We start from the raw sequence: 140,238 nt of genomic DNA, 5'->3' as shown, positions 1-140,238 counted from the left end.
ATAATTATCATGAGACTCATGACAAAATCATGAGTTGGCAATTTGTTTGGTCCAGGCAGACATGATGATGTGCATAGAAACAGGGATATAGATCTACATACAAATGGTGAAGAATAACTCAGCTCAAGCCCTTTAATGGGTTTAGTTCTTAATTGTGTACATTATCGGGTTTTTTTGGAAAGAACATCATGGACAGACTCATTTACTGGGTGGATGAATGTCCTTTCCTGTGCAGCTTCTGCCATCTGGAGTGACCTGCCTGAAGACTTCCTTGTCAGCTCATCAGCTTGTTTCAGATCTTAACACAAGCCATTGTTTTAATTTGTCTCTCTTTCTTTTTTATTTTAGTTCTCTAGCCATACTATTTAACTCTGTAGAGCAATCAGGAGCTAGGACAGGGATGGGCAAACTACAGCCCGCGGGCCCGTCCTGCCCGGCCCCTGAGCTCCTGGCCCGGGAGGCTCGCCCTTGGCCGCAGCCTTAGCTCACTCGCTCCGCCGCCAGCGCAATGCTCTGGCGGCGGGGCTGTGAGCTCCTGGGGCAGCGCAGCTGCAGAGCCTGGCCTGACCCGGTGCTCTGTGGTGTGTGGTGGCGGCGGCAGCGTTGCACGGCTGTAACGCCGCCAGCCACTGGTAACGGGACAGGGAGCAGGGGGGGTTGGATAGAGGACAGGAGTTTGGGGTGGTGGTCAGGGGGCAGGGGTGTGGATTGTGGTCAGGGGGGAAATGGGGTTGAATGGGGGCAGGGATCCTGGGGGGCGTAATCAGGAAGGGGGGGGTTGGATGGGGTGGCAGGGTCAGTCAGGGGACAGGGAGAAGGGATGGTTGGATGGGGCAGGGATCCCGGGGGGGCTATCCGGAATGAGAGGAGGGGTTGGATGGGGTGGCAGGAGTCCGGGGGCAGTCAGGGAGCAGGGGTGTGTGGATGGGGCAGGGGTCCGGGGGGGGGGGCATCAGGGAACAGGGGCAGATAGGAGGTGGGGACCGGGCCACGACCTCCTTCCCTAACTGGCCCTCCATACAATTTCCGAAACCCGATGCAGCCCTCAGGCCAAAAAGTTTGCCCGCCCCTGCTCTATGTGTGCAAACTTATTCCCTGAGGTTTGACTTTACAGGTAACTTAAATAATATAGTATCTAAACATAAACTCAACTTCAATTTGGCTGTTAGAGTTTTCTCTGTGACACCTCCTCTGCCCCAGTCCCTTGTTTCCTGAGCCTCAAAGAAATATTGAATGGAGTGACAAACTCCACCTGTCAGCATCTTTATGTACAGTATTTCTGCTGGTAGGATATAACTGCCATCCCTAGCTGCTTCCATGCCCGAGGTTGGGAAGATACGGGATGGAGTGATGGAAGGAGAGTGCTAACCCTGACAAATTATGACCCTTTCCCTAACCCAGCAGAAGCCCCTCTTCAGGTATACCAGGAAATGGATTGGCAGAGGAGGACCAGAGCCCCAGCTCTGAGGGGACAGATCATTCTTCACCGTCAGCACCCTTCAAATTGCAATGTAGACATAGCCTAATGGACATCGACACTGCAATAAAAAGCCTGTAGCAGTGAGTCTCAGAGCCTGGGTCAGTTGTCTCAGGCTGTGGAGTTAAAAACAACAGTGTAGACATACAGGCTCAGGCTGGAGCCCAGGCTCCGAGACCCTCCCCCTTCACATGCCTGAGTCAATTGACTTGGGCCAGCTAAAGGCTGTGCTGCCATCTTTTATTAGCTTCAGGCTACATCTACATAGCAAACAGAACCCCCCAGTGGTGAGTCTGGGGCTACAGCCTGGCACTCAGACTACAGTGCAGAAAGAGCTGAGTTAATGTTAGGGCTCAGGGAGGGGCTTGTATGTGAAACCGCTTTGTATTGACTGCTGTAGAAGAGCCAGACCCTGCTCCCACCTGCACCAGTTTAACTCTGTGGTAACTGACTTTAGTTGTCTGAATCCAGAGACACTGCTCTACAGCCAAAATGCTTCTGAAATAAATGTAGTCAAACTTTACTAATTCTGGGTCACCGAGAACGAAAATGATGCTTAAAATTGTTGATTGGCTCTAGTTTTCAAGATATGCTATTGGGTCAGTATATACGACCCTTGACTTGGGAATGGCAGAGGATAAGTGAGTTATAAAGGGAAGGGATCTCAATTTAAACCAGAAATGACTAAAATACATCTTTGACTGGATCTATGAATAAATCTATGACTGGGTTTGGACAGTACTTGCTTTTTAGGCAAAACAATGAATGATGCAATCTGAAGCTGGTATTGTGTCATACATGATATGGATTGCATCATGTTATTCCTAGAAGTCATGGATGATGCAATCATAATGAAGCTTACATCACTCTGCTGAACAAATTGCTCTATATCAGCTCTAGAAATCATACAGTGTCGTGCTCTCTTATTTGTCAGTGTTTGATTTTGCAAAGGGACACATTTCTGTTTAGCCAAAGTGAGCAGAGATGCCTCGTACTTGTGTGAACAGTGCAGATAACTTCTGCTATGTTTGTGGTGAAGTGACTTTTGCATCACAAAAGCGCAGTATAACCACTATGGTTAAGAAAGCCTATCACCTTTATTTTGGCTGCAAAATTGGAGATCAGGACAAGAGGTGGGCCCCACACATATGCTGCAACACTTGTGCAACAAATCTTCGCCAGTGGTTGAACAGGAAAAGGAAATCTATGCCTTTTGCAGTGCCAATGATTTGGAGAGAGCCAACAGATCATACCAGCAATTGTTACTTCTGCATGGTGCCTCCAGTTGGGAAAGGTGTGTCAAAGAAGAAAAAGTGGACTGTGAATTATCCAAACATTCCATCAGCTATACGCCCAGTACCCCACAGAGAAGGACTGCCGGTTCCTGATGCACCAGAATCATTCTCACTTGAGTCAGACGAGGAAGAGGATGAAACTTCTGGTCCTGAACCATCAATGTCACAGGACCCACATTTTCTCTCATCCTCCTCCTCTGAACCACACCTCATAACACAAGGTGAACTGAATGACCTTGTCAGGGATTTGGAACTACCCAAGAGTAAGGCAGAGCTGTTGGGCTCCAGACTACAGCAGTGGAATCTCCTGGCAGGTGATGTTAGGGTTTCCATGTTCCGTGACCGTCAAAAGGATCTTGTCCCATTCTTCTTCATGGAAGGTGATCTTGTAGCCTGCAACAACATCGATAGTGTGATGGCAGCCCTCAACATCGTTCACGATCCAGATGAGTGGAGACTGTTCATTGATTCATCGAAGACGAGTCTTAAAGCTGTTTTACTGCATAATGGCAATGTTTTGCCATCAATTCCAGTTGGTCATGCAGTCCATATGAAGGAAACCTATGACAACATGAAACAACTTTTGAGGTGCATAAACTATGACCAACATCAGTGGCAGCTTTGTGGCGATTTGAAGGTTGTTGCTCTCTTGCTTGGTCTGCAGACTGGATACACAAAGTACTGCTGTTTTCTCTGCGAATGGGATAGTCGTGCAAGAGATTCCCACTACATCAAGAAAGATTGGCCACTCCGACAGTCATTGGAGCCTGGGAGGAAAAGTGTTCAGCATCCACCACTTGTTGAATCAAGGAAGATTTTGTTACCACCCTTACACATCAAGCTGGGTCTGATGAAGAACTTTGTCAAGGTCATTGACAAAACACAAGCAGCTTTCAAGTACCTCCGTGGAAAATTTCCGAGGTTAAGTGAAGCTAAGATAAAGGAAGGTGTCTTTGTTGGTCCTCATATTCGTGAACTTCTTCGAGATGATGCATTTGATCATGCACTGCGTGGCAAGGAAAAGACGGCATGGAAAGCCTTCCAGTTAGTGGCAATAAATTTTCTCGGAAACAACAAGGCAGACAACTACAGGTTGTTGGTGGAAAACCTCCTCAAGGCATACAAAAGCCTTGGTTGCAACATGTCACTAAAGATACATTTTTTTGCACTCTCATCTAGATTTTTTTCCACCGAACTGCAGAGCAGTGAGCGACGAGCACGGCGAGCGATTTCACCAGGACATTGCAACAATGGAGAAACGCTATCAGGGCAAATGGAGCCCATCAATGCTTGCAGACTATTGCTGGACAGTGACAAGAGATGCTCCATTTAATGAATACAAGAGACAAGCCAAGAAGCGCCGAGTAGACACTGACTAGGACTAAACTATGTAGAGAATAGTTTTTTGCCTTTTGTTTCATAATAAATTGTATTTCTATAACCCTTTTGCTGATTTTTAAAGTGTTACATAAACAGGACAGGTGAAATATTATCATGTAAAGCAACCATAAACACATGAAAAGACCTAGGTTTACAATTTATGATTAAAACTCTACTATCTACACAATATACATAGACATAAAATGTAAAAACTTAAATATCTTAGAAACAGTAACCAATCAGTTGTTTTAATTGTCATATTTGAATTCAGCACATTAAAATACATAATAAATAGCACATTTTATCTCTGAAGCAGACGACTTCTCAAAAATTGTAGACCAGTGAGATCAGGATTAGAATCTTACTTTCCAGAACAATGGCTGACACATTATGGTGTGGCATGTGATACTGTGTAAGGCTGACACTCCTGTTCAGGGAGACCCGCTTCCCAGCATTGGCAACGCTACCTTGCTATTAAAGATGACCAAATATGAACCAGCACACTGTAGCCAGGGACTGATCTGCAGGGAAGGGGTGTATCAGGACTGTAACCTGACAAGCTTTGTTTCAAGGCAAATTACTCCTGCCACACGGCCCAAAGGCTCCAATTCTGCCTTCAAGCTACATTTGCTGTAGAAATTATTGAGAATCATGGCTATTGCCAACTTCAATCCCACAGACAGGGAAGGATATCTGACTCCCAGCTGTCACTGGATGCCAACATGGATGACTGGAAAAGGAAGGTCACGTTGGTAAAGCTTGTGAGTTAGGTGCTTTTGATTCCCCCCCCCCCAACCTTCTCCCAAACTGACAAGAATATACTTCTCTAAGCAAGTTTCTGAAAAACACTTGAGTGGTCAGTCTGCTGCAGGCCTAGGGACGGTTTCGCAGGAAATGTGCATGCACTCTAGCTTGTGCACACACATTTTAACCTTCAGTCTGTGTGGAACATTAATGTGGGGAATCCTAGCATCTGCAGCTAGAGAACCAAATTCAGCCCCCAAGGACACCAGAGCAATGAGATTGATCTGGGCCCAAGTAAGCAAGTGCCATTAAATCTGAGACAAATCTCTCTCTCTAGTAGAGTGCTAGCCTAGTTCTTCTGAGCATGTGCAACATGATGAGATAATGAAAACTCAACTAGGGGCAGCGTTCTCAAAACTGACTGGAAGATATTTGACTTGCTTGTCATCAACCATTTATGCCCAGAACATCAGACTCTGGTTACATACAAAACTCCCCAGTTCAATGTCTTGTTCTCCTAAGAAGGCCCTTATTCCACTGCTATCATGCTATGAATTTCTCTTTGGCAGATGAGGTGAAAACCTTTGTTTATTCTCCATGACAAACATATTTTAGTTAGGGAAATGGGAGAGACATTGAATCATTCCCATATTTCCTTAAAGCTTTTGCTACAGCACATGTGCCCTACCACAGGTGGATTTGCTGTCACTGCATAGAACAGTTGGTCTTGTAAGTCATTACCCTCAGGAATTTACTGGTGGCCAAATTCTGCTCGCTGTGCAAAGTTTGGCGCAGTGAGGTTCTGCAGTATGCAGGGGGGACAGGTTCTTCCTCTCAGCTTGCAGTGCACGATGGTCAAAACCACCTTGGAGCTTCCATTCTGTTTCCTTCCATCACTCCTATGCAAAGGGGGTTGGGTGGTGGATTTGTAGATACTCTCTGGCGCCATTTCTGCTCTTCAGACAACTACTCCTATCCTCTCATTCAGCCAGCTCTGCAGTGTTAAGGACTTCCCAGTCTATTCCCCCTCTCCCTGAAGGGATAAGAGGGCAAAATTGACCCTGGGCTATATGACAAGGAAGTCACAAAAAAGAAGCTATAAACCATGAGAGGTGAAGTGCCACCACACCTACATTGTATTTTCTTTTGGCTGAATAAAGCAGGCCACACTTCTATCAAACTGCATTTTGTGGTGTTACCTCAATTCCTTTCTTGATACCAATCCTTATCACCCTGCAGTACTGAACCTAACAGAGCCTATTAAAAAAATACTCCATTCAAAATGGATCAAAGGTCTTACTCTTGGAAGGCACGCTTATGGTAATCAGAAATTGCCCTTGAAGCCCAGGTGCTCCAGTACATGCACATCTCTATGAAACACAGGCCTTGGCTACACTTGCGAGTTGCAGCGCTGTAAAGCCGCCCCCAGCGCTGTAACTCACTCCCCGTCCACACTGGCAAGGCATTTGCAGCGCTGTATCTCCGTGGTTGCAGCGCTGCATGTACTCCACATCCCCGAGAGGAATAGCGAGTATTGCGCTGCCGCTGCGGCGCCAGTGTGGCTGCACAATGCGCTGTGACTGGCCTCCAGAAGTATTCGGCAGTATCCCACAATGCCTGTTCTAGCCACTCTGGTCATCAGTTCAAACTCTACTGCCCTGGCCTCAGGTAACCAACCATGTGACCCACCCTTTACATTTCCCGGGAATTTTAAAAATCCCCTTCCTGTTTGCTCAGCCCGGCGTGGTGTGGAGTGTTATCAGCAAATCTTTCCAGGTGACCATGCCTCCACGTGCCAAGCGAGCCCCAGCATGGAGCAATGGTGAGTTGCTGGACCTCATCAGTGTTTGGGGGGAGGAAGCTGTCCAGTCCCAGCTGCGCTCCAGCCGTAGGAATTACGATACCTTCGGGAAGGTATCAAAGGACATGATGGAAAGGGGCCATGACCGGGACACCCTGCAGTGCAGGATTAAAGTGAAGGAGCTGCGGAGTGCCTACCGCAAAGCCCGCGACGCAAATGGACGCTCGGGTGCTTCCCCCGCGACCTGCTGATTCTACAAAGAGCTGGATGCGATACTTGGGGTTAACCCCACCTCCACTCCGAGCACCACCATGGACACTTCAGAGCCGGCGTGGGGGGGGGAGGAGGAGGAGGAAAACGGGAGTGAGGGTGGTGGGCTGGATGGAGATACCCCGGAATCCCTGGAGCCATGCAGCCAGGAGCTCTTCTCGAGCCAGGAGGAAGGCAGCCAGTCGCAGTGGTCGGTACTTGGTGGAGGACAAACAGAAGAGCAAGTTCCCGGTAAGCGGGTTTTTTTCGGGAAGGAATTTTTTCGGTGCAGGCTCTTTGGGAGAGGAGGGTTAGGCATGCATGCCTAGATGCGGAATAGTGCATTGATGTGGTTTATCACATCGCGGTAATCGGCCTCGGTAATCTCCTCGAATGTCTCATCCAGAACGTGTGCAATGCGCTTGCGCAGGTTTGTCGGGAGAGCCACCGTGGTCCTTGTCCCAGCCAGGCTAACGTGTCCACGCCACTGTGCCGCGAGGGGCGGGGGGACCATTGCTGCACACAGGCAAGCTGCATTATGGACCAGGGCGGAAGCCGCATTGCAATAGAAGACCCTCCCTTGCTTCCCAGGTCACCCTCAGCAGCGAGATATCGTCCAGGACGAACTCCTGTGGAAAATGTTGGGACAGTGTTCAGTGTAGGTGCCCCCTGAAGCTGTTGGCTCTCCCCAAGGCACAGAAACCCAGAGGACAGCGCAGCCCTGAAACAATCAGTCCCCCTTACTCACCATTTTGAGGCTCCCGTGGGATGTGTGTGCTCTGTTTCGGATGGGAAAATTATGCAATTGTGTAGACCCTGTGTGTTTTCTACTCCTTAAGTGTGGGGGGAATCATTACTCTGTCTTGTATAAACAATGCTGCCTCTGTTAAATGTTGCATTTTGCCTATACAGCAGCATCAACCTTGAGACCTCAGCCGTCCCTTTTATCGCCTGCTCAGAGACTGCAAAGACTCAGGAAGAGACCGCGAAAAAGCAAAGAAAACATGCTGCAAGAAGTGATGCGGCAATCTATTAAAGAGAATGAGAAAGCACAGAACTGGAGGGAGAGAGAAAGCGGGATCCGCCAGGAAAATGCAGCGCACCGGCGGCAAAGTACGGAGCACCGGCAGCAAAGCACGGATTGGCTCATAAGCATCCTGGAGCGCCAAGCAGACGCAATCCAGGAGCTCGTAGCCATGGAGAAAGAGGAGCAATACCGCAAACGCCAACCCCGCCCACAGCCCTTGTCCCAAAACTCTTTCCGTTGTGCCCCACTGTCACCTCCAACCCACTTTCCCCAACTTCCGTGTTCTTCACGCCACCTGCTGCCTCCAACACCAGTATCTTCACCACCCAGCTCTGAAAACTACAACCCTTACCATCTGCACTCAACCCCCATCACCATGCAGTATAGCTATCCTGAAGTGCAGCACTCACTGCACAGCACACCAGACAGGAGATACGCAAATCTGTGATTGCACTGTTCCCCACTCCACCCCCTTGTTTCTTTTCAATAAATAATTTTTTTTTCTTTTCAATAAATGGATTTTTTGGCTTTGAAAACATTCTTTATTACTGCATAAAGTAAAAGACTCCTTAGCCCAGGAAATAAACAGGCACTGCAAGTCTGCTTGTCTGCTTAGCAAACACTGATTCCTAAAGATTGGAACTACTGCACTTCACTCCCGTGCAGGGCACCAGATATCACTGCTGGTTTTCAGCCGCAAATTGCTCCCTCAAGGCAGCCCTAATCCTTGCAGCCCCGGGCTGGGCCCCTGTAATAGCCCTGCTCTCTGGCTGTGCAAATTCAGCCTCCAGGTGTTCAACCTCAGAGGTCCATGCCTGAGTGAAGCTTTCACCCTTCCCTTCACAAATATTATGGAGGGCACAGCACGCGGATATAACCGCGGGGATGCTGTTTTCGGCCAAGTCCAGTTTCCCATACAGAGATTGTCAGCGGCCCTTTAAACGGCCAAAGGCACACGCCACAGTCATTCGGCACCGGCTCAGCCTGTAGTTGAACCGTTCCTTGCTGCTGTCAAGGCTCCCTGTGTAGGGTTTCGTGAGCCACGGCATTAACGGGCAAGCGGGATCTCCAAAGATCACAATGGGCATTTCAACTTCCCCTACCGTGATCTTCCGCTCTGGGAAAAAAGTCCCGGCCTGCATCTTCCTGAACGGGCAAGTTCCGGGCCAGCCTGTGTTAATGTCAATGAAACGCCCACGGTGATCCACAAGTGCCTGAAGAACCACAGAGAAATACCCCTTCCGATTAACGTACTCGGATCCTAGGTGGGGTGGTGCCAGAATAGGCATGTGCGTCCCATCTATCGCCCCTCCACAGTTAGGGAACCCCATTTGTGCAAAGCCATCCACTATGTCCTGCACGTTACCCAGAGTCACGGTTCTTCTGAGTAGGATGCGATTAATGGCCCTGCAAGCTTGCATCAACACGATTCCAACAGTCGACTTTCCCACTCCAAACTGGTTTGCGATCGACCGGTAGTTGTCTGGAGTTGCCAGCTTCCAGATTGCAATAGCCACCCGCTTCTCCACTGGCAGGGCAGCTCTCAATCTCGTGTCCTTGCGCCGCAGGGTGGGGGCGAGCTCCTCACACAGTCCCATGGAAGTGGCTTTTCTCATCCGAAAGTTCTGCAGCCACTGCTCGTCATCCCAGACTTCCATGATGATGTGATCCCACCAGTCGGTGCTTGTTTCCCGAGCCCAAAAGCGGCGTTCCATAGTGCTGAGCATGTCCATGAATGCCACAAGCAATTTCGTGTTGTACGCGTTACGCGGCTCGATAGCATCGTCGGACTCCTCACCCTCACTCTCACTGTCACTTTGGATCTTAAGGAATAGTTCGACAGCCAAACGTGACGTGCTGGTGAGATAAGTCAGCATACGCCTCAGCAGTTCGGACTCCATTTCCCACAGACAGATCGCGCTGCACAGAAACCGTTGAAAGATGGTGCCAAAGGTGGACGGAAACAAAGGGATTTCTGGGATGCGAAGCGATGCATCACGGGGCGTTGGGACAGGACCCAGAATGCCCCGCACCCACACCCCCTTCCCACAACCCACGTGGCCAGAATGGGAAGAGGTGCTCTGTGGGACAGCTGCCCATAATGCACCGCTCCCAATAGCGCTGCAATTGCCGCAAATGTGGCCACGACTGTCCACACTGACAGCTGCCCAGTGCACTGACTGCAGCGCTTTCCCTACTTAGCTGCACAAGTCAGGTTTAACTCACAGCGCTGTACATCTGCAAGTGTAGCCGAGGCCACAGTGAGTGATGCTAATCATTTACAAGTGAACAGCTTGGGGCAAAGTTAAGTGATTAATGACCTAACAATTATGACTTTGACACTAGACAATTGCTTCCAAGGTGCTCATAATTGATTGGTGCTACAGCTGTTGGGGGTGTGGTGGGGATAATTTGTCCCATTGATGACTATATCTTCCCACAGCAAAATCGAGGGCACAGTTTTACTGCTTGATAATTATTATTAAAAAGGTAGGTGCTGATTCTGCTCTGAGCTGCAGATGGATGCAGGCACCTGCCTGAGTGCATTGGCTGCTTTCCCCAAGCAGAAGGTTCTAGCTAGAGATCAACATTACCATGAATAAGCTGTGTAAACAAAACAAAAAACACTGATTCCAGATATACAAATTAAACAGTTTATTAACTATTTCTCTTCCTTCAAGCAAGAATCAACTCTTTCTTCTTCTAATCAAGCTTAATTAGCACTTACAGTGTAAAGCGTTTAGTTTTTCCCAAGGAAAGTGATTTAATAGTTACCCTAAGTAAGGCTTTATCATTTCAATAACAGCAGGAATATTTAACCATCCGACTTAAAGGACAACGTGTATCTTGCTGCAATACAGGAAGCTGTAGGCTGCTATAAATAGCCTTGATGCTACAAACAATAAGCCTTATCCAAAGCCCATTAAAACCAATGGAAAGATTCCCAGTGGCTGTAGAGGGCTTTGGATCATGAGCTGTATCCTTCCAAAATAGAGAAATGGGGCTAAATTCTGTTCTTAGTTACCAACATAAATGCAATAGAATTTGCCAAACTATTAGCAGTCAGCAATTTTACAAATTTAGTGCCTTTTTCCACTCATGAATTATCTGCAAACAACAGACTGACTCATGAATTTGTACATTATTCAAAATGACAAATATTTGATGCCAGTGTATTTCAGCTCATGGATTGCTCACGAACTGTTCACTGTGCTTTGAGTATTTGCTGTTGCTAATTCACTATTTGTGCTCTGTGACTGAGGTCACCAAAAGCCCAGGATAGTGTTTCAGTTCCCTGACTAAATGACTGACACCCAAGCCCACATAGAGTTTTCAAGATGGCAGCACAAAACACTTTCACCAAGGCTACTTGTGAAAGTACATACTGTTCTGCAGTATTTGCACAGCTCTAATATGGAGTAAAGCCATAGGGCCGCTGCGGGTATAAATTTGCATCGCTCAGCTGAACTCAACTGAGGAGCTGTTCCATTGACTTCAGTGGTTTCATTTCAGATTTATACAGACATGAGAGAAGAATTTGGACCATACTCCCCAATAAGACAAAAATTAATGAATTTATGCATAACCATGCCTATCTCAAAAGTCAAGGTATAGTCATTCAACTTTAGCCACTGTACAACATGTGGTTTAGTAACAAGAATTAATAAATTCCAAGAACTGAAAAACTACAACAGTGCACCAAAACAATGATCCAGGAATATACTAATTGCACATGGATATCCTTGTTTTAAAGCCACCTGGGAACCAGAACAAAAAAGAGAAAAGTTTTCTAGAATTAACTTTCTCAAAGAGTCTCCAGTGGGGAGTTCCAAAAGCATGAAAAAATGTATTTGTGATATTCCCATCAACCTGCTTGTCAGAGATGATTTTCCAGCCCTGTTGGTTTGTCTCACCCAGGAACTCCTCAGATAAGCAACAAGACCAAGTCAGAGCACAGTTTCCCGTACAACTCCAATGAGACTATGGGGCCGTTCGTGCTCTAGTCTCTGGGTTTTCCTCTCTGCTACCTGGTTTTCTGATGTAGTGAAAGTACTCAGATCGCCACAGCTCTCCAGGTGCAGCAGCCCTGGGTGTCTTCTAAACGGGAGTGTATGTGTCCTTGATGTAGATGGCTGAGCTGGAGTCATAACCTTCAAAGAAATGGAAAAGAGTTAAACTTCATTTCTTTTGGCTTCTCAGTTATTGCTTTTAAAAATATATTCTACTGAAGTCACCCCTGGCCCAACTTCCTGGGGGTAGGAAGCTGCAAGCTGTAGCTTTCTCTAATATTTCTCGGATAACCACATGTACTTTTCAAGTACATAAAAGGTTGTTACAAGGAGGATGGAGAAAAATTGTTCTTCTTAATCTCTGAGGATAGGACAAGAAGCAATGGGGTTAAATTGAAGGAAGGGCGGTTTAGGTTGGACATTAGGAAAAATTTCCTAACTGTCAGGGTGTTAAGCACTTGCCTACGGAGGTTGTGGAATCTCTATCATTGAGGATATTTAAGAGCAGGTTGGACAAACACCTGTCAGGGATGGTCTAGATAACACTTGGTCCTGCCTTGACTGCAGGAGGCTGGACTAGATGACCTCTTGAGGTCCCTTCCAGTTCTGATTCTATGCCAGACTTGCTGACAGTTCATTAATGTATATCATGATGTGGCAGGGACTACATTGAAAAGCGTACATCGGCCCAATCACTGATGGGGCTTGGGCCATGGGGGGTGGGAACATCTTCTGCCCCACTTCCCATAGCATGTGTGCAGGATTAGTGCATTTTCACACCTGGTCTCCCCAAAACATTTTTTCAAAACATGGGTGTCCCGATATTAACTCACCCAAAGTGCAAAATAATGTTCAGTAATGGTCCAAGAGTGATTATTTCCCACTTTTCCTAATTTCTAGCCTTCCCTTCTTACAAAAGCTATCACTTCTACCACCAGCTATCTTTCAGACCAGCTCTGAGAAGGATGATCTGGTCTGAAAGACCCATTCTTATATAAAGACTAAAGCTGCACGAAACCTTTGTAAAGAAAACTGCCTAGTTTCACAATTTTGGCTACTTCTGCTGAGTTTCTCAAACCTTTCCTTGAACTTGGGCCAAGTTATGGCTCTGGATGAAACCATCAGCCATGTATCAGCTTCAACGTGAAGCTAGGGAAATTTCTAAAACAAAGCAAAATGCTTAGGGAAAGAACCCAGGCAAACCAAAGAGCTGTATAAACCCCATGTGAACTATAACCATTGACTTTCCCACCATTTTAATAAAGAATCACTTGTGCTGTAGATCCACCAACCTTAACATTCTGTGTCGCCAGGGTACCCAAAACATTTCATGAGAAAGTCTCTGGCCTATATGTGGATTGTATCAAATTATACAAAATTTTTCTGGGTGCTCATCCTGTTACTATAAAGTTGTGTTCCGCACTGTCTGCTTTTCCGCTAAGTTACTTTGTATTTAGTTCAAGATTCCCTGAATAAATAACAGAGAGAGGTCACTTCTGGTAGGGTTTTTAATATCATGTATTTCTTGACTAATTCTCTACCTGATTGCTAGAGTTACAACACACAGCTGCTCCCCTGAGAATAAAGGATAGAGGGAAAGAAAGATAGTCTTGAGGCAGAAGCCAGGGAGTCAGGAGATTGTTTTATGCCTTTCTTGGCCCTAGACATTTTGTTATGACTCCATGTGCCTTGTCAGCACGTCTTTTGAAACTAAAGTGTGCTGATTGTTGATATTGGACTAATACAGATTCATGTGCACAATTTCAGGGGTGGGGGGAGGAGGAGGAAGGTGATTTGATAGCTACCCCATTATGTTTCTCACAGGCTCTGTTTCACAGACCAGCAGCATCCCTCTTCTCTCACTGACTGGGGGGGAGTTAGCCTTCTATGCTGTGGATCAGTGAGGCTGAACTATACGCTCAGCAGCGGTCTTTGCTGTTTCTGACAGCCCTGGAACTCAGAAAGGAGTGCCACATATACCTGGCCTTGTAAGGGCTGTGACTGGTAGGGAGGAACCAGGCCAAACCACCTTGGGGTATTCACCAGAGGGGCAGACTACTACCCTATATTATCTAAAACTGGGACAGCAGGGCAATGACTGCTTTGGAAAGTAAGGGGGTTTGCTTACAAGTCTCCCGCTCTAGGAGTCTGTTTTGGTCCTGTGATAAAGGCTGAGTAGTAGAGTCCACACCCTCCTTAAAACTCTCCTTTTCTGTGATGCTTATAAAAAAAACTTGACAGTGGTAAAGTTGTTGTTCAGAAAGCACTGCTTACCATACTGCCCAATCCTGGCTCATTGTTCTTTGTACTCCCCACCTGTCGGTATCCACCTGTTGTCTCTTGCCTTACACTTAGATTGGAAGCTCTTTGGGGCAGGGACTGTCTTTGTGTTCTGCGTGTGTACGGCCCCTAGCACAGTGGGGTCCTGGGCCATGACTCGGACTCCTAGGGGCTATGGTAATACAGATAAATACAAATAATTTTGGAAAGCTGCTGACAGTTCCAGCCCTGGTTGAGGACTTGTGGAAATAAGGATGAGTCTGGGCCTCTTTTTATAATGCAGACGTATTTTTGCATAATGTGATTTGCAGCCGAGTTGTAAAATACAAATAAAGTCAGTGTGATCAAGACTGAATTAGCCCATTGGCTTTAAAAATGGCACTGGAGTTTTAGGAAGGTGTAGCAGAAAGCTCGCACTGGAAACAACTGATTATAGAGAATCCAAGAGGCGTAGCTATTTTACAGTAACTTGTAAAACGTGAAGGTAACAGATATTTTAGTTATGTTCTTAGATGGTGGCAGTAATTAACATTTTTATGCCTTCACTAAATTCAATTAGCTCTGGACACATACCACACTGGATTTTTTTATTTTTATTTTTTGCGATGGGGTAATAAATTATAATTTCAATTTACTCTGCTTTATAATCTTCTACAACCTTTTTTCTGTGTGAAGTATAATATTCTCATGTCTCTTTGTAGTCCGTGTTTCTGCCACAAGGGATTTTGCCCTGTTTTTGGGGGTGGGGAGGAGGTTAATATTCATCTGCCTCTTAATTTTATGTATGCATGGTGTTCACACTATTTTGAGAAATGTTTTCTTGTTCCACTTCCCCTCCCCTCAATCTTGGTTAGCTCTGTGTTTTGCAAATGTACTTTAGATACATCACTGCTTGGCTTCTCATTCTTTCCCAGAACCAACGTGACATACGAGCAAACCCTGCTAGAGGCCAAACTCTGACTCTTGCTGCTATCCGGAGAGTGCAGCTGTAAACTGTACCAGTGTTTTGTATGCTAGAGAAGCCAATTAACAAAGTGAGGAAATATTTAGGTCTCCGGTTCATCCCAACTACAATAATAAGCTACCTGCTCCAGGAAGCTGGCACTGGTGATGGCTTCCTCCATATGTTCTTCGTCCGACTTTAAAACAGATTTGATATTTTCCACCAGTTCATGTATGTCAGGGGTCATACTGCAGGAGGACTGCTCTAGGAACCTTGCCACAAGCAGCTTAGTGTCTATGTATGACTTGTAGTCTACCAAAGACCGGGGTCTTGCTCTCAAAGCTCTTGCTCTCAAACCTTTTCGCAAAATGACAGTGGCCAGTTTTGGTTTTAATTCAGTCTGAGTTGCAGCTTCACAGCTTAGTACCGGACCTGAAGGCAAAAACAAAATAATCAAAGCCCATTTACTTTATCTGGGCAGTTGAAAAAACAATGTCAAAATGAGATGTCAGCACTGACAGTAATTCAACACTGATACATTGCACAATGTGACATCATGGTAACCAGTGAAATTTAATTATTACCATGCTAGCACCAGTGGTAACATGCATCAATTCCCCCCTCCACCCCAGATAAATATTTGTGCTTTGTGTCAAATTTACTCCAGGTAGAGAATGCACATTAGAGAGAGAGAAAAAAAATTATACATGCATAGGGAAGAAAAAGAAATATCTCTGGGCCTGCAACCAGGTGACGGGGATCAGGGCTGCATTGTAGCTGCTCCAAGCCCGTACTCCAGCCTGTGGGTCATGTCCTTCTGTCATCTTCTTAGGGCTACAGACCCCTTTTTTCTCTCCTAGTTACCACTCTTTTGCATGTTACTCCTGGGGAAATTCTGTGCCACTGTGCAATGCAGAATTTTGCAGAAATTAATGGTGTGCACACAGAATTTCCTTTCCCTCACAGAAATGGGCTGCAGTGCTGCTGGCCGCCACTGGACTTGGCAGAGCCCAGCTTGCACAAAGAAGACTCTGTTGGGGGGAGCTAGACGGTTCCTGGCAGCTACAGTTCCCATGCCCTGAGAGGAGAAGGTGGCGTGCAGGAAACTCTATGCAACCTGGGACTGATCATCAGGCTGTTTCTCCCTCTGGATCCTTGGGCTCTGGAGAGTGGAGGGGGACAGGTGGCTGGGCAAGGGGGGGCTCTGCAGCTGAGCTCTGGGGGGGGAACGAGGTGTGGGTATCTGGGCTGGGGGGGGCCCTCATGGTTGGACTCTGGGAAGGAGGGGGGTTTGGGTGTATTAGCTGGGGGGGGGCCCTGCAGGTGGGCTCTGGGGGAGGAGGTGCGGGTGTCTAGCCCCACAGGTGGTCTCTGGGGGTGGAGGGGAAGGGAGCAGAGAAATAGGAACAGGGTTGTCACAGGGGTTTCCTTTAACTCTCTACTCCTGGGAGAAATTTTGTGTCTGTCTGTATTGTTACAGACATACTTCCTGACAGGTATTTTGAAATAAATTAATTGAAACTGGGTGATTATGTATTGTTATTTTGACAAATAAAATTTGCAGAATTTTTGAGAATTTTAAAATATTCTGAGCAGAATTTTTAATTTTGGGCGGCAGAATGCCCCCAAGAGTACCATGTTAATGGGCTGTGCCTGTCAACATGAAACAAGCTCTGACTGTTTTTAAAGAAAGAGGGTTTCTATAATCCTTATAACATTAATTCTACTCTGTACTACATAGGACTCATGGGACAAGGCTTGTCTGCACAGCGCGTAGATGCATGGCAAGCCAAGGTGTGAATCTTCAGTGCACCAGTTTGCCACGCAGTAACTCACCAGCATGGACCCTGCTACAGCAGTGTGAAAGTTGTAATATACTGAGCCACAGTCTGGCACTTTCACTGTGCTGTAGCAGGGTCCACATGGTGGGTTACTGCACAGCAAGCTGGTGCATTTGCCATGCAGTAATTTACCAGGTAGACAAATCCACAGATTAAACTAAGCTGTTGCATTCTCTACACCAAAGGTCCTTCATGGGGTCTAAGTACTGTTCAGGGCCTGTATGATCCCTTCTAAACTACAGTGATTTTCACAATTTGTGAATAGTAGTTCCCCTTAAGTACCACTGATTTTTCCCCCACTCACACTGTATTCTGTTAATTTTGACAAATGTATGGAAAAGAAAGCAACCTGAGGCCAGGCATAACCAGACAGACAACTAATGCCAATACATTCATAGCTCCTTTGTTTATTTTGCGTACTCCTGCAAGCTATATTGTACCTTTCATGTTCTAATGCATTCTTTGGTTTCTTCTGTGGGTAATAATAATCATTGATCAAGAAGATTGCTTATGAACTATCCAGATTTTTGGTCCAAAAACTAAAAATAACCATACATCCTGTTGTTGTTTTTTTAATTTACTGAAGATTCCATTCCCACTGATTTTGGGAGAACTTAACAGGAAAAACAAAATCTATTCCAAGGCATGTTGTGTAAATAAAAATTACTACTGTGTTTTGATTATGAGAAAAGCACCAACGGGTTAATAAAGCAGCTCTGTAATGCGAGCATTATGCCAGGGATAACAATAATTCCAGGAGGAACTCCGGTGCCTCTCATCAAGGGAGCTCAAACTAAATGGAAGTGACTTCCCTAGTTAGTGTGGCAGCTGACTTCTATCTCTGCAGCAGCTGAGTATTTCACTTTCAGGTGGTTCAAGGCCACACTGTATAGAAACAATTATAAACTGGGTTCCTGATGGCGTGGTTTTAAGTGCCTAAAAGCTGCTTTTATGTGCAGCACAGAGCATCCCCTGCTTCCACCATATCTAATCTGCTATTAATAGATGACTGTTTCATGCCATTTAACCATTGCTTCAGGAGCACTGTGAAAGAAGGGGAGGAGGAAAAAAGATGGAATGGAAAAAATGCATGCAGGAGAAAAACATGAACCTGGGGGGGAAGAAGTGGAAGAAGAAGAAGTGGGTTGTAGCCCACGAAAGCTTATGCTCTAATAAATTTGTTAGTCTCTAAGGTGCCACAAGTACTCCTGTTATTTTTTCTGGGGGGGAAAGATGATCAGATGAGAATATGCTGAATGCTATATAGACTGGTAAGTACAACACAGTGACAGGTTCCTTAAACGCTAGAGACAGACAGAAATTGCAGTTATTTTATTATCCTAACCAAGCATCAGTTATTAAAACCCACACCATTTATTTTGTGAGAATTTAATATGCATCAGCAGCTCCTGGTAGAATTCCAGCAACCCAGACTGAAAGGTGGGAGGCTGTAGTTAGTGGGGATTTTTAGAACTGCAAAGGGGAATGAGCTGTAGCCAGCACATCCCAGAGCACCCAATCCTGCATCAGATGTCCTTGGAAACAGTAGTGTCTCCTTAGGTTCGGGCAGGGCTGGATTTACACCTTACACGCCCCTAGGCACAGCATCATCAGCACGTGCCTACTGCGCCTAAGTGGAAATCCGGACTTGGGCTTGAGACCAGTGAGAATGTAGATGCTGTTAATGAAAGGGTACTGAGGTTACAAGGTGGGGAAGAGTGAGTGGGCAGGAGACGGTGGCTCAGAAATTGCTGACATCCCTGTGAAACAAAGTGCGCAAGATAGAACATGCTCATTAGATGCAAATATCACTTAAGTGAAAAATAAATACACTGAAAGGGGAAAAAACACCCAGTATTTTTCCCTTTTTTTTACTAGTAAATACAAATACCAAAAAAAAAAAAAAAAAAAAAAACCAGATGTAGAAGCTAAAAGTGCTAATACATGTCTTTGGAAGGGTGTGTACATCTTTGCTCTTAACTCATATACTTGTTTTCTTGTGGTCTCCCCAAAGCCTCTATATCAGGGGTAGGCAACCTATGGCACGCATGCCAAAGGCAGCACACGAGCTGATTTTCAGTGGCACTCACACTGCCTGGGTCCTGGCCACCGGTCCGGGGGACTCTGCATTTTAATTTAATTTTGAGTGAAGCTTCTTAAACATTTTAAAAACCTTATTTACTTTACATACAACAATAGTTTAGTTATATATTACAAACTTATAGAAAGAGACCTTCTAAAAACGTTAAAATGTATGACTGGCACACGAAACCTTAAATGAGAGTGAATAAATGAAGACTCGGCACACCACTTCTGAAAGGTTGCCGACCCCTGCTCTATATGATACATTCAACATCTGCCAGATTGCTATATCAAATTCAAGGCACTGGCATAGTCTGACAAATACAGCCTTAAGAAAATGAGTGCAATGCATGATAGTGTTGATATAGAAAATTAATCACCTCTAGGTGGCAAGCCGTGTAGCACAGGGTCGCTTTTTGATCTCTTCCTCAGAGGGCTGAAGGCTCTCTTGCATGCAGGCTTTTGTTCTGCAGGCACTGAGCTCGGATTTGAAGTTGAAAGGCTCTCTCTACTGGAAGAGTCAGGAATATCCCCACCTACTGCATAACAGGTAAAGATGAAGGAAAACAAACCAGAATAAACCAGTTATGAAATATCCTCCAGCAAATAACAGATTAAACTTGCACTTAAGGGACACATTAATGATTGCCATTGATCTCAATGGAAGTTGCAAGGCCTGAAGGAAAAAAAATCCAAAGCCTGTACAACTCTAAAAATCTTCCTCATAGGCCTTGTCAAAAAATGACCCACTTCTTACAACCAGTGTCAAACTCACCAGTGGGCACAGCTGAACTGCGGCCAAATCGTTTAACTGAAAGTTTAGACCAGAACAAACTGGTCAGCACCCCTGGAAGATACCAAGATTCAAACCTTCTTAGAGAAAGAAAAAAATACTTAGCTGAAGTCCTGCATTTCAGTGGCTATATCTGAGTATGATGGCATTTGATGTATTGTGGGAAACCAGAGAACCCAATACTTGTGTTTACAGATTTGTATTAACAAGCCAGCCATTTGCACACCAGTTTGCTATGTTTTAAAATCTAGTTTCATCTTCTCCTTAGTTAAGATACAGAGAGCCCAGGAACACAGTAACAAACTATAGCAGACAAGGAATCAGGAAATGGGTCGAATAGAATCAAAGAGCCAAGCCCCTCCCTGGTGTAACTGAACTGAAGCCAGTGGAGTTACACTAACCTTTGAGTATTACAGTACAGTAATGATCCTACAATTTGCAAGAGTGTTACTGCGGTGAAATGTGTTTTAAATAAAGGCAGGGATTAATTTGGTCTAGTGACTCTCTGATGTCTAGTTATCTGTAATCTTAATTTCAACCTTCTAAAGTCCCAAGGTAAAAAGATTACAGTAACTAGAAGCTGGGATGACAACAGAAGTATACTTGCTTCTAGGATTACATGGTGATGAAGGGTAACTGCCACATGTCATCAGCTGTCAATAAAGGGCTTGAGCCTGCTTGCGCAGCTATCAGTTGGAAAACTCCCATTTATATCAGAAGGAGAAATCTCAGGCCCTGTGGGCCAAATACACACTAGCTGGCCTATGGATCTCTGCTACACCATCTGGCGATGCTTCACTGCTGCCTCCCTCAGAGGATCTGCTGGGGGTGGGTAACTATTTCCAACAGGGACTCCATAGTTGAAAGGGGAAGGGAGAAATCAGTCTCGCTGGTGACTGCCGCCAAAGGAATGCACTGAATCAGCACATGCCCCAGCTGCCTTAACCATGCCCTCTTCCCTGCCAGTACCACCCACTTTTCTGACTGTGCTGAGTTTATACTGGAGGAAGCAGCTACAGTAAACCAGGCATAAATGCAGCATTATGTCTATTTGTTCTCCTCCGACAACTGAGAGATCACACGAAATCATTCCACTCAGATTCTTTCATGAAACTAGCAAACCTCCTCATTAGATTACATTTTCCTCTATCTGCACAACAATAAAGAGAAGAAACGTTACCCTAAAAGCACAGGCCCCCGCCCGTGGAATTGACCCCTTTCTTTATCAAGACAGGCAGGCACAGATCCTCAGTGGTATTTAGGCAGCGTTATGGGAGTTACGTGCCTAAATACCTTTGATCTGGGCCTCAGTTTCCTGTAGTATCAGAACTTACAGATATTCTGAGGTTTAAATGGCGAAGACACTTTAATAATCACGGAACCGTGCAGATTAGAACATGTGCATGTGACTACAGCTGTACTGGGTCTTACAAAGTGGATTTGAAATATTAGCAAGAAGTTGATTACAGCTTCTTTTCTGGAGACATTGCAGGCAACACACAGAATGTTCTTTCATGTAATGTATGCCAATTGCCTATATTTAAGGCTATGATTTTGTCATGAGTATTTTTAGTAAAAGTCATGGCTGGATCACGGGCAATAAACAAAAAACAAACAAACAAAAAATCACGGAAGCCGTGACCTGTCCCTGACTTTTACTAAAAACATCCCTGACAAAATGGGGAGGGAGGAGGGTCCAGCATCCTGTCCCCCCCCTGCAGCAGCTGGGAGTGGCAGGGACCCTATTGCCCAGTGGCTGGGAGGGGTCCCCCACTGCCTGCGATGGCAGTGGAGCTGCAGGGAGCCCCCTTCCCTGGCCACTGAGCAGTTCCAGGGTCCCTCTGCTGCAGCTGCTGGTAGCTGGGAACTGCGGGGGGTTGGGGGGGCAGCTGCTCGCAGCAGCTGAGCAGCTGCAGGGGGGGCACTGCCAGTGGCTGCTGGGGAGATGCGGGGGGCCCCCCACAGCCGCTGAAAAGCTCTGGGGTCCCCTCTGTTGCTGCCGCCGGCTGGGAGCCGTGGGGAGGGGCTGGCTGCTCGCGGCCGCTGAGCAGCTGCAGGGGGGCCCCCTGCCAGTGGCGGCGGCAGCTGGGGAGCTGGGGGGGGCACCGCGGCTACTGAGCAGTTCTGGGGTCCCTCTGCTGCCGCTGGCTGGGAGCTGCGGGGGGGTCCTGGCTGCCAGCGGCGGCTGAGCCACTGCAGGTGGGACCCCTGCCAGCAGTGGCGGCTAGGCAGCTCAGGGATCGACAGTGGAGACGGCAGTCAGTCAGTTGCGGGGGTCCTGCCATCTGCAGCTGGAGAGTCCCCCGCCACTCACGGATGCTGGGCTGCTGCAGGGTCCCCAGCTGCCAGCAGCAGCTGGTCAGCTGTGGGGCCCCCCAGTGTCACAAAGTCGCTGGAAGTCACGGATTCCGTGACGTCCATGACCTCCATGACATAATCTTGGCCTTACCTATACTATAGTCTTCTTGTGCTCTGTTCTCAGAGCTTGGTTGCTCATTATGCAATGAAGTTCCAAGGTCCTCACTCAGTTCTTACTCAGGCAACATGCCATTGGGAAGCAATAGGTGTTTGCCTATGTAAGTACCTCAGGATTTAGCCTCATGCATTCACTACCAGTCTTTTGTATTTCCCTCTGTTTGTCTCACTGCTACACGGCATGTCTTAGAAGAGCAGAAGTGCTTGTTTTCAGAGGTTCCAGACCGACTGGTACATTTATGTCTAGATAATACTTAGTCCTGCCTTGAGTGCAGGGGACTGGACTAGAAGACCTCTCGAGGTCCCTTCCAGTCCTCTAATTCCCACTGCTGAATGGATGTCAGCAAGGGGTGTAGATGAACTGGTACTGAATGTGGTTTAACTGCAAGTTAGACCAAGACAAACCACATCCAGAGTTGATTTAGTAAAACAAGGTTAAAACCTACTTAGAACAACTCTCAACCCTGGTTTTCTAAAACAATGTTAAATAGAGCTTGTCCTGGCCTATACTGGTGGTCCAGCCATGTTCAACTGCACCCCTTGCTCATGCTCATTGTCAGCAATGGGTAATTTTTTCAGTGCAGACCAAGCCAAAGAGGAAGTCCCAGTTTAGAGACACTGCACTGTAATGAGCCACAATGGGCTATACATACCACAGCAGTATCCGGACACCACCCATGCCATGGCACAGACGGGGGAACACCGAGGCTAGATATTTATAAAAAAGGAAAATGCTTTTCCACCACATTGCTCTCTAATTCAATTGCTAATCCTGGCTCACCCTCTAGTGTGTGGATAACAGCTAACTTGCCTGCATTTTAAAGAATATTAATTTTTTATGTGCCATTCTATATCTTTAGGCTTGTAAATCTGTGCCCATCCTCAAAGCAATAAGCACATAGCAAGATATTGCTGTGGCTGTGTTCAATTAGTTTTGATGTGAAACTCTGGGCTGGATAGTTTGGATTACTTAAAAAGGTTCTATCAGTCTAAGTTACCTTGAGAGACTTGTGTATCGTTTGGTTGTGGTGGCCCAACGACAGCTTCTGCCACATCTGGAATTTGGAATGCACCTCCCTGGCATACAAAATTAGCAATAGTAAAAATTATTAATCTCTTTCCTTTGAAAAGTTCCCTTTGCACTTTACAAACATTTACCATGTAGAGACAGCAGCATCTACCACAATGAAACCACAACAGCTTAACAGTGCACAGCAATGCTTTATAAAAATAATCACATACTGTATGTACGTATTCCTCTGCAACAACCAGACTGATACATTTCTACAAATGACATCCATTGTCCAGTTCAGACAATATTATTATTCAGCTGTTTTAGGACTAGATTATACCTTGCAGAGCTTCCTTGAAACATTTTCATGTGAGAAGAATTTAGGGCAGCAGTGAGTCATAGAACTATCAATCTGTCAATCCTTTCCGTGTCCGGGCCAGGTGAGGTTTCCCATGTTGGCTGTGGGGTGAGGACTCCCAGCCCCACAGATCTCCAGGGAAAAGACTACCCGTTCCCACTGAGGAGCTGTCCCACCATGCTGCCCTTTAGGCTCCTTTCCTCTGGGTATACTGCCATGCTTGTGCATACAATTCCTTAGAGAGAAGGTTGCTGGTATGGAACCTGAGTTACTACTGTTTCAAGCAGTGGCAACCATTAGTATCCCCTAATTAGTGAGAGGGAATGTTGTGGAGAGCAGCTCCTCCCCACTCCACCCGCCAGAAACCCCATGGTGCTACAACACTGCGGAAGGGCCTCCAAAGGCTCTGTTGGAAGTGGGATCACGCAGCAGAGCTTGAACTCCCACCTCCACTTCTGCCCCTCTCCAGCCATGACTTCACTGTTTCTGCTGTACTCTGCATGTACAAGCAGAGGACCAGTAGTTCTGTTTGCCAATCACTATTTACACAAGTAGTGGTACAAGTGTCAGGAACAATCACATTCAATTACTACTGCTCAACACTCCAAGATCAGTTTAATTCACTCCTCCACAAGGCAAATCCTTTCCTTAGCCTGGTGCTCACATTACAGAAGACCGCCACGAATGGCTGCAGAGTTATATTGACCTAAAAAGGAGCTACAAGAAGATGTGGACTTTGTTTCATTATAAGATGAGGAGGGCTGTGAGCAGCATACCCTGCTTTACATGAAAACAGCTGCTGTCGCTAGCAAATATGCTAACAGCAATGAGGAGAAATATGTGAAAGGCCAATGGGTTTATGTTTAGGAATGATCCATTTGAAAGTTGTATCCAGTTTTACTTGCTTTTAAAAAATGCCCCCCACAAATGCTTAAGAATCCAAATGAGGGAAATGTCTCTGCTGGATTTCCCACTATCTGCAAAAGTGAGTCTGGTAGACTTTACCTACTGATGTTTGCAGTGATACAAGATTATGTAACCCAAAGTTATTATCCTGCTGTTCTCAGATAGAGAACTACTAGATGTACAAATTCAGTTCGTCTAGCTCCCAGTTCAATCTTATCTCTGTAGTAAAGAAAGTTAGGTTGCTAGAATCCCATGGACTATACCTGCTCACGACTGATCTGGCTCACCACAGCTTCATATGGAGGAGGGGGATCCAAAGGACAGAACACTTCAACTCCTTTAATTCTCGCTCCATAAATATGTGGTAATGGAATAGCATCCGATCCAAGCATCCTAGGAAAAATAATTTTGTATTATTCTCCTCCTTCATGCAGCTTTATACCTGCAAAAAGATATGATTAGCTAGAGAATTTCATTGGTTCTGCTGTGCAGGCTCACAGTAAAAGTTAATGAACTCAGAGACCAGCAAGAGATTTTTCCAGAATGCCATGGGAAACTAATGTCTCAGAATCTTCACAAGGACTTTGAAACAGCCAAAGAAGAGACTGCCCCAAGAGAATCCCTCTCAGTTTAATACTGAATCCAGTTCATGCAGATATGAGAGTTTGGGGTCCAAACATTCAAAAATAATCCTCTCAGGTTGGACATCCAAAAATGGGGGCAGCCAAAATTAGATATCTGTGATCTGAATTTAATTCTAACTGAAGTCAATGGGAGTTCAGCAACTCTTAAGGTGCTCATGACCACATGCCTTAGATGTATAAATACAGGCACACAAAAACTGGCACCAAGCTTAGAGTCTACTTTTGAAAAGTTAGGCCCTGACACTTTAGTCAGTGAGTAGACACAGATATGATTGATGAATCCTATTAGTTCACTGTTGAGTCTTTGATGCAAGGAGATCCCAGTAACCCAAAAGTACAACAGAAATCTCGATCAGCCCTTCCCTCCTACATTTCCCTTAGAGATATCTAAGCCAGGATAAGGGAGTGGAGCTCTGTTTTCTATGTCTGCTGAGTCTGTTGTTGTAAATGTTACTTTTGATTGCATGTTATTATCCTGCCATATTTAACATCTGAATAAACAAAAACTAGTGATTGACATCTCAACGGCTCGTTTCTTCACAAGGACTGACTTTGAGAGTCACTGGGTTTTGAAATCTCCACTAAAACCCGCATTTTCACTGACCTCCAACTGCTGTTCACATTTTCTATTTCCAGATTGTGGGAACATAATTTTATATCGCATGCAATAGCTCACCAAAAAAAAAAAAAAAAAAAAAGAATTCAACAAGCATCCCCTATATGGTGTGTGGACAATAGAGTTTGTGCCTAAAACAAAACCAGAGCCCCCAAGTCCAGATCCAGTCCAAACTTTGTGGCTTGAGCTGTTTAGCTGTCCATGGCAGAGAAATATTCTGTATGTTTGACACATTTCGCCCTAAATTTTGGGAGCCTGTTGGGAGGGGGGCGGCAGTGGGTTGTGGAACAGGTGGGGGATGAGAAATGTCTGTGAAAGTGTTATTGAGGAAATCCAGACGAACTGGAGCAGGAATGGAAATGCTTAAAAAGAATTGCAGAGGGGAAAAGAGGAACATAGTCAGCTGCTTGCAACATGGGATGAGAAAGAAATTTAGGAATCAGTTGGTGAAGGTTCATGGTCAAGGAGATGGAGTGGGAAGCAGGGAAAGAAAAGCAAGGTGACTCCTTCACCAAACCTTTATAAAACTAAAAAAGTTTGGGATCAGTTCACTTTGGGGAAAAGCATGAAGTTCAAGCTGGTTCTCATTTTAACCAAACTACTGCAGCCATCCCTAAAAATAATGAGTTGTCATTAGGCTCATTTTACATGATCTCTGGGTAATTCTCAGGTATTCCATATGTACACTGAATCTGGGTACGTTTGTTTTAATATCACCCATGATAATGGAACATGTGTCCCCCCTGTACATTTACTTTGTGTAAAGAAAGGTCTTACTGAACCTTTCAGTTTTATTCTGAAACTAATCTAATCTTACCTAGCGAAGGTGCTCCTATTGTGTTTGTTAATATAGAGTCTTGGATTCAACATTATGTAAAATTTTACTTGGAGACATAGGATTAAAAAAGCATTTTAAAAAAGAGTTCCTCTGTTTAATACTAAGCAGTTCCCATGAATGCTGGGGGGGCAGGTTCTGTGTGTTTGTTTTTTAGTTTGTTCATGATTTTTTATTTCCATGCTCTATTTTTATGGTGGTGAGAGGAATTCAGGTAGTAGTGACTCATGGAATTTGTATCAGTTTAAGTGAGGAACTAGGATCACTATTCATCTAACCTTCTATTCTAGGCAATATTTCCCTGTCCATCAAGAGAGATTCCTTCTATTCTCCTTTACCAGCATCTGCATCACAGTACAAATGCCTATCGTCACAGGACTTGCCCCAAGATTTTAGTGAGGTGGAGAAGCCATCAGACTATCTCAGTGAGAGCATCAAAGGTGGAAGACATTTACAGATTAAGATGTTCATTTGCAGTAAAATCTTATGCTAAAAATCACAAGGCAGGGGTTGGGGTAACTTTCTGAGTAGGGACTACACGAGGGTAGAAAAATAATAGTGTACTGGCCCCAGCACTTTTTTAATATGGGAACCCCATGGTCATTAGGGCTGGTACACTGCTCCCAGACTATGACATAGTTCTCTATTGGTTGTGGCTTTAGAGCAAAAAGGTTTGGAACCTTTGTCATCTCCTTCCTCTAAAACAGTGGCTCTCAGCCAGGGGTACGTGTACCCCTGGGGGTATTCAGAGGTCTTCCAGGGGGTACTCAACTCATCTAGATCAGTGTTTCTCAACCTGGGGGTTGCAGTCTCCAGTGAGGAATCACGGGCTAGGTTTATGGGGGTTGCAAGTGCAGTGCTGGCAGTAGCACTGCAATTGCTCAGGGCCCCATGCCACAGGGGGCCATGCGAAGCTAAATTACATGTGGGCAAAGGCATTTCATTTGAACAGGAAGTGTCCTCAGTCTTTCCTGTTGGAGCTGTTCCACTTTATTTAACTATGATTTTGGGGCAGCACAAATGTCAGGATAACACCTAAGTCCCTTAGTGCTAAGACAGAGGGGAGTTGAGACCGAGTCAACTTGTTCCATATTACAGGCAAACAAGGGGGCTGAGAATGAGCATGACTCAGGCAAACAAGCCTGAGACCAAAGAGGGGCTGTTCGGTTCAGATACCACAGACACATTGGTAAGTCCCCGAGAACGGCCATGCTTTGTGAATGCCACAAGCATGGAGATCAGGGTGAGGAATGCAGAATAGACACCATCAGTGCATGCCAGAGCCTAACACCCAAAACCAGGGTGGGGAATTCAGAACAAGCAGTCTCAATTCATGCCCTAGACACAGAGCTCAGAGATTGAGGGTTGGGGTGTCCAAATAGGTGTGTGAGAGGCATTCTGGAGCTCCCCTTTTTCCTGTGCTCCTGCGGGGAGAGGAGCAGAGTGAGAAGAGCTCTAAACAAGCTCTAGCAAATAATGATGGAGTGACTGGGTGCTGCCAGACCATTCTGTGCTTCCATTCTCTTTTCTGTGTGCCTTCTCCACATCTTCAACTGCTTCACTGAATGTTTGAGCTTTCTCCAAGATGAGTCTCATCTCATTTTCTGGGAGAACATCATTGTTCATGCAGTGGCCAAGTGCCATCCATTTCAAGCAATTCTTTGCCTCATTTATAAGTTTGTGGATTCTACTGCCATGGTTATATGCTTTCCTCTTAGAGCATGGCTGTTGACTAAAGCACCATAGGTCAGAGGTTCTCAACCAGGGGTAATCAGAGGTCTTCCAGGGAGTACTCAACTTATCTAGATCAGTGTTGCTTAACCTGGGGATGCAGCTCTCAGGAGGGGTCATGGGATGGGTTTAGGGGGGGCATCACAAGTGCAGGGCTGTCATTAGGGAGTGGCAAACAGGGCAACTGCCTGGGCCCCCACACCACAGGAGGCCACGTGAAGCTAAGTGACATGCTTTAGCCCCAGGTAGCAGGGCTTGGGCTTCAGACAAGGCTCACAAGTGAAAAACAGGTTCAAGTATCACACTGAAATGTAAGTACAGTATTTATATTCCAATCAATGTATTTTATAATTATATAGTAAAAATGAGAAAGTAAGCAATTTTTCAGTCATAGTGTGCTGTGACACTTTTGTATTTTTATGTCTGATTTTGTAAGCAAGTAGTTTTTAAGTGAGGTAAAACTTGGGGTATGCAAGACAAATCAGACTCCTGAAAGGTATACAGTAATCTGGAAAGGTTGAGAACCACTGCTCTAAAAAGCCAGGGACTGTCATCTCTGTAGTGACCTTTAACTCATGCTGGCTGGAGGTTCAAGAGCTGCAAAACCAAACTTGAGGGTGGCGTTGTCATACTCTCAGTTCAACCATGTCACTGGGACATTGACTTCCCAGAATCTCTTTAGATTTGATGATGGTGGCAAGTCCAGTGACCATAAAAACATCAGACACCAGGACGTGGACTAAGGTTTGAAAATGCATGACGGGTTTTTAATATCATGAGGGTTGTTTTTTTGTTTTTTTTAATAACTTGATCTTCATTGTGGGGAATCCCTCCAACCCCCAAATAAAATTTAAAGCCAAACATCAATGGAGTTAATGGCCTCATGAGCAAGAACTCCCTCCAGCCCCTAAGTGCGCACCCAGAAAAATATCATCTGGGTGTTTCCTTTCTACCATATTCTTCCTGTGGAAGGTCCCATCTAATCTAGAACAGTTACTGCTATTATGCTAATCTTGAAAAATTACTTAATTACTATGTCTGCTTCCTTGTAAGACAACAAGATTACAGGTAGGAGTAAAACATACCGCATCTGTAATGCTAGTTTGTTGTCTGTGTCTGGCATTAAATAAGAAATTTAAAAGGTTTCAGGGAGAGCACATCGCATGGATGTACAAACAAACAAAAATCCACTGGCTTCGAAAACAATGGATTTGGCTCTGCAATTTGAAGGGTGGAGGAGGATGTGTGCTCATTCCAAATGTGTTCTTGGCATGCATTTTGGTCTCTGCAATGTTTCCTTTATACTAGAGGTATCTCTGTTTTGGAAGTTCCCCAAATGTGCTTCACTGATGGCATTTCCATCGCCTGGAGGTAGCTCCTGATCTATTCACTTCTGAACAATGCTGATCTGATTTTGGAAGCTGAACCCACTGTAGTTCCAGGATAGAAAAGCAGGTCACTGAGCCTGCTTGGCATTCAATACACAAGCAGGGGGAGGGACAGGGTAATGGAGGAGAAAAGGTCAGGTCAAATCTAAATCACACATTGCTGGACACTGTGGATCTGATCTAGGGTGAGTCATGTTTCCCAGTCTCCCAAGAGAGGAAATTAAATCTGTCTGTTGCTTTCTACTTCTGAGCTCACTACACCATCAAAAATGCACCATAACTGAACACAGCCCTCGTAACACCACAGAATCACCCTTTTCATCAGCAAGTCATGAAATTACATTTCCATTTTCTGCTAGACTGAAGCCCATCTCTAGAACAGATTAATAGCAATAAGAATATTTTATTTACCTAATGAAAGTCCTTACTGTAGAATTACAAACAATAAAACCTCACAATTCTGGGACTGAAGGATCTGAAGCTCTGCCTGGAAGTGTTCAACTGAATACAGGTGCCAGAAACTGCTATTTTAGGGCCTGCCCTAATTTCCTCTCAGAATGTAATTAACCTAGTTTGCTTTTGCCTAAGACACAAGAGTTAATATACACACACTTGTGAAAAGTACACGGGATCATCCCATAGGATCTTTAATAGCTACAAGGGTCACGGCCTTGGTTATATCTATCATCTCACAGACAACATCTCCAGCAGTTCTCTATCCTTTAGTGCCATACTGTGACCAAACTGATGTAATTTGGTGAGGAATTTCTTCCATATTCTAAATCTGTGACTATTACAAATATTCACGGGTGGGTTTTTTTGAAACATCTATGATATCTATTACAGTAACTTCTCACTTAAAGTCGTCCCGGTTAACGTTGTTTTGTTGTTACGTTGCTGATCAATTGGGGAACATGCTCGTTTAAAGTTGTGCAATGCTCCCTTCTAACGTCGTTTGGCAGCCGCCTGCTTTGTCCACTGCTCGCAGGAAGAGTAGCCCGGTGGAGCTAGCTGGTGGGGGCTTGAAACCAAGGTGGATCGGCAGCCCCCCTATCAGCTCCCCCTATCAGCTCCCTGCTCCCCTAAGTTCCCTGTGCTGCAGCCGCCCAGCAGGCTAGCAATTGCCAGGCAGTTCAGCTGTCCCTCCCCCCACTGCCATGTGCTGCGCCTGCCCTCTGCCTGGGAGCTGCTCCCAGAGACTCCTGCTTGCTGTGCAGGGGGGGAAAGGGGGGGGTAATGTCAGGGTGTCCCCCTCCCCCCTGCTCCTGCACCCCGCTTACCCCTTCTCCATATAGAGCAGGGAGGGGACACAGACGGAGAGAGACAGAGAGAGCCTGTGGCAGCAGCTGCTGTCTCAACTTCCTGATCCACTTAAAAAGACAATGCACTTCAGAGTGGGTCAGCCAGAGGTGAAAGTAAGCTGGTCTGATCTGGTACAGCGTACCGACAAGAGCCAGTATGCCGTGCCAGACTGGACCGGCTTCTGCGGCGGTGATTTAAAGGGCCCAGGGCTCCAGCCGCTGCGGGGAGCCCCGGGCCCTTTAAAGCGCCGCCGGAGCTCCGGCAGCCGGGTTCGGGCGGGGATTTAAAGGGCCCGGTTCTCCTGCCACTGTGGGGAGCCCTGGGCCCTTTAAATCCCCGCCAGAGCTCCGGCAGCCGGGCTCCCACGGTGATTTAAAGGGCCCGGAGCTCTGGGCCCTTTAATTCACCCCTCTCTGCAGCTGGTAGCTCTGGGGTGATTTAAAGGCCCTGGTGCTCCCGGCCACAGCTGGAGCCCCAGGGCCTTTAAATCTTGAAATGCCCCGCCTCTTCCGGTTGAGGCCACACACCCGCTCAGGACTCCAGCGTACTGGTAAGTCCTTTAAGTTACTTTCACCCCTGGGGTCAGCTTACTTAAAGGGGCAGTGTGCATCTCTCTCTCTCTCCCACACACAAGGTGTGTGTCTGTCTCTGTCTGCTATGCTGTCTCCCCTCCCTCGTGTTCGTGCTGCCTTGTGTGAGAGGCCACATTAACAACAATGTGTTAACCCTTGAGGGCTCAGCCGAGTGCTGGTTCATCATTTAGCAGCAAGACATTCCCTGGGAAATATCCCTCCCTCTTCCACCCTCTAACTTCACCACCTCAACCAAGCTTCACAATCATCATAGCTGTGAACAGTATTAAATTGTTTGTTTAAAACGTATACTGTGTGTATATCTATATAATATATAGTTTTTTGTCTGGTGAAAAAAATTTCCCTGGAACCAACCTCCCCCCCGCCCCCCCGCCCCCCATTTACATTAATTCTTATGGGGAAATTGGATTCGCTTAACATCGTTTCACTTAAAGTTGCATTTTTCAGGAACATAACTACAACCTTAAGTGAGGAGTTACTGTATTCGTATTACAGTAATGGCTACAGGCCTCAAATAACATTGTGCCCCATTGTAGTAGGTGCTGTATGTACAGAGAGACAGCTCTTGCCCTGAAGAGCTTACTATCTAAGACGACAAAGGGTGGGAGAATGGAAGTATTATTGTCCCCATTTTACAGAAAGGGAACTGAGGCACAGCGAGATTATGACCCCAATCCTACAACAAGAAGCATAAACTGGCCTCTAGGGTGGAAACCTACAAACAAAACTGAAACTTGCTGGATTTACTACATGATTTTTAACACACTTTTTTGAAAAAGACAACTTATATTGTTATGGGTCTGAAGCTAACATACTTCCTATTTTCTCTTTCCGACCTTTACCCATTGGAAAACTCCCTGGTAAAAGCCACACAGCTATTACTTTATCCTCCTTAAGACTCACTTCTGCTGTAATGCCTTCTATACCCTGCCTAATGAACATGGGTAGGCAGTGATGAGGTACGACTGTTCATCTCCCCCTTCCTTCCTTCTCCTACTCCCTGATACTAACTCCTCCATGTCTGCTATTTCCCCTCACCCTACCTCTACCCCCAATAAATAATTAAACCAACAAAAAAGTGCAACAACAATAAAATATGTATCTAACACAAGGTTGTGCCTGTTCCACATCATGTTCTTTTGACTGTATGTTAGATCTGTGTCCCCTTTGTCTGTTTGGGTCTTTTATATTATAAACCCTCCAGGGCAGAGATTGTCTCTTTATCTAAGTTTGGCAGCCCTGGAAACTGAAATCCTCTCTTCGTGCTTGGGAAAGGTGCTTTGCAGGCAATAAAATGCAAAGCCCTCCACTGAACTGAAATGACTAATCTCTATCTCTATGGCCTACAGTAGGCCTCAGGCCATGCTGTCCTCACAGATCCCCAGGATTGTCCATTTGGTGCCTGGCACATCTTGGGAAAGGGGCAACATTGGTACCTTTGCAACTCTCTGATCCTCACGCTGCCAGGCTCTGGTCCAGTCAATTTAGGGTAAGTCTTCATAGCAGAGTTAAGCTAGGCTTTTACGCAGGATTTGCCCCTAACCCCGTCCTATCCACACAAAAAACCCTTTCTCCCAAGTTTGGTGGTGCTTTTATTCTGGGCTAGCTGGCTCATCTGAAGCTATAGGCTAAAGCCCAAATGCTGCTTTCACTGGGGCTGGTAACCGCCCACTGTGCTGTGAGGATGCAGTCTAAACCACTCTTGTGCTGATAGCCCTCCTAAGCCTTCACACAATTCCATCCATGGGCCCAGAAGGACAGACACGTTCTCCCACAATTCATTAGCGAGAATGGAGTGATTCCTCTTACTGCAGCACTGAAAGCTATGAGCTATCACCCCAGAAGTCCTAGAGACAAACAAGTGAATGCAGAACCAGTGTGGGCCCAGTAACGTAGGTAGGGCTTTGCAGTGTAGCTCACACCCAGGCTAGGCTAACCCAGGTACTCAGGCCTGGGTGTCAATCATGCTAGTTAATTCTGCAGTGAAGCGGTCTTAGGGCTACTTTAGGATATACCAGCTGCAGTGACCCCCCAACGGGTACAGTTCTGGCAGCCAGAGATCTCCAGAACACAAGGGCACTTTTCCCTAGTCACATTCCCTGCACAAGATGAGGGTGGATATCAATGCTGACTAGCTGAGCTGTCTTTAAGGCTACTCTGTGCGTCAGGAGTGGTGCAAAGCAGTTGGATCTAGCCCTCAATCTGGCCTGGCTCAATTAAGAGTCCTTACATCATCACAGATGTTCTCAATAATGTCAAGTTACAGTATTTCTCTTACTTTGAGACAAGCTCCTGCAGGCGCTTAGGTGAAAACTGCAAATTTATACCCTCAGGCCAAGCTGGAATTACAATAGCTATATTGCCCTACATCATCCATCCTTTCAAAAGCATGGCAGTACTGTACAGTGAGTTACAGCAAGAAATGTCTTTGAGAAGATGAGGTTAAGCAGTGTTCCATAAGACAGTGTTTCTCAACCAAGGGTCTGCAGGCCCCCAGCCAGTTTGAGGGGACTGCAGGGCCCCATGGCTGAAGCCAGTGCCCCAGTGTCCCCGTGGGGCTGAAACCATGAGCGGAGCCGCGGGAAGCCCCGAGCCTCAGCGCTCCCCCTGGCGCTAGAGTCCCGAGCACGGCGCCCCGAATGGGGCTGAAGCCAGAGCCACGGGACTGAAGCCTCAAGCCCCAGCACTCCCCGTGGGGCTGAAGCTAGGAGAGGAGCCATAGGGTTGAAGTCCAGCACTCCAAGCCCCAGTGCGTCTAAAGCCCCGGTGCCCCCATGGGGCTGAAACTGGGAGCAGAGCCGTGGGAAGGCCCGAGCCTCAGCATTCCCCGCGGGGCTAAAACCCCGCACCCCCTGGTGCCCCAGCAAAACTGAAGCCAGGAGAGGAGGCATGGTGCTGAAGACCAGTGCCCCAAGCCCTGTTGCTCATGTGGGGCTGAAATAAGGAGTGGAGCTGTGGGGCTGAAGCCCAGAGCCCCCAACCCCAGTGCTCTCCATGGGACTGAAGCCAGAGCCATGGGGCTCCCTGCAGGGCTAAAGTTGGGAGTGGAGCCATGGGGCTGAAGCCCGGAGCCCAGAGATGCACCCTCCCCCATGGCCTGCAGTCTGGCACCCTGAGCCACCAACTCTGTGGCTGAAGCCAGGAGCCCTGAGCCCCCCTCGCCCTCCGTTGGGCCCTGGAGTTTTTATAGCATGTTTGGGCGGGGGGAGGGGGGGTGCGGCTCAGAAAGAAAAAGGTTGAGAACCCCTGCTGTAAGAGACACGTAGAAAAGACGATGGTTTCGTGCTTTTTACCTGCGATTCATTCTGGGTGTGCAAGAGTAGAATGTAGCAAAATATGATGGAGGTGGCACAGGTGGTACAAAGTCCTCAGGATCAGAAATGCGGCCTTGTTCTTCAATTTCCTCTACAGACACCTGAGATTCATCCTAATCAAACACAATCTCTGTTAACCAACAAACTTCTCTACGCTGGTATAATGTACAAATAAACATGACTAGATTATACAGAAGTTCTGGCTACTGGTTCTGCAGCTCTATGATCATTACTGCTGTATTTTATTAGATAGTGCCTTGCACTCACTTACTATGCAGGATCTTCTTGTTGCAAATATCTGCAAGTAACGCAGGGCAGCTGCTACCAAGCATACTGTGGTTGTCAGAGCGTTGAGGGCACACAGAGCAAAGAGAACTTTCTGAAGAGCAAAAAGATTATGAAAGTAATACATCAAACATCTGCGAAAGGCAAGGGAGAAGGAGGAGGATAACAGTAATAATCTTTACAATCTATATTTTGACTCAATCTTCCAGATGATCTGTGGGATCTGGCTAATTTCTAAGGGTTTATTTGAATCATAGAATCATAGAATATCAAGGTTGGAAGGGACCTAGTCCAACCCCTTGCTCAAAGCAGGACCAATCCCCAACTAAATCATCCCAGCCCGGGCTTTGTCAAGCCTGACCTTAAAAACCTCTAAGGAAGGAGATTCCACCACCTCCCTAGGCAACCCATTCCAGTGCTTCACCACCCTCCTAGTGAAAAAGTTTTTCCTAATATCCAACCTAAACCTCCCCCACTGCAACTTGAGACCATTACTCCTTGTTCTGTCATCTGCTACTACTGAGAACAGTCTAGATCCATCCTCTTTGGAACCCCCTTTCCGGTAGTTGAAAGCAGCCCTAGGATCCACTAGGGGGCCCAGAATGAAGGAGAGGAGGAAATCAGAGGAGTTTCAGGTTGCTGAAAAGAGGGTCAAATCTTCTCCAAGCAGGAGTTCTGACCCTCCTCACCAACTTGCTGTGGGAAACCTTCCCTCGTTCCTTGGGCCAGGAACTCACATGCTTTCCTAACTAGGCCAAGAACCAGGAAAGAGGAGGAGGTACTTGTCAGCAGCATAGTCTGCAGATCAAGAACAAACTACACTGGAGCCAGAAGCAGTTTCTGGGCATGGAAATGGGCTAGAAGTCAATGGGAATTGCTGCATGGCAAAGAGCAACACACTTTAATACTGTATTTTCTCCCTGTGATGTAAAGATTCTCAAAGCATTAGTTCTTTGGTGTTGCTTTCACAGTACCTTGAGTAGAAGGTGAACAGCGCTACATGACTGGACTGGGTACAGCTTCAATGCATTCTCTTTCTCTGTGCATTTGGCTGGGTGAAATTCTTCACAGCAGAAACAAATCTTGCTTTCACCTAGGTCCACCTTTAACAGGAAAAAAAATAATGTGAATTATGATTTAATTTACAGAGCAATTTCACACAACAGATCTTGATGTCTAATACACAGCTGGATATGCTCCACAATATATCTGACTGACCTAATCATATGTATACAAAATCAAATTTGCATAGTTCAGTATGCCAGTGATTTATCTGTTCCATTACCGTCACATTAGATATATTTGTTTCTCTCTTATCTAAACGAATCTTTGAATTTATCAATGAAGTCTTTTGAATTGACTTTATATTTAATCACAGTCTTATTCTTCACAATGACATCAATATCTGAATGATCTCCTTTGATTCTACACTAGCAGGTTTACTTTTGGAGCAGCTAGCCTTTTTTTTACCTAACATGTAACATGTACCATATTTTGTATCTGTAGTATATGCTCCCATTGGGCGGTCATTAGCACAATACTACACCAATAATAAATGTTTCTGCCACCCAGAACAATATTTCTTTCCTTGACAACCCGGTAAGACTATACCTATATAGGCTCCATAATTGTGTTTGGAACTTTCAGGTTCATGTTGTCACCTCAATTTCCAAGTAGAAGAGGCAGGTCTCTTCAATGCTTTTAATTAACTGATTAACTCTCCCCAGTCACAACTTTGGAGGTATTTCCCCATGTGTACCAGATCATATAGTTATCATATGTCCAGGACTTTTCTGAGCTGCAGCCTATGGTTTCTTGAAGAGATGAGCACTGAGATTCTCAATAAAGCATTTAAAATTTCTTGTCTGAATTATTATTCTCCTCTGCAATGTATCTCTCAATAGGTTGGGGCTTGTGCAGACTTTGACCGCCAAACTGCTTGTAAGCATCAGAATCTGATACCATTACTCCAACTGATATGTTCTGGAAGCTGCATTGGCTTCCTGTGAAGCAAAGGATTATATGTTAATAATAAAATCTAGGGGATGGGGAATCAAAGACTTTATAAGCCCCAACATATCAACACCTATCAAATCTGTGGGATCTCCACTATCCCATACACTTCAGTTTAGTTTAAATCATTTTGCTGTTTCTTTACATTACTGAGAGCTCTTTTGCCTTCTCCCCCTCTTTCTACAGAATGCTCCCCCCTTTTATAGTCATTGTTCTGAATATCTGGTAAAACAAGTCAATTATTAATATGTAGTTAATTTGGTCGCACCTTTTAATATTTTATTTTCATGAGTTCTACTAAGTGTAATGGACTGAAAAAAGAACGCTGTCTTGTACGTCATCTTAATTAAATAGGATTTTCCTAGTTTATAAGAATTAGGCCTGATTGCTCTTTCATGCTTCTCAGACTGCTTATCCTCTCCAGATAATAAAACAAACCCTTTATCACAATCATGCTGTTATCCACTATATGAAATCAGTATATCAGCCTGTCAGGATTCTGTTCACCAACATTTCGGAGGCAGAGGTATCTCTGGGATTCCGCCCCACATTCTCTTCTAAATGTGACTGACCAGCTCCATGTTGAATCAACTTGTACTTCAGGCTGTGAAAGGCAGGACATGGCTCCTACTGTGTCCAAGAAAGCCACTTCTGGGCCAGCCACAGAGGTTTGCTAAAGAGCAAGGGGCATCCTATTGCCTAAGGACTGAGCACAGTGCCTCCTCAGCACAACCAGCAGGGACCAACAGCCTGAACTTGGATCATATGCATACAGGGCCGGCTCTAACTTTTTTGCTGCCCCAAGCAAAAAAAAAAAAGCCCCGCCGTAAGACCCCCCCCCCCCCCAGCGCCGCCCCGCTGAACCAAAAACAACCCCCCCGAGCGCCACCCCACCGAAACAAAACAAAACAAAAACCAACCCCAGTGCCACCCCGCCGAACCAAAAACAAAACCCAGCGCCACCCCGCTGAACCAAAAACAAACAAAAAAGACCCCAGCGCCGCCCCACCAAACCAAAAACAAACAAAAAAGACCCCAGCGCTGCCCCGCCAAACCAAAAACAAACAAAAAAGACCCCCAGCGCCGCCCCGCCGAACCAAAAACAACCCCCCCAGCGCCACCCTGCTGAACCAAAAACAACAACAAAAAACCCCGAGTGCCGCGCCGCCGAAACAAAAAAAAACACCCCAAATACCCCAAGCGCCGCCCCACCGAAACAAAACAAACAAACAAACAAACAAAAAACCGCGAGCGCCACCCCGCCACCCCAAGATTGGCCATCCCTTACAAGGTGCCGCCCCAAGCATGTGCTTGGTCGGGTGGTGCCTGGAGCCAGCCCTGTATGCATGCATGGAAGCTCCTGATGTGGCCAATGCAATGACTGTTTCAATAACACACTTTAAAATAATATTTCCCCTAGTCCTATAGTTATTAAGATTTGTGTCCGACACTTTTCAATAGCCAATTTTATTTATTTTAAACTAGTTTTAAAGAGCTCTACCCAGTGATATTGTGACACTGGTAAACCAAGTGCCAGCTCTGGCCGAGGCCATAGGTGCTGGCTAAGAACTGACAAACTCGCAGCTGGAAACCAAACCAGCTCACCTGTATGTTAGTTTTCATCAAAATAGGTATGTTTTATAAGAACGTATTTAGTGTTTAGACTCTGTGAAATGCTTGTAAGTTGCTGCATGCATTAATCTCACTTGTAATGGCTTTATTCCATGCTATAAGGAAATATGTCACATGCTTAAATTTAAGCACATGCTTAAGTGTTTTGCTGAATCAAAGCCTAAATCAATATGTATTATTTTTATTTTTGCTATTCTGTGGTTGCACTTCACAACATCTTGATTTGCTGCATAGATTAATCACACTTAGGAACCCAGCAATGCCAGTTGCAGTACTTGACATGTAGTCAAGAAGAACACGGAGTTACCAAGTCTGCTCACCAGGTCACATCTTGGTACACTGGACACAAACTGAGCACCTTGACATCCTAGGATAAATCCAGCCAGGTTCAAGAGAACACAGACGACAGACAGCAAAACAAACAGGTTAACCTGAAACAGAAAAACATAGTTAACAGCAATGGAAAAAAGATAATGAAGTGAACTATAGTGAACTAATAAGTGAACTAATTAAGTGAATTAATCCTGGCTATATTGAAGTCAAGGGCAAAACTCCCATTGACATCAATGGGGCTAGGATTTCATCCCTGGTATCTCATCAAAAAGGACTGACCTTGTCAATTATTTTGGACATGAACTTTGTGCAAAACTTGTTGTCTACCCCTTTTTCCTCAGAGTCTGTACAGCAGCAGACTATATGCCCTGCAGGTCAAGTACAGAGACCTATAGGTACAGTAATATTCTCTTATTAGCACTGCAAGAAATAGTTGGTTACTTTGGTGTTTAGTTAGGGTTACCATCCGTCCGTATTTCCCCGGACATGTCCGACTTTTGCGTCTCTAAATAGCCGTCCGGGAGGAATTGGTAACAAGGTTAAAATGTCCGGGGTTTTTTCTCCCTCGCCTCCCTCCCTCCCTTCCATGCAGAGTGCGGCTGCTGATTGGGCGGCTGGGCTGATTGAGTCGCTCCCATTGGCCTCCAGCAGCCAGAGCCCTCCCCTGCTCCCCCCTCCCTCTGTCTGCAGCCCTGTGTAACACACAAACCGACCCACCGGGCAGCGTGTTTTGCCTACGCGTGGAGCCAGAATGGTAAGAGGAGTCCGGGGGGGCAGTCAGGGAGTGGGGGAGGGTTGGATGGGTCCCCGGCCTCCACCTGCCACCCCCCCTCCGCTCGTGTCCCCCCCGTAGGCCCCCCCTCCCTGCCTGCCTCTCCCTTGCCTGCTTGTACTGCCAGAGCCAGCAGCAACTGCTGTCTGCTGCCCCCGGGTCCTAGCGTCCCCCATCCACTAATGGGAAGACAGGCTGCCCTTACCCTGCCCTTCCGACCTAGCCCCGAGCCTCTCCAATGCCCCAAACCCCTCATCCCCAGCCCTCATCCCCCGCACCCTAATCCTCTGCCCCAGCCCTGAGCCTCCTCCTGCATCATGAACCCCTCATCCCCAGCCCCAGCCAGAGCCCTCCACACCCTAATCCTCTGCTCCATTCCTGAGCCCCCTTCTGCATCATGAACCCCTCATCCTCAGACCCACAGCCCTCACCCCTGCATCCCCTCCTATCCCCAAACTCCCTCCCCCTTCCCACACACCCCCTCCTGCCCTCAAACTCCCTCCCAAAGCCTGCACCCCCTCCCTTTGCACCGCCTCCCATCCCCAAACTCCATCCCAGAGCCTGCACCCCTCACCCCTCCTGCACACCCACCCCCTGCCCCAGCCCGGAGCCTGCACCCAGCACCCAAACTCTATCCCAGAGCCTTCACCCTGCACCCCTTCTACTGGTGGGAGAGAGAGATTTTCAGTAGATTCCTGCAAATTGTCTAAAAGCCCTAGAAGGCCAGCATCCGGACTAGTTGAAAGATGATCCTGCAGGTGCAAAGAGTGATTTGTAGAGTTCCCGACTTCCATTTTAGATTAGCCTCTCAACACAACTGGCTCATTAGGAAATTTGAGGCGGAAACATCTTGCAGCACCATTTACTCAACACGGGCAATTTTCAAAACTGTTTTGCAGGGCAAATACTTCAAAGTATCTGACGTAATACAACTAGGAAACAGACATATTAAAAGAATTTCAATTCTAATATTTTATTTCCCTTCTACTACCAAAAATAGAATCCCTCCATTCACGTAACAGACAATGCTTCTGATCTGCAAAACCATCATAAGAACATAAGAAAAAATCATCTATTTGTTTTCCACCCCAATACTGAATTGATTTAAACATTTCTTGTAACTAATTCATGCTAACAGCTGCGTTGAATCAATGCCCACTTCCTATACATTCATCAAGGTTACCTGAATTACCTCAACTCAAAACTGAATCAGAGAACATAAAAGAACACATAGACATCTTATATAAAATATGCTTTTAAACTCCATTTGCTACAGGAACACTGGAAACCTAGCCAATTTAATAAATGAGTTAAAAGTAGTTCCATGTAATATACCTGCCCTTGAGACCTCCTGCCAATTTTTATAGTATTATATTTGAATTTTCCTATTTTCACTCCACTGTTGCCATGTGAAACACACACAGACACCAAGCAAAACTGACTCACTACACTGAGAAAACAAAGTGACTCTACAAAAAATGCCTTGTTCCAAAAAAGAATGTAGGTACCTAATGCCATTTTAGGTGCCTAAATCCAATATTTAGACCCTCAAAATCCCTGCTTTGCTGCCACCTAACCCTGTAAGCTCCTAAAGTCCCTAAGCTCTTAAGTTTATAGGAATAAAGTCCCTTAAGCACCTAAAAATTCGACCCTGGGACATAAGCACAGCCACTTCAGTCCAGGCACCTCGCTCCCACCTAAGCCCCTATGGGATCCTCAAACTAGGCATTGCCTCACCTACCTCACCTGCAAGGCCTGATACAGTAGACCTGCTCAGAAGCTGCCTAACAAATCAGGCCCCTAACAAAACAACCAGAGGAGGTGGTGGTGGTGCTGCTGCCACTCCACTTATAACCTTTAACCCAGTGGTTAGAGCATTTACCCAGGATGTGGGAGACACGTATTTGGTTTCCCCCTCTGCCTGATGTGGAATAGGGATTTAAACACAGGTCTCCCACTTCTCAGGTGAATGCCCTAACCACAGGGCTATAGGGTGTTCTGGGGCAGGTCTGTCTGGGTCTTGCACATCGTGGGTCAGTACCCTGACCATTGGGCTAAAAGTTACAAGGGGGAGGGCACCACCCCCCATTGTTTTTAGCAAGAAAGGGTTTAGGCACCTTACTCCAGGAGAGGCTTCATGGCTGTGAATCTCAAGCGGAGATAGGTGTCTCACTCCAGCCTGGATTTAGGTACCTCAGGCCCTTAGGGGCTTAGGGACACTCCTCTCTTCAGCTTTCAGAGTATCAGCCGTGTTAGTCTGTATCCGCAAAAAGAACAGGAGTACTTGTGGCACCTTAGAGACTAACAAATTTATTAGAGCATTTCCTATTGGCTACCTTAGGCGAACCCACGCCCAGCTCATCGGCTTCTTTGAATCCCATTCTTAGGCAGCTAACTCTCCCCATGCATTCTCTAGGCAGCCTGGGCACCTCACTCAGGACTGCAGATTCCACTAGGCAGCAGGGCACCTAAAAGTTAAGCATTACAACACTGAGTCTAAGTCCCCTTTGTGCATCTAACCCAGAGTGCTGCCAAATACACACACACACATACACACACACACAAAAAGGGGGGGGGAATGCCAAATAAAACTATCCCTTAAAATGGGGTTATCTATAGCAAGTTAAAAAAAGTGGAAGTCTTTTTTTTTTTAAGCTGTGTCACTTAAGACCCTTTTTGTGAAATGTGTCCATCTAAAGTGAGGTCATTCAGATTCTATTGCCTTTATTAAAATAAAAAGAAACAAATGGAAAAGTCTAAAAATAAATAAATCAAGAATTAAGGTTTCTTAAAGAAATAATAATAGTTAGCTCTTAAGTAGCACTTTTCAGTCATAAATCTCAAGACACTTTACAAAGGGAGGCAAGTATCATTATTCCCTTTTAATAGATGGGGAAACTGAGGCACTGAGGGGTGCCGTTACTTGTCCATGGTGACAAGCCATGAAAGACCTCAGAACGAGGTCAAAAGGAGAAAAGAGAAGGTGAAACAGTATTCCTCTCCCCCTTCAAGCTCAGACACAGAAGATATTCCACCCCACAAACAAAAACATTCCCAGTGATCTACAGCCCTCAGATGAAAACCATGCCAATTTCCTGGAGCAACTAATGGACCAACTGTTCAGCATGGTACTGGAATCCGCCAGGATTCATTGTCTTCAGTGACCTTAACTTCGACACAGACAATGCCAAGGATACATTAGTACTCAATTGCTTATTCTGCATGGAATCCAACTGAGCCATCATATCTTAGTCAGTAAAAGCTTAACCCTTTCCTCCTAGTTTCAAATGCAGGTTTCCAGTTTCAGAAGGAGTAATGAAATTCAGAAGTTAAAAACCAATAATTAAGGATCAGTCAAAGGGAGAAATCTTACTCTGTCACATGTACAAAAAAAGTATACCAGCAAGTACTTTGGAAAGTCTTCTCAATAAATCCTAGTTTACATGGAGACAGCTCTGGTCTGGGTTTTGTTACATGCATAGAATCTTCTTATGACTATAGAAATTAGCTACTATATCCAATCTGTGACAGTGAGGCGTTCTGTTTACAATGGCTGGAAGTTCAACTATGATGTTCACTAACAATCACCTGCATATAGAAATAAGCGTTTATCAAAGGTGGTCCAGAGAAGAAGCAAATCCATTCACTTCCTCCTGCTCCCTGCACAGCTTGGTGTATACTACCCACTGCAATCCTCCATCCATTTTGCAAGCATTAAAACACCACAACAAAAAGTGTGCACTCCAAAAACCAGTGTCCAAGATTTTTTTTTTGGAGATGAATGAGCATTTCTTGGTGAGAAGAAGCATCAGGAAGCAGTTTAATCTTGAAGATAGTGAAGTTTGATTGATAAGTTCCAGAAAGACATTTGAAATACCCTCACTTCTTAGTATTTCTTGGCTTAGTACATGACCATAACTTGACTTGGGTTAAAGGTGGGTTGGAGCAAATTTTTGAAAGTGCCAAGACACTTAGCTAATTGATTACAATTTTCAAGCAAATTATTCTATGACTGTTTACTGCTAAATTTAACTTGGACTATGCAGATACCCAAGTTAAAAAGAAGCCCTTTATATGGGCTAATTGGACCCTGGATCTCAGTACACAAGGATAAGTAGGGCTATCCATCAAACCCAGGTAGCACCACTTTCTCTGCAGTCAGATAAGGCAAATTTATTTGAATAAAGGAGAGTTAACATATGGAAGACACTAGTGAAGATAAACAAGCTATTTTAAAAGTCAAAATACATGGGACCAAGTTTGAACTGCAGTGATAAAAATAGAAGCAGGCCAAATTCTGGCATCAGCTGCATGCCCAGTTTGGCCTACTGCCCTTAATCCTTTTAGTACTAGATATGTATGGATTGTACAAAGCTGTGAAAAGTGTTGTGGTACTTTTGTATGAATTAGACTATATGAAAATAAAATGCATTATATTAAAGCCTTGGTTGAATGATTTTTCCAGCAAAAAAGAACTTATACACACAGGATGGATCTAAATGCGCTCAGTCAATGAGGCCGGTCCTGCTCTCACTGAAGTCAATGAGAGTTTGGCCACTGACTTCAACAAGAGCAGGAACAGGCCAAGTGACAGAAATAACTTACAAGATAAGGCCATAACCCGGCAATTCACCATGCACAGGTAGCCTGCTGTACCGGCATAGAGCTGCACTGACTTTCACACACACAACATATTGCTGGATCAGGGCCCAAACAAGCACTTTGATAGTAAATGAAATAAAAATGCTTCTTTCATAATCATTAAATATTATACCAGTGTAAACAATAAGTCAATGTATTCATTTTCTTTCAGATACACAGCTGCAACAGCAAACACTAATATTATAATCTTGCTAATTTTCCTATTAGCCATGGGAACTATGAGAGATTATATAGAGATTTGTGATAAAGCTCAAGACAAAAAATACTAATTTAGAAGTATCAAATAAATAATTTCTTTCAAAAGCAATATTATGCCATATTTTAGATGCAGTAGCCAGACTCCTAAAATCCATTGGTGAAGGGTATTTTTTTTTTAGTGTGGAATAATTTGAGTATATAAAAATGAGTTCAAACTACATGTAAAATACTTTAGTGTGTCATACATCTAAATTATATTTATTATTGCATATAGGAATCAGTCCTGCAGCTTTTATATGAACCCAACTCCCTTTGATATCAATAGGCATTCTGGATGGCAGAGGAGGAAGGAGTCAGATTTATACTTAACTAATTTAGTAATATTTTCAGTTATTTACTTCCTAAATCCAGATGAGCACAGAGCACAAAAACACTTCACCCTGTCCCGCAATACTACAAATATTTACACATATGCTTAAGTCTGAGCTCCTACTTATGTGCTTAAAAGTTAAGTGCTTGCACAGGCATTTGCAGGATTGGGGCCTATGTCCATAGCTTCCATTTTCACTGCTTCTCCCTCCAGTTAGCACAGCGCCTACATAGATAAGAGTAAGAAAGGTGGAGTCTATATCAAATAAACAGAATTGTTTATTTAATTCCACTCTGTTCCTCTGGTTCAAATCTCTTCAAGGCAATGAAGATACACAGATGTCACTAAGAACATTGTTTGCCCTGCAGAATCTTTATTATTAAAGCTAGTCAGGAAATAATGTTTGTTCCTGTGAAATATTTCAAACACATTTCATCAAAGCTTTTCTTCAAAAATTTTCAGGTTTTCATAAAAATACCCAAACCCCAAAGTGTTTCAGTTCTGTTTTTTTTCAAACACAAACTTGGAAAATGTAATCAAAAGCAAAAACTTCTTGCAGAGATTTCTATTTTGATGGGGAAAAAAAACATTTTTAACTGAAAATGTTTTGAACAAAAAATTTCAAACTGTTCCAAATTATTAGTTACACTGCAAAAGTTGGAAAGAACCCAGGTTGACTTTCAGAACCCAGACTGAGTTTGCAGGGTAAATAGTTAGAAAAATATCTTTTTTTACTTGTATGCTGACTAGAGTTGGCCAAAACTTGAGATTTCCAGTTCATAAGACGTTTTGATATTTTGAAATTTTGTTGCATTCCAAATTGGACTGAGACCAAATGTTTCTAAAACTGTAATTCCCTCCAAAAACACTGACATGCTGTTTCCAAAATGAAATATGTTAACTGGGACTGGCAGCTGTTGAGTGAAACTGACATTGACAAGAAGAATGTCAAATTCAGTCAGAAGCTGCCAAGGTCTGCAGCTCCAGGACAGCTCTGCCATATATACGATCTCAGGGCTTTCAGACTCCCAGCCAGCTGGCTCCCAAGGCTACCCAACTCCCAAGCTCACTGGAATCCAAGGTCCCCAGCCCCAGGACAGTCCACATGGCAGGGCTGTTCCAGAGTAGTGAACCAGAGCAGTCCCCAGGGAGGGGCTGTCCTACAGCCCCAGACCCTGGGAACCCTAGGTCTCCAGCAGCCCCTGCCCCAGCAGGTGAGCGAGTAGGGAATCAAGGACCTCTAAAGCTGAGCACATTTGAAATGGAAATCACTGACTGGCACTGCATACAGAAGCATGCAATGCCATTTTTACAGTCACTTTTTAGAAGAACCGTAATGTGTTTGGTGGAGTTGCCTGGAGCAGTTATAGCCACCCAGTTTGCATCTATAGTGTTAATTTCTTCTCCCGGGGCATAGGACTTTTTATTTATTTTTACTGAATCTCCCTCCATTGCCTTCAGCTTTAATCTTTCCAGGTCACATAGCAGTTTGTTTCTGTCCTCTCATGTGTCTGCAATTCCTCCAATTGCAGCGTCATCCATATATTTGAAGACAGGCTTGTTTTTTCCTTGAGAGAAAATTTAAACAATAAGAGTTACAAAGCAGCCACAGAGTATGCAGAGATGTGTGTGATTTTAGCCGTTTATTGTAGTTGCTCGACAAGCCAAGGAAAAGTCTTAGAAAGCATCCTGAACAGGACTGCAACTAACATTATGCATCACTGCTTGAAAATGGATAGATGCTTTCACCAATAGGACACAGACAGCTACAGGGATCATTTGAAAGTGCTGCATGAAGCCCCAGTGATGTATGGGCCATAGATGAAAAACCACTGGCTAAACACAAGCAGGAAAGAGAGAGCAAGAGAGAGCACACGTAAGGACTGAGGATCTTGTTGCTGCGACCAATGTGACGCGTTAGAGATGGGTGTTGACCACATTGCTTGTCTGTTACCCAACCAGTTGAGCCACTGATGTGATTTTAGAAAGGAACACTTCAGTTAAAGGTCAAATGTAAGAGCTCATGGCAGGAAGGAGCTCATGACAGGAAGGAATAGTTTCCATAAAAAGGTGAGCGATGCCTAACTCAGTACTGTGGAAGCCAACATCTCCAGCCAACTTTGGGGGAAATACCCCCCCCCCACACACACACACCCCAAAAAACAGGAAAACTACTCGTCAAATGCTAAAAACTGAATTGCAAAGATGTTTGGTGACTGAGCCTAAGAACTGAAAGACTCAAAGCTAAAATCACAGTATGTTTCAGACTGCCAAAGCATCCACACTGATACACCATGGAAGGCCTTGCCTACTCTACAAATAGGCCCATCTCCAGGAACGCAGTTACAACATAGGTGTAGTGTGTATAGGAGCTACCTTTTTATTTATTTTTTTACTATGTTCCCCATCTGTGCTAAAGCCTGGGTTGCATCACGATCTCCATGATTCAGGATCACAAGCAGCTCCCATCTAAACAGAGGAATGTGGGACGGGGACGGGACAACTGTGGTGCAAATTTGTAACTGAGTGTAAATCAGTTCACTCAGCACTAGGCATTCCCTCATGGCCAGGCATGGCATAGCATCTCTCTCCCTAGGTCAGCACCCCCTGCCAATGGTCACTCCAGCACAGTGGCAGTTTCTCTGTCAGTAACTCGGCCCTCCAGCCAGGTTACCATCTTAAGTCTACCCATTCTGGGGTCACCATTGTCCAAACTTAAAAGTCTAAAAATGTCTTTAACAGAAACAAAATCCTTCCACCCAATCTGAGCAATTCCTCAGCCTGTCTTTGGCTTAGCCTTTAGCTCCCTTGATGGGCTCCATATCCTTTGCAGGGGGCTTGTACACCTCCTTCCTTGGGGCTGGTAGGCAAACACAGTACCACCTTCTATGCTGGATTCTAGCCCAGGGCCCTGTACTGACCAGGTAGGTGTGCTCCTTTACCTGTGCTGCAGTTTTAACCTGGGCTACTTCCTACCCAGCCTCTTAAGATCTCTTCCAGGTCTCGCAGTCACTTCTCTGGTTAGTCAGGGTCTCTTCCCAGGCCTCCCTTCCTGGAAAGCTTTCCTTCCTGCTCCAAGTTTCCTACCTGGCTCTCACTCCAGCTCTTTATCATCATTTAAGCCAGGCTCTCCTTCCCATTACTGTATTCACCTTCTGCTCTTTGTGGCAAGTTGCCTGATTTCCCTCAGGTGGGACTCATTCTGTGATCAAGTTGGCTTAGCACCAGGCTTTCCAGCCCCTAGGACAAGCCACCCTGTCACACTGGGTCCCCCTCACAGTTCTGTTTATAGTATAGATGGGGCCTAAAAAACCTGTGTCAAATTTATCCTCATTTGGTCACATACAAATAAAACACTGAGGCAGTGACATTTACCTAAACATGTGAATAGAAAGGAGAGTTAAGAAAAATGTGTGCTCCTTTATAAGATTGCCTAAATATTGCTAGGTGATAACTAACTTCAGAAGCAGAATAATTCAAGCAGTCAGTAGGAAATAAAGATTTATTTTATTAATATGAAAAGAATAAGCCCAAATAGCTCTTTGGACAATTTTTAATTACTATATTTGAGAGCTTCTAATCTACATCAAATTAAACAATTTCATCACCTTTAACATTTGGTTTGGAAGCTTCAAGACAACTGCAGCACTTGTTTTTCAGGAACCAGAGAGAATTTTAAAAGCACTTAAAATAGTAGAGTATTATCTGAAGAAACAGCAGCTCAAAGCATAGTTATGCATAAAAAGAAAGATGATAATAAGTTTTTATCTTATGAGCATGAGAGAGGGTTTTCATGTTGTCACAACTATAGAAGAAAGAATAATGATCATCATTAACCCAACAACAACTAATGTTATAACTATTCCACACTGTCCCAAATCTCTTCACATAGATGGTGCAAATGCTAACATAAACTGTGATGCAATACAACCCCTGGCAATTCAAAGCATATACCTGATACCGTCCTGATTTCTCAGATTTCTGGAATGGCACTGGTATCCAATTAAAAAAATATCTAAATTCTACAGAAGTCTTGAAAACTGAAAATGTATGAAATCAATCCATCTGCACTAAAGAACCCATGTGGTATGAATGTTGATGCTTTTTGAACCATTAACTTTCTGTCCTGGATCTGGGTGGGGTGGGGGTGTTAATCACACTTCAATAAAACATACACACATACAAAAATGAAAAATACTGAAAAGCCATACTTGTTATTCCTTCATCAAGTAGTTGCTGAACCGACGAGGGGGGATGCCATTTTAGATTTGGTTTTGGTGAGAAGTGAGGACCTCGTTGAGGAAATGGTTGTAGGGGACAACCTTGGCTCGAGTGATCATGAGCTAATTCAGTTTAAACTAAATGGAAGGATTACCAAAATTAAATCGGAGACTAAGGTTTACGATTTCAAAAGGGCTAACTTTAATAAATTAAGGCGACTAGTTAGGGAAGTAGATTGGACTAACATATTTATGAATCTAAAGGCGGAAGGCGCCTGGGATTATTTCAAGTTGAAGTTGCAGGAGCTGTCGGAGGCCTGTATCCCGAGAAAGGGAAAACGGTTCGTAGGCAGGAGATTTAGACCGAGCTGGATGAGCGAGCGTCTCAGAAGGGTGATTAAGAAAAAACAGAAAGCATACAAGGGGTGGAAGTTGGGAGGGATCAGCAAAGAAAACTACCTTATTGAGGTCAGAGCATGTAGAGATGGAGTGAGAAAGGCCAAAAGCCGTGTAGAGTTGGACCTTGCGAGGGGAATTAAAACCAATAGTAAGAGGTTGTATAGCCATATAAATAGGAAGAAAACAAAGAAAGAAGAAGTGGGACCGCTTAAGACTGTAGATGGAGTGGAGATTAAGGATAATCTAGGCATGGCACAATATCTAAACGAATATTTTGCATCGGTCTTTAATGAGGCTAATGAAGGATTTAGGAATAGTGGCAGCGTGACGGATGGGAATAAAGAAGGGGGGGGTTGACATTACCATATCCGAGGTAGAAGCCAAACTCGAACAGCTTAACGGGACTAAATCGGGCGGACCGGATGATCTTCATCCGAGAATATTAAAGGAACTGGCGCGAGAAATTGCAAGCCCGTTAGCGATAATTTGTAATGAATCTGTAAACTCGGGGGTGGTACCGTTTGACTGGAGAATAGCTAATGTGGTTCCTATTTTCAAGAAGGGGAAAAAAAGTGACCCGGGTAACTACAGGCCTGTTAGTTTAACATCTGTAATATGCAAGGTCTTGGAAAAAATTTTGAAGGAGAAAGTAGTTAAGGACCTTGAGGTCAATGGCAATTGGGACAAATTACAACACGGTTTTACGAAAGGTAGATCGTGCCAAACCAACCTGATCTCCTTCTTTGAGAAAGTAACAGATTTTTTAGATAAAGGAAATGCGGTGGATCTAATATACCTCGATTTCAGTAAAGCGTTTGATACGGTACCGCATGAGGAATTATTGGTTAAATTGGAAAAGATGGGGATCAATATGAAAATCCAGAGGTGGATAAAGAACTGGTTAAAGGGGAGACTGCAGCGGGTTGTACTGAAAGGTGAACTGTCAGGTTGGAGGGAGGTTACCAGTGGAGTTCCTCAAGGTTCGGTTTTGGGTCCGATTTTATTTAATCTATTTATTACTGACCTCGGAACCGAATGTAGGAGTAGGCTGATAAAGTTTGCGGATGATACAAAATTGGGAGGTATTGCCAATTCGGAGAAGGATTGGGATATCCTGCAGGAGATTTGGATGACCTTGTAAACTGGAGTAATAGTAATAGGATGAAATTTAATAGTGAGAAGTGTGAGGTTATGCATTTAGGGATGACTAACAAGAATTTTAGTTATAAGCTGGGGACGCATCGGTTGGAAGTAACGGAAGAGGAGAAGGACCTCGGAGTCCTGGTTGATCGCAGGATGACTATGAGTCGGCAATGTGACGTGGCCATGAAAAAAGCTAATGCGGTCTTGGGATGCATTAGGCGAGGTATTTCTAGTAGGGATAAGGAGGTGCTGGTTCCGTTATACAAGGCACTGGTGAGACCTCATTTGGAGTACTGTGTGCAGTTCTGGTCTCCCATGTTTAAAAAGGATGAATACAAACTGGAACGGGTACAGAGAAGGGCCACTAGGATGATCCGAGGAATGGAAAACCTGTCGTATGAAAGGAGACTCGAGGAGCTCGGTTTGTTTACCTTAACCAAAAGAAGGCTGAGGGGGGATATGATTGCTCTCTTCAAATATATCAGAGGGATAAATACCAGGGAGGGAGAGGAATTATTTCAGCTCAGTACTAATGTGGACACGAGAACAAATGGATATAAACTGGCCGTCGGGAAGTTTAGGCTTGAAATTAGACGAAGGTTTCTAACCATCAGAGGGGTGAAGTTCTGGAACAGCCTTCCGAGGGAAACAGTGGGGGCGAAAGACCTCTCTGGCTTTAAGATTAAGCTTGATAAGTTTAGGGGATGGTTTGATGGGATAACGTGATTTTAGTCAATAGGTCAATAACGTGCCATCGCTGGTAATTAGTAACAATGGTCAATGATGGGATATTAAAAGTTACTACAGAGAACTTTTTTCCGGAGGGTCTGGCTGGAGAATCTTGCCCGCATGCTCGGGGTTCAGCTGATCGCCATATTTGGGGTCGGGAAGGAATTTTCCTCCAGGGTAGATTGGCAGAGGCCCTGGAGGTTTTTCGCCTTCCTCCGCAGCATGGGGCAGGGGTCGCTTGCTGGAGGATTCTCTGTGACTTGAAGTCTTTAAATCATGATTTGGGGACTTCAACAGCTGAGTCAAGGGAGAGAATTATTCCAGGAGTGGGTGGGTCAGCTTTTGTGGCCTGCATCATGCGGGAGGTCAGACTAGATGATCATAATGGTCCCTTCTGACCTTAAAGTCTATGAGTCTATGAGTTATGAATGTAAATAAAAGGGTAAATGTGCTGATTCAGTGCTCAGGTACAACAAGAAATGATCCATGTAAGCTATAGAAAGGAGGATATGAAAGAAGGATTAGACAGTAGAAGAGAAGGAGATAATAAGGAGCTGTAGTAGACAGCAATTGAGGTAATCATTTTTTTCAGATACAGAAAGACCAAGCTCCTTACAGGGTTGAAATTCTTAAAGACAGATGGCATTTATATTTATTTTTAAATAAATTTAGTGCTTGTGTAAACTGCCAGATTGAGAGCCCTGGATACTGAACTTCTCTATTTATTCACAGAACTGGAACGACATAGACAGCAGCAGAGCAAGTTACACACTGTCCCACCAATGTGAGAAAGTAACTCGCTCTACATACCTATTCAGTCCTTGGCCTGTCTTCCTAGACAACCAATGGAGCTGGATTGAGACCACCCCAGATTACACAGCCCGCCAAAAAAGTGTCATATGGCACTTTTGGTTACTCTTGTCCTGGAACAGAGCTGAAACAGCGATCTAGTGATGAAAGGCTTCATATCCTATTTCCAGTCCCCTGAGACGTCAAGACCCATAGACACAAAGAGCTCTTGAGTTAGTTTATATCTAGATACAGTTTACATACCCTGTACATTTATTTACTTCTGTCTAAGGAGTGTGATATCTTAATTTCTTAAATATCTGTGGCAGAACAAAGTCAAATTATATAAGACAGTCATATTTAGGGTGACCTCTCCGCTGTAGTAGTAGGCACCGGTATATTACAGCTGAGTGATCAGTCCTGAAACCACTCCCTTTATGGAAACTTCAATAGCATTATCCCCAAATGACAAATTATATACTCTGCTGGCGTACTGACAAAGCAGAATGGAAAAAATGTAGGGCCAGGAAACAACACAGGATACAAAGATTTGAATGGTTATTCTAAACCTATAATTTCTTATTAGGAAATACCTACATGAATGTGAAAAGCTCTGTGAAAATTACAATAGTATTGCTTCCTCTCAGTATAGTCCCGTAACTCCTATTACTGCTAACAAGAGCTGTGTGCACAGAGAGAAGAATATACCCCTTTGTGTGCATTGATAGAGCATTCAATAATTCCAGCATTTTTTAAAGGGGAAGGAAATTAACCTCTTTACCAGTATCTCTGTTATATCAAGAGCATCTTGGGACATTTCCCTTACAACACATTTTAGCAGATACATACCAAAAGTACCACTGGTCTCTTCCATGTAGTTAATCCTATGATTCCGGACAAGATCACCTGAAAGAGCAAAAAAACGATTATGCAGGACTGAAGCGCAGAGCCCCATTACAGTCCTCATCACCCAACACTAATACATTGAAAGAAGCTGTTAACTTTAGAGTTCTAGAAGGAACTCCTTGTTTAAGAGAGTGGGTTTGACTGTCCTCTCATATAGGAGTAACTCCACTGACTTCAGGAGAAATATACCAGTGTAACCCTGCCATAAATGGGTGGAGAATCAGAGCCAATGTTGATAAGACACTTCACTTATGATGTCTTACCTAATAACATAATCAGATTTTTTCTCATTGTCCTTCTTTTTACTTTTTAGTCCATATACACAACTTTCCAGAAATGTACACAAAATTTTTTCCTAATTTTTCAGTAAACTCAACCTCCTCAGCTGACTACAAAGCAACGTTTCTACTAACTTAGACCCCTGTCCAGCAAACCTCTTACACACATGTATAATTTTAAATATGTGGGTAATCCCATTAACTTCAAAGTTATGGTCATGTTCAATCGTTTTGCTGGAAGGAAGCCAAAAGACAAAGAAATGTTTGTATTATGTTGCCTTATTTTACCACTTAATTCAGTATTTCAATCAAGAGAACAACTCTGAAGGAACTATGGCTAAAATTTATAGACACATACGTACTTAACTTGTTCCATTCAGTCAGATCAGGAATAAATCCTGCTGTAGAATTGAAAGGACAACACATTTTAATGACATATTATTGGGGGCGTGGGTATATGTGTGTGGGGGGAAGCTAGGCAGGGCAGAACAGATTTTCGGCTGTGCCCTGTAAACAACAGAAACTCGCTGCAATTTACAGTTAATGGCCCATATCTTCAAAGTAATTTAGGCTCCTAACTCCTATTGAAATCAATGGAAGCTAGAAGCCTAAATTCCTTTGAGGATCTGGGCCAATGTGACTAGGTTAATGAACATAGAACTTCAAGATTATAGCCTGCACCAGAAAAGGGTAGGCTAGAGCAAATGGATCTGCACCCATTAGCATTTTTAAATAAGTAAATACCTTCTATAACTCCAATAACTTCTGGACTGGTGATGAATCTGGCCTAGCACATGTGCATACATGATTTGGCCAAAACATCCATTGACATTACCATTCCTCTTTCAAAACTACATACATAACTTTGCAGTTTCGTAACAAAATAGTTTGTGAATTATCTAAGTGCAAGATAATCATGTGATGTTATAATTAAAGCGCATCACTGATGTCTGTCACAGTTCAGGGCAACTGAACCCGTATTACCATCCGTAGTCCAGCCAGATTAAATTTAGATTTAGTTGGGAATTGGTCCTGCTTTGAGCAGGGGGTTGGACTAGATGACCTCCTGAGGTCCTTTCCAACCCTGATATTCTATGATTCTATAAGAGCATCTACTTTTAGGGTCCTGGTTCCCCGGCCATCATCTCTCTCAGGCGGAGACACACATCTCATTCCCTTCTGACTGGAGTATTTCGAGGCTGCACGGTTCCCTGCCTACACTGTGAATTTCCCAGCGAGTCAGACTGCCTAAGTATGCCTGCTTCGCTTTTCTCTTCAGATGCTATGAACAGCATAATTGCCCACAGTTATAAGGCATCACACAGCTTTTCCTAAGCAAGCACATTTATTCTCAAGGTGAAAGCATAGTAGAGAAAGTCCTTTCTCTAGAGAATCCAGTTTGAATCCCTTTATGCAAACCTTTCCAGGTGGTTGTACCTCTCGGGAGATGTTACAACCCGAGCGAATTTGCTGCCACTATTTTTAGTTTTAGTTTAGGGCTCTGGTCCATCTTCCCCATGTAAATACATACAATGATTTTGGTAAATTTCATAGTCGAATGTAATGTTATTTTGGAGCTGTAGGAACACGAGGGAAAAGGCATTTTTCCACTGAGCAACGGATCACATATTTATTCTGCACTCGAGTAATTTAAAAACTAATTTGTTGCATAAGTGCAAGCTTGGTTTGTATGCAGTCCTAAATGGGACACTGTTTTAGCCATATTTGAAGCAATCTGGTTTTGAACTATATTAATAAAGTTACAGGTGTTTAAAAGGAGGTATAGTGAGCATGGACAGTGCATTTGTTTCCTTACTTCAGGGTCTAAGGCTGTGAATACCTGCAGCGGTAAATATGTGAAAGACTACGCATACATGTATTTGGGAAGGTTAGAGTTGAAGGGATCTTCATCAGGTTTCCACAGTAAACTTGTCTCTGTTCCTTTACATGTAAGACTTATAATATGGGCTTTCATGCCCTAGTACAAATTTCTATGTAAAATCACTTGCACAGAAAAAGTGAAGTTTAAATAGAAATCAACAGCAGTAATAACTTGCCTTACTGTCCATAATAAAATCCTAATTCCCTCCCCCTTACAGTTTTTCTAGGAATATCACTATTTATTTATCCAGTCTTGTCAGAGTAGCAGTGTTAAAATGCAGGAAAATGCTGCATGCAATATGTGCATATACTATTACAGGTGGGAAGTGTTGTTTCTTATTGTATACAAGGTTTGATAGACTGATTAAGATTTTATAAGGAAAAACATTTAAAATAATCAGCTATAAAATGTCAATTTGGCCTCCTCTTTATATTTGTTTATTCTTCTGTAATAATCTATTTGTTAGGGTATGTGCTGCTACTGAAGTAAGACCTATAGACAAGTCTAAAATATTATTTATATTACTATTTATTTTTTCTGCAATACAAAATTGTGTTCTAGCTTCTTTACTGAACAAAGTTATATATAGCTTCTGACAACTGAATTGTAAATTGGCAATGAAGGGTGTAATTTGTTATACAAGTAATTTTATACTTAACATATATATAGCACCTTTTACCTGAAGATTTCAATGTGTTTTACAAACATTAATGAACACTCTTGATGACATAACTCTGAGGTAAGGAATTATTAATCTTCCTATTTTACAGACAGGGAAACTGACACACAGTGAGGTTAAGTGGCTTGCTGAATGTCACACTGCAAACCAGAAGCAGAACTAGAATAGAACCCAAGCATCCTGACTACCATTTCCCTTTCCCCTGCTCTAATCACCTAGGCCCCAATCTTTCAAGGAGCTCTGTGTTGGAAGATCCCTGCACCCATTTGGAACATCAATGGCATTGCAAGGGTCTGGCTGTGTAAAGCTCCTTGTAGGATTAGGGCCTGAGATCACACTTTGCAAGTCTTGTTAAATTCAGTAAATCTTCTACAATAAAAGAGAGGAGCTAATCCCTTAAATCCAAAATTTATGCTGAAAAGCCTAACACCCTGTGAATGTTAGCAGCAACAGACAATTTATTATTATTATGTATGCAGTGCCTAAAATGTCTGAGGCACTTTACAAACAACTAGAAGACACCGTCTCTGCCATAGAGAGCTACATAGATACATTACAGAGATATATAGATTCATAGATTCCAAGGCCGGAAGGGGCCATTGTGATCTAGTCTGACCTCCTGTATAACACAGGCCATAGAATTTCCCCAAAAATATATTAGCTAATAGATTAGCTAGCTAGAGAACAGATTGCTTAGATTGTTCTGACATGTAATAGCTAAGAGATTAGCTAGATTGATCAAATGTGGTAGCTAATAGATAGCTAGATGGATCTGATACATAACAGATTAGAGATGTGATGGCTAATAGATTGGCTAGATAGATCATAGATTAAAGCGATCAGATATGTGATAGCTGACAGAGTGACTAGATAGATAACAGATTAGACTGATCAGACATGTGATAGCTAATCGATTGGCTAGGTGGCATAGGTAGCTATAGACAGAGCAGGCAAGCGGGCATCAGACACTATATGAGATGACAGACTAGTCGGCCTAAGGACGATCCAGGCTTCTGTGTCCCGTCCCATGGCTGTGTCAGTAGCAGCTGTTGCTGCCCGGCCGCCCCCAGCTCCCCGGGCCACTTACCGAGGAGCCAGCCCAGAAGGGGCAGGAGTTCTTCACCTGCGGGGAGCCGCTGAGGGACAGCGCCCCGAAGCTCAGCGCCACCATGCAGCAGCCCAGGATGAGCTGCAGCAGCCCCAGGGACAGCAGCGGTCTGGCCGGCAGCAGCCCGTGGGCCCCGGCGGCGGCGGCCCGGCGGGCGGACAGAGGGGAGAGCGCCGCCGGGGGAGGCCGATAGTGCTGGAAGCGCCGGAGAGGCGGCAGCGGCGGGGCCGGAGAGGTGGCGGGGCCGGGAGCTGCTGCCTGAAGCGCAGCGGAGAGCCCGGCCATGGGGCAGCAGGAGCCCGGCAGCACCACAGGCAGCGACATGGGGGGCGGCGGCCGCGCTGCTCCGAGGGCAGGAGCGGAGTGTGGGCGCTCCGCCGGCAGCGGGCGGCGCGGGGCAGGCACCGCAGGCTGCCTCCCTGCTGCCGCTGCCAAGCCCTTCCCTACAGCGCGCTGTTGCTGCCGCCAGTGCCCAGGCTCCCCCGGGCCAATCCCTAACCGCCCCGGGCTGGCCCCCCCCCCCCATTAATACCCCCCCGTCCCCTCAACCGCCCCCAACCCCCCCCATTAATACCCCCCCGTCCCCTCAACCGCCCCGGGCCGGCCCCCTAATACCCCCGTCCCCTCAACCGCCCCTGGCTGGCCCCCAACCCCCCCCTTAATACCTCCCCCGTCCCCTCAACCGCCCCGGGCTGGCCCCCTAATACCCCTCGTCCCCTCAACCGCCCCGGGCTGGCCCCCAACCCCCCCCCCCTTAATACCCCCGTCAACTCAACCGCCCCGGGCTGGCCCCCAACCCCCCCTTAATAGCCCCCGCCCCCTTAACTGCACCGGGCTGGCCCCCAAGCCCCCCCTTAATACCCCGCCAGGTTGGACCCCACACTGCCCCTTTAACCACCCCGGGCTTGCCCCCAAACACCCTCTTAATACCCCCTGCCACCTTAACCAACACTGGCCACCCCCTTAACTGCCCCAAGCTGGCCCCCAAATGCCCACTTAATACCCCCCTTAACCGCCCTGGGCCACACCCTTAACCACCCAGGGCTAGGCCCCAAACGCCCCCTTAATACCCCTCCCGCCTGGCCCCCAAATGCCCCCTTAACCACCCTGGGCTAATGCCCACAGTGCCCCCTTAGCCCCCACACTGCCCCCTTTACCCTCCCGAGCTAGCCAAATGTCCCCCCAATACTCCCCACTCCCTTAACCGTCCTGGACTGGCCCCCAAACATCCCCTTAACTGCCCCAGGCTGGCCCCCAAATGCCCCTTTAATACCCCCACACTGCCCTTTTAGCCTGCACACTGTCCCCCTAGCCCTCCCGGGCTAGCCCCCAAATGCCCCCTTAATACCCGCTGCCCCCAAAATGCTCCCTTAATACCCCTTGCTACTCCTAGCCCCCACACTGCCCCCTTTGCCCCCACTGCCCCCTTAACTACCCTGGGCTGGTCCCCAAATATCCCCTGAATTGCCCTGGGCTGGACCCCAAAGCCCCCTTAATATCCCCACACTTCCCTCTTAACCACCCTGGACTAGCCCCCAAACACCCCCTTATCCCCTCTCCACCACCCCCTTAACCACCTTGGGCTAGCCCCCAAACATCCCCTTAACCCCGCTCCACCACTGCCTTATCTCCCCAGGCTAGCCCCCAAATGCCACTTTAACCCTCCTACCCGCCGCACCCTTAACCCTCCCGGGCTAGTCCCCAAATGCCCCCTTAACCCCCCTCTGCCATCCCCTTAACCACACTGAGCTAGCCCCCAAAAAACCCTTACCCCCCACACCGTCCCCTTATTTGCCCTGGACTAGCCTCCAACTGCTCCTTTAACCTCCCGCCGCTCCCTTAACCACCCAGGGCTAGCCCCCCATGCCACTCCCTGAGCCACCCTCAAACACCTCCTTAATCCCCATGCTAACCCCCCTTAATCCCTCTGTGGTACACATTCTGTGCAACACCCTTAAACTTTCCATGCTAGCCCCCCCAAAACCCCTCAAACCCCATAGGCTAGCCCCCTGTGCCATGCCACCCCCTTAATCTCTCTTAAATCCCTGTGCCAGCCCCTCCACCAAATGCCTATGCCAACCCACTCCTCAGGCTTAACCACTCTCCTGCTAGTGTCAAATCTCTCCCTAGCCCCCACCCCCAACCTATTCCCTGCTGCCAGCGCTTAACCTGTCCCTGTCCACTCTGCCATGCCAAACACACTCTACCAAAGAAAGCATTCCGCTGCCACTGCCAAACCCCACCTGACCACCAAACTCCTCTTTAATGGTGTACCAAACCACGTTCAGCTGCTGGTGCCAAGTCCTTCCTTACTCTCTTCTCCAATCACTCCGCTGCCACTTCAGCCATCCCCATCTCTAGCCTGCCCCTTACCTTCTACTACAGGTTGAACCTCTCTAGTCGACCCTCTGGACCTGACGGGTGCCAAACCATGGGAGGTCAAAGCAGAGTGCCAGTGGGTCTTCATAGGTGCGGGTCTCCATAGGTGCAGTACCCCCAGGCTTTGTGCCCAGCATGGTCCCTCGCCCAGGGCCCCCACTGCCACCCGGGGTCCTGGCCGCTGGCCCCCCACCTGGGGGCTCCAATGCTGGCCCCAGGTCCTAGCTGCTGGCCACTCGCCTGGGGTCTCAGTCGCCAGCCCCAGGTCCTCCCTTTCCCTTCCGGAGATTGAACACCACAAATCAGCTGTTCGCCGCACTCCGGAGGCACTGGGAGGGAGGAGGAGGAGTTGGTAAGTGCGGGGCTGCCGGCGTGCGAGTAGGGTGACCAGACAGCAAGTGTGAAAAATCAGGACAGTGGGTGGGGGGTAATAGGCTCCTATGTAAGAAAAAGACCCCAAAACCAGGACTGTCCCTATAAAATCGGGACATCTGGTCACCCTACATGCGAGAGGCATGGGGGGAGAGCTTGGCGCTGGTGGATGCTCTGCACCCACTAATTTTTCCCCATGGGTGCTTCAGCCCCAGAGCATCCATGGAGTCGGCACCTATTCCTGCCCACAGATGTTGCCGGACCAGGGAGTGCCGGATTAGAGAGGTTCAACCTGTACTGTCTGCTTCCTCTCAAACTAACCCATTTACTGCTACTGCTTGCAACCCTTTCCCTAACCAATCCTCCTCCCACTAAACCACTCTGCTTCTGTGCAGTGACACTGATCACTGGTTAGCATTAGCCTTTCCCTTTTATTGTCCACAATTATTTCTTCTCCTCTATTTTTTTCCTCCTTGTTTCTGTGTTGAACCCCCCCAGGCTCTTGCTCTTTTTTTCCTTTGGTCAGTGTTGTTACACAGTGAGCTTGAAGTTTTAAAATAACTCCCCTTGGGAGGAGGGATGGGGGAAGCAACTGGATTGCATTTCGCATTGTTGGCTTTCTTCCCAGGAGGAGAAGGTTTGGCAGAGTGTGTGCGCGCGTGCGTACACACACACAAAATGCAATTCTGCCTGAATAAGGATCAGGGCAGGGGAATTTATCTTTCAAGTGAAGTACCTTCAGTATCTCATTTGTGTGTCGGACCTTCAGTGTGCCATTGCTCAGGCTATGTTTGTTCTTCTGTTCAACTTGTTGAAATGTTGGATGACAGTAGGCTTAGGCCTGTGTCCTGCTGTTCCAGTTCAGTCACTACAGTTTGAACACGTTGGGCATGTCTGAACATGACTTGGAAAAATAGATAATCTCAGTCATGAAAAATATAGCTGTTAGCTAGCTAGGAAAACATACCACTATAAAGGTGTCATTGGTTCTTTTGGCAGCACTTACCCCTTTGTAGAAGAAGATTGTAGGTTCAACACTCAACTAGGACTTTGGTGCAGACCTGATGCTGACACTGCAATGTAGTAGCAAAGAGGGGAGGAGCTGCAGCATTAGAGGCGGTGCCCTTTGGATGAGAGCCTTTTCTGCTTCTTTCTGTGGGTTGTCCAGCTGGAAATTAAAGATCTCCTAGCACTTCTTGAAAAGAGTACATTATAACCTTACTGCAGTGGGGCCTAGATAGGTTAATCTTAGTGCCCACATAATCCATGGCATAATCACACACAAAACCATACCAAAGATAACAGGATCATAGTGGCATAATTACAACAGTCTATATAATCAAAATATAGGTTAAAACAGAAAATTACTTTTTGGTCTAACCCAAAGTTTACTTTTCCATACACACAGAAAACTTCAACCACTGCAGCTCAACCAAACCCAAACACACCAATTCTGCCTCAGTTTCTAGGCCCAAAGTTATTACACACCCATCTCTCTGAGAATCCTCTGAGCAGCCTTTCTTTCTGTCTCACCACCAACTTTGGGAGGGGAAGCTAGCTGCCTAAGTTTATCTTTACAGCTACATTCTCCATTTTAGTTCAACAATATGGCACATCATGGAAGAGCAGATGAACGGATAACTAACACAATCAAGGTGATTTTGGTTGGGGTTACATTTGCAATCCAAACTTCAGAATTATGCTGTCTAATCTCTCTAGATATACCACAAAAACAAAGGAGTCCGGTGGCACCTTAAAGACAAGCAGATGTATTTGGGCATAAGCTTTCGTGGGTAAAAAACCCACTTCTTCTTCAGGTGCATCTGAAGAAGTTGTTTTTTTACCCATGAAAGTTTATGCCCAAATAAATCTGTTAGTTTTTAAGGTGCCACCGGACTCCTTGTTGTTTCTGTGGATACAGACTAACACGGCTACCCCCCGATACTAGATATACCACAGTCATCCCTGTGACATCTAAGTGCCTTTACAAATATACAAAAAGTAAACAAGACCTTTGATTCATCATTTTCTTGACTTGGGTAAGTTTTTTTTTTTTTTTTAAATGGGTGCCTAATATTACTCTCCTTAGTCCATATTTACACACCTAAATAAGTGGCCTAGTTTTCAAAAATGTTGAGCAAAATTAACAATTGGAAACCACTGGGTATTCAGCACCTTTGAAAGTCAAGCAGCTTATTTAGATTCCTAAATACAGAATTAAGAGACTACATTTAGGCGCCCATTTTTAAAATCCTGGCCCTTAAATCAGGCAGTTCAACCCTACCGCTGTCGCTTCTGTTACATCCTAGTGCTTGAATTGTCTTGTCTGTCGAAGAGACAGACCTTGTCTGCAAGCTTCAGGGTTTAAGCCAAACTCTAACTAGTAGAGCAGATTATCCCACATCTACCTATTGTGAGGTTTCTTGCACCTTCCTCTGAAGCCTCTAGTGCAGGCCACTTGAAGACATGTTACTGGACTAGATGGACCATGAGTCTGAGCTAGCACAGCAGTTTCTTTGTTCCTGTTATCAGTGATAGATGTCAAATTCTGGTAACACTTTCTAATGACTAGCAGCAGGCACTAGAAGAGCTAACGTTAGAAGTGCCATGCTTGTTGCTTTTATTTCTAATGGGACAGCCTGTCATGCTGTTCTGTGGTTATTTTTCAGGATACTTAAGAGATTTAAAATTACTGCCTACCCGTCTAGGTTTTTTTGGTACATTAAATATTTCATATTTTACTGCTGTAATGCAGTGACTAAGATTCAGGTTATTTTACTGTTGAGGCAGTGTGGTGATGAGGTACAAGCAGAGGAGTGGGAATCAGCAGATTCAAAGTTCTAATTCCAGCTCTGCTACTGACTTATTGTATGAACAGCTTCACCTTTCTTTTTTCCCCTATCTGTAGAATGATAACAATCACTTACTGCTCTTACAGGATGTCAGGTGGATTGATTAGTTAAGAAGCTAGATCCTCAGTAGAACCTCATGGAGCTGTGCTGATTCACACCCATTGGGGATCTAGCCCAGTGTTTGTACAATACTTTGAAAGTGTTTTCTTCTGTATAAGTGCTAATGTACAATAAAAATTCATCTAATAACAAATCCTTAATTACCAAGTAGATCTGAGCAACAATTTAAAAACCAAGTGCAGAATGTATGTGTGTGAGAGTACTTATAGGTGTGGAGGGGAAAAGGAGGGGGGAATGCTAAGGGGGGGAAATTTACATTGGTAGACAATCTAAAGAAAATGGCAAGTAAAATAACGAAAAGATTGTACCCAGGGTGAAAAATACATTGTTGCCCATTAAAGAATTGCTGCTAGTGAACAGATGAAATTTTTTAAGTTTGCAAAAGCAGCACCATTTCTTTCATCTCTGTTTTTATTCCACGTCGCTTAGGTTCACACTGAACTTTTCTGCTGTAACATTCATTGATCAACTGCTGCATTGTTGAAGGCTCTCTCACAATAGACTTCTGCTGACTCATCACAGAAGTGTGTTTATTTAATATCTTATTCTTCTGCTTCTTTCCTCCTCTTCAGGTGTCAATTTTGGAAGGACTGAATACTGACTAATGAAAGGAGCTAGAGAAACTCATTGCTACTAATTCACTGCAATCATAATTATCACCCTAACAGATGCTGGAAGCTGCACCAGCCCTCCCATGCAGTAGAACTCTGGATTAGCTTCTCTGCTGTCAGTGGTGAGTCAGTGGCAGAATCACTGGTTGATTTCCCCCCCCCCCAATCTTTACTGATGTATTGAAATTTTGAGTCAAAAATATTCAGTATTCTCCACAACTTATGAATAAAATTAAACACAAAAGCAATGGAGGAGAAAACCTTAAGAATTGTGGAAGACCCTGAAAGTTTCCTTTCAGGATGGAGTCACCTATTTCTTCCCCACATCACCTTTGGTAGGAATTGCTTCCCCATCCTCACAAAGTTATGTAACATGTTTGTGGTAAAACAATTTGATAAAATTGTTTTTCTGTATACACGGGTTATAACACCCCCCCCCCCCAACAGTTTATAACCATGTTTAAACCCTGGTGTCAATGAGTAAGCCATGCTAGAACACACTTCGCCATAACTGTTATTTTGTAGGCTAGGCAGGGTCTTAAAATCAACACCCTTCTAAATAGCTCTTTAAAAATAGTTTATGAGGAAGTCACATTCCCTGCTGCTGCCCCATCCATGCCCTCCACATACAGTTGTAGGCCTCTGTGCTGCCCAAGTCGTTATGGTATGACATTACAGACCCAGCCACCAGTCTTTTTTCCTCTCTTGAAATGTTGTTGCCATCATCAACTATCAGCTCTTGCTTTTGACCCACAAGCCTGGGCCAAATTCTGTTCTCTGATCAGTGTAAATCTGGAGACACTCCCATGACGTCAGTTGAGTTACTCCAGATTTTCATCAGTGCAAGAGAGGAGAAAATGTCTCAAGGACTCTCACTAAAGTTTGAATAGCTTAATCTCTTTCCCTTCCTCACTCCTGTGGTTGTGTGTTTTTGTTTGTTTGTTTTTGTTTTTTTTAGGAGAGACTGAATGGTTGCACAGGAATAGAGCAGGGACCAGAAGTTGTTGGCAGCATTGCAAAAATATTTTGTTTCTACTTGGCATTTTATCAAGGGACAGAGCAGGAAAACCAGGTATAGAGCAAAGAGTAACAAAGGAAAAACCAGCAATTATAAACTGATGCAAACCTTGTAAGTGATATGGACTCTGTTCCCAAAGTCGAAAGAGTGGTTCTGCTTGGCCGTTTTGGTTTTATCTCCATTTCTAAATGTATCCAGCACCTAGGAGCCCTGGAGAGGTCAGGTGACTATTTAACTGGGATTCATTTAAAGAGGTAGAGTAACTGCAGTTGAAACTGGGTTCATCTGAAAGTAGGTAGGCAAAATAAACTTGTAAATGTTGCAACAAAGCCAGTTAACAGCAGCATGTAAAGATCATAAGGTACTGATTTAAAATGGCTTTACCTGCCCACTCTGTGACCAGTGTTTGATACCACGGTGATGAAAACTGGATGGATGGCAGTAGTTTAATATGCAACTAAAATCTTGCCTCTGTTAGACATATCTAAAGTTTTTAAACTAGGAATTCAAAGTGCCTATGTTGTGAGGTGGGATAGGGAAGAAATAACAGAAATAACACAGAGCTACTGTCCTCCTGGCCTAACTGGGCTGGATGCTACTCCAGACAGAGTAAATGGAGGGCAGAGGACCAGTAATTCTGGGTAAAGGAGCCCTGATTTCTGAAACACGCCAACACTAGATTTTGCAACAAAAACAGAAAATTTGGTGACAATAGAAAATGCCAAAAGGGCAGTGGGGAGGTTAATAATTAAACTACTGATACAATCAAAACCTCTGCTTTTAAATGTTTTAACATTTATTTTATGTGGCCACAACTATTTGGTGGGGATAAGAGAGAGTTGCAATTTAGGTGGTCAGGTGGGGTTTGGCAGGTAGGAGAGGGAGTCAGTCCATTGGCTGAGTTTTCGAGGCCTTACACTCAACTTGATGATGTTTCTCTGTTTGGATGTAATGTAATAATGTTTTTACATCACAGCAAATCAATTCAAAAATTTAAGGGAATATTTTAGGCATCAGTGGCCAGAACACTACTGATTTGGGGAGAAATTGGGGGAAAATGAAAGGTGGCAATAGAGGACACACAGAACCCATGGCATCTACTTAGCAGAGCTACCGGTTTCAATGACATTTGTAACTGTTAGTTGGTCGCAGTTGTTAACACCTTTCAGCATAATATCCTTCATCTTAGAAGGGAACAGGGCGGGTAGCACACAAGGAGCTTGGAGTATGTGAAAGAATGCAAGGAGCCCTTGGTGTGTGCAATGAGCTTGGCCTACAGAAGGTACAAAGTTTATGATTCTTCCCCCTCTCCTCCCGGCAGTTTTGGGGTAATGGCAACTCGGTATCTTTGGTCCCATGAGAGAGTTAGACAGGAGCTTTAGTCAACTTGGAATGAGGATCTTTCTGTCTTATTCCCCCTTTATGGCTTTTGAAGTCTTCTCTATCCCTGCCTTCTGTTACTCAGGATAGTGGTAGAGATGTGCTAACATGCTGGTTTGTATTTTTGGGGAGAGGTTGCAGGGTGATCATACTCCCAGCACTACCTGCGTCTTGGGGGAATGAATAGAATAGCAGGATGCCAGCCACCACACCACCTCTAGTCCCATCACCCCCGTGGGGCTTTCAACGCCTAGGAGAGCAGTATTCTGCAGGGTCCCCAACTAGCAAATTCCAGTCCAAACCCCCTCTAAACACCCCCACTCTTTTCAGTCTCTTTATGGTATGAAAGTCATTCTATCCCTTTAATCATTTTTGTCACCCATTTCTAGTTCAGTTTTATTTCTGCTACAGAAATGGGACCAGAACTGAAGACAATATTCTAGATACAGCCAGACATATAATGGCATAATATTTTTAGGATTACTTTGTCTCCTTTTTATACATCATAATAGTGGGTGGTGGGGGGAGTTTGTGCAAAGCTTTGATCGGGCTGCACTAAATTGTGCATCATTAGTACTTTACATTTTAAAAACTCCTACACTAAATGAGGAAATGATTGCTACAGTTTCTTATCATGGAAGCAAATTATCTATTACCCCAAACACTAAACCCTAGAAATGTCAGTGTGTTGTCTCCCTACTTGGAAGATAACCAAGAGATTCAGTTGCAGGTGGGATAGGTATTGCACTGTTTAATCTCTGCTCTAACATTTATCAAGTAATTACCTCCAGAGAACAAGCATTATACCGCTGTGTTCTTCAGATGACCACAGTATATTATTACCAAAAGAGAAATGACTTTGTTTATGATGGAGGCTATAGCTAGACAATGATGAATATGACTATGCATTTTTTGCAGTGGAAAATAGAAGAGATGGTAGTGGTTTCTTTACAGTGGAAACCTCACTATGCCCATATTCCAGTGTAATGGGTTGATGGGTAATGAAGGAAGACATTTATATGCTGCTTTGCTTTGTTGTGAGACTATTGCGGAAGTGTTAACTAAGCAAAAAATGTGTACAATTGGAATGACTATATGAGTCAGGAGGTTAAATTGCCTTGCTGACACAGAGTTGATTATCAAACTTTCTGGTGTCATTAGCTATTTATCTATACAGCATTACAAGTGAGTTTGTCATATTAAAGAACAATAAAGATAGGTCCCTAGCTTGACATACTTGTGTAATTTAGAAAACACCCCCACCAACCACTACCACACTTGATTTATTATCAGATGATGGGGCAGTTGCATTATTTACAGCTGCCATAATCAGCAAGGTATGTATATTCCAAATGAGCTTCAGCACATCTGGTAGGCTAAATTCACACAAGTCTGCACCAGTTTCTGCTTGGGAGAAGTGCCCTGATGAGCAGAAGGTCTTTCTGAGAAAGGAGTTATAGGGGTAGGGGTATAAGTATCTATAACTTCCTCCTTTATTACACAGGCCACATTAGCATTGCTTCCAAAATAAACAGTACTGGTGGGGAGGCAAGAGTGGCTAGGATGTGCTGATTTAGCACACCCCTCAGCAGCCTCTACTAACAGGACTTAGAGGAAGGGCCCATGCAAACTTACACTTTCTCATTGGCAAGTCTTATGGTCTGGTTTCAATAATTTCTTCAGTTAGTGAAGATAGCCCTAGCAAAGCACCTGCTTAAATGTTTTGCTGAATTGGAACAATAATGTGTATGCAAAAGGATTAATACATTTATTGGCAAAGAAAATGTACGACCTTCTGTCCTGGCCTGAGATGGCTCTTGCAACCTCTAAGGTTTTACCTTTAAAACTCTTATTTAGTCCGTTTTTTGAAATATAATTTCAATTCTACACTCATTTGAGCAAGCAATGAGCAATTTTGAATAAATATAAAAAGAAAATAAGGATGTCCCAATGGTTAGAGTTCTAGCCTGGATTAAATTTCCAGCTCCACCAGACTTCCTGTAACCTTGGGCAGGTTCCTTAGCGTATGTCTGCACGACAAAGAAAAACCCACGGTACCGAGTCTCGGAGCCCAGGTGAATTGACTGGGGCTTGCAGGGCTTGGGCTGCAGGGCTAAAAATAGTAATGCAGACATTCCCACCCATGCTCCAAGACCCTCCTCCTTTACCAGTTTTCAGAGGTTGGGTTCCAAACCAAGCAGGAATGTCTACATTGCTTTTTTTATCCCCACAGCCTGAGTCCAAGCCAATTGACCTGGGATCTGAGACTTGGTGCCATGGATTTTTCTTTGCAGTGTACACATACTCTGAGTCTTTCAGTGCATTAGTTCCCCATCTGTAAAATGGGAATAACAGTATTTCCCTACCACAGAGAATGTTGAGAGGATAAGTATATTAAAGATTGGGAGGTACTCAGATACTACAGTAATGGGGCTATGCAAGTGCCCTAGATAGATAGATGGTATAAGCATACTATCCTTTGGATCTTTAGATACAGTATAGTATCAGAGGGGTAGCCGTGTTAGTCTGAATCTGTAAAAAGCAACAGAGGGTCCTGTGGCACCTTTAAGACTAACAGAAGTATTGGGAGCATAAGCTTTTGTGGGTAAGAACCTCACTTCTTCAGATGCAAGTAATGGAAATTTCCATTACTTGCATCTGAAGAAGTGAGGTTCTTACCCACGAAAGCTTATGCTCCCAATACTTCTGTTAGTCTTAATGGTGCCACAGGACCCTCTGTTGCTTTTTATAGATACAGTATAGTACTTTAGAAGCTTATTTTACTGATGTAGTCTCTCAAAAAGGGTAGGCTTTTCTTTTAAACTATTCTACAGGATACATCTTGCATCTTTCTAAGTCTTGTGGAGTAAGATGTATAAGTATGCCCCCTCCCCCCAATTCCTTACTTAAAGGTGTATATACAAACAGTTTCTCAAGTATCAAATGAAGAAAGTATTAATAGTTATAACATCTTTGGTTCTAGGTTTCTAGCCAGTGTAGTTGTTGAAATAACACCAACTAATTGAAGAATGTTTACAGTGAGAAGTGAAATATTTGCAGTTAAGAAAATAAGCAATTTAGAAAGCATAAAGAAAAAAATACACAAGTTTGTGCTAATTATTAAGGATAAGAACAAGAAGTTTTCACCTCTAAATAAAGGCATTAGTTGACAGTAAACACTAATACATTTTACAAATATTTCCTCATTTTTAATACTCTGCTTAAAAATATTTAACTCTTAGAGTTTTTATAGAAGTAATCATTGTTTAATCTCAACTTTTTCCTAGACTTTTAAACTCACATTGAAGTTGGGGAAAACATCTTTTCCAGAGAAACTGGGGGAGGATTTGTTGAGAAGACCTAATATTATGGCCAAATGTAAGTCCTAGAACAAACAGAGAGTTTGTTCAACTTAAACCAATATATCTTCTTCCTTTAAAAAGAACTGAGTTAGGTCAATCTGCCATGATACTTTTTCTTGAGACAAAAGGTACACCTACATTAAGAGTTGCATGCTGATATAATCTCTCTCTCGAGCAGATTTATTTCACCATGACCAGATTCTGGCACCCTTACTATGCAATTAAAGAAAGCATAACATTTTACATAAAGCATCATGCTCATAATAAGTAAACCATTAAATATATCCCTTCATAATACCACATTAGAACATACACATTAAACATTTCTAAAACAAGAACAACTTTGGGTCTGTATAAAAAAATTAAGATATAAAACTTCATTAACAGGATCTAACATTACTTCGTTACTATTCCTGACGTAAATCAAATATAAGCATGGAACAGTTTCAGAGAGACCCTGCCCGGATTTGAGGCTTTTCTAAAAGCAGATTACTTTTTCCCCCTTTTTTTTAAAAATTGAAAACAAAATGACAACTGACATAATATATAGGAAATAAGCAGCGTCTAGGGACTTGTAAAAAAGGATTTGAAAATCAAGACATCTGCTGTGTGAGTTTGGACAAATCATCTGACTTTTGTGCCACAGTTTCTCTAGCTAAAAAGTGGGATAATAGTTCACTGGAGTATTGTCTTAGACCCCAGTCTTGCAAGTTTTTCTGGATGGGCAAAACCTTGTGCCTACATGTACCTTTGGAGCATCTCTGTTCTCTTTTAGTCCAGAAATTGAGTCCACAAAGGAAACTTAGGTCAGATACCATAGTAGTGACGACTGATCTCAGGAGGCCCTGGGGATAGCATATCTCAAATGTTGCATCTCAAAACTAAATAAGATACAACATATGTGAGTGCCTTCATTTTTGGGTGCCCAATGTGAGACACCTTAAAGGGGTCTAATTTTCAGAGGGTGGATGCTCAGCACTTACTGAAATTCAGGGCTCTTTAAGGTGTCAAGTGGGGAACCGCAAAAGCGAGGTACCCAAAATACAATTTCACTTTTAAAAATCTTAGATTGTACGTAGATTTTCAGAAAGCCTTTGACAAGATCCCTCACAAAAGGCTCTGAAGCAAAGTAAGCAGTCATGGAATAAGAGGGAAGGTCCTCTCAGGAAACAAAGGATAGGAATAAATGGTCCGTTTTCAGAATGGAAAGAGGTAAATAGTGGTGTCCCCCCAGGAGTCTGTACTGGGACCAGTCCTATTCAACATATTTATAAATGATCTGCAAAAAGGGGTAAACAGTGAGGTGGCAAAATTTGCAGCCTATACAAAACTACTCAAGATAGTGAAGCCCCAGGCAGACTGCGAAGAGCTACAAAAGGATCTCACAAAACTGGATGATTGGGCAACAAAATGGCAGATGAAATTCAATTTTGATAAATGCAAAGTAACACACATTGGAAAACATAATCCCAACTATACATATAAAAGGATGGGGTCTAAATTAGCTGTTACCACTCAAGAAAGAGATCTTGAAGTCATTGTGAATAGTTCTCTTGAAACATCCACTCACTGTGCAGTGGCAGTCAAAAAAGCAAACAGAAGGTTGGGATTTATTAAGATAGATAATAAGATAGAAAATATCATATTGCCTCTATATAAATCCATGGTATGCCCACATCTTGAATACTCTGTGCAGATGTGACCCAGGATGGCTGTTCTTATGTTCTTAATCTTGGCCTTCATTCTTAGAATCAGAACTTTGGTTTAATGAGTGTTTGCGTCTGTAGATCGGTCATGACTCCGCACGGGCACAGAAGTCTACTTGCATGATTGGGGCATAAGACTGAAACAGATAGTTCTACTACACTGAATTCAACTTTACCTTCAAGAACTTTTATAAGCATCCACAGTGATTCCCTGGGCAATTTGTAGAGCACCATGTATAGGCTCTAGAGCAGTACTTTCAACCCATGGGCCACTTGTGGTCCAATCAGCACACAGCTGTGGCCCATGTGACATCCTAAGGACCATACAGGTAGAATTATAGAATATCAGGGTTGGAAGGGACCTCAGGAGGTCTTCTAGTCCAACCCTCTGCTCAAAGCAGGATCAATCCCCAACTAAATCATCCCAGCCAGGGCTTTGTCAAGCCTGACCTTAAAAACCTTTAAGAAAGGAGATTCCACCGCTTTACCACCCTCCCAGTGAAAAAGTTTTTCCTAATATCCAACTTAAACCTCCCCCACTGCAACTTGAGACCATTACTCCTTGTTTTGTCATCTGGTACCGCTGAGTATATATATTGTGTGGATGTGGCCCACATAACCCAGAGAGAGCTGCATACGCGGCCCATAATGGTAAATAGATTGAGAACCACTGCTCTAGAGGGAGTGACAGCCAGACTTCCATAATTATTGCAATGCAATAGCTTTAAAGGGGAGTAAAAGAAAAAAAGCAGGGAGATCTTGTGAGCTCAGGGGCATGCCCTGGAGAGAAAAGAATTAATTTTCATACTAGGTATGATTCTTAAGGATGATCATTTTAAGTGATTGTAAAGTCCTTTGAAGATGAAAAATGCTGCATCACTGCTGTGACAGTGTTGGATGCAATCCAGACCAGTGAGGCATTGTGTTACCACTTGCCCTGCAAGCCTGGGTGCTTAGCAATGCTTTGCTGCTGTAGCTCACAGCCAGTCAACAAGCATACAAGTCACACAGTATCGGTGTGCTAGACAGCCCTGGTTCAGCAGTTCTGACCCCAGCTGCCTGTTTACACCCCGACTGTGGCTTCTACTAGCCTTGGTTATAAACAGCAAGGTGACCCCCAACATACTCCCAGTCTTGAATTTCCCCAAAACTGTGTGCTCTGTAATGTCCTGCCCCGTCCTGGGCAGTTCGGAGAAGTGATACGGTCTGTTTGTTCCTCTAAAGACACAAAAGCACATCACAGCTTATTGACTTAACTGGGGTAAATACACCCTTTCATTTAAGTACAGCACTGAGTTGGCTTATAGTAAAAATAAAACACATTTATTACCAATAGGACATAGGTTAAGTGATCTCAAGAAGGGGAATAAAGTTAGAAATGGTTACAAGCAAATAAAAGTGAAAACATGCATATAAAACTTAATTTAGCAAGGTACAGGCATTGTTTAAAATTGTTTCTCACTTACCTTCAGTTTTCAGAGACTTTGACCTGTCCTTTGTTGAAGGACCCATCTTTCTCAGCTTACAAGAGCTGTTCCCTTGTGTTTGTCTAGTGATGGGTGCCAAAGATGGCTTCTGTCTTTGCTTGTATTTTGCAAAGTTCATTGACTTTGTTTCAAGAGGCAGGATGACCTCATGCTGGTCTTCCCATCCCCTTGTATTTAAATAGGGCTTCCATTGTTTTGATTGCACCATGCTTAATTTCCACAGCAGACCTATCAATAGCTAGCTTCCCTCCTCTCCTGTTTATTGCTAATTTGTAAATTGAGGTAAACACACATTCCTTTGTGTAGGACAGACCTGTTGAACAATTACCTAGACATACCCGCTTTACACACACTTTAATCATAATTCCAGCATATATTCATAACTCTTAATACCTACCACATACATACATCATGAAAGAAAATTATTAGTGAGTTATTAGTTTTCCAATGATACCTAACAAGGCATATTTTGCACAAAGAGTATTACAACAGTGTGCAGGGTGTGAATACAGGATTGCCTAGTGTCACAACTGTCTAGTATAGCTAGGAGAAAAACAGGCTCTTATCGAGGGTAACCCTTCAAGGCCACACAACTCCCATTGATTTCAAAATCCTATAAACAGTTATTTTTGAGTAGTGCTTGACTTCAGTGAGATTTGGGAATGCTCTGGATCAGATCCTTGATATTTATTATAAATGTATCAAGATTTATCTATACCATTTATCATCTTAGTATCTGACACTACAAAGACAACCAGGCACAGTGCTTACTAAAGTGGATCATCCCACTAATTTCAATAGGTTACTCACAGCAGTAAGTGCTAGGCCCAGTAGTAAGGGTTTGCAGATTGGGCCTTGAATATCATATCCAGTCTGATTATTACAGAATAGCACTTCCAGTCAGTGTGTCTGTGACAGAGTTTTATTTATTTATTTAATAATTATGTGATTCCATTCTGCCAAACAAATAAATATAATTAAATAAGGCTCACTAGTATTATGCAGCTGTTCTGATGCATCTAGTTTTAGTTTTTCCACTATTAATCTGATAAACCATTTCACTCAGTCTCAGATGCTTACTTTTATCTTCATTGGCACAACTAATGTTTTTCAGGCTAATTAATTCACTTTCCATACTTGGATTTATATATGCCGTCCAAAAAAAAAGGGGGGCGGGGGGGAAAGAAGGGAGAAGTGGGACACCTTTGTTCTGTCTGCAGAAAGTGTGGTTAATTATTAAAACAAAACCCAACTTTTTAAATTTACTTTCTACTATTCTGAAAAGCAGAGGTGTCTATTTTTTCAAGATGTTTTAATACTTTTGAGACAGCAGAGGCCTCAAAGTCCATTTGTTATATTGAGCAAAATATACAGTAATCCAAATGGTCTCAGAGACAATCCTCTCCCTAGTGAATTAGCAGATTTTGAATACATTCTTCCCACCCCTTCCCAAAAGACCCTTGCTGTGCAAGGCCCTGCATCTAGTAATAGACTGCACCACTTCTGTTACATTCAGGGCCTTCTTCAGCCTGTAGTTGGTCTGCAGGATTCAACTTTATGATTACAGCCCTATTCAGTTCATAAGACTCGTAATTGACTACAATGGGAATTTCACCTGAGAAAGGAGTGCTTAACTTGTCCCTTAACCCTGCTGTTTTTAGCAAATGGAGCAAACAACATCCAATTATATCTGTAATATGTGGGCTAAATTTGGAACACTGGTGTCCAAGTTTGACTTGCAAAATATTTATGTGCAAACAGGTAATCTTGTGCACAAAACATACAAGTGTATTATCTGTCACAACATGCAGTGGTGTCGTAGGTCCATATGTAAGACCTGGTGAGGAAGTCGGAAGGCTCCAGTTTCCAGCCATTTTATACTCTTCTTTAATTCTTTCTGCTACCACTGCTCCTGAACGAAGCCCTGAGCCAAGTGTGCTTCTCTACCCAAACAGGATAATATTGATTATCTCTTGGAGGAAATGATCAGCAAGGACATCCCTTGAAATGGCTTAGCCTTAAACCCTGAGCCATTAATCATTTTATGGAAGTCTGCGAAGCCACTAGATCTGCCTACAATGGTGCAACTAAAAGCCTGGAAAAATGCATACATTTATGTATGATTTTAATGCAAAATTTAAAGGGCCAAACTGGGCATCCCATTAACCAAATCCATCAATTACCCCCAGATAAATTTATAACTCTTCCTGCCATTCTGTCATTTCTCCCCTTTCCCCTCCCTCCTCTCCGAGTCAGTGTTTCCTTTCTCATCAATTCTTTCCTTCCCCGGTGTGTTAGGGCTTCTGTACGCTACCGGCCAGATTGACGGGCAGCGATCAATCCAGCAGGGGTTGATCAATCGACCGCAGATCGCTCTAGCGTCGACTCTGGTACTCCACCTCAATGAGAAGCGCAAGGGGAATCGACGGGAGAGCGTCTCCTGTTGACACACCGCGGTAAGTAGATCTAAGTACGTCGACTTCAGCTACGTTATTCACGTAGTTGAAGTTGCGTAACTTAGATCGATTCCCCCCCCCCCCCCGTAATGTAGACTAGCCCTTAGTTTCCCAAATTCCCCCTAAGTCTCTCTTTCCTCTCCCTCAGCCCTTCATTTCTCCCTCTATCCCCTCCCCCATCCATCCATGCTTCCAGTTCTCCTCCTGCCTTCCCAATAACCTCTCACACAGACTGGGCTGTGCTCCCTGCTCAGAAGTTGTGGTATAAGTGATAAAGTGACTCTCTCACCCTACTGCCCTCTCTCCTTCCCCTCCTGGCTTAGTTATCAGTGTTCCCTGCCCTGGACTCCTCCCTGATCCCCTCTGTGAGAGATCTCATGGTGGGGGGTGCAAGCTGAGTACAAGGATTAGCTGCCTGTTGGCCAAACATAGCAGCTGGCCAAAAAATGTGGATGCAGCAGAGACAACCAGGGAATCAAAAGGACGATTGCAAAGTTTGAGCGCCTAGCTAAAAATTGGCAGTTGAACCAGTCTGTGTTTCACCTAGGTAGGTTTTACAAGGAAACCTGGGACATCCTTGCTTAAGGGGACCCCATGGCTTCTGCTCATGAAGCTGGGGGCTGAGGCAGAATGCAGACTTGGTTGGCTGCCTATTCGAAGCAGCCATAATCCGATGGAGTGCTCTCTGAGCACAGTTGCCTCCTTATAAAAACTGTGTTAAATTGTTAAATGTTCCCCTCCTCCCCTTTTTAAATAATGGATGTTTATCAGGCATGTGAAACTACCTCTAAAGGGTAATTTCTGAGTAACTCAGAAATAAATTAAAATTTGCGGTTTAGAATTAAAGCACCATCTTCAAACTGAACTATAGTGCAATTATACATTCCATGTTAATAGTAAGAGAATTTTTTCACTTCAAGGTCCCAGAAACAAAGACAAAGACAAGGTTTTCATCTCGAGGCCAAAAGACCAAAAACATCAAGACACTTGATCACGGCCTTGGATAGACCAAGAGACTACCTACTACTACTTAACCTACCTGCATACTGCCAAGGATATTTCAGTTTGTGGTAAGGATCATCTGGCTGGAGTAGTGTCCTGCAGACAATATGAGAACTCTCTTCTTGATTATGCTAAAGGAAAATTGACACTTTTTCCCCCCCACCTCACAAAAATATGAAGGCATAGTTAAGATGATGCCCTCAATCATTCTATTGTTGCAGGACGTACAAAAAAGTCTAGTTATACATTCAGGGCAACTATCTGAGCCATAACAATAGCAATTCTTATCTGAAGAAAGGAATACCTGTTTCCATGTATTCTTCCTATTTCTGCTTCAGACTCCTCTTAATGCATTCTCTTAATTATTCCCACAAAGTTAGCACATAGTCTTCACCTATTCAGGCCAAAATGTGTTGATTATTAGAAGTTTCAGGTAAACAATTTAAAAAATAAATGAAAATCCGTTACAAGCCTTTGTACAGATCAGGTGGAATCAGTAAATATTTAATAATTTTTACTAATCTAGCAATCCAATAGCCTAACTGGAGAGGGAGGTGGAAAAAAAGTGTCAAATGGAATGTGGGTTAGAAAAAATTTCTAACCCTTTTTTTGAAGGCATTGCAGGATTTTTCAAGGTCATCATTTGACACTTCTCTCCCCCTTAATTTCGCTAACCTTCTTAGAGTCTAAAGCAGCTGCTGAGATAAGCAGGACCCTGAAAACAATAATAGAGATAAGTGGTGCATAGTTTGCAACAGCTAGGATTTTCCAGTTTAAATGTTGGCTAGAGTAAAAGAAAAGCAAATTAAATAGCAATTATGTATTTAACAAGAGATAATCCAATATACTGAGGCTCACAATATCTATCATAATTCTTACAAAAGCTCTCCATCTATACAGTAGTTGAGCCCCATTGTGCCAACAAACAGTTGAGCTCTTACATTAATATTCTCTCATTGAACCCTACACCTGGAACTAAATAGCTTTTAACTGAAAAGAGAGTCAAATTCTGACCTCAGTTACACCCACTCCACCTCCGTTGAAACTAGTGGACCAAATTCAATGCTGCTTAACCTGCTGAATAACTCTGCTCCTGAACTGAAACTGTTATTAAAAAAATTAAGTCTCTATCCCTCATTGTTACAGAAAAAAAATGTTCAGAACATGAACCAAGCAGAAACTGATAGATCAAAGTAGAAACTGAATCTGCAGAGTATCTGAAACAATGCTCCGAGAGGTCTGAACTGCTCTATTTGTCTCAATGGATTGTTAATACTAAAGTCTGACGACGATTTAAAGGCAATAGTAAATGTTTTACTGCTGATCATTTTAGCCAAAACATTAAGCTCATCTGATTACCCACTGTTTCTGGATGTAATGGCAGATCTTGAGGTGGGGTGTGCAGTGGGGCAACCAATTGCTGGGGTGGAGAATAACTAATTCAAATCCCATTATCATCCATACCTCAAGTTTTCTGCCATCTCTGTCCCTTCCATAAGAACAGCCACATTGAGTCAGACCCATGGTGCATCTAGCCCAGTATCCTGTCTTCTGACAGTGGCCAATGCCAGGTGCTTCAGAGGAAATCAACAGAACAGGCAACTGAGTGATCCATCCCTGTCATCTACTCCCAGTTTCTGGCAAACAGAGGCTAGGGACAACATCCCTGGCCATCCTGGCTAATAGCCACTGATGAACCCATCCTCCATGAACTTATCTAGTTCTTTTTTGAATTCTGTTATAGTTTTGGCCTTTGCAACATTCCCTGGCAAATAGTTCCACAGGTTGACTGCGCATTGTGTGAAGTAGTACTTCCTTTTGTTTGTTTTAAATCTGCTGCCTATTAATTTCATTGGGTGACCCCTAATTCTCGTGTTATGAGGAGTAAATAACACTTCCTTATTTACTTTTTCCATACCAGTCATGAATGTATAGACCTCTATCAATTCCCCCCCACCCCCAGTCATCTCTTTTCCAAGCTGAAAAGAAAGGAGGGAGGGAAAGCGGAAATGTATTTCCTGCTTGGTACCTAACCCTCAAATGTCTCCTGGGTACCAAAACACCAAATTACCTCATCTTTCTGGGCACCAAAAGACTTAATGGACCCTTCCTCAGCTATGAAGGCCTTCTGTGCTCCTCAGTCAACTTCTACAACTCAGTTACTGGTCATCCATACAAGATTCACAGCACATTGAATCTGAGGCAATCAAAACTAAATTGAATCCAATATTAAAGTAAATAAATGGTAGGGTCATACAAGGCCTGGAGCTACACACTGAATGATTAGGATAAAAATAAATATTGAATGACTACTCATTCAGTGAGCACTATACACCATGTGCACTGACTAAGGCAGGAGTCCTGTGGAAAAAATAGTATGTAATCATGTAATTAAAGATGGTCTCATAATGCATACATACAAGGGGAAGGTGAATTAAGGTTGCACAGGCAACCACAAATGACACATCCTAACTTGTGAGTGCTTGACTTTGCAGCCTTAACATTCTTTAAATTTTTTTTTTTTTTTTGGTAAATTATATATAAATAATACAAAGAATACTGTACTAACTGGGCTGGACTGGTAATGTGTGGGGAGGCACTTGGTGCCACATATTTTTGGGGTCTCCCAGACTGTATAAAACAAAGGGCCAAGACCTTTTGACTTCAGACTCAGAATGACTACACTAATATTTATGGGATTCCTCTGCCTATAAAAAGAGGACTAAACTACATTAGAACACATAAGAGACTATAACAAATGAACGGATAGTTATGCAAGGTGCTCAGATACAATGAATGTTATAAAAGCCTAGACCAGTTCAAATCTTTAAATGGAAGAATTAATTATGCAGAAGAGTTTACTAACTCACCCTTGGCGATTTTTTTTTTCCTTCAAGTTTTGAGCTACACAGTAAACCCTCCCTCCCCGATCCCACCTAAGATTGTTTTGATCTATTCCCTTAGTAAAGCAGTGAAATTCTACTGTGTGAAATGTCATGCCTAACAAAACACTATGGAACTTATATTTTGGTGTGTTTTAAATTAGACCATTTTCTATGGGTAAGTGAAAATTTTATAAAACAAGAAACTTCTCTATTATCCCTCTAAGCATTTTTTTTCTCAGTGGAGCGGAGAGAGAAATAAAATGCCCTAAGGTTCAAGTGCTACATGTTTAAAGTCTCACTGTAGCACTATCTTTTTTCCAGATTCAGCATGTTGAAGATTAGGAGCTTCAGAACACTAAGCAAAACCAATAGGGGCTAAATCTGCTTCCGATGACATCAACAGCAAACCTTCCCTGATTTCAATAGTGCAAGACTAGGGCCAAAACAAACAAGCACCTTAAATGCAATAGTTAATAAAAATGTACAAGGCGTTACCAAAATATTTACTTCTTGAAATAAAAAAGATAGGTGTGAGATGTCTGTCTAGAATATATCCATTTATTATTTTGTGGTCCATATCAATTTAAAGACATAATTAATTGAATTTCTACATCATTTTCTCAATTTCAACCCTTCCTGGCCTCATACCAGCTAGTCTGGTACACACCTTTCCCCTATACAGTCAATATTTATGAAAAGCAGTATACCGATCTATTAGCTTAGAAAAATAAGATGTCGGGGAAATTATAGCCATGAAACGGATACAAAAGTTAGGCAACAAAGTAAAACACCCTTTAGTAAATTATGGCTTTGCACAAGTATCAGATATCAATATGAACAATTTAAGACACTTCTTGTTAAAGGCACTTATAGTTCTTTTTTGAATTTAGTTCTCTTGCATTAAAAAGCGTTATGTCTTTGATCACATTTTCATAACAGCGGAACAGTCTAAAAAAGCAGTTTTAAGTAAGAGAAAAAAGTTTAAAGTTTTTTAACAAACGTTAAACTATGAAAATACCAAGAATTAATACAAGCTTTCAAATGGGTACTGGTCCTTATAAAACAGGCAACAACATTCAGGCAAAAGTGATTTCTTTTCTTAGATACTCAAAACAAATAGTCTCAAAAAGTAAGTCCTCCAGTTCCAGTGTGTGGATATGTCCAAGTTCCGTAGACCACCCTATGACCTCCAACAAAAATATAACTTTATAACTAACCAGAACTCCATTTTGGCTGTTGAAGGAAAAGAGTCTCAAAAGAGCATTACAGATGCATATGCTAGTGAGTCTATAATTCTGTGTCCCTATATCTGGATGGCTGTCCGTAATATCCGCGCTTGGAGTTGTCTGATAGCTGCCGACGGTAGTCTTCCTCTTCTGCGTCACTGCCATAACTTCCTCGATTTTCTAGGTAAGGCCTGGCAGGGGGTTTCTGAGGCTCTGGAGGTCTGGAACTAGCACAGCAAAAAACAAGAGTAAAGATGTCAGCAATTTCTGGTCTGAAAAGTGGAAGAACACAAACCTGTAAACAACTGCAAACTGTTCACTAAGATATGAGGACATGCCAATTATATGCTAGCAAGGCTAACCATGACCCTGTCCTTCAGCACTCTGCACACCACTACTCCCTTCTCCCCTCCGCCACCGCTCTCTCTGTTACTCCACTCCGTTACTTTCCATACTGACTACTTGGTGTCCTTCCTCTCTTGCCTTCATGCTGGTTCATATCTTCGAACAGCCTTCTACTCCTTGCCTGAAGGCTTCCTATATTGATCTCCCCACCGAAGAGGTATCTACTCCTCCACAGACCTCATGAACATTTCTAAGAGTTAGATGGTAAGCCCTTTTATACAGGGAACTAGTGTTAAGTGGTTTGAAAAAAGTTGTATAGGTTATAAAGCTAATTATTTATGTAGAATATAAACAGCGCTGCACAGCACATGTAATAATTCTCTACATAGGAAAGGAGGGGGATTTCACTGATTTTCAGCAGCTATCATTCTAGACTCCATACTGAGCACTGGCAAGAGGAAGCATTTTCCCCCCCACATTCTTTTAAGATCCTGAATGACTTAGAATAAAGCAACGATGCTGTTTAATAGTGTTGATTTAGCCAATTTAATTACACTTCCTACGAACACTCATTCTAAATTGTCAGTTGCTTGTTTCTTTTATCTTCATATTTGGTTAAACTAAATATTTTACTCCTCCCTACAGATGCCATAAGCTTACAATTCCTATAGCTTTGCAATAATAAATTCATCAGGGAAATGCTGCAGTGACTGTTTTGGGGCCTTCCCAATTTGATTATACTTTAATCCACCAAAGGAGCGGACTGTAAAAAAAAAGAAAAAAAGAAAAGAAAAACCTCACAACTTATTAGGCCTTCCCTGTCCCCAAAAGAGTTACAAATGAGAAGGGTGAGAGAACTAGAACATTTCCAAATGAAAATCAAAACAGATCCTTCAAATTGTTTGTTGCAAGGTTTTGCTTAGGCCACTGTCCAAGTCATACTAGTGAATAAGCATAGTAGAGTGGGTAAGGCACCAAGACTGGATATCTGGGAACTAATCCATAACTCACCAGACTCAATGGAAACACTCTCATTAACATCAGTGAACTTTGGATCAGGCCCATGGTTCTTCTCCTGACTCTGTAGTGACTCACTGTCTCCCGTTGGGCAAGTAACTTAACACCATTTTCCTCACCCATAAAATGCATATAATAATGGACTGTGTAAAATCAGACTTTACCACCCTTACTGATGTTGAGCACTACCTTATACCCCAAGTAGTCCCACTGTAAGCTGTGAAACTTGTCAAATCACTTTCAAATATTGATTAGTATTAGGGTTACCATATGTCCGGGTTTCCCCGGACATGTCCGGCTTTTGGGTCTTTAAATAGCCGTCCGGGGGGAATTTGTAAAAAGCTAAAAATGTCCGGGATTTCCCCCCGGACGGCTATTTAAAGACCCAAAAGCGAGGACAGGGCAGCCGCGCTGGGGGAACCGCGGCAAGCCGGTGCCGCCGGCGCCACTCACCTTTCCTCCCTGGGCCCTGGGGCAGCGCGCAGCTGAGAGCTCCTGGCACGGCGGTGCCAGCCCACGGGGCCCCCCGCCTGGCCGGCAGGAGCCTGCAGAGCGCAGCCCTCCCCCTGCCCCGGCACACAGAGAGGCAGGGAGGTCTCACTCCCCTGCGTGCTGCAGCGGGGCGGGGCTTGTAGACTCGGGCAGAGAGACCCCCCCCCGCCCCTGCCCCCCTCCCCTCGACCCGACCCAACCGTAGGAAGGAGCCAGAAGGACTGGGCAGGGACCTGCCTGCTGGATGCTTCCTGGGAGCCGCTCCAGGTAAGCACTGCTGGGCTCACCTGGCCCCCTGGGGGGGCTCCCCCAGCCCCACTGCCCTCAGCCCCCACCCTGACCCTGTTCCCTCAGCCTCCCCCGCAGGCCCCCTTGTGCCCCCCACCCTCAATCCACTGCCCTCAGCCCCCCTGACCCTGTTCCCTCTGCCTCCCCCACAGTCCCTCCCCTCCCCCCCATCATCTCACCCGACCCACTGCCCCCAGCCCCCACCCTGACCCTGTTCCCCTGTACCTCCCACCCCGAACCCACTGCCCTCAGTCCCTGCCCCCGTTCCAACAGCCTCCCCCACAGTCCCCCTGCTCCCTCCAACCCACTGCCCTCAGCCTTGCCCTACCCCAAATCTCTTCTTCAGCCTCCCCCGTCATCCCACCCCCATCGCTCCCCCTGCTGTCCCACCCCCTCAACTTCCCACCATTCCAGTACTGCTCCCCTCTGTCTCATCCCCTCCAGACCCTGTCCCTCTCCCCAACCCTCCCCAGCCCAGCCCCATTGTCTCCCCCGCCCCACCCCACTCTACACAGCTCTCTCTACCCTGTCCCATTCATGCTCCCCTCAGCCCCTACCCTACTCCCCCCCATCCCAGTCCTGTCCCATCCCCCTCAGCCCCCCCCAGTCCCAGTCGTGTCCCCCTCAGTTCCTCCACCCTGCTTCCCCCGGTCCATCCCCACACACCCACCGACTCCCTCGACCTCCCTCCCCCCAATCCCACTGCCTGGACCCACCCCCGTCCCACTCAGGACATGCATGAAAAAGAAGCAATGGGCTTAAATTGTAGCAAGGGAGAGTTAGGTTAGACATTAGGAAAAACTTCCTAACTGTAAAGGTAGTTAAGCACTGGACAAATTACCTAGAGAGGTTATGGAATAGCAGTCATTGGAGTTTTTTAAGAGGTTAGACAAACACCTGTCAAGGATGGTCTAGTTGTTATTACTCAGTCCTGCCTCAGTGCAGGGGTTTGACTAGATGACCTGTTGATGTCCCTTCCAGTCCTACATTTCTGTGATTCACACTGAATTGCCTTGTGCCACTGTCTAGTAGTAGTGGCACACAGTTCTCTGACATGCAGGTTTATAAAATTGTAGTTAATATACAGTTTAGAGTATAGCAATTTTAAAGCTCTGCATGTTCAGACCAACTGAGCTGAAAATTGTGATCTTGTATTCAAAACTATTAAGATGTGGGCTGAAATAAAATCAGCATGAATTGCTCAACAATATCAATGGAATCAGCATTGCGCTGCTATATATTTAAAACATTACAGTGAAAGCTTGCAAGTATTACATAGCACGCCGCCTTGCCCAAGTGGTAACTAAGCATAACATCTTCCTGTTTCAACATTCTTAACTTGTATCCCTCCTAGAAGTTGTTCTTTTTCAAACACTGAATGCTGCTAAGTTATGAGTTTTAACAGGTTTTTTTTCTTTTAAACCACAGCACTGAATGTTATTCTAAAATTGTTTTCCAAATATTCTTAAACTCCCAGTTTATCCCCCGCTGATGTTCATTGTGAAAAGTATTGCAGGTCTAATAATAATATTTGGCACTTTTGTAATTCACTGTCCAACATGTGTTTTGTGCCCTCCTGTGGTGGATTTTTAGAGGATAACTGTATAGCTACCAGCTAAGGGAGTTATAGCTTGAACTCAAGTAGTAGAAGCTCATGCTTTTAAGTCTGGATGGCTCGGGTTCAATCTTTGGTGACTCGTTATGATGGAGGTTGCTACACTTATAATCCCTTTAATCAGAGGTTCTGAATATGCTTTGTTGTAGGCAGAACTAGCCTATAGTTAAGCAACCGAAAATTTAGAATGGGAAGTGTTGAAATGTTGGGAAGCCTTATAATTTTGCCAATCTGGAACGAACATCCCATCTGAGGGATGGGGGCGGGGAGAGAGGAGAGTGAGACAGGACCAGGAAACTGGGACAAGGAATCCAGAGCGGTAGTGGGGGGCAGTTGAAATCAGATGAGGAGCTGGGGCGGGTTAGACAGCAATAGGATAGACATAGACTGGAGGGGACGGGGAAGAAGGGTCTTTGACTACTAGAGACCACTCCGTTCTCTGAACATTTGATTCGTGGGAAGCAGGGGAGGGGGAAGAGTAGGGGGCGGAGCGTTCAGGGGAGGGGGCGGAGTCGGGGCAGGGACTTTGGGGAAGGGGCGGAGTTGGGGCGGGGAAGGGGCGGAGTTGGGACAGGGCCGGGGGCGGAGTTGGGGCGGAGCCGGGGCCCCTTGGAGTGTCCTCTTTTTCCAGGACTGCAATATGGTAACCCTATTAGTATAACACAACAACAATCCAATCTCGGACACATAAGGGAAAGCCTTGAAGGGTTGAAGTACAAGTGATCTTGTGTGTACATCTAATTATGAGACACAAAATGAACTGGCACCACGAATCTCTTAGTAATATACAATATCTGTGAAATTCTCTCTGAGTAATTCAAGTGCAGTAGTATGGACCAGTCTGAAAAAGAGAGATAAAGGAAAGATTCTGAAAGGAAGGCCTTGCAGAAGCGACTACTGTCAAGGCAGGTCAGCCCTACAGCTTCTCATCTTTGACACCGTGTAAATTTCAGGAATCATTGGTAGTGTCAGGGCACTACTTGCATGAGTAAGAGCTGCATAATTAAATTGCTCTTGCTGGTGTAGTAAATATAAACCAGAGGAGTATTTTCAAGTGGATCTGTCTTACCTCATGGGTTGGGGCCAGTTCTGGTCTGGCTTCTGTGTTTTGATTGGGACAGCATAGATATCTGGGTGTTTCTGGGCTATTTCCAGCTTTAAAAAGAGCAGAAGAAAAAAAAATATGCCTTTCAGTTTATACAGTCAGGAGATCTGAGACTGAGCAATGTAGCTCAGTTTCTCTGTAAAGGAATTAAAATACAAATGGATGATTGGTCTTATTTCCTGCTCCCACATTGAGATAGTTTTTAATTTAAAGTAAAACACTGTACTGCCAAAATAACAGAAATAAAAAAAGAACAAAGCCATTAACCTACAGTAGCTACTATAGGAAACCTCTTCATAGAACATATTTTATATCCCTTATCCTCCCTACCTACTCCTCCCCAAAATCTCTCTCTCTCTCTCTGTCACACACACATACACACACACACACCTCTCTCTCTCTCTCATATATTATATATATATATATTTTTTTTAAATATAGGAATAATGTGATGTCGAGGGCAATTTTGATTCCTAATGTGTATGCTCACTGCTGGTTGGTATAATGGTAGGTTGGAAGGAGAGGGAGAAATGTGCTACTGTTTTTGTTTTTAATGATATTTTAAATTCAATATTGAGGGTGCTTATAGCACAGAATGTGTGTTTGTATATTATATATACAGGACAGACTGAAAAAGTAGGTTACTACCTACCCTGGCATTCTGTGCCTCTTGTAGCTCCTGTATTCTTTGCAACCTTGCCTTGTGATCCATCTTCTCAAATATTTTAACTTTCCCCAGTACAGATTTTGGAGCACTCTCTCGTCCATCTACATCTTCCTCTGCCTTTTCCTCCTCCTCTGCGGCTGAAACTGCTGGCTGAGATGTCTTCAGTATAGGACGCCCAAAGGCAGGTTTCACAGAAACAGGAGGTGCTGCTGCCTTGGATAATACAGCTGAAGTCTCATTGCTGACAGTGCTAGAGCTATTTGGTTTGGAGTCATAGTTCTTGGGAAAGTCATATACATCCTCTTTGTTTTGTAGTTTACCCTATAGGTATTAAGAACACACTGAAGTTTACACATAGCAGCAACTTCAGCATCTTTAGATAAATATTTTCATTTGAAATTGGTTATATTGCTTGTGCATTTTTGTATTGCCCATCTTTGTTCATAAGGGATCAGAGCACTGAGTATTTAAGTATATAGGAGCTTGGTCACTGACTTGAATAGGGACAAAGTCTTACATTGTATGCAGTGTTATAATGAGCAGTAAAATCTGACCAGTCTATTTAATTCTTAAAAGATTTCTGGAAGGAAAAGAGAAAGAACAGGAAGAACCAGAGCAAGAGGTTTTTCTGGATTATATGGAGAATATTCTTCCGAGCTGAAACTATTACACAGGACACACGCCTATTCTCCCTGCAATCATCATTTCACTTACATGTACTGCTACCCAGCCCAAATTCTATTGCCAAGGCATATTTGAAAGGATGGTTGTTTAACTGTCTAGTAAGTGTATTTTGCGCAACGCAGACCAATGTTGGTGTCCACCTCCATGAAGAAAGTCAGAGGGTTGAACAAAGGATTTCATTAATAGCTGCAACACCTTTCTTGAAGTGACCCTGGAGCACAGTTCGGCACTACTACTTAAAAGGTAAAAATAAAAAAGCCAAGAGGATTTCCTGCCATTCCACTGCCATTCTGAACCAGCTCCCAGCAGAGAGCTTATTAAAATCAAGAAGGAGTGTGTCTGAACTTCTCCTCAGCTGAGACATTCAGGAAGATCTTTGTTTTGGGCTTGGTAAGGGAGCAAGAGTGCTGGAATTCCCCTGGGGAAGAGATCAGGAGAGAAATGGGTAGTTTTCCAGCTAGTCACCAAACCCTCTAATGAAACACCTGGTACCACTTCTAAATCTCAAGAATTCCCTTCCCAACCAGCTGCCAAGCTCTTTCGACAGCTCACAATCCTCTTCTTTGTCAATTCCCCTTCCTTCCTCTTCCCAAATTGCATTTTAGCTTCCAACAGCAGGTTACCCTAATAGAAGAAGCATAGCCCACGATGTACAGCACCAGGTGGGTTCTTTAGAAAGATGAACTCTATCTTCAAATTGATTTCCACAAATTACCTTAGGTGGCTCGGGCTTGAATGCTGGAGGTGGGCTGGGATCTCTAAGTATCTCTCTGCTACCAGCCCTTCTCATTTGAACTTTTGGTTCTGGGCTGGGTTTTCTTATACTCTACAAAAATATAAGAAGTTAATCACAAGAATATTCAAGTAATTCTTGACTTGTTTTAATCCTAGCCTTGTGGGCCAATTACCAGTAGTCACATGACTGGCAATGACATGACTACTATCACTGTAAAAGTGAACATCTGCACTCCAGGTGACACTATCAATGAAACTAGAGAGTTAGGGAAGCAGCTTAACTTTTATGCTAGAATTAATATGTCTTTATAATTTTGTACCGGAGCTAGCATAATGCTGCAGCTGTAATCATATACTTTTCTCAGGCACCAATTACAAGGGACATTTTCTATTACCATTTTACGACACACATGACTTTCAGGAAGTCACTGTCTTGCCAACAGTCCCAATATCTTACCTCCTCATGCTGCACAGGCTCAGAAGATCGGCTAATAGAGGAAATACTTGGTTCATCTGATGGCTCATCAAGCTCATTGTCCGTGTATGCACCTCCTTCTCCATCTGTGTCTTCCAAGTCACTGATCAAGCGGCTGTCACAGCTCAGGTAGTCAGCACCCATAGCTGTTAGGTATGACATGCGATCTTCCATGTCGTCATCCATTCCTTCCATCTATAAAAGTGGAAGGATTAGATTTGACTTCATCCCCCATTTTAGTTTGCAGTAACATTTATGGTACACAACACCTAAGAAACAGAAGCACATGAAACTGCAAGAATTCTGGGTCTCCCAGGAACATGAAAATAGCTCCAATAAAAAATTAATATGTATGCCCTAGCAACAGCTATACGCCTTGGTTTTAATAACAGGAGCAACATGATAAAGGTATAAAAAAAAAAAGAAACTTTTATCCTGTACTATTTTTTCTCTCTTAGTTACCCACTGCAAAGATTTCAGATTAGTATAACTTTTCAATATATACATGTGTTCAGTATTTAGGGTGATGAGTTTGCCATCTGACCACTTTGAAGGGGAATTATTCCCAGAACAGAAAAACAATTTAGCATGTACAGTATGAGCTGTTTGACCACATACCTTTCCTTCCGATACCCATACTGCTTCAACTTGCTGTTGCTGAATTATATCTTTGAGGCTGCCGTACCAGCTATCATTGGCTGAATTCAAATTGATGGTAGCTGTAGACATTTAAAAAAATATATGCATTAGTGTTTTCATATATTTTTTCTATTCATTCTAAAATCTCAGTGCACCTACTTTATCCAATCTTTTCCATGTGACAAGGTTTTGGATAATGCAAGAAAATCATATGGTCATTTTTACTAGACCACTTTCTAAAGGACAATGTTTGCACTTTTGTTGGCTTGGGGGGGGCGGGGGGGGCTGAATAAATGCCAGCCCTTTCATTATTCACTTTTTTTCAGAAATAGTTTTATTACAGTAGTAAAGTTCAATATGAACATTTCTTTATAATGAAATACATCAAGATAGTGAACTCCTAATTGCCTAGGAAGGGTTTTCACATGACCACAGGTTACTGTACAAGATGATCTCTTACTCTGAACAGTATTAATTTAGTTTCTCAAACACACACATTCTTTCTCCTACATCCACCACTCTTTTGGAAGAGGAATTAGAGACAGATTCTTGCTTACCTGTAAAAAGATAGGAGCAAGTCTTCTTCAGCTTATTTGCTTGATCGTAAAGCTTCCGGGAACTCTTGTTAGATGTGGGACTTAGCCTTTGTCTCATAGTTTTCACACCCTGTTTACTGTCTGGGTTGAAGAAGACTACAATTGGGAACCACTGGGTATAGTTCAACAGATCCACCGCTTTAGGAGTCACATCCAACAAAGCATGTTTATTCTGTTAACAAGAAGAGGATATGAAGATAATGGAAAACCTCCTGCTGGGGAGATGGTGCAGATGGTCTGACATTATTAGAATTACTAAAGCTGTAGAGCACAACCGGAATGTTGTCTGGTTGTTATTTGAATGCACAACCGGAATGTTGTCTGGTAAAAAGCCTTTATTAGCAGCAAGGCCCAAGTCAGTGCTGTAGTTGGAAAACAAAAGAGCTGAGAAAACAAAAAGGCCAGTTATGGCCCTCCCAACCAGGGCCATACCTGGCCCAAATCTCCCCAAAATCCCACCACATGCTGGGACTACAACGGGCACCTTCCCCTCTCCTTTCACCTACATTTTTTGGACATTCAAATAAAACAGTATATGAACATGGTATTTAATATTGGGCAATTAAATGTAGCAGAGAAAGGTATAACACGATCCAATGGCTGAAAGTTAAAGCTAAATACATTCAGACTGGATATAAGATATACCTTTTTAACAATGAGAGTAATTAACCACTGGAACAATTTACCAAGGGTCATGGTGGATTCTCCATCACTGACCATTTTTAAATCAAGATTAGAAACATCCAAAAGATCTGATATTTTGTGGAAGTTCTATGGCCTGCATAAGACAGGAAGTCAGTCTAGATAATCACAGTGGTCCCTTCAGTCCTTGGAATCTATGACTCAGATACAAATATACTAACTCTGACATTGTGTGCACCTTTCGTACTCGGTTTCCCATTTCTTTATTCCCTTCACACTTGTTTTCATTATCTTCCTTTTATTTGCATAGAGATTGTGACGTTGTGCAGTCTACATGGTTTTATAAAAATATAATGTAACTGGAATATGCTTCATGCAAAAGGTCTCTTGTAAGGTATCCTTACAAAGCTTATAATCTACTGAGTGTGATCATCCTATTTGTATAAATGTACCACTCTTGTACCTAAAACTAGAAATATGAAATATAACTCTGAGGGCCTATTGTAATTATGCAACGTGTGGGCCATTAATGGTGGTTTGGAATCTTAATGGTTCCCATCAACCAGGACAATTGACTGGGGCTCTGTTTGTAAGCAAGCCTTCCTGTGAGTCAGGCTGGGAGGAATGAAGGCTTGGGGTCTTACAGTGACATGTGATCATGTCACATGAACTGGAATCCATCTTTAACCTGGTGCTTTTCTAGTGGGGGGGGGGGGGGGGGAGGAGGGTGGAAACCCAGAGAGAGACAAAGGATTCCCGCCTTATGCAAAAGATATATAAAGGGGTGGAACAGAACAAAGAGGGAGAGGAGCCATCATGAAGAATCCCCTAGCTACCACCTGAGCTAGAACAAGAGCTGCACCAGGGAAAGAATTGTGCCCAGGCCTGGAAGGTGTCCAGTCTGAGGAAAAAACTTACTGAAGCATCTCTGAGGGTGAGATTATCTGTATTCAGTTTGATTAGACATAGATTTGCGCATTTTATTTTATTTTGCTCGGTGACTTACTCTGTTCTGTCTGTTACTACTTGGAACCACTTAAATCCTATTTTCTGTATTTAATAAAATCACTTTTTACTTATTAATTAACTCAGAGTACGTATTAATACCTGGGGGAGCAAACAACTGTGCATATCTATCAGTGTTATAGCGGGCAAACAATTTATGAGTTTACCCTGTATAAGCTTTATACAGGGTAAAACTGATTGATTTGGGTTTAGACCCCATTGGGAGTTGGGCATCGGAGTGAACACTTCTGTTAACTGCTTTCAGGCAAACCTGCAGCTTTGGGGCAAGTAATTCAGACCCTGGGTCTGTGTTGGAGCAGATGGGAGTGTCTGGCTCAACAAGACAGGGTGCTGGAGTCCTGAGCTGGCAGGGAAAGCAGGGATAGAAGTAGTCTTGGCACATCGGGTGGCCGCTCCCAAGGGGGTTTCTGTGATCCAACCTGTCACAAAGATTTTCTTTTCTTTCCCCACCCTCCCCATCTCTTTAGTGTGCCCCTGCCCACTCATCATCTTCCCTCACCAGAATTATTTTCCCAGTCTTTGGGCTGCTATTCATGTTGAGTGAGTAGCCAGGACACAGCTCACATTTTCTGCTGATTAGAGCCTCATACCTATACTGCCAAAACTTAAAGCAAATATCCTCCGTAGACCACATCCCATGGAAACTACACTCTGGGAAAGGCTTCTGGGGTGAAATCCTGGCCCCACTTAAGTCAATGGGAGTTTTGCCATAGACTTCAATGGGGTCACGTTTTCACCTCAGCACATATTTCTTTTGCCTACAGGGGTTCTCTCTCCCTCAGGCATCCTGGTTGCCATCCCTGGACTCTTGAGCTCCAGTGGTAATCTTTAAAAAGTCAGCATTTGCTGACATTTCACACAGTTACCATAGCTATTTCCTATTTCAAATACATAGGTAGTAACTGTTGTCAAATATTGACCTTGTAATGGCCATGACTGCAGTTGGAGCTTAGGATGAAGGTAAAGGTGGCCCTGGCAGTTATAGGGTATGTCTCCACCACAAACCAAGATATAAGTGTATTGCATACCCACCTTTAGCTTTAATCCACTTGGCATGGCTAACAACACATGGCAGTACTGACTTTGCGACACATTGCGAACAACACATTGCGAACACATGGCAGTACTGACTTTATCCGGGACTATCAACTCATGTACATAACCAGAGTCCTCAGCAGGTTTGTACTGGGGCCGTCACATCTTCACTACTCTTGTTACCCATTCTAGCTAGGTTAAAGCTAGCGTGAAAATGCCTACCTGTTCTACAATTACACTTCACTTGCAGTGTAGATGTACCTATAGATACAGTAGAGCCAGGAGGACATTCTGGAACATTCCAGCTCTGTTCAAGCACTGGATCCTGGTGTGGTTTAAACTTAGGCAAGTCCACAAATAGCTTTTTTAAAAATCTGAATATTTTAATTGGATTAATATGGGGCCAAATTCATGGCTAACATAAGTGGGCTCATTTCTAATGTTGTCTCTGAAGTACACATTCACAGGAAATTAATGAAATGAGAAAAAACAAAAATCAAGTAAGACTGGTGATCCAGTTTCCCCACAGTTCCAGCTTAATTTCAAATGCACATTAACACATTTATTTTCTTGCATATTAATATGTTAGAATTCTTTCTCCAAGTTTTTAGGAACAAAATAAACAAACAAACAATCTGCTTTTGATAGCAAACGTTTTTCAAACAGAAATACTTTACCTGCTCAATAATTTGCCTCACAGTGTTCAAACGCACCACACCAGTTGATTTCTCTGAACCTGCATCTTTGGGTTCTGTCTCTGCAATGATAACAGATTTTTTTTTTTCAGTTGTGAAATGAGTGTTCAAATTACCCTTCCCCCAAAATTCAATGCTGAAGAGCCAAACTGCTGAAGAAAAAGTAATGAATGACTTACTGGCAGTTTGATACAGATCAGGGAAGTCATTTGACAGCTTTTCCATCGCTAGATCTGCAATGGGGCCAAATATCACCACAGGTCTCTTAAAACCAGCTGAAGAAAAAAATATTTAGACAGAAGGTCTTTACATATAAAATCACCATGGCAATACGTATTGAAACAAACATGCAGAAAAGGCTCAATTTAATCTTTAAGACTAATATCTTGGAAGTATCTAAGCTCCATATTATATATTACACACACACACACACCCTTACCTTTTGGTTCCCAGTGATTCATGCAGGACCCTTCCTAATGCGAAGGGACTTCATGTATGACTTACCAATGGGGAAAAGTGAGTCATTCACCCCCCCCCCACACACACACACAATTATAAAAAGTTAGAAGGGAGAAGAATGAAAAAAAGAAAAGCGTAGATAGTCCTTCACATTATTCAGAATCAAGAACAGCTGAGATGATTCTGCCATTTGAGCACGTATAGTACAATTTCACTAGTCTGCCCTGCAGACTGCCCTCGAAGCCACACTAAATGCCGTGAGACTACTCTTATGATTAAAGTTACAAACATGCTTAAGCATTTGCAGGATCAGAGCACTTTACAGTGGCAAAGAGATGAGAGAGTGTTATTATTCTGAGGCCAACGCAAGTAACATAATGGTCCTTGTAAGCCAGTGGGAGAAGGCCATATTGTGCTCGGTGACCCCTGAAAGTGTTTTTACTACTTTTTGTTCCTGTTAGCACAGTAGAACCAACACAGCACAGGAGAATGGAAACTATCCTGACTCATGCAACATCAGGGGAATTATTACGGGGACAAAAATTCTTCCCTCTGTTACATCTAGGCAACTCTATTAATAAAGGCAATGGGATTACACCAGTGTAACTGAGGGTTGGATTTGCCCTAAAGAATCATTATTACAGGTGTCTATGAATAAGCCAGAAAGAACACAGCTAAACTTTCATATCCCAGGTTATGTTTGCAAAGCTGGCCAAAACATACCAAAACCAGAACACATCTGTTTACTTGTGAAGTGAGCAAATTTGATGTAGAAGTAAAGAAGAGACAAACATGGACTTCCAAGAAGCAGTGTTTGCAGTGACACTTTTTAGAGCAGAGAACAGCTGCACTCAGAAGTTAGAATCTTGACCAGGAGAATAGCATGTTACCACTTTCTGTTATACTTTACATTTAGCCTACAGCCCAAGATGGGTGGTGACACTTATTAAGTTGCCACATAAATGACAGTAAAACTTGGGCAATAACAGCAAGCTGTGAATAGGTGCTCAGTTCTGTAAAGTTTCACTCACCCTCTCGCAGCAGAACTCGCTCGTAGGCTGGGAACTTTGTGCTAACAGATGCAATCGCTGTCAGATCTTCACGACTCTTTCTCAGATTCTTTTTCATTCCAGATCGTTGGCCACGCGTTCTCCAGAAATCTGCCCTGTCACTCGAGCCATCTCTTTGGGCATTCTGAACACTGGCCATCTGGTCAGCTCTGAAAGGAACAGCATGGAATCCATTTGAAAAATGCAATCAAAGGGAAAACATGCCACACTAAAGGAAGAAGCTCAGCAGAATCCAGGATATGAATTTGTAAATACAGTGGACAACTCGGCAGGTAGGCAATCTGCGGAGGGGCATCCAGGGACTCTTGCCATGAAGCAGGCAAAATTAATATCAGAGAGATGCTCTGACTTGCCTCAGCAGCAAGGTTTATTGTGCATGAATCAATCCTCTAGCTGCTAAGGCAAATGACAAACGTAATGTATGCCAAGTAGCTGCTCAAGGAAAAGGTGGTGTATGTGGAGATGGAAAGAGAGGAAGCAACCCATCATGAAATGATGGGCAAATTGCCTAACGACCACCTCCTGTTCTCCATCATCTCTTCCTCAGATATCTTAAATTGAATCCAAAAGGTAAAGCCCCCTTGGTCAGATCAGTATAACAAGGAATAGACTAAGGTGCACCACATAGGAAAGGAAAACCAAGCAGGATAGCATGGAAGTACACTGTAAAGTCACTTTAAAAGTAACTTTAGGAACTTTTGCATAGGAGAATTGAAGATTTTTTCTTAAAATAAAACTGCGACTATATTGAAAGTTATATCACTTAGATACGACTTTGCTGCACTCTGAAATTCTTCATTAAAAGCACATCAGATAACCAATCACTTTTTAAAATATGTCTGAATTAACTGGGTTTGTAAAAGCAAATTTAGCAAAAAAATTCCCACAACAGTACAGTCACCCTTAGTACTTCAAAGAATACAATTAAAATTGTCAAGTCACGAAAACACACTTTCCCTAAGAACATGCAGCATACAGAAAAGTATTAGAGGCTTTTTCCACAACACTTATCGCTGTAATACCGGAGTGCCTCACATATGCTATTTAATTTATCTTACCCTCTCCTCTCTCATTTGAGGTAGGAAAGTATTATTCCCATTTTTCAGATGGAGAACTAAGGCATGGAAAAAGTACACACCTAGTGCAAGATCTCATAGGAAGTCTACAGCAGAGCTGGGATTAGAACCCAGATCTCACAAGTCTGAGTGCAGTATCTTCGCTACAAGGCCATCTTTGCTCAGCTGTTACCGACTAATTCCATAGTTTTAAAAGTTGATTTTACACACACTATTGTTATGAATGTGATCGCTTGAACAGGGACACCATCCATCCCTCTTTTCCCCTCCTTCCTCTCCCAAATGGGTTATACAAATGGTGAATAGGGTGAGAATAAAAAGTAGGTGTGTATGTGGGGGGGAAATCTCTTATTTTAAACATTGGGTGGGCAGGTGGGAAATCAATGTACCTGCTTTTATTTGGAATGATGCCCTTTTCCAGTTCATTTCCAATTCTCACAGCCAGCCAGTTACCCAGTTTGCCATCGTACAGTGTATCAACTACTCGGAAGATCTCCCCTCTGGTGAATGCTAAACTCTGTGGAGATTCCTTCTCGCATTCAAAGTGACTCCTTATGAAAAATGAATCCCCTCTGCCACAGGCCATTATGTCTCTATACACTGAAAGACAAGACATGACATCATTTAGTTTAACTTTGCTAAATAGATGTCCTATACCTTGCTGTGACAGTCTTCTATGGGTGGTGTTTTACTCACCTGCACTTCAAGCCTACAACCTTAAATACTGTAAGTTAGTGAAGGAGAGATTAAGCTGTTATTCTAGTCTAAAAACTTTGAAATTTCTCCTCTTCATCCCCAGGGTGGGAAAGAAAAGGTGAACTGGCATGTTCCCTATGCCTGCCCACCCTTTTATTCCCTAAAATCTCCCCCACCTCCCGCCCTTCATTCCATCTGATTCGTTCTGGAAGTTGTCAACATCATTGCTTTAGTCAGCCAATGGAAGTAGGGTGACCAGATGAGGGGAAGAAAATATTGGGACACATGGGGGGGGAGGGGGGGGAGGCAAGTCCTGCCGGCTAGCAAAAAAAAAAAAAAAAAACCAGTGCTGCCGGCTGATATTGGGACAAATTGCATCCCGACCGATCTTTGGGACAGACACTGAAATATCGGGACGGTCCTGATTTTATCGGGATGTCTGGTCACCCTAAATGGAAGTGAGAGGTGCGTTGTACTGCAGAGCAACACAAAACTGTTTTCCCTGCCTCAGGGTTTGCATCCATAGCATTCCCAGCCACTGCCAGCACAGGGAACTGGATATTTGAACTGATTCTTCATGCAGTCCTGTCAGCTTTCCCAGCTCTCTCCCTATATTTCCAATTTTAAAATAATTTGTATATTACTAAGTGTTCTAGCACATACACATACACGCGCGCGCGCGCACACACACATAGTAATATCTAAAACCAAGCAAACATTTGTATTTGCTTATTGCCTCATGGATAAAAGCCCTGCATTGCTGACATCTGACAACAATCCCCCTACAGATCCCATGGCTGAAGGGGAAGGCAGCAAGGAGCAGCATCTTGGCCGCCCAAGCTACTGGGCATGGGGGACAAGAACTAAATGGTGGAGGTTCAGAGCTAGCAAGAGGTGCGTATTACAGGCTGGGTGGATGAGTAGAGCAGGGCTCTTCTTTGATCAGCTGAACGGTGAAGCGGCCAGCCCACCTCTCCCCCTCCACATGTCCAGGATGGGAGTCAGCTGGACACAAAAGCAATAATTTTCTACAATACTTAAAATGAGGGCAATTAAAAAGTGTTTTGAAAAGTGAGAAATGAGAAAGAGCATCTGTGATGTCCCCAGCAAAACACAGCTGAGTTGAAAGGCCTACTGTTCTTTTCAATGCCTGTCATACTGAATCATAACAAACATTGTCACACCTTTGGTGCCAGGTGCCTACCTTCATATTTGCTCTGAGCCAAAATGGTCACAGTTTCACCTTTGGGAATTTCTAACAGGTAGAGAACAGCATCCTCCCGCACAATGCCTCTAAAATCCTGCGTGTTTACCTGATGCAAAAGAAATGTTTTAGGAAAAAGTTAGTCTAATAAAGCCCTAAAAGAGGAAAGGAAAAGGCTGTTTTATTATGGTTTAAAAAAAAAAAAAAAAAAAGTATCATCAATACAGAGGTTCATTGGCTTATGCCAATGGACATTATAGGTATGCAGAAGATGGATTACCTGTAACTACGAGTGACGTCCTGAAAGTGCCCTGCTGTTAAGGGAACTCTGTGAAGGGCTACAAAATGCCTGAACATGGGCACAGATGGCCAGGGTACATAAGAAAAGGTCCATTTCCAGGTAAGGATATATCTGTTTCCACATATTATGCTGTTCTGTAGTTAAAACCCCACGTATTCCAAGTATACTGTTGTGCTAAGTAATCAAGGAACTTCAAGTAATCTGATGCACTGGTGTGCTCCAGATGGTTATAATTCATCACAGGATTGTACCCTAGTTTCAATATCATCCAGATGCATTCTGGTCACCTAGAGTTGTGAGCACATCCCTGTGGTTGCCTCTCAATTGGACTCACCCTACCCCCTTTTCCATGTGTGTCTCGGCTGTTTATTTGGACATAGAAGTGATGTCCACTGCCTTGGACAAACTATGAGGCGCTAGGGGAAGAGCTGTACTGGAGTGCAGTGATTCCCAGTGCAAGGTCTTTGGGCCAGTCAGGGTCTATTTGCAGGAGGAAAGTTGAGAGAGAAAAATGAGACAGTGAAGGAGAATCAACACTTCAGAAAAGGAGTTACTATTTCAAAACCTGTTCAGGCCAGCGACCAATTAGAGAAATGAAAACATGAGAAGCAGGGGACTATGGGACTGAGACAGACCCCATTGAAATCAACTTAGAATCTTTATTGACTTCAGAGTGCTTTCGGATCAGGCCCAATTGATTTAGACAGGAGAGAAAACTCAGGAGGAGGACATGATAGACAGAAAAAGGAGAGCCACAGTCTCAGAAGAGATTTTTGGGGTAGAAAAACAACGAGGAGGGAAACCTAAGGAGTTTTGATAAAATAACATCTATCATCTTTTATTCACTAAAATGTGAGCAAAGGGAAGGAGAAAATAATCAGGTCATAGAGGAACAACAGCTAAACGATGCGTGGGAGAGAGGGGAAGATACTCTGGTCTCATGCTCTGTTGTCTGTTTTCTCAGCTGGAGACTGGAAGAGTCACTAGTGAGTGTATCCACTTCCATCTTTGGGCATTTGTGTTGTGTAACATTTCTACCAACTGCTTCTCCTATTGAATCTTAATAAATTTCAACAGCAGAAGTCAAAATTTAAGAATTCAGATTAAAAAAAAAAATCATGCTCTAGGAACAGTGACCTTGTCCCTAGGAATAAAGTAATATGGAATTATGTTTTTTTTCATATTGATAAAAGTAAAAAAAGCAAATCCTTTCACATGGTATCAAGGAACAAGCAGTTTTAGTTGCAGGGCTGAACATTTACACTGGTACCTTAAGAATCTGATCTCCTTCCTGTAGCCCCTCCTGGTCAGCTGAGGTGCCTTCTTGAATTCCAGCGACAAATATCCCTACATCATTCCCACCTGCCAGCCGCAGACCCACACTGTCTCCTTTCTTGAATTTTACCATCTTTGTATTAGGACTAGAGTATTCAAATGCAGAAAGAAAAAGCCAGGCCAAATATTATACATATGACACCCATCATTTGTAGGAAGTAAACTTAAGCATGCTTGCTGTCAATCCCCCTATAGTATTTATATGGCCCCATCACTGTACTATGTGAGCATCTATCAGTCTTTCATGTATGTCTCCTCACAATACCCCTGTGAGGTAGGGTAATGCTATTATCCCTGTTGCACAGATGGGGAACTGAGGTACAGAGAGGCTAAGCGATTTGCCCAAGGCCACAGAGAAAGTCTATGACATAACTGGGAATTGAACCCAGGTCTCCCCAGTCCTTAGCTAGGAGCCTAACCACTGGGCCATCTGCCTCACATAGAGAGCTGTTTTTAAAATATACCAGTTTAAATGAATTATGAGCAATCACACTCAGATTTTTTTCTCCTCTCTACATTATGCAGAATGCAGTGTAATACTCCACCAGGTCATTAATAGGAGAGTCAGATAACATGGAAGTCTTCAGACTCTCTTTTGTTGGCAGAGTGTCAAGAATGCCCAATTGGTAAGTTGAATCAATCCTCTCTTGTTCCAAGGAGACAGCAAGTACTGGAGTAAGTTCAGCTTTTTCTCTGCCAGAAATGCTGTATGCCTGGATGACCTTCACATACTTAGAGGACACTGCCTTTCTGTTATCATTCACTCAACATACCAGTTAGAGCCTGTACCATAAATTCTCTTCAACTGAACCATAACTAAACACTGATATATCAATTTGTACCCATTATCCATATCTGCAATACACAGGACTTGACCCTGAGACAACCTTTCAGAAGTTTATCAGGTCTCAGATCTTTAAACCCAACTCTCTACTGGAACTATGGAATAAACAGATCTTCAATTCCCCTTCTTTAGGGATCACCCCTTCAATCCAAATCTCCAACTGATTTATTACTCTCTCCCCAACACCAGCCCATTTCCCCATTTAATAATTTATGTTAAAAAAGTATCCAGGTTGTATTCCTATAAAGCACCTTAGTGATTTCAAATATTAGACTCTAGACAGTCAAAGTTCTAGAGGTCAACATTATCACATTTAACTTGAGGGTAGATTTAAAAAAATTAGGTCCTAGGTCCACAGACATTTTGTTACTGCTTTTCAGTGTGCAGATTCCACAGCTGCATACAATACACAAACTAGGGATTGAGAAGATACACATTTAGCTGCAAAAATCTCCAGCTTGTATATACACAACTGTGGAATGGGTGTATACAAAAGCAGGCACACACACAAAACCCCCACACCCAGACCTTAGGCCTTACTTTATGATAATCCAGCCTCTAAAGTTTTATCCTTTTCAAAGTTATCAATGCCCTTTTTATAGATTACATTTTTCTCTGCATATTAGATTTTTGGATATTAGAGACCATAGATTAAAATAGAGGAGGAGGTCCAAGGACCATGCATAAAGATACATACCTACATTTGCAAGTGCAATTGTGTTTCTGTGTGCAAATTGCAAAGGTAGGTATTTAACTAGCAATCTGCATTTACAATCAGTCTATGAAATCGGGGACTGAATATACAAATATAGGGGCATGCATTCTTGTGCATATACATTAGGCCTCCTTTTTTAAAAACTAAGTTCATCCTAAATGTTGTCAGTCAGCTATTTAATACAGAACCCAAGTTATCTTTTCTTGACATAGGACTGTTTAGGGGAAAACCACTACGAATGCATGAAGAAAGCAGCCAAAGAAAACAAAAAAAGCAATATGGATAGATGGTGAGAAAAACCAGGTGTTGAAAGAAGCATACCCGTATATTGCTTCATCTTCAGGGCTAGGCCGAAGAAAGGTTCTTGGGGCTACTTTTGGTTGAGATACTGTGTGTAAAAACCATAAAGTTATCTAACTGGACAAACAAGACATAAAAGAATGAAAGGTTTTTAGTTACAGGCAGCAGTTACAACAATATCATGTATGCCAGCAAAGAGTGCAGATCTGCAGCCTAAAGCACAGGGCACTCTGACTGCAGTAAAAGTAAAAAGTAACTAAAGAACAAATGTCAAGGCAGTAAATTAACTTATGATTTCAGGCTCATCTCCCAATCATGTAATCCTTGTCAAATGGTTTTTTCCCCCCTACAATTTTCTTTTTGTCAGGAATCTGTTATTCAATCTCTTGCTCCAATTGTCCTCTTTTAAGGTCTCCCCAAAGGCCAGTCAGCCTATGCCAGCCAAGAAGGCTGGATGTGAATTCCCTCTGAGCCAATTTATGCCAACTGTCAATCAGCTGGGGAAGATGTGGATAAGAGATGCCTTCAGACCCTACCTTCCTGGGAGATAACAGAGCCAGGATTTTGTAGATTCACTTATACAATTGTATAGATTCACTTCTGAGGATAAGAGCACTCAACCTACATTTAACCTTTGTGCTTTATCTTTAAGCTCTCTCCTGTCCTCTCTTTTCAATGGAATAAAGACTTGGTTATTTAGTTCTTTATTATAGATAAGAAGAATTGCAGGCTGTTCTGCACAGGAACTGCCATACCAGATCAGACCTGTGGTCCATCTAGTCTAGCATCCCATCTCTGACAGTGGCTAGTACCAGGTGAGGAAGGTGCAAGAAACCCTGTAGTAAACAATTATGGAATAATCTGGGGAGCCACAGGAAAAGTTTCTTCCTAACTCCCTCCAATTCACGTTTGGCTTAATTCCTGAAGCATGAGGGTTTATACCCCTTGGAATTCCCCCCCCCCCCCCCGCCTCTCCTCCCGCCAGCGAATGGGTTGGAGGAAAAAAAACATCTCAAATGGGACATTTGTAGCTCTGACCTGGCGGGTCAGCTTTGTACTTTGGTTCTTTGTTTGTCTCGGTGACGATGACAGCAGCAGCTATATCACTGGTTGATTTAAAAGGCGTGGGCATTGCTCCCATCCTGGACAACCTGTTGGGTGGATCCTCTTTTGTACTTAACAAAAAGAACAACAAATTGAGAACATTAAAACAAAATTTGGTACACATTAAAAATTTCTTCTTTAGTAAGAAAAAGAAGAGTAACACTTCCTACTTTGGCTTTTCCTTTAGTTTTTCATTGGAGGAATGAGAGTCGAAATCAGAGTGATGTAATTTTTGGTCATCTTGAGGGGAGCTTGATCGGTTTGACTCAATTTCAGAAATATCTATTGAGAGAACAGTACAGTAAGTCTGTTTAAGATATTGGTCTTCAATTTCATTGCACATTTATCCACATCTACTTACTTGCAATAATCTAGATACAAAATATGAAGTATTTATAAACTATCCCCGCTCTGGAAAAAAGATTTAAGTGTGGCTGGGGCTAGAAAGAGAAGTAACCTGCACCTCTCAGAGCTTCTGTCTCCCACAAAATATTTCAGAAAGGTTTTGTAACATCCAAAAAGAAATTCCAAGGAGCATCAAAAGCAAGTGTAAACTTTTCCCAACTATTATTAACATCCTACTGGTTTGAGCTCTCGCTAGAAAAACACACCACACAGAGGCCTATCTTTATTATTATAGAAATAAGAGAACTATAAAATGAAGAAGAGATAGTGGTTGCGAAGAACTGAAACCGAATCTTGCATAGTAAAAGATTAAATAAAAGAAAATGGCTTGTCTGTCATAGCCCTCCCCAATTTCTTCTTTGGAAGTCCAGAGGATTCACTGTTAAACAACATGAAGCTGAGCTGTTAAGTGTCCTTCAGAGAGAAAAACAATTTTCCCTGTACCTCACAAATTCAAGCCACGACCCATTCTCAGCAGGAAAAGCTCCAAGAAGCTGCACTGAATATTCTCACACCAGAAACACACTTCCTGAATCAATTAACAGCATGTTTCCAGTGAAGCACCAGCACCCTTCCCAATGCAGGTTATGCTTAGAGGGACTATTCATATGAAAAAGATCCAGGAAGTTGCTTGGAGGAGGCTAAACTAAGCCCCCAGGACTGTTGATTCCATAATTCTGTCTCCTTCCCTGGAATGTTGGAAGGAGTGGAAGTGTCCTTAGAGTGAAATAAAACTGAGCTCATCCCACCATTGTCATGAATCGGGCCTTGCACTAAAATGACTTTCCTTCTAGCCATGGTGAGTTGGGCTTTGCTTTGTTTAGTCAACATTACTCATGAATCAGCTAGAAAGGTCACTGAAAGACACAAGGCCTGCTGAGTGACTGAAGGTTCTTCCTACACCAAAGGAAAAGGGTTTGCTGCTTCTTTGTCTTTCTACAGAATAGCTGCAATATAGGTACCAATCAAATATGGTACTTGCATTACCACTATCCTATGAGAAACACTTTATATAAACAGCTTCACTTTCTGTTTATACAGGGAGTAGAACTGACATTACCTTTTGACCCTAAGACACCTCACCTTCTATTTCTGAGTCACTGTCATGCAATGAAGGGATGTTGAGCAGTGTCTGTTTTCTGTCCCTGAGGACTACCAACTGGAGTTTTCCTCGTGATTTCTCAATCAATTTTCGGGCATCAGCTAGCGACATATTCTCTGTCACTGTACCATTAATCTGTACATATAAGGCAGAAGTACTATTATAAGCAAACAATTAAGAACACAAATGGCAATAAGAAGTCATATCAAAGATCAAATCCGCTCATCCCCTTTCCAGTGAGCAGATGTTCTAATTAGATTTTCAAATAAAACAAAAAAACCACCTCAGCACAGAAAGAAGCATTGTAATAAATATATGCTGCTTCAGCATGCCTTTGTCCACAACATACCTTGAGTATTATGTCTCCTTCATACAGATTACCATCTTTAGTTGCCAGGCCAGTACTGGTCATTTCTTTTATGAAAATCTGACTTCCAAGTCGGAGACCATACTCTGGAAAAGGAAGAAAAAAAATCCACAGCCTGTAGTTTGGCAGAATGAGTAAGTGTTTACATCTAATAACTAGGCTGTGTACACATCAACCACAATCACATGCAACACAGCACATTATAGTAAAAGGGAATCAGGCCCCTTAAGAAGCAGAGGTAACATGGTGAGACTCAAGGACGGGACATCAGTCCTACACTGCCAACAGTCTCACATTTCACTTTTTTAATGACAGGTTTTTGTACCTAATGGGTCAGATTCTCTCCTGTGCCATATTCTGCTAGTGCAGGAGGCTGGGGAGGGCAGTGGGGGCATCTAGGGTGGCATTTATGGTTCCCCCACTCTCAAATGGTAGTGGCTCGTCATGGCACCAACTTAGGATAACTTAGCATAGCCCCTAAGAGACTTCAGTATTTGAGAAGTGGAGCCATGGTCCCTCCCCTCCCCAGATACACCCCCTACATTGGGGGATAGGAAGGGAGTTGGCTCTCTGGCTTTATGCCAGTACAGTCCCATCGCCAGTGGAGTTGTCAGCAGGACAGCTGTGGCTAGATTCCAGCACAGCTCCAGCAGCATAGAGGGGCCAAAACCACTGTATTCTATTTTAAAAAGTAAAATATCTGTTTTGAAAGCAGCCTGTTCTAGAATTGTCAAATTAAGCTATTTTCCCATTTTCAACACCATCACATACAAAACAGGCTACTACAGCTCTGAATGGTCATGGTGTTTTTGTACCACCTGTTAGCTACGTACAAACTTCTTAAGCAAAGTTGTTAAACAGATTTTCTCTACATGCACAGTACGTATCTCTGTGTGCATTATCTTTCATTATGAGTTTACAAAAAAAAATTATGCTCCAATATGTAAAGTGATCCTGTCATGTGCAAAATTAATTTTTATTTAAAAAAACAAAACATAAGCCTCCCCCTTCCACCAATGCTATTAAGATAGATGCAGTGGTGTGTTCCAGATTTAGAAGAACAGATTTGCTCCTATGGAGAGATGATTTACAATATGCCAAGTGCCCCCACGCAGTGGATTTCTATAAATCCCAGGAAAACAGGATTTATAAAGTGAAATGCTGACACAACCCAATCTAAAGTGTAGTTTTGTTGCATGACATATGTATTTTTGTGACACTATTAAAATCATCACACACACACACCCAGGCACCCTCCAATGTTTTGTTAAAAGTTTACTTTTTAATTACTCTAATGATGCATGAACTAGTTCTAGTTTGAACCAAACCCTGAGCTATTAGAGGTGCATGTATCAACCCATTTCACCCAAACTATACTTTTGGAAACCTCGTCTGCCTTCCACTAAAGCAAATAACCTAAGCCAAACCAAACACTAAAAGACAGGATGCAGCAGGTTCTCTTTAATCTATAAGTGCCAGGTATAAATTTAACTTTGGTGTAAAGTTAACCATGATCAAGTCGTGGATTCCATCAGAACTGGAAGGGTAGTGAGCTCATAGGAGGAAAGAACGAGAGTGCACAGTGACCCGGAGAGACTAGAGCAGTGGATGGTACAGGCAAGGAGGAAGTCCCATGTCCAAGGACAAAGAGTAGACGGCACCCACACACAACGGTAAGGGAGTGGAGGAGGAATGTAGGTAAGCAGTTGTACGTAGAGTATTAAAGCCACCCACCCAATAGCCAATGGAGAGAACAGCATTTTCCCCTTAAATCTATCCCTTCACCAGAAGCGTTTCCTGCCTCCCCCCCACAGCTACCTTCATTCGGTTTGCTTTTTGTTAGGAGAACACTGATAGGTCTATCCTGTTGTCCTGGGTACTCATGCTGGCGTCGTGGTTCAAGCAAGGGGCTGTGGGAATTCAGTCTGTCTCGACTATGACTCCTTGCTTCCTTGTCGTATCTAGGGTCAGGCTGATGTCTGTGACTGTAATCCCTGGGTGGGCTGTAGTCACCAGCGGCACGTTCATAGCCATCATCCCTGTCGATGCTCCTGCCCCTGCTCCGGTCTCTTCTGCGTTCTCGGTCCAAGCTTCTCTCCCTGTCGATGCTCCTGCCCCTGCTCCGGTCTCTTCTGCGTTCTCGGTCCAAGCTTCTCTCCCTGTCGATGCTCCTGCCACGACTTCCATCCCGGCTGTAGCTGCGTTCCCTGCTGTGGTCTCTGCTGTAGTTACGCCCTCTATCTTGATCTCTTCGGTAGCTCCTATCAGGGCTGTTTCCCCAGCTTTGACTGCGACCTCCATGGCCACTATGCCAGCTCCGATCACTATAGCCACTTCGAGCACTCCTGCCATCAAACTCTGCTGGGTCATCCAGTACATCGAAAGCTCTATCATCATGGTCAAGAGAGGGGCTTCTCCTTAGAGCGGTGAGCTGCACTTTCCGTGGTCTTTTCACTACCTGTTTGTATTAAACACAAAACAAAAACAAAGAAGAGCACCTCTCTCAACATCCATTTTAAATCTTATTCCAAATGCTGAAAATCTCAAATGCTAGGTCATAAAAGCAAGAGCCTCTAAGCAACTTATTGTTCAAGAAGCTTTGTTTTCAAAACACTGTGAAGTGATATGGTTAAAATTCTATGTCGGTTGTTAGAAACATCCCCTTAGTTTCATCCATCTAAACAGAGCAAGAGTGGTTTGTTTTTTTTAAATTGCTTTAACGGCATAAGTTGATAAAGTAATTTTTTTTAAAAGCTTCTAAAAACTGTGCTGTGCCCAAGCAAACAATACTCTCTACTTAAGGGAGGTAAGAAACATGTGCTAAGCCTGTTTAGATGTAAACTCTTTGGAAAGGGACTGTACATTGTGTGTCTTGTACAGGGCACAGCATGTTGTCTCCATCTTAATAAATAAATAAATAGGCAACAACAGAGACATTAACTGTGGTTGGTCATATGGTTAAGACACTGCACTAAGATTCAGGAGATCTGAGCTCATTTTCCTGCTTTGCCACAGACAGGCTCCTTGTGTTACACTGGACACGTCACCTAATCCTTCCCCACTTGCTTCAGTTCTCCATCTATAAAACGGGAATAATATTCTCCTCTCCCCACATACAGTTTGGCTTTTTTATTTAAATTGCAAGCTCTAAGGCACGTGTGTATGAACTAGTGTATACACCTAGCTCAGCGGGTACTGATCTTGGTTGGGGTTATAGGTACAACTATAATGCAAAGAATTAGTAATTGTTAACTTACAATGGCAGCCACTTTCCCACTTTTTCTTAACTGCTGCACTGCAAAAGAATGGGGAACATTTTCCATTGGGGTCCCATTAACCATGACCACCCGGTCATTTTCTCTACAAAAGAAGTACATGATGGGTTAGAAGGGACATCCTTTAATTTTCAAATTGAATTCCACTTTTGTTCTGAATGTCCTGTGCATTCACTAACAAAAAACAGAACACAAGCTATTCTTAAACATCCATATTAGTTTATATAAACTGGGAGAGCTTAAATAAGGCACATGCTGAAGGCTTCTTCCAGTTTTAACAATTCATTGATTGTTGGTGGTTTTTGGTTTAAATGCCTCTATGTGTGATTGATTGATGTGCTGATTCCAGGATCGACAATAACTTACAAGACAAGGTGGGTGAGGTAATATCTTTTATTGGACCAACTTCTGTTGGTGAGAGAGACAAGTTTTTGAGCTACACAGAGCTCTTTTTGAGGTCTGGGATGGGTACTCAGGCTGTCACAGCTAAATATAAGGTGGAACAGATTGGTTAGCATAAGCATATACAGGTGAGTCTCATCTTACGCGGGGGTTCCATTCCGCGGTTAGCGCGTAAAGCGAAAACCGTGTATAGTCAAAATTACAATGAGTTGAATGGCGGGCGAAATCGCCCGCACTACAGGTACAGTATTAAAATTGTTATTTTTCTCTCTTTTTTTGGTTTTGCCGACGGCGTAAAGCTGAAATCACGCATGTTAAATGCGAGTAAGATGCGACAGAGCTGTATTCCAAGGGACCATTCAAGGTCAAATGGCCCTTAACACCCCTCCAGTTATAGGGGGGAAAGACAGTGTGTGTGTGTGTGTGTGTGTGTGTGTGTGTGTGTGTGTGTGTGTGTGTGTGTGTGTGTGTGTGATAGATTGTTGTAATAAGCCATAAATCCAGTGTGTCTATTCAGTCCATGAATACATGGCTACAACACTGTAAACAATAACTTACAAAATCTGTTAAGGATCAATGGGTGCATTCTTTTAAACCTTGACACACATTTTAAGAATTTTACCTCCAGCAGAGGTTTCCACAGCCACATTAGAACTACAGCCTTTATTCCACCTGATGCTATAGCTTGAACTGTTATAGCCACAACATTCCACAAATGTTGTCAAGAACTGTTTGGCAAGGTAATCGTACAGTTCTCCTGCCCACTCTGGAAGAAGATTTTTCTGTTGTAAACCAACCGTGCTAGCCAAAAATCACACTCTGGACATTAACCCCTAGCTAATCTAGGTGAATATGAGCAACTAGCTACATTTTACAGGGAAAAAAGTTTAATCTCTAGGGGGATGTGAACAACCTTTTTTCTGTAAAATTTCTCACCACTACAACTCCACAAGTAGGTCGCCCTAGCATAGATAATGCCATTGGCATTTTAACTTCTGTGTTGTCTGACCCTGGTCACAGCAGTTCTAGATGATACTGTTGCTAAAATAGAGGCAGTCACCGTTGGCTGGTCTACATTAGCACCCCCACATTCCTACGGCTGGTGGAGCTACACAAGCAGCATAAATAATGGAAAGTTTCAGGAAAACAGATCTAGTGCAGACAATGCCTAAATGAAGACATCATGCAAACATATTAAATGTGGAGGGAAATTGCTTCAGATATTGTTGTGTTAAGGGCCAGCATTTGAAAGCTGTCAACAAGGACACTATGTATGTGAAGAAGGCTGCCATGAGAAGTAATGTCCTGCTAAAGTTTTTTTTTCTTAAAAACACACAAAGAAGACATGCTTATGTATAGAACAATACAATATACCACCATTAAAGTAGATTAACTTGTTTATGAGATACAAAAAAAAGGTATGATTTCATTTAAAATATGGACAGTTGACACACAAGTCTACAGAAAGAAACACCCTGGATCAAGTTGCTGGGGCAGGCTCTCAAATCAAACCTGCACCTTTATCTGCAAAACATTCCAGACATGGGGGATATAAGGAAGCACACTTACTGAAGTAATCCATCTGCTGGGCCACCTGGGAGGACATCTGAGATAACTATGGACGTTTCGCCATTTTCAAAATGAGGGTTGTCTCTGCCACCGGAAACTGCAATCCCAAACCCTCTTTTTGAATCCTAAAAAAAAAGCCACACACACATACATAAAACAGAACTGAACACTATTACATTTCAACATGGAGACAGAGATTATGATTAAGCCAACAGACTGTCATCACAGCAACACTCACTTTAGATAGAAAAATGCAGTTCCGATGAAGTGTTGCACAAACTAGAATGAAAAAACAATCCGCAAAGTAACCAATTTGAGGTTTCCATCGTGAAAGTCAAAAACCAAGCAGGCATGTCATCCTGTGACCAATAAAAATGATGAGAGGACTCGCTGTTTCCTGTGTGATCTCTTGTTTTTTCCCCACTAATGCTAACAATTCACACTGAATTAACTGCCGAGTAGAAAGCTGCAGTTGATTAGAATGCTCGAGACCCTGGAGCAGTTTTTCTAGCAATTAACAACTGAACATGCAACGCTATCTAAATTCTAATTACTATTCATGAAAGGGACTATGCAAAATTGTTGCTGATAAAAAAAAGAAGAAGCTACAAATGTGTACTCAGCGTCTGGTGTCACCATCCACCACCCCCAAGCAGTGCATTAATAGATCATGAGGTACCTATGCCAAACCTGCCTCTGAAGAAAGGGTAGGCTGTCATAACATGGGGCTTTTGGAATGCTTGAATGTGAACCAGAAAAGCATATACTGGGGCAATGAAAAAGGAAGCAAGACTTGTATCTAAACCAGAACACCAGTAAATCCTGAATGCAGAAAAGTACAACAGAGTGTGCAATATATATATGGACACACACATAGAGTGTGTGTGTGTACACATTCTGACTGATCATTTAGTACAGCTGGAGAGCCAGTAGCATCTGCTATACTTAAAGGAACAATTTAAGTCACATTTCTGTCTGGTTTGTTTAAAAAAATACCTAGAGTTACTTGTTACATCAAAGTTCACTATAACTGAAACAGAGAAGAAAACAATTTTTTCTCTCTCCATTTTTTCAGTTTAATTTATGTATTTCACAGCCCTTCCTGTGCTAGTCATACTCCCACTGACGGCAGTGGCAAAACTCAGTTCTCTCAGTAGGAGCAGGGGAAGGCCAATAAATAGTTTTATGAAGTTGATTGGAGTCACTGAGCCTTGGTTGACACTGGCCAGGTTCAGGAGGCCTCAAGCTAAAAACAGCACAGAATTAAGACTTGATCCACTGACAGAGCTAATGGAGCTTGTTATCTCAACAAGCTCTAGACCATTTGGGCAGCAGCCTTAGATGGTATAAACTGACAACTTGGCCCAATGGAGCTGAGTTGATTTACACAAGCTGAGAATCAGGCCCTTTGCATTTAATTTTTTTTTTTTTTTTTTTTTTTGCTAAATGCAAATTTAAGATTGCATAGTAACAATCAGCAAATCAGGGAATGCAAGGGAACAATGTTCACTAAACCATGTTGCGTGTTACAGTATTTTCTAGTCTTGTTTTTCCAGTTAAATGTGTACTTTAGTGTGGATATAACAAAGTGTAAATGTACTGTGTACCATCAAAGGCACATAGGATGTGAAGTGCAGCCAAGTAAACATTTCTGTCCAATCCCCAACTTTTGCATTTCTTGACTGAATTTAACTATTATATTTAAGAGTGGGTTTCTGAAGTGGTTTTGCATTTGTAATAATTAGCACAAAATTATTACATTTACATTCATGGAAAAGAATAATTTAGATGAGTAATTTATTCTGCCTCTTCATGAATGAGGCTAAAGTCATTGCCAATCTGTCTATGTGCATTACCCACCCACCCTTCAGAACTGAAACCACCGGTGATCTGGTTGGGAATGTCCTCTGGATTTTAAATCTGCCTTTACAACTCCAAGAAATGAAAAGTTACACGCACTCCCTTTGTGGGGCCATACAGATGTGTGCTCCGTCTTCTGTAGCAGATAATGAACACTAGCAGGTCACTGCATGTAAGATACATTATTTCCCCCAAAAATTACATTAAAAGAACATTAAGGTTGCAAAGCCAACCACTCAAAATTTAGGAAACCAGAATTAAGGCTGCCTGTGCAACCTTATTTTTGCCCCCCTTATGTGTATGTATTATGATACAATCTTTAATTACAAGATAACATGCTATTTTTGTAGACTCTTGCCTTATTCAGGGCACAGGAGGGATGATGCTCTGTGAATGAATTAGGAGTTGTGTTGTGAAGGAGGCTGTTGTCTGTAGGACCTCTGCCTCATTTGAGCAGAGCAGGCAATAAATTGTAGGATAAGTAAGCTGCAACCTTTAGCTGATCCCTGGCCATCCAAATGGCCTATGGGGGCCAGAGTCAGGCAGGACAGAGAGAGAACATCATCGAAACCGCTCTATTTTGCTCGGGGGCCTGGAATGTCCAGGCAATGCAAAAGTTTGTAGAACCATCCTTGTAATCCCCAAAATGTACAGAAATAAAATTTGTTTTCAAAAGACAGAAATATCTGACATTGCCTTTAATAGAGGAAAAATGAGAGTTGTACATGTTGTACTATTCTCTCATGTAATAGCAGCACATGCATTTGATAATTATGATTAAGACTAAGATTTAGTCATGGGTATTTTTAGTAAAGGTCATGGACAGGTCACAGGCAATAAACAAAAATTCACAGTCATGCCCTGTCCAGGACTTTTACTATAAATACCCATGACTAAATCTCTGCTCCTGGGCCCCACTGCTCCAGTGGTAGGGGCTGACTGCCTCTGGTGGCCCGCTGCTCTGAGGCCCCTGGGGACTGCTCTCCTGGCGGCCTCTGGGGCCACAGCCCCAGCCACTCCTAGGGCCACTGCTGCTTGGGCGATCGCCAGGGCCGCCCCGGGACTGATGCTCGGGCGATCCCCGGGGCTGCTGCTCTGGCTGCCCCCAGGACTGCTGGTGCTTGAGCGCTTCCCAGGGTCAGCCGCATCGGCCACTGCAGCTGCAGAAGTCATGGAGGTCACGGAAAGTCATGGAATCCGTGACTTCCATGACCTCTGTGACAGAATTGCAGCCTTAATCATGATTACAATAATTTTTACATCGGATTCTACTCTTCAGTATAATGGTATACATTTTCCATTGATTTCTCAATGTATTTGCAATGCAGCTCCACATCTGAGATTATGAAGTACTCCTGGTAACTGTATCTGCTAACAGAGTTATCCTGTTTTTGTATTATGTTAGTCAATTACATATTTATCTATTTGGCTGGTACATATTGCATTTAGACCATCACTGCTCAAAACTGAACAGTAATAAAGATGGAATTTAAATGGAGTCTTTTCAAAATAGATTTTAAAAAGTCATGAGAATTTTGTGATTACCCAGCACTGAAAAAACCTCAAGATGAGCAATATCCATTTTGGACAGCAAAAATAACCAAGTTTCAGCTCCAAATAGGTTAATAAAAATTGTAGTAGCACATGTTTAAAATAAAAGCAGCAATAGAGCATTTGAAAACTAAAAATATAAACACAAGCTCTCACCTTTTGTAAGGTCACAGTGTACTGTTCCCATATCAGCTCTTCCATGCCTGGGGCCTGTTACACAAAAACCAAAAAGCAATTAACCAACAAGCAACATAAACAAATAACTACCCCAAAATAAAATCTGGAAGATCCCATTTCAGAAACTGTTGAAACAACTATTTAAAGTATTCGATGGAGTCGGCTACAGAACACATTTGTTTTTATGTCAAATGACAATGAGACTAACCGAAAAAAATTGGAGAGGGAATATATATTAGAATTTAGCAGGTTATATGTATACACACACCTTTGTGTGTGCACCCACATATGTACGTAGATACACTCTGGTAACCCCCTGTGCAGTGAACATTCCCTGGGCCAATACAAAATAAATCATAACATATTACCATTGACTGTCTGGATTCTGAAAATGGACAAAATATTGCAAATTCAAGACCAAGGGCAATTTAGAATACATTTCTAATCAATGACTGGAAATCTGACTTTTGAATTCTACATCATAGTTAATAAGATTCCAGTGCTAAAAAGAGTATTTACAAGTGGAAACCCCCTCCCCGAGATGCTAATTTAGCAGCAATAAGTTTTAGGAAGGAAAAAAAAGCATCCAAACCTAAGAAAATAAGAAAAACTCAGCACTGATGTTAGAGAGCCAGGGTAACAGACTTGGCTGGATTACATCTCCCAAGATGCACCACGGTTTCTCTTCTTGCTGAGACACTGTGGTGCATCACAGGAATCACATGGCTGCTGCGCACAGAGGAGATGTAATCTCTGGCCCACAGAGAAAAATGGGAGCATGAGGTACCCGAACTACCAATCCCATGGGGCACCAAAGTAGCATTTCTGAATGGAAATTTTCTGTTTATGAACAAAAAAGATGTTCACTTCAGTTTTTCGACTGAAAGTAAACATGTTTCATGGAAAGCAAAAATTGCCAAAAATTCCGTTACACAAAAACCCAGTTTCCATAGAAAAGTAATTTAAATAGAACTTTGACCAGCTTTGACAACTAATCAAGAAAGGGGTAGAAGTGAAGGAAGGAAGTATGTAAGTGTAGTGTTTTTAGAAGTACAGTTAACTACAATAAGTCCACCTCTATTAGACTATCCCCATCTTAATTAACTATTATGAAGTGTACCCAATGTTTCCAGTACAGTTGTTTTATTGCAGAAGCAGACCATTAAGCACACAGTTGTTTCTGTTCTCTTGGATGGTCAAAGACCCCATGAAGTGTCACAGGAAAAGAATCCACACAGCCGATTCTGGGTACACCTGAAGGGGACTAGGTGGTCATGTTTTGCTATGGGGTCACTGGATGAAAAAAAGCTTATAGTTCCTGCTCCAAACATTATTTAAGGAACACCCAAACCGTTTATAATACAGAAATACGTCTTAGCATACACCAATACAAGCATATTTATATTAATAATGCACACATACTGTCTTTCTAAAAATGGATAGATAATCTAAGTTTTCTAATTCAGAAGTTAGCAGATCCTACAAATCAAGATCTAGAACTACAGCTAGCAAAAATACACTATAAAAGTCAAAGCAGAGGTTTTATGGAGGAGAGGAGCTAGTGTTAAAACCTATAGAAATAAATATTTTTAAATATCTGTCTTCTCATCTAGCCTAGTGACAGAGAGACAATGACAGAGACAGACAGAGAAAGAGTTACGGAGTTAAAATCATTACTATTAAAGCATTCTTGCCCTGGGTTGAGTAGATTAACCTACTTGCTGAAACACATGGTCAGTGAAATCATCATCTGTCAAATAATGGTGCTTCCAGCTATTCCCATGTCACCAGCTGGCCAGTATAACTAGACAGTTAAATTGCTGCTGCTAGTTGCTACTTTGTTGTCTCTCTCTACCTTATTCCAACATGTGGGAGAATCCTGCACAGAAAAAAATCCTTGGGAACTGATGTGTCTTCTGTTCTGCTTTTCTAGTTTGTTTGTTTTTTAAACTATATGCAGTACTGGCTTGGGGGCAGGGGATCTCAGCTGTCATTTCCATCTAGCAGTTTCCCTTTAAGAGAGCCTTAAAAATGTGAGCAGATATCAAGTGATCTCTAAAATTGGAAGGACAAGCAGCTGGGCTCAATTACTGCAGCAACAGGCTGTGGGCTAGTAGTGGTAAAATTTGAAAGGACTCCTCCCACCAAACAGCCAAAACATTTTTAGTGTAAAATGAGTCAGTCAGTTAAAGTTGGTGTATATTTCAAATAGTCTTACTGTCCCTCCCCTTAAGATTCTGAGGCCGGCCCTGGGCATATTAAGGTGTCCAGTGATGGAGAGGAAAGGAATAGACTGGCCAAGGTCAGAGGAAGCAAGCTGACCTAGGGAGAAGGCTCCATGTTTCAGAACACAAGCCATGCATGACAACACAAGGACTCTGAACGAACCCTGAGCCGAGCCCAAAGAATGCTCTAGAGTGATGAGGAAACAGAGGCAGGGAAATGCATGTAGGGTTTATTAATTATTATTATTATTATTTTTTACAGATCTGTACATGTCTCGTGATTTAATAAAGAGCAATTCTGTGTTAGATTTCTGGGCAAAGTATCTGTGTTATATGCTATACCCACCATGTGGCCCCTTGAAGATGTAAACTTTGGGAAGAGTTCTGGGAGAAGGTGTGTAAAGATACAGCAGTATTCGGAGGGGCTAGCACTGGTTCTGGGGTCTGGGCTGGGGACCACATGGTCACAGCTGTCAGGACAGGGTGCTAGACAGGATCTGCACCTTGAGACTGTGGCTGGACTTTGTTCAGACTCTGGAGGCTGAACACCCAGCAGCGAGGTCTCTTCACAGCTATCTGGTAGACTGCCAGCAGTGGAGCCTGAGCAGATCAGTGTCAGTGGAAAAGGACAGTCATGCTTAGAAATATGTTAGTTGGTCATGAAAAGAAATTAAGGGGAAAAAAATCTATTACCAAGATAGGAGAACTAGTTCTTGACATACTGATAAAATTACACAAGCTATATAATGCACAGTATTGAATGGTCATCCTTGGTAGTCTATCAGGCCCTGAAAACATCTGCACTGCCCTAAATCTCCAACTAATAATCTCTTGAACATTATAAAATGTACTGCTGCTTGCCAGTGCTGAGATGCTAACCAATACTGACAGATTAATGGAAAGAAGGAGAATGAGAGGGAGGGAAAGACTACGAATGTTATAAATCACCAGCTGAGGAGCTCTGACTGTATCAGAACTAGGATTTAACCCTCTATCACAGGGGTCGGCAACCTTTCAGAAGTGGTGTGCCGAGTCTTCCTTTATTCACTCTAATTTAAGGTTTCGCGTGCCAGTCATACATTTTAACGTTTTAAGAAGGTCTCTTTCTAGAAGTCTATAATATATATAACTAAACTATTGTTATATGTAAAGTAAATAAGGTTTTTAAAATGTTTAAGAAGCTTCATTTAAAATTAAATAAAATGCAGAGCCCCTGGACCGGTGGCCAGGATCTGGGCAGTGTGAGTGCCACTGAAAATCTGCTCGCGTGCCGCCTTTGGCACCCGTGCCATAGGTTGCCTACCCCTGCTCTATCACAAGAACAAAATTCCTGCTTTGTTAGAAATCATTATCCTAAGGCAGAAGATGGGTCTCTACTCTAAATGCACCAAGAGAAAAGCACCTTTTATCCTTGAGACTTTTTCATGTCATTGGCTAGCTGTAAAGAAATGCAAAGGGAGACTATGTTTTTTGTATCTTTTAAAAAGTCTCACAGGAACACAATGGTTACTGCATTACCTACACACAGAGAAAGAACTGCTGACAAGAGGCACAAGCAAAAGAAATGAATCCTATTTATTTATCAAATTACTAAAAGTAACTATTTGGCGAGTTTACTCAGGTTTTCCTTCAACTAGAACTGTTGGGGGTTTTTTGTATATAAATGAAACTTGCTGTAATTAGCCAATATGAGTTCAGTAGTAACTTCAGCCAGTACAATACTTCTAATTAAAATATCACTATCAGGATTTGTTTAAATATTCATGGTGCTCAGGTACCAAGGTGACAGATGCCTTATTAATAGCTAGAATAGATGGATCAGTAGCCCCTTGATTACAAAACTATTCAGCGGTGGACATTTTGAATGACAGTTTGCTAGAATAAAAATTACACTGTGTACAGAACACACAACCCTTGCAGATAATTATCACATATTTATACAATTTCTTATTACTGAGTTACCAAACACACACTTTAAAAAATAAAAAATAAATACCTGGGTGTGAAAGTGTAGGGAGGGCTTATAACAAGATATAATGTAAAAACAACTCACGTGCCCTTTTAAAATCCTCAACTTTTTCACTGCATATGCCCACATTCTCTGTAGAGCTTGAGCTGTCTTCATTGTTGCAGGGTATATAATCTGTTAGGGGACTCTGTGCATCCCAGTCTTTTCATCAGTTTCCACCACTCAACAATGTTATGTAATTCTAATACAATAGTGGCCTACATACTCAACAAATCCTGCTGTCATTTCACACAGTAACACATCAAAACACAAAGAAGAAAAATCTAATACCTAAACAAACTCCACTTATGAGACAAAAACCAATCTTAATTAAAGACAATTTTAAATGTCTCAACACAGATTAATATGCAGGAGGTTTTTTAAATTCTAAATAGTTAATACTTATGATATTTTTTCCTATAAGTATACCTGAAACTTTAAGACAAGGTGTGCATTTGTGGTTATTTAAAAAGTCAGACTATGCTAGTAGTATTTTATATTAATAACCTGTGACTAGAATAAATCTTAAAGCTGAACTCTAGGCCCCAATCCTTCAAATTCTTATGGACCTGACTAACTTTATAAAAGTGAGTAATTCCACTGAACTCAAGTGATTGCTCATGTATGTAAAATTATTCATATGTATAAATACTTGCAGGATTAGGGCCTTATTTAGCTCCAGCAAACAAAAAGTGAGCAAAATATTGAAAAGGAACATCATGCCAATCTCTCAGTGACTGCCAATACTGTTTAGTTTTTTTCCTGAATACTAAATCAATAAAAACAGGACAAAAAGTTAGCAATACACCCTAAAGAGATCACTTTACTGTAAAATAAACTATCGGTCCATTATCAGTGAATGCTGTAAACTTTTGCAGATTTATACCTACAATCTTTCCTCCTAGGCTTTATATAAGAAAGTTTCACAAAGAGTTAACTTAAACGTCAAACACAGAGAAACAGGCATTTGTGGCAAGTTTAGCACGTTCACACACACAAAAAATAGCTTGTAGATTTCATCTTTCAGTGTTGGAACACATTTGTAAACTGTTGAAGACTCATGCAACATTGGAAAACATCAGGCCGTTTTTCCACAGGACAGGTTTAATGCAGAGCCTTGCTTTGCAAGCTTGCACATGTAATCTCCTATATTTCTCTGCACTCACCAGGAGGTCTAGAATGGAAACAACACTGAGCTTCCAAGACACAACTGCCAACAACGTGTTCTACTACATCAAGGACCGTTCCTTCAGCACCAACAAGGAGAAAGTTGTTTTGTAGGAACCTGGGACTAACAAGCTGGGCTTTGCATCCCAAAGGAATGTGGGGTTACTCAAAAATAACTTCATACTTTAAACAAAAGTTAGTTCACAAAGAAGTTTTCAAATTTCATAGTTTTTCCTCCACCAAAACAACTAGTGACATAGCAAATATAAAGCTGGCCTGCTTTTAAGAAATGCTGTTCACCCATAATGTGCAGCAAAATGGGGGCTCCACCCTGCAGGTGCTGGGCTCTCTGGCCTGACTTGGCAAACCTCTTAACATTAAGCATGCAAGGAGTCCCACTGCAGCCATGTGCTTTGCTAGATCAGGGACAGAGTGCTCAGTAGCTGGTAGGTTTGAGACCTAAGAGTTGTACATGCTCAGCAAGTCTGAAAAAAACAAAAGAAAAAAAAAACAGGCCAAAAGCAAGTAAAATACACACATTCCGCTGCACCCCCAGACATTACATTAAAAAAAACCCACCAACAAAAAATGGTCAGTTGCAAGAAATCCAAAGAGAGGGCACAGGTCAGTCTTTTTACCCATCCCAGACGTCACTAATACAGAATGATCAGAGACCCAAATTCAGAGCATGGATAGACCCATTGAAGTAGAAGAATGAGTTAAATAAAAGTAAAATGGGCAAGTACAAATGATCTGGCAGGGCTTGTGGGAACAGAATTTAAAACAAAAGTAAAAAACCATTCAGAAGAACATTTTTTACCTGTAAATATTGTTTCTGTATCTTTGATGTCTTCTTGTTGCTTATTTTATTTAAACAGGCAGCAGGAACAATTACACAGAAGCACAGATTTTGGCACTCACTGGTAGCCCTGTCTTGGCTCTCCTGTTTTTCCCAGATTGAGTGTCCACAGTGTTCCAAACACAAAGTAAATACTAAATAGGAAAAATGTAACAAAAAATGAAATACGTTGACAGTGCCTAGCCGTGAGAAGTTAAAAACTTGCAGGAGGAACCAGGATCTATCCAACAATAGTAGAACCAGACCTACAAGCCACACCTGCTTGGACCAGGGGGAGCAATTACAGTACAGGGGGCCTTGTTTGCTTGGGTCTTGCCAAACCTTTTGTACAGCAGAGTAACTGAGGGAAAGAGAGATGAAAGATTGCTTTTTTGCTCTGGCGGAATCATCGCTACAAAATGCCCAACTTTTCATGCTTCTGCTGCAAAACAGAGGGATGCTCTTCCCACATATATCAGGAAATAGGCACCCAAAGTCATATGTTGAGTAGGAGACAGCAGACTTTTGGACTTCTTCACCTCCAGAATGAGATATTTTAATATCTTCACAATTGGAACTCCCCAAGCCACTGGTAAGAAGGCGCCCTGAAGCAAACAACTTTCCAAGTGATGTATCAACAGCTCCCCACCACCTGTTCTCAGGTGGGCTGTGAAGACAGTCTTCATCTTGCCAGAGAGACCTGGGACCAAGGCAAAGGTGAAAGGAGTCCATTACTGCAGGCGATAATTCCCCAGGCAAAATTGCCACAGTTAGGAAGTGGATGGCATGTGGAGATAAGAATCTTGGTGAGTTCATGTGGATTCTAGTTTGGAGCTCTTTTTGGAGACAAACTGATTTACCCATTTCAGGATGTGAAGGTTGCTCCCTGATTCCTTGCGGACTTCTAAATAAACAAATTAGATGCTTGTGAATCTCTTCTCTGAGTGGAATGGAATGAGGATGTGAATGTTTTGCAGGTGATGCACAGTGAGCAGGAGTATGTCTCTTTTCCCCAGGACTTGGGGCAGCGAGGAGAGGAAAATATAAGGGAGAGGTGGAAGTTCTTGTCCTAGAGGGTCTCAGAAAATAAAGGAGAGAAGCCTGCTGTTGGAGACCGCTTCTTTCCATTGATTGAGACAAACCAAAAGCTTCCTCCTTGTTGCCACCCTCTGTTGAGGGGAAAGAGAGTCAGAATTCTTGGTGAGGCTGGTATTCGTTGGTCCGACCTCTTCCCCTGTAGCCAGAGAAGTGAACGGTCTGGTTTACCGGATACCTGTATCTATACCTGCCAGGTCTATATGAGGAGGGAGGATACCTGACACCCTTGTTAGGCCTGTTGGAGGCACGGGAGGAGTTAGAGGCCTGAGGTTTTTCTTGATCTCCTGGCATAACTGTACTCTTTGAAAGATCCTTTAAGGCCTGGTCTAAGGTTTCCCCGAAGAGGTGACCCCCATCATAAGGAAGGCCAACAAGTTTGAGTTTGGCTGAAAGTTCCCCACCTGTTAAGGGACGGAGCCAAAGGGCTCTCCTAGCCACTGTGAGAGTTGCTATGTTATGGGCAGCCAGGTGGAGGGAATCCTGGGCTGCATCATGAAGATAGCGGGATGCCAGATCACAAAGGGTGCACACCTTGCGAGATGACTTAGAAACAGGCCTCTTAGAGTGGGGCAATAATTTCCTTAGCCATTCCACCAGTGACCTAGCTGCATACAGGGAATAAATGGAAACTGAAAGCTGGATGGTAGCAAATTCATAGGCACTCTTAAGAGCCTCATCTACCTTACGTTCTAAAGGGTTCATGAGAACAGTTTCTCCCTCAACAGGACATGAAGATTTGGTGAAGAGAGATGCTATTGCAGAATCAACTCTTGGTGCAGAGGCCCACAGGTTATCTTTCCCAGCTGGAAGTTTGTAAAGCTTAGCCAGATGAGTAGGCAATATAAACTGAGCATCTGGAGCCTGCCAGATGTTTTTAATTAAGGCACTGATGGATGGGTGAAGGGGAATGGTATCATCTGGCTTCTCCTCCACAAGATGGGGCAATTTCCTTGAGCCACTTCGTGAGGTATAACGTTTTAGCCTGAGTTGCTTCATAAAATATTTGCACAGATAGGGTAGATCCTCAATCAGGAATCTTCGAGATGAGTCTGTTTCACCAGGTGTTTCCTCAGGCTCGGAGGACACCACTTCCCCTTCCTCAATGAAGTCAGAGGAGACTTGGGGAGCCTTGGTAGAGGATCTCCCCTTTACGTCTATCAGGGATTTGCTGGATGAATGTGGTTCATATGGCCCTTCCTCAGGCTCAGAGAACATCACTTCCCCTTCCTCAAAGGAGTCACTTATGAAAGGAATCAGGGACATTGCTTGCACTGAATTCCCTTTGGCCGATAATCTTCTATACTCTCTGAAATCCATCTTCGCTTCCTTTGGAGCTCTAGGAGCTGAAGTAAAAGGAACTGCTTTTGTGCAGGGTGGAGCTGTGAAAGCTCTAAGTAAAGTCACTGGTCTGCTAATCTTGACAGGGAGTGCTTGGGAAGCAGAAGGAGCCCTTGCCTTCACAAATGCCTTAGTGATAAGAGAGGCACGGTCTGGCAAAAAAGTGGGAGGCAAGGTCACATCTTCCACAGATAATCTTGGAGCAGAGGGAGGAATAAGAGCAGAATTTCCTACCTCCCATGCAGACTTCTGTGCTGCTGAAATAACTCCTTCAAAAGAGCAGCTGACCAGCATTGAGAAGCAGAGTCCCGGATTGCTGAATGGCTGAGGTTCCTGGACAACAGAGACAAACTGGACCCATAAAAGTAGCTTGCGAAGGATGATCACAATGGGAACACTTCTTGCCTTTCTTCTCTTGCTGGTCCATTCTGGTTAACATCACAGACATTGAGAAGAAGCAGCACGAGGAGTAGCGTGCAACTGCTTCCCAGTGAAGCAGAGAAAACTGGGAAGACGACAAGGCAGGACTGCAAGTAATGACGGCACAGTGCTATATGCAACATGATTGGTGCTGCTTCCTGCCACTCAAGCAAAGCAAGGAACTACCTCTTTCTCCAGATGGATGCATTACAAGGGTACACAAACTTGCAGTGTAAAGTCAATGTCATATCACCCCAAATCAAATAATAAATATTAGTTATTATACAAGTATTAATAGACACCGACTATATGGCACTCGTTTAGCAACTGAATACCAGTCCTTGAGAAACAAGACATGCTTTTCACATGGAAAGTAATTTGGTGCACAGAGTTTTGTTCAAGTGCACAATCTTTCTAAAGACTTGGCTCATATAGCACCATGGAAAAGCACTTTATAAAGAAAAGTTTTATAAATCCCATTTTACCAATGGAGACACTGAGGCATAGGGAGGTAGAGTGATTTAGCCATGATGGACTTGTCTTCACAGGGAGACAAAAAACAAGGTGTGTCCTTAACTCTTTGAATTCGCTTGCTCAAGTTAACTAACACAAGGTTAAAACCTTAGTGTCTCCAAGGTAATCTATAGTTTTAACACAAGTTAGCAGGTCAAGGTAAATCCTAGGCTCCCCCATAGTCTAACTCAACTTGCTAACATGGGTGAAGACTAAAAACTGCATTGGCTTCACTAGGAGTTTACCTTGTGTTAGTTAACTCGACATAAAGAACTAAGGACATACATTTTTGCTTAGTGAAGAGACACCCGATTTCATTGGCAGAACCAGGAACAGAACACAGGCCTACCCCCCCTACACCTGGACCCCTCTGACAAGCCCCCAACACCCTGACCCCCACCCCACTGATCCCCAACCAGCTGCACCTGGACCCATACCGAATCAAGCCCCACTCTCCCAGCACCTGGACCCCCCACACAGTACACCCCCCCCACCCAGACTCCCCCACTGAGCCCCAACCACCTTCACCTGGATCCCCTGGAGAGTCCCATTGACCCTGCACCCAGACCCCTGGAATGAGACCCTGTACATCCAGATTTCCCACCGAGCCACCTGCACCCAGATTGCCCCCCACAGAAACCTTTCACCCCACACCTGGATCCCTCCACACTGAGCCCCTCCACACTTGGATCCTGCTGGGCTGAGCCTGCCCACCCACACCTGGTGCAGAGGGGCAGGGTCCCGGGGTGTTTCTGGGGCAGACCCAGCCCTTGCACTGTGTCGGGGTCAGGTGCAGCCTCACTGCGAAGTCCCTGTACCTGGGGAGGTGGGGGCTTCAGGGTGATCTCCCACCTCAATGCAGCCAGTGGCCTGTGCTCCCACTGCCATGCTGGAGCCACATTTCTTTATTGACAAATAAAATTTGCAGAATTTTCAAATAATGTGCGCATAATTTTTTGGTGCGGAATTCCGTCAGGAATATCCCTGGCATAGTTTTACCTATTTTTTTACTGCCACTCAAGACACCTTAAATAAAACACATTAGTGACCAGGCATATAATTATCTGGGAAGTGATAAAATTAGGGCAATTTGGAAAAATATAAGTAAATAAAAGATATTATGGAAATGTTGCCGATCTCGGCTTAACTTGTAAAAAAAAAAATGTATTCCAGTAAGACACTCCCATTCAAAACATTTCAGTCTTACCCACTTTCATCTAAAAATGTGAAGGCCGAGATACTCTACAAGAGTGATATGGAGCAATCAGCTTGAGACATCAAAAGAGTTCTCATTTTCAAAACCTGGGGGCTGAAAAGCAGATCCATGTAAAAATGTCTCAAGTTTGGTACCCAAAAATCACTAAGAGACATTGAAAAACTCAGAAAAAATTCTTTGCAGAGTTCTTGTTCCATCGTTTCTTATATTACTTAATTACCCTCTCTACCCATCCCCTTTTAGCTTTCCATTCTCCACCCACCCACCCCACCTGGATTAACCTTCCAAAGGTGTTTACTTAAAATTTTCCATCTCTGGGGATGTGTATTACTGAAGGGAAAAATAAAATTACGTCTATAATATTAGATGGAAGAGACAACTCATTTCCTTCCCTCGTTCCTCACACTATATGTTAAAATTAAGTGAAAAATTTAACAGGAGTTGAAATTCTCTCTCACATGGAAACCTAAATGCATTGACAGAAGTGTACTCAGAGACCAAGGGAACTATAGAGTTAAATGCTAAAACCCAAAAATAGAATAAAAACCCCCAAATCCCTCCAACAGTTCACTAGCTATCTAAACATCACTTCTGTATACTGTGGGCCTGATCCTCAGCAGGTATAAATCAGCACAGTTTCGTGTCCCGATCCAAGGCATGTACATTATACACTCCATATTCCACTAGATGGTGCAATGATACAACTACACAAGTCAGGACACCGACTCTCTCATATGCAGAGTTATGTTGGAAACTAGAAGTGTGTGTATGCGTGTGTGTGTGTGTGTGTGGGTAATACGTTGAAGATAACGACAAAGCAGATTTGGCGCAGAATAACGCACACTTTGGTTGGATTTTTCTGCATATTATTTTTGGCCAGAATACCTCAATATGGTGCTAGTGCAATGATAACTTTCCTTAATTATCTCTGCAACAGAGTGGACTCGAAATATAGCTGAGTGAATAGCGTATTATAAAATTATTCAAGCTATATTCCAGAAAAAGAGGCCAATCTATGAACTTTTCTTCTTATTTCTCTACCTAATATTCCTCCAGATTGATAAAAGAGCACTTAGAATGGATAGTAAAATACTAGAGCGTGACTACATTTAATCTGAATAGATAAAATAAATAGAAAGTCATCTTTTTTGGACTAATCTGCAGATTTTGCTACATATTTTTGGGCCAAAAATACAGTGGCTATAATTTAATGGTGAGGTTTTCACAAGCTTCTAAGGATTTAGGAGCACTAGTTCCACTGGTAGACAAATGGGACTTGTGCTTCTAAATCGCTCTGGTAATTTTGAAAATCCCACTCTATATTTTTGAAGTGGCTTTCATCCAGCAAGCTCTCAAGTCCCATATTTATCTCTCCTTTGTCATACTATGTATGGCTGGAGCCCAGGCTCTAAGCCATGCATATGGAAGTCGTGCCAGGGCTGCCCAAAGGATTCAGCTGGCCTGGGGCAAAGCAATTTCAGGGGCCCCTTCCATAAAAAAAAGTTGCAATACCATAGGATACTATATTCTCGTGGGGGCCCCTGTGGGGCCCGGGGCAAATTGCCCCACTTGCCTCCCCCCCTTGGGCGGCCCTGAGTCGTACAGGGTACATCTACACTGCAAAAAAGACCCATGGCAGGGAGTCTCAGATCCCGGGTCAACTGACTCGGCCTTGCGCTATGGGGCTAAAAATAGCAGCGTAGATGTTCGGGCTTGGGCTGGAGCACAGGCTCCAAGATAGGGATGCCAACTTTCTAATCACACAAAACCAAACAACCTTGCCCCGCCCAGTCTCCAAGGCCCTGCCCCCATTCACTCCATCCCCCCTCCCTCCATCGCTCGCTCTCCCCAACCCTTACTCACTTTCACCGGGCTGGAACTGGGGTGGGGGTGGGGGTTGAGGACTCCGGCTGAGATGAGGGCTCCAGGGTGGGGCGAGACATGAGGGGTTCAGGGTACGGGACGGGGCTCCAGGCTGGGGCAAGGGTGCGGGAAGGGGTGAGGGCTCTGGGATGGGGCCAGGGATGAGTGGTTTGAAGTGTACGAGGGGGCTCCCGTCTGAGGGGTTTGGAGTGCGGGAGGGGGCTCAGGGCAGGGGCAGGGGGTTCGGGCTCTGGGGCTTACCTCAGGTCCCAGTTGGTGGCGCAGTGGGGCTAAGGCAGCCGCCCCCGCAGCTCCCATTGGCTGCAGTTCCCGGCCAATGGGAGCTGCAGAGCTGGCACATGGAGTGAGGCAGCGTGCAGAGCCCCTGTGGCCAACCCTGTGCCTAGGAGCCGGACATGCCTGCTGCTTCCGGGAGCCGTGCAGAGCCAGGGCAGGCAGGGAGCCTGCCTTAGCCCCACTGCACTGCCAACCAGACTTTTAATGGCCCAGTCAGCTGTGTTGACCAGATCCACCAGGGTCCCTTTTTGACCGGGCATTCTGGTTGAAAACTGGATGCCTGGCAACCCTACTCCAAGACCCAACCTCCCCTTACTGGGTTCAGAGCCCAGGCTCTAGCACAAGCCCGAATATCTACACTGTTATTTTTAGCCCCATAGCATGAGGCTGAGTCAGTTGACCCAGGCTCTGAGGGGAAGTCTGCACAGGGATAAAAAAACCTGCGGCTGGCCTGGGTCAGCTGACTCAGGGAGTGGGGCCTCAGGCTGCAGCCTGAGCTCTGGGATACTGGATTACATTTAAACTAAATACTCAAACTCAATACTTTAAACAAATTAAAAAAAAAACCTCACCCCACCACAAAACCATGACCTGAAAGGGTTCCTATTTCTAACTGTAAGCTTGTAAAGCAACTTTTACCTTTTGAAAGAGACCCTGTTCCTACCAACACTTACACACAGGGAATAACTTTACCTCTGGGAGTAGTCCCATTGAATTCAAGTGCTTACAGGGTTTGGGCCTTGGTCTTCATTCTTACCATGAAAATGTGAGTTTGTACCTGGGGGTGCAGGCAGAAAAAAGTAGCAATGAAAACAGAACTCTGGGCATTTAAAATCTGAGCCAATACCTGGGCAGTAGTTCTTCAAGTTAAGAAATTCACATACAATCTTGCACCCAATTTGGAGAAGAAAGGGGAAAAAAGACTGAGTCAGATTTTTATTTCAAAAAGAATTGGAAAATGGACATTACTTCCAAAACAGCGGAATTCTACTGTGTGTATTTGTGCATCACATACCAGCACAACAAATACCCCATGCCCACGTCAATATAAATAAACTATTTTACACTGGAAAAATGGAGCAGGTTGTATCCAAATATAGCTGTGGTGGACACAGATCACACCTACCAGAAACTTTAAAAAGCCATGACAAAAATGTGGCTTAGTTTGTTGCAGTGGCAGGTCAACCCTCAATATCTCATACATTGTATTTCTTCAAGACTCTAACCAAGAACCATTACAGAATCATGCTGTAATTGTTCCTCTATTTCCCCCAACAGGAAATAACAAATTGTTCAAAATCTAGACGTGGAACAACTTCAACTAAAAAAAAGCAGCAGAGTTTCAGCCAATAAAAATTATATCCTGTTTTAAAAAATAGAGCCAAAATATTTTACATTCGTTATCTTTTATAGAGGCTCATTTCTTCCTCTTGAGAAATAAGCCCCTGGGAACTAAAACATTCCCTTTTCAAAATTTTGTTCCTTTGTGTATGGGTGGCTTATCATCAGAGAGAAAGGGAGGAACTGATTGCCATAAGTATCCTGAGAGGTACAGGATCACTCCTGTGAAGGAAGTAGTAATTTTACAATCTTGGGCATGTTTATTTATGTCCCCATCATGCTGTTGCAGTTGTACAGAAAATGAAGAGGCTGCTTCTTGAGATTTGGGCATGCCAGGTAATACAATATTCAAATGGCTAAAGATCTGACAAAATTAATAGCTTGGCTTCCTCTTTTTTCCTTCTGAATATAGTGATGAGTTGGCAAAGCTTCAAGATATCTGGAAAGATTTCCTGGAAATTGAATACACTCTAATGTGTGTTGGAAAATAAATTAAGCCCCTTAAGTAAAAAAGGGGAAGAGCTAAGATTTTTTTTCTTTATTTCTGTTTCCTCTTTCTTGATATTCATCCTTACCTATATCTCATCTTGCACCACTTATACAGAATAGTATAGTATAAATCTCATTTTAAATGTACTGCAACAAGGTTGCATGATTGAAAGGACACCATAAAATTGAAGTCTAGTTAAATTAAAACAAATGTTAAAAGCAGTTTCAGTTACTGCCTGTGTCTCCCTGTCAATTCTTGTGGTTTCACAAGTATATTTTCTAATTTTTAACATTGTTTTACTCTCCCTGTTGCTGCATAAGAGACCCACACACAAAAAATGTGAAGATAATTTAAGGCCCCCGTCCTGCAAACACTTTCACACAAGCTTAACTTCAAGCAGGAATGTAGTCCCATTTAAGTCAGGATGGGAAGTTAAGTACCCGGCATGTGTTTGCAGGACCAGGGCCTAACTGATCAGGGAAAACAGCAAAACGGATTGCACAGAGTACTGACAAGTGCACAAAAGTAAACAAGCTAAGACAGAAATAAGGACTTTTCCACCTCTCAACTATTTTATTCATCGACATCGTATATGTTACTTGTTACAAGGGCAGGTAAACATGTTCAAACAGGAGCATGGTTTTTTAAACAGATGTTATCCTTGCATATAAATAAAAACAAACATGCCTCAGTTAATATAATTGCTCATGGGTGTCCATGACCCACAACAGTAGTTTAGATTCTTCTTGCTCAATTGGAATGATATCGACTCCAGAACTAGATTTTCTTGCACAATGAGAGTACCATTATATTATGCCTTAAATAATAAACAAAATAATCAATGTTCCCTCTCCCCAATCCAATACTTTAAGCACTAAAACTATAGCCAGCACTAGCACATTCATTGCTAGGATAAAAAACCAGGCAGGTCAGCATTTATACCTAATCATCCAGTCATAACATAAGACAATTCAAAACAATTGTCAGTTTTTCAGTTTGGTCTCAGCCAAATTAGATTTTCTTTTCCCATTAACATTTATCTTATCCTTTGTTCTAGCTTTATTAACAGAAGAATGATAGGCCATACCCTTCCAGGCATTACTTTTGTTATAAAAGTGTTCCCCTGTAGCAATAAGAAACAGATTATAAGCAGTCAGTTTAGCTCTCTTTTCTTGGAGGATAAAAGCGCACAGAACAATCTCAAATTCTATATGGTTTGGACAGTCTTTAAAGTGTTCAAAGACCAACGTCCACCACGCCCCCCCACCCCCCAATACTACATACTTACCCCAGAACTTAGGGTCACAACACAGTTCTCTCCAAAATATACATACCACATGCGAGGCAGTACCCCAATCGCATAGCATAGGTAAAGACAAAATTTTAGTCTCAACTTTGTCAAACTTGAAGGTTCTCTCTTTTGCTCAAATAATTCATACCTTTGGAAGAAAATAATTCTGGCATTTTGACTGACACTATTAAATTAATTTGTTAATGTCTTTATACGTACTTCAACATGGCCAATTAAAATAATTATGAACCATGGAAGTACACTAAGTCACCTCGCAGAGAGGTGAATTAGAGCAATAGCCACAAAAAACTTCTGCTATTTTTGAGAATTCAGACACTGACCTCTTTGTCTATTGTATCAACCACTGTAAACTGTTTGCGCTGCAATTGTTAGATCTTGGCAACAGCAGGCGAGGTCTAGGCAAAGGAAGAAGATAAAATTGTGAATGTGTCAGTGTGTGAGTTTGATACATTAGCAAACTCTTCACCAAACTGCTAGTTTCCATTGGTCAGCACATTCTGCAACTATCTGCTCTGCTGCTCTTTAACTGCTTCCTGAATTTTCATCTCTTCCTTGGCCTCATCTCACATGGATTATGTGATCTGTGGCCCATCAAATCAGTAGTTCAGACCCCCCCTCACCTCACCCCCCCCAAAAAAATCTCTCAGTTAGCTCTACTTTTCCTCCAAAGGTGTCTCAGGGGCTTGTTCTACACATGCTTCACTGGGATTGCATATGGGGAGTCAGCAATGAACCTGACTCAGTCATTCATCAATTTAAACATCCAGCTGGCTTCTGATGAACCGGTCCATGTTTACAAATTGAGAATTCCCAAAGTGGTGAAAGTTGAGCCTGGTTTTACACACACACACACACACACACACACACACACACACCCCAACTAACCAGGTTTAGATTACACTGACTAAAAGCTAGATTGGGACCAAGCCCACCCCATACTTGATCACGTTACCCCTCATCAAAGCTATAGGTGCGGGGGCTTGGGAAAACAGGGTCTGCATGCCAGGTACTTGCACTCCTCCCAAGCAGGTGGGCAGAGAAAGGATGAAGGGCGTGAAGCTTTGATTTTGCCCAACCTCCTATTCAACATGCCAGCTACCATGAAGCAGGGGGATTAAGTGAACCACACCCTATAAAGAGCTGTAGTAAGTTAACTTTCTCCCCCACGAGCAAAGGGGAGCAGAAAAGGAACCATAACTAAATTTCCTCCTCAGGGTCCCTCCTGGAGCAGTGAACCTGCATTTCTATCCTACATTGAGCCTTTAGGGTAGGTAAGAACTAAATCTTCTGAGACAGCATCATAGGAGCAGCCGGTTTACCAATTTAAAATTATGTTGATCCTTAAACTTACACACATTTAATGTTAGGACTCTAAAAAAATAAATTACTTCAAGGGTTGCCTCCATTTGAGTGAGCTTACCCAATATTCCGTGAGAGGCTGTGAGGGCAACTCACCTACATGCTCACTCTGCCAACAGCCTCCTTAGAGCTTTTGGATCAGACAGAGGTAAGAGTAACATAACAAAATGGAAAATTCTTGGATTTTCCACTCCCTTCTCAAGGGATTGGAGAGAAGGGCAAGAGAGGGTAAAGTTCCCTACCAATGGCAAGAATTTTATCCTGCCCATCTCTGGACTGGAATGTTACATTATTTTCTGTTTGATCATCTTCTCTGGGCTGTCTTTTCAATCAATGTTAGCTAAGCCTTACTTACACTGGGTAGAACCTATTCACATCAGTAGTATGGGACTACTGGCATGAATAACTACTTCTCCCCAGGAGTTAGGGTTCCAAAATCAGGCCCTGAGAATATTAAAATGACCTGACTAGGGGAAAAGTGGAAATCACAGTGCCTTTCATTTGACAAACCAAAAAAGTACAGCATTTATACACAATTTTGAAGAATGTAATCCTCTGGCCTCAACCCCACCCCTGGAACTATGAAGCAGAATATTATCAGTGAGGAGTATCTCTGATGCAACAGTCCTTGATAAGAAAGGCTGATTATAAAAATAAAAATATATCCTGTTTGAGCTAATGCACACACAAAAATCTGATAACTCAGTAAGTGGCCCAACAGAAGTGCAGCCAAACAAATTAAACATTGGGCCAAGAACATACATAATTCCATGCTAAGTAATATTTTTGGAAAGTTAGAAGTGTTTGAAAACAGAAGTTTAGAATGAAAATGTCTTCTCAACTATGACTGTAGCCAGGGCCGGTGCAACCACTAGGTGGCCGCCTAGGGCGCTTAGTGGTTGAGGGTGCCTAAAAGCCCGCTCAGGTGAGGAGGTGGAGTGGAGGTGAGCTGCGGCGGGGCGGGGGGCACAGGGAGGGCCACTGAGCACACAGGCCCCACTCTAATTCTCCTCCAATCGGCGCCGCAAGCCTGGGAGGGGAGGAAAATTAGAGCGGCACCGGCGTGCTCAGTGGAGGAGGCGGAGCCGAGGTGACCTAGGGCGGGCTCCCCGGGCGGGGTTAGCTTCCGCGGGGGTGGGGGGTGGGGGGGGGGTGTTTCCCCTGGGGGGAGGGCTCCCTGGGCAGGGGGGGTGGCTGGCTCCCCGGGTGGGAGGGGTGGCGGGCTAGGTTAGCTGCCGCGGCGGGCGGGGTTAGCTGGGTGGGGGGGTGGCGCAAGGTGGAAGTTTCGCCTAGGGCGTGAAACTTCCTTGCACCGGCCCGGACTGTAGCATCACTATAACAACATTATGATAAACTGAACAATAAACATAGTTCACATGCTTGTGTTAAGCTAGTTATAGAAATGTAAGGTTTCAGTGGCATCTGAATGCAAGACTGTACTTGTTACATACCCTATTGATTTGCTGAGCTATCGTCATGGTAATAATATAAATAATTGTTTAAAAATAAATTGATATTGCAGAACATCTAAAAGCGTCCCTATTTTTACCTCTAGAATAACTCAACTAGATTATTGCATGTGAAACTGAGGGTTATCCATAAAACCATTTAATGGTGGAACCAAGATATTTCACGTCTCCTGAGATAGGTCCATCTCAAATAAATATTCTGAATTACGCAGAAGAACCCTGGCCATTAGACGACAACAAATAATTTCACAATAGCAGACAGATTTTGCAGTGTCAGCTTTGGAACAGAGAACAAGGTGTAATTTGAGCCAACTGCTGAGCCTGGAAGCAAGCAGCACAGCTTTAAAAAAAAAGCCAACAATTTACTTCTCACAGATCTCTTTGTGAAGCCTGGTATGACAGCATAACTGGATGACCCAAGTACCCCCTGACAAGCACATGAGACACTCAAAATTTCTCAAGCTTCATAAGTGACATTTTACCAGATAAGAGCCTTTGAAATGCCTTGTCAACACAGACTGAAGAAGAGAGTAAAGGGAAGACTAACATCATATACTGCATATGTACATTATTTAAACTATAACTGAATAATATATATATGCATCTCACTTCTCGCAGCTATATCAAGAAACCATTAGGTCAAGACTATCTTGCCATTAATCTCTTTTGTTGCTGTTGACTGTATATCAACAGGACATCTTGCAAGGCACACATATTGTGGAGGGCTGCTGATGAAGCAAATATTGATAGTGGTATGTTTTTGGAAGATGAAGAAATTGGCTCATTTTTGTGCTGCCTGGTTATTTTGTATTACCTCTCTATTTATTTTATTTTTAATGTCTTTGACAGAGGATCTGGAGAATTCAGAAAGGCACTTCTTGCTATTTTATAAATCTAAATAAATATATATCATTCATACATACCAAATCATACAGTGGAAGCTACAGACATGAATTCATGAGCAGAATTTTCCTCTATGATAGGTATTTACAGAAAGATGTAATCAATGCTGGTAGGAAAAACACAGAACTCTGAGATTATGTCTGGCGGGTGAAAGTATTTTCAAAATACTGTTTTAAAATGAATGTATTTGTATTGTAAGTCCACCTATTAATTCTGTCAGTGATTTAGGATTTTGAACAACTTTTTCAAAGAGATAGTTCAGTTAATCTGAAAGGAAATTTTAAAAAATTCTACAATATCATTTACATAAAATCCCAATGAAGTTGCCTTACCACTGATGTACAAAGACCTTAATATGTTTGAAAAGCGCTCTGGTGTCTCCGTTGTTTTCTCTTTTCTCATGACTCATTGTTAGAAATACCTGGGAACTGTGGCCACCTTTTCTCTTTTTTAAATAAAGATCTTCAAAGGACAAGATATATGCATGAAGCTACAAAAAGAAAATTTCAGATACATTCTTTTTAGATTATTTTAAAGAACACAAAATGGAAAGATGATGCCTAAGATGCCTTTTTTTCTAAGAGAAAAGTTATTCTGTCCATTAATAACCAGCATATGAGGAACATAATTAACAATGAGTTTTTAAAATATCATAAGTTAATATGCTCATGAAAGGTGTCAGATTGATTGCACTGGAGACTTAAGTTTTATTCTCTGTCCACAGAATGGGACAACAGAAACACAAGCCTCCGAACATATTTTAAAAGCATCACCTTAATGGGCAAGAGGGTAGCTCAATCCTTCCATTCTTTCTGCCGGTTATAACGATAGTTTGGTGACATGGGAACCTGCGGTTGGACTGAGACCAACCACCATTACTTAGTGTCTGCCATAAGTCATTATGGTGCTGTGCTAGATTGGAACTATGAGAAACTTTGTATCCCTGAGCCATCTAGTCCCTTCCTGCTATATATAAAACAAAGAGAGAGTGCAGTGTATTCAAAGAGTGACTGGCTTTCTAATCATAACTATTTCAAAACAGCCTCTTCATTCAATGGATACCTGACAGTATCAAATTTTCCTCTGATGTTGACTCCACATCAGATACTGAAGGCAAAGAAAGTTTGTGGCACAGTGCAAATAAAGACAAAGGGTGAAATCCTGGTGCCACTGAAGTCAATGGAAGTTTTGCCACAGAATTCAACAGCTCCAGAATTCTACTCACACCAATGAAAGCAGTACTAAAATTTGTATCCATTTTATTAAACTCTTAATCTTTCTCTCCCATCAAACCCTAATTTGACAGTAAATCTCACAATTACACTTAAAATCACTAGTCTAGCTTCGTACATGCTGAGCTCTGAAAATATGAGGACAACGGAAGTGGATTTGGTCCTCCCTGAACTCTGGTCAGTTACAGCTAATCAGTGTTGAAGAATTTCACCAGAAGTTAAATAAGCGTCAGCAATATACATGTAGTCTTTCTACAAATATAGGCACAGTTTCCTCCTTGTGCGGACATCCTCTCTTGTGTTGAGTGTGGGATAGGCATAAGGGAGCAAGTTTCACATCCTTGATTCTCGTGATGCATTTGCTCCAGCCACAGCCCATCCATGTAAATTAGAACAGTTTTGGGGCTGCTCTAACTTACCCCAGTTGGTGATGATCTCTAAGGGACCATGCCAGTTATGAAATGGTGTAGCACAGATGCGGTCTGCCCCTCCCCTAACTTGTGTCCTACACCACAGCTTGGGGGAAGTTGGTGTGGTAGTTGGGTATGTGGGGTTTATGCCAGCTGAGAACTCTTCTGCAATCTGCTCTACAGAAATTCTCGGTTGGCCAGTTAGGGCCACATTCTGCCATCTAAATAGTTTGAAGTGGCTGGAAAAGAGAGAAACTGTTCCATGATTCCCTAAATTAATGCAGAACTCCACAGGCCCCCTTAACACCTTGAACATGTGGTATTATTAGGTAAAATAATTCATGTAGCAAAATGGTTTCCTTACATGAAAAAAAAAATCAAATCTGAATTCTCACAGGCTGAATCATAGCTGTGCTTTCAGAACTGCTCTACAGCAGTTAATCAAAGTTTTCCAACACAGAACTTTTTTCTGAGATTTAAGGGTGGGCTATTGAGCTGAATCTCATCATAGAATGTCTTATTCCAGGAATAACTTCATTTTTGACACTGAAAATATGCACAATTGTTTTATTTATTTTAAGTGAGAAAGCAATTGTTGTGCACAGTGCCAATCTCTAGATTTCAGATCCCAGGGCTACCAGAACAGACACTGTGGCTGTGCAAGGTCAAGCTTCAACACTCACCTTGATCTGTGTAGCTCAAATCGAGCCTAGAGGGACACAATCGAGCCTAGAGGGACCACTCCTAGGGATAAGATAATCAGTCGGTTTTCACAAGGGCTTATATGTCTATATTCAGTCTAGCAGCACAGGTAACTCTAGTTATTTCTGTTACAGTGGCCCCCAGAGACTCCACATCAAGATGGTGCTAGGTGCTGTACAGACATATTGTGAAACATCATCTCTTCTCCCAAAACTACAAACTTGATTTTGAAAGTTGAAACAGGTGGGTGCAGCAGACGACAAAGAGAGTAGGATGGGGAGAATAGGGTAACAGTAATGGGAGCACAGCATTACACAGATTACTGATGTATATAATTTGAATGTTTCAAGGGTGGTTTTTATTTTATTTTTTTAAAACAGGAAAGAAAACTGAATTATAGTTTATGTGACAGCTGATGTGTGTCCACATTACTATACTGACATATTATATACTTATTAAAAACAAAATACAAAAATCCTACCACAAAACATACAGGAAATGGTCTGAGACTACCAACTGATTCCACAAATCACTAAACAAGTTACTTTTTATTTACTGTGGCCGTTGGTCATATTTTAACTGGAGAACTAGAGATAAGAACTGTATTTCACACTAATAATCACCTGAGCCCCCCAAGTCCCACAATCCATGTATACTAAAAACAAAAAAGAAATTTAATTGTACAACACTTAAGTCAGTTATTTTAGTTCGGGAGAGTGCAAAAAAAGCAAATACTTTTGCATGAAATGTGCAAATTATTTTCTTTAAAAAAAATATAAAGTTAATGGCTTACATGTACAGTAGTTCTCTACTCCCAGTAAGAACTATTTTTGTCCAGAGCACAAATAATATGTTTAAAAATATAGAATGCATGAAGTCAAGCAATTGAAGTTGAATCTCAGACCAAAAAACAAACAAACCATAACATATTTTAGAGCATTCCAGGAAGGATGTTAATTACAACAAAGCTCATTAGGGTTTGATTTAACTGAAAATCCAGGAGTTTCATAATCCTTCAACATTAACCCATGCTGCTGCTAAAGAGTTAGAAAACAGATCTACGATTGCTGGAGCAGAACAAATCAGCCTAACTCAGGCCCATAATAACTGGAAACTTTTTTTTCTCATATCCACAATTCCTCTGTTTGTATTGTTTAAAGCACCATGCAAACCTATAGTGCTATGAAATTAACAAAGCAAATGCATCCAGAAGAGAGTTTCACCACCAATGGGGGAGGAAAACAGGACCAGGGCAGCATTTATGTCAACAAAGGCAGGATATTGTTGTTACAAAAATTACCATTGTCAACAGTCAAGTAACTTTATAGTCAGCTTTTTATTCATTGAAAGACTTATTGCTATAGATGTAACTGTGCCTGCCAACTGAGAAAGTTCCAGCTACAGCAGGGCTGAGCAGATCAGCATCTCTGCTGTAGTCCCCTGAACTTCTTCCAGCTTCACAGAACCCCCTTAAAAGAGAGGGGGAGGGAGAGAGAAATTATGCCAAAACAGAGCACACTTACCCCGAGCCATGCTGAGAGCTCCCGCCCAGGGTACAGCAAGTGATCTCCTCCTCTGGCCAGCATCTCTGGGGTATCGCACTTGGGAGGGGAGATGCAGACACACCCCACCCCCACCTCCCTTTTGGAGTGGCTTGTCTCTTAGCTGCACTTTGCTACTCTAAACAAACTCAGGCTCTTTGGGCCATAATTTCCCCGAGATCCCACCCCCAGAACCCCCCCGCACCCCCACCTTCCCCTGGGACTGTTAATCCCAGAGCCACGATGCAACTGTAACTAACCCTTCCATCGCCAAGTGCGACCACCCTGGGGCAACACACTGTACTGTACGTCACTACCATTTTCTGTGCAGGGGTGTCGCTTAACCACATACATCTCCCTGTTTCACAGCAGCTTTACCCTACGGGGAAGTGGACAAAAGAAGCCTCCCTGAGCTGAATGGAAATCAGGCAGGAAGGGAAGTAGGGATGGGTTGAGGATATTTGTTACAGACCTGTTCCCTCCCCCCTGGAGGTCCAATTGGTTTGCTCCTGGTGGAACCCTGTGCAGCTCCCATTGTAACATTTCTTCTTCCCCCTTGGAAGTTCAGAGAGAGCCGCCTGCGGGGAATTAATTGTTCGCTTTACGCCTCACACGATGGGAGGGGGGAATCGAATTACCCATTCAATGCACCAGCTCCAGAAATGCTGCCCGCTTTCAGATCAGGTGACCCCATTTCTAAGGAAGTTTGCAAAGTAATTAGACTGCTGCGCACAGAGACATACTGTCCATCAAGCCCTGGCCCCTGTCACACACTGAAGCAAGAAGAATAGCTGAGTCAGAGACAGAGAAGCTACTCATGAAATCCCATGCCAATAATAGGACTTTGTACTATTAGAGCCACCCCAAAAGAGGACCTGAGAGCATTTCACAAACATTAACCAATTAAGCCTTACAACGACGCTGGGAAGTAAGGAAGTATTTTCATTCCCACTGGGTAGGGAAGTATTGTCATGCCTACTTCACAGATGTGGAAACAGGTACAGAGATGTAAAAGGACTTGCCAAAGATCAAAAGGTAAGTTTGTGGCCCTATTTTTAGCAGAATATTTACACTCACCATATGAAAAGCCTAATCTAAATTTGATTGGTTATTTATAGCTTATGGGTGTTGTTTTTTTAAATGACTAAGTCACTCAAAAGTTTTGGCACATCTCTAGTCTATAAAAACATTTCCCCATCTCTGCCTCCCTGAAAAACTCATTGTTTCCAGGACTTCCTTCCCATTGCCCAAAGCTCACTTTGAGTAGTCATAAATAGCATCCACTGACTGTAATTAAATTTATTCCTCTCCCCTTCCACATCAGGGTATTCCTGGTCTGGGGATTTCTGTTTTCCTGATTTGGATCATTATACCTCCCTATCTGGTAAAACTTCATTTTTGAGCAACCCATTCATATTCCCAGTGGCTAGCATCTGTGATATCCTTTTCTAGTAAAAGATTAATTTTTTTATTAAGAGGGAAAAAAGCTATTATGTATTCAAGATCTAAATGGGAAGACAGTGACTTTTAGATGGGTAATAGCATTCCTGCAATAGTGTCTAATCTTTTATTATATATGTTTTAGACAATTTCTGAATAATTCACTGTTACCCTACTTTCCACAAAGTAATATCTTGCAACAGCAGAGATCTCAACATTATAGTTTTCGTGCCAAACACAGATATGTTATGCCTGCTTAAGTGTAGAAAGTTTGATATTTCTTCCTAATAAAGTTTGTCATCTAAAAATGTTACTTTTCTCCCCATCCAGAACAAACACAAATAAAACAAAACAAAATGCTTTGCTCATGGGCAGCTGTTTTATATGTAAACTTTTACATTAATTCAGAAATTGAATGGACTAGTACAAGGATAAGAAAAGCAAGCAAGGAGAAATCTATGGCCAGCAGAGTTCAGAACTGTCACAGGGCATGGCTCCACTCCTGCCTTCTTCCCTGCAGAAACTGTATGGACTCCAGTTGTTGTGCATTCACCATACCCTTTTATTTTATTTATTTCCCTCCACCATTTCTACAACAGCCCCTGTGAACAATCTATTTATAGCACCAACTGTGCTTTTTGGCCCTCTCCCCAGGACCTGAGGGGAACAGAGGTCTCCCACTCTTGAGGCCTCCGAGTTGCTGAGCTCAACTAGCCCTGATCCCCTCTCTCCTCTTTGGCATGTCCTTCCTGTCTCTTTATCAGCCTTGGTCTGATGGGGTAATTGGCTCCTTCGCCCATTTAGCTGGCCAGCCCGATTGTCTGATTACCCCCATCAGCTTTCTCAAGGGGAACTAATTAACATCTGAATGATTAGAGTGCAGGCTCACCATTTCACCCCCTGCACTATGTCACAGGAAAAATAAGGAGTTTTAAGAATCCCAAGGATAGTATTGGTCCATTAGTAGATGGGAATGATAGAATTCCCAATAATAATGCAGAAAAAAACCCCAAATATTTATTTAACACTTCTCTGTTCTGCATTGGGTGGGGGAACAGATAATATAGTCTCATCACATGCTGATGATAACACTCCGTTTATTCCACTAGTATCTCAATAGGATGTTAAACAGAAGCTACTAAAGTTAGACATTTTAAAATCAGCAGGTCCAGATAACTTGCATCCAAGATTTTAAAAGAGCTGCCTGAGGATCTCACTGAACCATTAATGTGGATTTTCAATAAGTCTTGAAGTACCTTTTTTTTTTTTTTTTTTTTTTAAGGGCAAAAGGGATGACCTGGGTAATGATAGGCCTGTCAGCCTGACATTGATCCTGGACAAGATAATGGAGCGGCTGATACAGGACTCAATTAATGAAGAATTAAAAGAGGGTAATGTAATTAATGCAAATCAACCTGGGTTTATGGAAAATAAATACTGTCAAACTAACTTGGTATTTTTTTAATGAGATTACAATTTTGGTCGATAAAGGTAATAGTGTTGACATAATATATTTAGAAGTCTTTAAACCATTTGACTTGGTATCACACGATATTGTGACTAAAAAACTCAGACAACATAAAATTAACATGGCACACATGAAATGGATTAAAAACTAGCTAGCTGATAGGTTTCAAATTGTAATGGTAAATGGGGAATCATTATTGAGCAGGTGTATTTCCTGTGTGGTCCCACAAGGATCTGTTCTTGGCCCCTTATACTATTTAACATTATTAATCAATGACCTGAAAGGGAACATAAAATTGTCACTGATAAAGTTTGCAGATGACAAAAAATTGGGAGAGTGGTAAATAATGAATAGGACAAGTCACAGATACAGAGCAATCTAGATCACTTGGTAAACTGGGCACGAGCAAACATGGGTTTTAATACAGCTAACTGTAAATGTATACATCTAGGAACAAAGAATGTAGGCCATACTTCCAAGATAGAGTCCCCCCCATCCTGTAATGCAGTGACTCTGAAAAAGACTTTGGGGTTGTGATGGATAATCATCTGAATACAAGCTCTTAGTGTGATGATGTGGCCAAAAGAGCTAATGCAATCCTTAGATGCACAAACAAGGGAATCTAGAGTAGGAGTAGAAAGATTATTTTACCTCTATTATAGAACCGGTGCTAGGCATAAGCAGACTAAACAACTGAGCAATTCAAAGGGGCCACCTATTAATTATTAGTATGTGGGGTGGGGGCAAAATATTCCTGCTTCGGGTCCCCAGTTGGCTAGCACCGGCATTGCCTCTATATTTGCCGCTGGTGCAACCATTGCTGGAATAATGTGTCCAGTTCTGGTGCCCACAATTCCAGAAGGATGTTGATAAATTGGAGAGGGTTCAGAGAAGAGCCAGAAGAATGATTAAAAGGATTAGAAAACATGCCTTACAGTGATAAGCTAAATAGAGGGAACTCCTTGAGTCTAACAAAAAGGTGGTTAAGGGGTGACTTGATTACAGTTTATAAATATCTACATGGGGAACAAATATTTAATAATGGGCTCTTCAATGGAGCAGATAAAGATATAACATGATCCAATGGCTGGAAGCTGAAGCTAGACAAATTTAGACTGGAAATAAGGCAAACTTTTAACAGTGAAGGTAAATTAGCCATTGGAACTATTTACCAAGGATTGTGGTGGATTCTCCATCACCAACAATTTTTAAATCAAGATTGTATTTTTTCTAAAAGGTTAGCGTTAGAAATAATTATGGGGAAGTTCTATGGCCTATGTTACACAGGAAGTCACAGGTTTCTCAACCCATGTGTTGGGACCCAAAATTGGGTTGCCAGAATATTTCAAAGGGTCATGTGGCAGCAGGGC

The 140,238-nt window shown here is 43.2% G+C and overlaps 2 protein-coding genes across 6 annotated transcripts; both read right to left on the bottom strand.

Annotated features, from left to right (window-relative positions):
- Positions 1 to 11,920: 11,920 nt before the first annotated feature.
- Positions 11,921 to 57,818, bottom strand: ENTREP1 (endosomal transmembrane epsin interactor 1). Its single transcript, XM_065406886.1, has 12 exons — positions 57,474 to 57,818; positions 53,491 to 53,547; positions 39,347 to 39,457; positions 36,356 to 36,484; positions 35,368 to 35,475; positions 35,076 to 35,209; positions 24,937 to 25,066; positions 23,396 to 23,474; positions 19,510 to 19,665; positions 18,836 to 18,838; positions 15,349 to 15,638; positions 11,921 to 12,124 (listed from the first exon to the last, which is right to left on the bottom strand). The coding sequence occupies exons 1-12, from the start codon at positions 57,816 to 57,818 to the stop codon at positions 11,921 to 11,923; spliced, it is 1,746 nt and encodes a 581-aa protein (XP_065262958.1).
- Positions 57,819 to 80,411: 22,593 nt separating this feature from the next.
- TJP2 (tight junction protein 2) lies at positions 80,412 to 119,584 on the bottom strand. Of its 5 annotated transcripts, none has more exons than XM_065406039.1 (23): positions 118,439 to 119,584; positions 112,198 to 112,251; positions 108,631 to 108,755; positions 106,642 to 106,744; positions 105,203 to 105,842; positions 103,367 to 103,470; positions 102,999 to 103,152; positions 101,681 to 101,792; positions 101,445 to 101,581; positions 100,428 to 100,494; positions 98,483 to 98,633; positions 96,912 to 97,020; positions 95,401 to 95,611; positions 93,897 to 94,084; positions 92,586 to 92,681; positions 92,389 to 92,468; positions 88,970 to 89,180; positions 88,392 to 88,492; positions 87,756 to 87,968; positions 87,279 to 87,389; positions 85,865 to 86,200; positions 85,177 to 85,262; positions 80,412 to 80,577 (listed from the first exon to the last, which is right to left on the bottom strand). In XM_065406039.1, exons 1-23 carry the CDS (start codon positions 119,582 to 119,584, stop codon positions 80,412 to 80,414), a joined length of 4,701 nt encoding a protein of 1,566 aa, XP_065262111.1. The 5 variants fall into 5 exon arrangements, with proteins under 5 accessions (XP_065262111.1, XP_065262112.1, XP_065262113.1 ...); XM_065406040.1 differs by lacking the exon at positions 118,439 to 119,584 and adding an exon at positions 116,497 to 116,568; XM_065406041.1 differs by lacking the exons at positions 87,279 to 87,389; positions 118,439 to 119,584 and adding an exon at positions 116,497 to 116,568.
- Positions 119,585 to 140,238: the final 20,654 nt, after the last annotated feature.

Source organism: Emys orbicularis, chromosome 6 (genome assembly GCF_028017835.1).
Source record: "Emys orbicularis isolate rEmyOrb1 chromosome 6, rEmyOrb1.hap1, whole genome shotgun sequence".
Taxonomy (NCBI): Eukaryota; Metazoa; Chordata; order Testudines; family Emydidae; genus Emys; species Emys orbicularis.
Note: the sequence above shows the minus strand (reverse complement) of the source record. Positions and strands in the feature narration are given on the sequence as shown.

What these genes read in the sequence shown, in the direction of transcription:
- ENTREP1 (XM_065406886.1), bottom strand. Translation starts at nt 57,818, where the DNA reads ATGTCGCTGCCTGTGGTGCTGCCGGGCTCCTGCTGCCCCATGGCCGGG. An exon ending in GTGTACCAAGATGTGACCTG is followed by an intron (nt 36,485 to 39,346) that starts GTGAGCAGACTT and finishes TTCCTGTTAAAG; the next exon opens with GTGGACCTAGGTGAAAGCAA. An exon ending in ACACCCAGAATGAATCGCAG is followed by an intron (nt 25,067 to 35,075) that starts GTAAAAAGCACG and finishes TATTTTTCCTAG; the next exon opens with GATGCTTGGATCGGATGCTA.
- TJP2 (XM_065406039.1), bottom strand. Translation starts at nt 119,584, where the DNA reads ATGGAAAGAAGCGGTCTCCAACAGCAGGCTTCTCTCCTTTATTTTCTG. An exon ending in GTACAAAGCTGACCCGCCAG is followed by an intron (nt 100,495 to 101,444) that starts GTCAGAGCTACA and finishes TTTTACACACAG; the next exon opens with TATCTCAACCAAAAGTAGCC. An exon ending in AAGAGGCACAGAATGCCAGG is followed by an intron (nt 85,263 to 85,864) that starts GTAGGTAGTAAC and finishes CTCTTTTTAAAG; the next exon opens with CTGGAAATAGCCCAGAAACA.